This window comes from Lissotriton vulgaris, unplaced genomic scaffold (genome assembly GCF_964263255.1).
Source record: "Lissotriton vulgaris unplaced genomic scaffold, aLisVul1.2 SCAFFOLD_1858, whole genome shotgun sequence".
NCBI lineage: Eukaryota > Metazoa > Chordata > Amphibia > Caudata > Salamandridae > Lissotriton > Lissotriton vulgaris.
In genome coordinates, this window is record NW_028255686.1 from 366,070 (window position 1) to 503,877 (window position 137,808).

The 137,808-nt window shown below is 47.3% G+C and overlaps 1 protein-coding gene across 1 annotated transcript; it reads right to left on the reverse strand.

Annotated features, from left to right (window-relative positions):
* Positions 1-8,964: 8,964 nt before the first annotated feature.
* On the reverse strand, positions 8,965-120,090 carry LOC147659037 (coronin-1B-like). Its single transcript, XM_086952025.1, has 10 exons — positions 119,890-120,090; positions 96,746-96,868; positions 96,534-96,663; positions 86,161-86,342; positions 84,742-84,861; positions 77,228-77,332; positions 39,881-40,026; positions 37,642-37,699; positions 37,136-37,396; positions 8,965-10,511 (listed from the first exon to the last, which is right to left on the reverse strand). Exons 1-10 carry the CDS (start codon positions 120,088-120,090, stop codon positions 10,386-10,388), a joined length of 1,452 nt encoding a protein of 483 aa, XP_086808151.1. The 3' UTR covers positions 8,965-10,385.
* Between the last annotated feature and the right edge of the window lie 17,718 nt (positions 120,091-137,808).

A 137,808-nucleotide genomic window follows, 5' to 3' on the forward strand; every position in this document is an offset into this window, starting at 1 on the left:
ACTCAGAAAGTTTCTCACGTATACTCGAGAGAATGGCATCATCAGGACCTGTAGCTAATGATGCCTCAAGATCTTTAAGTTCCATTTCTAGTGTCGTCAATCGCGCCACGATGCCCTTCAAAACTCCAGATCCCTTAGCAATGCAGAAACCCCTCAAAGTCACCTTGAATGCATCCAAAATAGTTTCTACATCATTAACAGACTCCTTATTCCGCTTGAAGAAGTCTAAACATTCATCGCGGAGCTCTTCCTGAAAAGCAGTGTCAAGTAACATCGTGGGTTGTAATCTCCAGGCAGTTGTCGGGGAACCTAAATCTGCTGATCGCAGAGTGATTTTCACAGGTGAGTGATCAGAGTAAGTCCTAGGGAGATGTTGTGACTGAACAAGTGCAGTGTAAAGCTGTGGTGACATAAATATATAGTCGAGCCGCGCCCATGAACGTGCATGTGCACCTAAAATGTGTACCTTCCCTTGTGTCCATGCGCAAGTGTCTACAGGTGTCTATCAAGTTGTGATCAGCGAGTGCCGCACGTAGTGTCGTCCTTGCCTTAGTGTAATGGTGAGGGGACGGGTGTGACCTTCCCAAATCAGGGTCGAGCGTGGTGTTGAAGTCACCTCCCCAAATCAGATGTTGTGAGCCTGTTCCTACAATTGCCGCCCACAAATCCGTGAAGAACTGAGGATCATCAATGTTGGGACCATAGCAACATACCAAGGTGACTGCAATGTGTCCTAGCCGGCCCCACATCATACAATACCTCCCTTGTGGGTCTACTTTGGTACCCGCCATAGTAAAGGGCGTACCTCTCTTCACTAGAATCGCCGTACCTCTAGCATATGTCGAGAAGGACGAGAAGATCGAGATGCATCAGGACCTTACAAATCAGATTGTCAGTCTACAATAATGATCTATATCAGTATCATTTTAACCATTACGGATTATGGAATGGAGTCCCGGCAGAGAGGGGTAGGAGAAGAAGCACGAACACGGGAGCATTGAACCTTAGCTACAGAGGCGTCACTCCCAATGTACGACCCGCCGGATATTGTTGTTACATATAAAACTTGACCTTTAGGCAAGGATCAGTGTAACACAGGTACTCCATTCCATAATCCGTAATGGTTAAAATGATACTGATATTGATCATTATTGTAGACTGAATCTGATTTGTAAGGTCCTGATGAATCACATGTGAATGTACTTTAGCGAGAAACATGTCGGCCACTTTCTACACCTTCTAGTCTAGAAGTGTGGCTCAATGATTAGAGCGGCAGACCCTGATGCAGAGGTCTAGCCCGGGATCAGGGTTCAATTCCCCGCCTCAGCGGGTCTTGGACTCAAAATTCCACGGACCTGATAATTCTCGCCTCGGTGCCTATTCCAATCATGGAGTCCCACTCGGCAACTCTGGGCAATAGCTTGCTTAATCTCCACAACGGCCCCCACAACGCTAAGGATGCCTGGATTCCACCTTGGGGGTGCCCAGGAGTGGACGCCTCACAGGGAAAGCCAAGATGGGTTCCACAGCAGTATTCGTACAAGCGCCTTGAGACCCTTGCGGGTGAGTAGTGCGCTATACAAGTATCAATTTACAATTTTTATTTACAATTTTACCTGCACACAAACCCTCCCTAGGAACAGCCCAGTTCTTTTGTTGTAACACATCATTTATTTCAGCTCTCAACATCAATTCAGCTGTTGCGAAATATTGGACCAAATCGGAAGTTACAATTTTTCACGCGAACAGGGTTGCACGAAATCTAGTATTGGTTTGTGCAACTCAGTAGGTCATCTAGTTGCTTTGAAGGTTCACGATGAATACTCTAGATCAATCGAGAGAGATCTATAGTTATATCAGTTGCCGGCATCTTATCATGAAACAGCTTGCCTACATGAGATTTCAATGATGTGCCTAATTCCAGGGCATCACAAACCCCTAATAGACATTCCTTTTTACTCCCGTCACAGCTCTCAAGATAGTCTAGGCTGCATTCCAACACATCATTCCTTCACTGCGGTTCTAGGATTTAATTGAATTAGTAGAAGTTAAATCCTTAAAGTCATCCACTTGCATGCCAGTCTTGTCATTGGTTTCTTTGATGACAGAATTGTTACCACCTTGCTTGATCATGTCCTCAGTAAAATTATTCTTAATCTCATTCGGCTTGCAACAGCTTTGCTAACACTTTACTCTAAGAAATGTATTGGATCAGAACCTCCATTGGTTCAGCAAATTTAAAAGATGATTTTTTAGAGCACTCCTTACTCTGTGAAGTGTTGGATTTGACGTTGACTGTCAATGTCACAGTTCAACGGGCAGTAGTAAGGGGGATCATGTAAACAAATTGCCCATGTGCTACTTGTTTTCCTGCCCTTTAGTTAAGTATTTTATGTTTTTTTCTCTGTATATTATAATTGAGCTTTTAACTAAGAATACTACTGTTCTCATTTGTAACAGAATCTAAAGTATTGAGGAACGAACCAGGGGTAGAAGCGGGAACACCTTTTTGTTGGTCAATAAGATTAACAATGCCTTGAGGAGTTGACGAACTGGAAATAATTATAGCCAAAATATCTGATACTCGTTTAAATGTGCAGGAAGGAGTGACATTGGTATCAACCTGCAAGATTTTAAGATAAGTAGAGATTTGGGGAACTGATAGAACAGCGGTACCTAGATTTTGCCTTTCTGACACTTTAAAGTTGCTTTATGGGATTTCTTAGGTCTGTGCTGCATTCAAACCCCTATACTAAGAATATCAAATTGAGAGCTTGTAGGTAATCTCCCTTCAAATGTTAATACTCCGGTTGAAGATATGGCACCGACTGCAATTGGCAAGCCCCCCCTCCCTAGGGCACTTATACCAGAAAAGGCCAACAGGCATAGCCCAGTAGTCTTGCATCAGCCTGCTAAAGAGTCATCCATTGTTCCCTGTCAATCCAAGTTGTATCTTCCACCTCAGGCTGCACCCTTAGTGGCGGTCCTAACAGGGGTACCTCCTCAAGCTGAATGCGGTAGAAAGTACACAGGAACTTATGAGAATAACTAGGAACTGGTGTACTCAGTATTCTAGTGGGGAAGCGGATATAGCTTACTGTATAAGTATGGTTAGGCGAGTGGGGTTGGTGGGTCCCAGAGAAAAATCAGTAAAAGGGGATTGTGTTGTTATTAATTTTAAGGCACAGGCCATGGCGAACAGACTCTTTTGGGACGGGTCAGAACTGACAAACTCAGGCAGTAGGCCGCTTCCCCTGGGATTTTTCTACCCACCATCCACACGAAGGGGGCGGAATTCGGATGCTCAGTCAATTAGACCCCCTACACTCCCCCTAAATGCCCCAAGTTACCCTCAGCACAACCCAGCAGGGAACTCACTGGGAGCCTTAGAGACCTCAAGAAATCTGGGAATACCATTAGCCAATCGTTTTTCTCCCTTATCAGGAATGGACAAAAACGACTGACTAAACGGTAACAGATTGCAACCCATACGCTGAAGCAAGTCCCGCCCTGCCGATTTGTAAGTTGGAACGTAGCAGGTGTAAGGGCAAAGATGGGGGATGAAAAATGGGTGGGGTTCTTAAAAACGTTTGACATAATATCACTTCAGGAGACCTGGGACCCAACGAATTGCTTCTTCTTAGATGGCTACCAGCACTTTTTCATCCCAGCTCAACGTAGTAGGGCGGGTATAGCTAAGGGGGGCCTGATTAGCCTTTTCTCCTTAGAACTAAAGGGCTCGTTTACTCAACTCGATATGGGTTCTGAAAATAGTCTAATAGTGGAACTGTCAGTCTCGGGGAGAAACAAAAAATTATTTATAAACTTTTATAGCTCTATGGATAGCGAAGACAATAACTTAGCGCTATTAGAAAAGTTTCTTTTATCGTATTGTCTAAAGTCAAATACATTCGAGATTATATTCATGGGAGACTCCAATACTCATCCCTGTGATAAATTGTGTGGAATTGAAGGCTATGAGGGTCCCCCGCTTTCAGCCCTGTCCCATTTTGAACATTCAAAGCAGGGCGAGGAACTGGAATTATTTCTAGCCAGCTGGAACCTTTATGAGTCCAGCTGTGGGAAGGCTAGTACTAGGACCCCAACATTTAAGGGGAGAGAAATAGGGACAATCATAGACTATATTTTCTTAACATCTTTTATGCTGTGTAGGGTTTTAAGTTATCTTACGGAGGTCTCAGTCTATAGTGATCACAACCCCGTGATATTAGAGATGGAGCTGGGGACCTCCTTTGTTTTAAGGCTGCGTTGCAAAAGGGGGGGGAAGATGTGACCTTGAAACACCAAGGTAGAAGACTGAGGTGGTCCAAAGTGGTCCCCGAAACCTTTTTAGGTGAGGTTTTACCCAAGGTTGAAAGGGAGGTTAATATATGTCTGGATACTGAGTCACAGGGCACACACACGATAGACTCCTTTGGCACCATCTGTCAACAAATTAATCTAAGCCTACAGATAGAGGGAACGATTCAGAAAGGGGGTGGTGATGAACAGAGTGTCTGAATTAAGCAGACCACTCTTACCCAGTCAAGAGATCAGGGCTGAATCCATCACCGTTATTTAGCTCACTGCATCACCCCAGTTCAGAACCTGGCTATATGCAAATTAGTCTGACCCAGTGCCTCATGGGAACAGGACAGACCAAACTACCAAGCCAATTCTCCACCGGAAAGGAGACAAGCTTCCGGGGATCGGTTTCTGGCATTTCAGCCGTCGTCGGCCTGGCTTGCTTGAATCCTGGTGGTGCAGTGAGCAAGGGACTCATGTCTGAGTATACCCTGCCACACCTGTAGTGGCCAAAAACGATTCAGAAAGGGGGTGGTGATGAACAGAGTGTCTGAATTAAGCAGACCACTCTTACCCAGTCAAGAGATCAGGGCTGAATCCATCACCGTTATTTAGCTCACTGCATCACCCCAGTTCAGAACCTGGCTATATGCAAATTAGTCTGACCCAGTGCCTCATGGGAACAGGACAGACCAAACTACCAAGCCAATTCTTCACCGGAAAGGAGATAAGCTTCCGGGGACCGGTTTCTGGCATTTCAGCCGTTGTCGGCCCGGCTTGCTTGAATCCTGGTGGTGCAGTGAGCAAGAGACTCATGTCCGAGTATACCCTACCACACCTGTAGTGGCCAAAAACGATTCAGAAAGGGGGTGGTGATGAACAGAGTGTCTGAATTAAGCAGACCACTCTTACCCAGTCAAGAGATCAGGGCTGAATCCATCACCGTTATTTAGCTCACTGCATCACCCCAGTTCAGAACCTGGCTATATGCAAATTAGTCTGACCCAGTGCCTCATGGGAACAGGACAGACCAAACTACCAAGCCAATTCTTCACCGGAAAGGAGACAAGCTTCCGGGGACTGGTTTCTGGCATTTCAGCCGTCGTCGGCCCGGCTTGCTTGAATCCTGGTGGTGCAGTGAGCAAGGGACTCATGTCTGAGTATACCCTGCCAATTCAGGTTAATTCAGACACTCTGTCCATCACCACCCCCTTTTCTGAACAGATAGAGGGAAGGCAGACAATTCATACTGGCAAAAGGTGGTTCAACAGCAGCTGCACCAGAGCACATGCTGCCCTTCTTAAAGCACTAAAAGCTTCTCCAAAGGACAGGGGGATCATAGCTAGCCTTAGATCAGCATATAAACAAGCACTATTAGCTAAAAAACGGGAACTGAAGGAGGAGGCCTGGATTAAACTTCTATCTCCCCGAGTTTTGCAAGACAGCGGGAAATTCTGGGCCACTGTAAATCAACCCCTGTTCTCAGTTGATGAGAATTCCCCCCTGAGCTGTAATATTGCCGATAGTGACTGGATTGCTCACTTTGAGAAAATCTATAGGCTGCCAGGAGACGACTATAGGACAGACAATAGTCTCCCGGACAACGTTACCCCCGCAGTGGTCTTTGATGTCACCGAAGTGGAAAGGGCCATTGGAGAAATGTCACAGAATAAGGCCCCGGGCCCTGATGGGGTCCCTGCAGACTTATTTAAAGCTGCTCCACACTTTTGGTCAAAAATCCTGACAAATTTGTTTAATTCTCAAGGACCAAATAGTTCGCCAGCTACCTGGGCCACCTCAATCATAATTCCAGTTTTCAAAAAGGGGAACAGACAGGACCCGTCCTGCTACAGGCTGATTTCCCTGATTGATTAGTCTGTAAAAATATTGGGACGTGTGGTCCTACGTAAATTAACAGATTGGCTGTTTGACAGAGGGGTCCTGTCCAACGCACAATACGGTTTTAGAGCCAAAAGGAGTACCCTTGACCAATGTCTCAACCTCCAACTTTTAATTAGCAAGTACACTATAGCTAAGGAGGGGTCACTTTATATGGGGTTCATGGACCACTCCTCAGCATTTGACCTGGTAAATAGGTCAAAGCTGTGGCACATATTATTAAACATGGGTATTGACCCACCATTAGTGCACTTTCTAGCGGACCTGCATTCTGGTCTTTTAGCCACAATTAGAGTAAATACTGAGGTGCGATGTACAAGTCATTTTAGGTCAGAGAGGGGGGTCAGACAGGGGTGTATTCTGGCCCCCTCCTGTTTACACTATACATTAACGCCCTGGAGCCTGCTTTGGAGGACGTGTCACATGATGTACCGCGTATTGGCGAACTGGTTATTCCGGTTCTCCTTTACGCGGATGATGCCGTCCTCCTGGTCCGCACAGGGGTGGGTCTGCAAAAATTGTTAGACGCTTTTGGGAGTGTTATGGAGGAATTAGATTTGAAAATTAACACAAAAATGTCCCAAGTTATGATTACAGGGAAGGCACGTAGGGATACAAAGGTCTAAACCTTCTACTGTTGTGGGGAAGAAGTTCGTAGGGTAACCACATTCCCATATCTGGGAGTTCTTTTCGACGAAAGTGGTAACTGGGGCCCTGGAAAAAACAGCTGCAGTACGGCTTTCGCTAGAACCGCATCTGCACTTATGGGTCTCTCAAATAAGCTAGGGGCTGGGCCGATAGAAGCCCTTATTAAGGTTTATAAAGCTAAATGTCTAGCGGTAGCCACATATGGTTCTCAGATATGGGGCTCTTCGCCCCAAGTTAAAATCCAGGTTATCGAGAATAGATTCCTAAGATCAGTACTGACTGTTCCTCAGTCTACCCCAACCTTCTCTATTCACACCGAGCTGGGCTAGGATACGTAACTGACCAAATTAAAATAGCCCCGTTAATATGTTGGTTGAACCACATCATACTGCTAGACTGTTTGAAGCTGGATAAGTCTAATAAAATTCCTTGGTTGGCTTATATAAATTGGGTTTTCACAATTTGGGACGTCCGGAACTCTTTTCGTCTCCAGACTCCATAGTGAGGAAGGACATTGGACTGACCAAAAATGCTATGATGAACTTACTCTCTCTAGAGCGGGAGGAGGTAGAGTTGATGAAACCAACAGTCAGAACTAATTATGCCCTAATTAGCTCCCTAGGCCGTGAACCTTACCTCACCACAGTGAATCGCCCCTTTCATCGGCACCTTCTAACAAGATTTCGTTTTAATTTGATTCATTTTTCCTTAGGTTGTTTTAAAAATTGGTGCCCCCCAGAAAGGGCAGATCCTTATCAATGTGATGATTTCTCGACCCAGGACACCTTACACTTTATTATGTTCTGTGAACACTATCGAGAAATTAGAAAGAAATTTTTGTTCCCAATTCTGAGGGAGGTGGGTTTCATACAGGTTAGGCCAGCCCTTCTGTACTTACAACAATTAAACACCCCACAAATAATATTCCATGTTGCTAGTTTTCTAGTTGCTGCTACTCGGATAAGGAACAAGATTATCAAGGTCACACCTATCTCTGCCGATATTTTCTAAATTAGACTGTCCGTCTTTTTACTCCATGATTTTATTGTAGGACAAAAGTTCCTGCAACTTTTTATCACATTTTTAAGATATATTTATATTGTATAATATTTACACTGACATAATGAACTTCTTTGTCTATGATGTTTTTTTGTGTGTAATTAATTGTTTGTATTGTACTATGTCTTTTTATGATATTAATTTATCGAATAAAGTATTTGACTGACTGACTGAATGACTGAGAGCTTGTAGGTCTGAAGAAGAAAACTTCATTTTCACCTTACCAAACACTTTACCATATGTAATCATTGATCGAGCCTGATGCCATACCTGTAAGGGATATCTCGCTTGCAGAGGCGAGATTGGTCGTGGGATGAAACCACTCTCCTTTCTGGCACATGTCAGTATAACCAAGGAGACTCCTCATTTAGGAGAGGCCAGCCAGTGTAGCTGACAGCCGTGCTCATCCAGGATTTACCAATTTACATCTGTAAATTTTCGGAAAGTGATATCCACCATCAAGCCGGATACTATAACTACATGCAAATCCTCAGTGGCAGCAATCTGGTCTCGGTGACCACATACGGGCATTTAAACCATATTGCCGCCCACTCTCTAACCTGGCAGTCCTGGGTCACAATCAAGAGTGAAAGAAGGAAAGGGAAATAAGAGCAAGAAAAAAAAAGGAATTAATCTTAAATAATCTATACTGATGGTAATTCTAAAAGCAGAGTTCACTGCCATCACCCTTACAATGATTTCATTGCATGCTGCAACTTTCTCCAAGCAGTTTTTTTTTCTGTTTAACAATTTATTAGTCTGCCTTTTTACATTCTAGAAAAAGAATCCCAGGATTTTGCCTCCTGTATGTAGTTCTGATACTTTTGAACAGTCCACTAGCTTGGGAAGCTGTGGGTCAGGTCAACTCAGCCTGCTGCTGTCTCCACCATTTGCTCCAAGCTGTATTCAATTTATTTAGTCAGCAAACATCTTCATCTCGAAAAGGGATCTAAACAGGGACATACAGGATTGTATTTCTCTTAAGGAAAACTACTAGGTCGGTGTCTACTGCTGACCCCATGACATAAGTAACGAAATAAAAACCAACACATCTTTTAATATAAAGAGGTTTATTTTCCCAGAATTCTTTGCAGTTAGTTCAAAAGCAATGTACAACCTGCACGTCCTTTATCCCTGATGCTTACCTAAAAATTATATTTCAATATATATAAATTTATATATAAAATGAAAAGACTCATCCCAAAATCTCGTTATACTGAGTGCTATATTTGCAACCACTTCCACATACCCATCCATCCTGAAAAAGCTTGTACCCCACAGCTCTGCTGGGATTCAAATTTACTTGTACCTAACAGCAGTTAGGGACCCCCCATATCAAACACCAAAACTCTCATTCGCCCACCTCCAACAATCGCTGCACTACCTTCTTCTGGTAGCCTGCCAGATTACCAGCCACTGAATTAGAGTAAGAAAGGGAAGGGACGATGTCATGTACTAGGTATTGTGCGGCATGTGCTTCATGGCTTGGCGGCAATGCAGTCTGAGGGCATCACAATGACTGCTTGAGTGGGGAAAAACAAAAGATTACTTGTTCTGCAATGGTACCATGCCACACGCCCACTGCAAACAACCATTTTGCATAAAGGGTAGAATTGGGTACTGAAATAACTACACTCTACGTTTGAAGAGGCTACACACAAAGAACTGCGCATTAAAAGAGGAGTGAGTGGGCAAATCACTGTGTTCTCCCTGGCACACTGGGTCTAAAGAGTGGGCAAAGTAAACAACCTTTTGCTCCATTTTAGAACATCTTGGCAACTAGTGGTACCTCTGCTAGGTGAGCATCAGAAAACAGGAGCAGTGGAAAGGTAATGTTGAGAGTGAGCTCAGCCAGCAACCTCTGTACAAAGAGGGTGGGCACAACTGGGTAACATCCAGTCGTGTGAGCTTTCCCCCCTCTCCCACCCCTTTAATAGGCCAGTCTACCGTAATGTTAGGGTGGCAGCCGTTAGAAGCTTCGGAAAACAGTGCTATGTATACCAAAGGACCAAAAAAGAAAAATCAGAAATCATTCACTGCGCAGGACCTAGGAGCTCACTTGCACAGACTGTCATCTATAGTGAAGCAAACATTCCCTTTCAACCAGCAGACACATCCGTTTAAGTTTTACAAACAAGGGTGCACCTCCGCACACCTGAAGAGCCCCCGCCGACAAGCTGCTGCAAACACCACAACAGGAAGGCTCCTCACAGTTCATGAGCTGAAAGAGACCAGCAGCAGTCATCTGTCACCTCCAGGGCCTTTTAAAATACACAGGGGTGGAATGTAGGGAAACACATGAAAGCCTGCATGTGACGTCACTGGTCCCCCGGACGAGGAATGCATATCATTGAATACACTTTGGTTGTACATGATTTCCATAGATGCGTGTAAGATTATAAGTCCAGGGACTATCCATTTTTTTGTTTTTTCTTCTTTTCTGTAGAAAACGAGAAGGAGCGGGCTTGGGGGTTCTAAGCGTCTCCGTTCTGGATCTTACTGAGTTGTTCCTCTAGCTGCTCGATGCGCTGGCCCTGCTGCTTCACAAGCAGCTTTAGAGACTTCAGCTCCTTCAGCACTTCATCCAGCCGGTCGCTGTCCTGTACAGATGGGCAGGAAAAGAACAATGCAGAGAAGGATATGAATTTAACTGGAAGTGAAAATGAAGCAAGGAAAGGGAGTATAGAAGTGAGAAAGGAGTGGAAAAGTGTGAGGACCGTAATAGGGGGACAGGCTTATTTGTGGGAGAAGAAGCGAGGGGAATTGAGAAAAGGAGCTGAGAGCAAATGGGCAAAACTAAGATCAAGGAAAAGAATGAAAACGTGGAAATGTGGAAGGAGCGGAATTGAGGGGATGAGGAAATGAGGTGGAAGATAGCAGGAAAAAGAAATGGATAGCAGAGGAAAAGTGACGGGAATCAAACAAATGTTTGAGAGGAAAAAGGTGGTGCGATGACAGGAGACAGGAAAAAATAGGAGAATATTATTTGAGAACGGACAAAAAGTTGGTGATAAAATAACAAGGGAAAGAAAGGGGTAACAAAATAAGGTCGAAATAGGTGCCCCAGAGGGAAAGGGGGCAAGTCAGACAGGGGGAACTGACTGAATAACAGACGAAAACCAGGAAAGGAGGGGCACACTATGCAATGATTACCGGTCACCCTAGTTCAGCTGGTTATGTTTGAAAGAGCCACATGCTTGGGCTTTTTGATGCCTTTTGACCAGATTCAAAAGAGCCACATAAGGAAATTATTACTTACCCTGTAAGCATATCTTTGTGGCATGTAGTGCTGTAGATTTAAATGCTGTGCAAGTGCCTGCTATCTAGTGTTGGGGTCGGACATGTGTAGCTTTCTTTGTGTGAAGAAGTCGTCTTTGAGTCACGAGGTATGCTTACTCCACCTATTACTGGTAAGGCATATGGACATCGGCTCCATAGTTAGATTGTTTCTACGTAAGAAGGGGGAGGATAGAGATACAGAAATAGAAGACCATGCAACAAGTAAAGAAAGAAATGCCTTTGCAATGACCAAAGGTCTCTGGCGAGGAAGGTGGACGCATGTGAATCTACAACACTACATGCAATGAACAGTTTCTTGTAGGGTAAGTAGCATTTTACGTTCATGGTATAAGATGTAGATACACATGCAATGCACAGACTGTAAAGCAGATCTTCCCTAAGCAGTGGCAAGGCCAGAGGACGGTGCAGAGGACTGAAAGTGCATGGAGAACAGATTAGCCAACTTTTGCTTGTTGGCATGCTAGGACATTCACACAGTAATGCCTGGTGAAAGTATGTGGGGTGGACCAGGTAGCTGCTTTGAAAATGTCAGCTATAGGGATGTTGCCTAAGAAAGCCACAGAAGCTCCCTTTCTGTGAGTAGAGTTGGGCCTGGGAGGGCTAGGCAACGACTGTTTGGCTTCAGCATAACAGGTCTGGATACATTTGACCAACCATGTGCTATTACCACCTTAGTCTTTATGTGGCTTGGAAAAAGAGACTTAGAATTACTGTGTCTTACAGAAGGACTTAGCTCGATCAATGTAATACACGAGGTCCCTTTGGACATATAGTGTGTGAAGAGCCCTCTCTGTCACTGATTCTGGATGTGGGAGGAAAACTGGGAGTACTATAGTTTGATTAGGGTGGAAATAGGAGACTACCTTGAAGAGAAATGTGTTTTTTGTCCTAAGGACTACCATATCTGCATGAACCTGGAAGAAGGGTTCTTGAAGGATTCAATGCCGTCTAAGGGTTGAAGTTAACTGCTGTTTAAGGGAGGTGATGGCCACTAGGAGAAGGCTACTGTGCAGAAAAGATAATGCAAAGGGCATGAGTGAAGTAGTTTGAAAGGAGGGTCCATAAGTCTGGTGCGAACAATGTTCAGGCTCCACACAGAGGTAAGTGGCACCATGAGTGGTGTTAATCTTTTTAGTCCCTCCATGAATGACTAGGACTTTAAAGAGTGAAGGTTGTTATTTGTTCTGAAGAAAGGCAGCAACGATGGCCAAGTGAAGTCTAATGGAGACTTAAGCAAGGCCTGGCTTATGCAGGTGAAGCAGATAAACAAAATCTTAGACTGATGCACTGAGAGGGTTGATGTGCTGGGAGTGCAGTAGTGCAAACATTGTTTCCATTTAGCTGCACAGCAGGCTCTTGTAGCCCTCATGCTTTCTTGAGAATGATCATACATTCTGACTTTAGGAGCCAATTAGCAAGATTTAGTTACTTGGGGGTCGGGTACCTGAGCATACTCTGGCTCTGCGCGAGACGTTCTGGCCAGTTGGGCAGGTTTTCGCCAGACACCAAGGGTAGGTCAAGAAGAGAGCCAAACCAGGGCTCTCTGGTCCAAGTGGGTACCACCAGGAATAGAGTGAGAGATGTTTGCTGAAGCCTCTGAAACATGAATGGATGAAGCAGAAGAGGCGGAAAAGCGTAGGCAAAGATCCCGGACCATTTCTTCCATAGTGTGTTACCTATGGACTGTGGGTATGGGTACCTGAAGATGAGGCTTGGTCATATAGCGTTTTCGGCAGTAGGAGAGTTCTATGTCGGGGAATCCGCACCAAAGACGTACTAGAGGAGACTTATGGGTAGAGTTCCAACTTGTGGACTTGTTGCTGCATCCTGATGAGTAGGTCTGCAAGGTTGTTGCCTACTCCCAGTAGAAATTCTGCTAGTAGAAGAACATTGTGGTGGATTGCCTGTGGTGGATTGCCCATCGCCAAATGCCCATCGGCAATGCAGACAACTGTGGTGATGTGAGTGAGTGCTACCCTAAACCTACTGTAGGTAACACATGGAAGACGTGTATCTGTCAAAATGAGAACAACACTTGGTGCTGAACATGAATGAGGAACAACCAGAGTGCTAGCTGGATGGGCATCAGCTCCATGTAGTTGATGTGGAGACCCCATTGATGGAATGTCCACGTGCCTCGCAGTCAGGTTTTTGAAGTGTGCTCCCCACCTGGCGAGTGAAGCGTCTGTTGTGATTGTCTTCTACGGGACTGGGTTGAGGAAGGGCTGGCTGCATGCGAGGAGTGCAGCTGCAGATCAAAATTAGAACCTACCAGCAACCCTCTGCTTATGACCACTGTGCAGCTGCAACTGGTGCATGTGTAACTTGACCACCCTCGACCTGAAGGATGCCTGCTTACACATTCCAATCTGCCCTGCAAATCGCCAGTACCTCCTGTTTGTGCTAAGTGGTCCGCATTACCATTTGAAAGTGCTGCCCTGGCATAGAGGTCCACCTGGAGTTGGAGCAGGATGGGCTGCTCCTGGTCGTCTGATCATGCCAACGACAGGACTTTGGGTGCCAAACGCTCTGATGCAGATGCAAGTTTTTGCAAGTTGTGCGCCAAATTTTTTTTGGAGCTGATGGATTCTTTAGAGCTGAAGCATGTTTTGTGTCGGCTTGAAAAAGGTGGTGTTGGTGCCTATAGCTGCGGCTCGAGATGCTCTTTCGGCACCAGTGGTTGGTTCGGACTCAACTCAGAGGCCTTTTTTCGGTGCCACCCATAGCGACTAGAAGCCTGAGCATGGAGTTCAGGGCTAGTTTCCTGATCCACTCAAGAGCTGTGTTCGTCCTGTTGGTGCCAGTGTGGAGGTGGACTGGGTGTCATACTCACAGTCAATGTCTTCTCTTTAACAAGAAGCAGTTCCCCTGCCTCAGAGTAAGAGAGAGAGCTCGGTCTCTGGTTGTGGCTCTACCTCAATATCTTGGTCCCCTTAGAGATTAGGGGTGTCATATTCCGGATGGTGCGCCATGGTACGTCGAGCTAGGTGCAGGTCTCGACGGTTCTGCAGCATATTTCGGATCGGAAGGTAAGACATGCAGCACAGAATGCCTTAATGTGCTCCAGGGAAAGACACAAGTGAGAGATCCGATGGTGATCTGTCCAGGGGTATTTCGAACGAGACTGTGGACAGTACTGGAAAGGGGTTCTTTACATTATGGAGTCTACATTCTCAGTGGAAGAAGCGGAGTAGAATGTGCTGGGAGGGGGTAAGTGCCCCTTGGGAGGGTGCGGGGGTGTAAGGAACTTGGCTGTTTAAGTTGGCAGTGTGACGAAGCAGAAGATTGTTTATGTGGATCGGGTGGAAGAACCAAGAGGGAACAGCTCGCAGGATGAAAGTCCGAACCAAATGGAGGAAAAAACAATCTAACAGTGGATCTGATGATCATGCGCATTACCAGTACTATGTGGAGTCACCATATCTCATGACCCGAAGACTTTTTTGAAGATAAAAAAGTTGCACATATCAGAGCCAACACTAGGTGGCAGAACTATGCACAGGATGTGTAACTACAGCTACACTTGCCACAAACAAATAATTTTAAAAATATTGCGGGTCTGTAATTAGCTTTAAAATCCTGTTTGTTCAGATGCCAGGATTAGATTCTTGGCGAACCTTTATGGTGTGCGAGCAGTGCATCTTGTGAACCATCTTATGGGACGAGCAGACTACACATTAAAGCTACGAAGTTGGAGAACTGGTGACTTCTGTGTCATGATTAGTCCATTTAGCAGCTTCAGAGTGCTTCAAAGTTTCTCATTGCAGCTTGGCCAACATAGAAACCAGCGTCAGCATCAAGACCGCTGTCCTTAATAAATGTCAGAACCGATGTCCAAGTGGAAGCCCTGTAGTACTCTTCCCAATCACACAGAGGAGCTTCCTTGCCTCTTGCAGAGTGTGAGGTGTGCGCTAAGGGATAGGCTGGGGGCCCACGGGCAATGATTTGCTGTACATTCTAAGATGTAAAATGAGAGGTTTGGCTTTGGATTGGACTTTCCATGAAGTGATGGACCAAAGCATGCAATAAGTTGATAGGTGTTTATGTCCTTTGTATGATCTACATAGTATCTCACCACAAGTCTCGTATCAACTATATGCAAAGTACGTTCCAGCCCCAGGTTTGAAACCGGAAATCTAATCTCAGAGGTAGAATACTTAAGAGGCAAATCAAGGAAACAGGGAGTCTACGAACAATCTTATTCTTATTGCAAACTACAATGCCTTACCTACCAATAAAGCAAGCATTTCACAAATTTAATCAGTGGAAATAATGACAAAACAAAAGCATCTTACCAAAAAAAAAAGGAACTTAAAATAATTTATAGATAGATTATGATGGAAATTTCCTTTACAGACCCTCCGTAAACACACATACTTTACTGGTAAAGGAGAATTATCAGGTAACAGACGATTGTGGAAATGCAGAAAATTGTGCACACCATGATCTGTAACCCAAGGATTACGCTGATCACTGTTGCGCTGACAAGGCCAGCTCCTACACTCAATAGGGTATGGATCAGCATTAGTACCCCAACTAGCTACGACTGGCGTAATAATATTAAATGTACTAAATCAGAGTAACAGTGGTTGGTGAAGGCCAAGTTCCAGAGTGAAATTAAGGTTAATAAAGTAACAATTCATTCAAACAGATACTTCTGAGGCAAAAATAGAACATTCAGTCATATAGCCTCACTCCAAGCAATCAACACCTCAAATACTGCCTAAATCTAGCAACTACCTGAAGCTCCATCCCAACCAAAACAAAAATCCTACTACTTGCCAAGAAAGACAAGAAATCACTAGTCCAAATCTGGTAAAACAATCCCCAATTTCACCCTATACTAAGTCTCTCAGATTCAATCCGAAAACGTACAGTTTCTTACCAGTCGGTGTAGTTTTGCAGCTTGAAGACTTTCTGGATTCACTATGCTGTGCATTATTCTGCCATCTAGTAGTTTGGTCCGGAATTGTCGGGTTTTTTTCTTCCGTGGCCCAGGTGGGCATCGACATCCCACCATTTGGTGTCTTTCGTGACGTCAACGCACTTCCTGCGGAAGCTCCCACCTTTGGTCTCTATCTTCGGATTCTTTTTTTCTTTTCTTGTGTTATTCTTGCTTTTCCTCTTATCTTTTTTTTTTTTTTAGTCTTGTTAATCTTTAATCTCCTTCCATCTTTCTCATCTTTCTAGCGGAGGAGGGTGGGTTCGCTAGTGAATCCAGAAAGTCTTCAAACTGAAAACTATACAGACTGGTAAGAAACTATATGTTTTGCAGCGTGCATCTTTCTGGATTCACTATGCTGTGCATAGACTTTGTAGCGGTTTGTCCCTATTGTGGCAGCTGGGTGGAAGATGAGCACTGCTTACTGAAAATGTGTTGTAAGACCTTCTGTCCCACTTGCGCTTCTTTGTTCATTTGGATATCCACCCAGTAGTGCTTGGTGAACGTGTGCACCGAAGACCATGTTGCAGCTTGGCAAATATCTTGAATTGGTGTGTTAGCTAGAAACACAATTGTAGCTCCTTTCTTCCTTGTTGAGTGAGCATGAACTGCTCCTTGTAACTGTTGCCCAGCTTGTTTGTGGTATAGTTGAATGGTTTGTGCTATCCATCTTGCAATGGTATTCTTGGTGACAGGTCGCTCCAAGAAACTGCTTGCGAAGGAAACAGAGTTGCATTGTCTTTCTGCACCACTTTGTCCTTTCCATGTAGTGCATCACCGTCCTTCTGGCGTCCAGTGTGTGCAGCGCTCTCTCTGTGCTTGTAGTTGTTTTTTGGAAAAAAATAGGTATTTGGATTGTTTGGTTGATGTGGAACCGAGACACCACTTTTGGCATGAAGCGTGGGTCTATTCTCATAACAATCCTGTCATTGTGTATCTGCAGGTAGAGCTCATGAAGTGTTAGCGCCTGCAATTCACTTACTCTCCGTAGTGATGTGATAGCTACTAAGAAGGCAGTCTTTAGGGTGAGCATGTGCAGTGTAACTCTGTGCATGGGCTCGAATGGAGCCTTCATCAATTGAGTCAGCACTACGTTGAGGTTCCATGCTGGTGATGGCATTCTGTTTGGAGGTGCGATTCTCTTCGCCCCTTCTAGGAATCTTTTTACGATTTGGGAGGTGAAACAGCTCTTCCCCGTCTCTCCTCTAGGGTAAGCCACAATCGCCGCCAAGTGTACCCTTAGGAACGTGTAGCTTAGTTTGCTTTGCAGTAGGTGTGTTAAGTATTTTAGCACTGTTGACTCCCTTGTGATCTTTCTTTGCAGTTTCTCTTTAATGCACCATTCAGAGAATCTCTTCCACTTTGCTACGTAGCATTTCCTTGTGGTAGGCCTTCTTGCCTCCCAGAGCACTGCGATTGTGCTCGCTGTAGCTTGAGCTGTGCAAACTCTAGGTCTTCAGGAGCCATGCCGCCAGGCTGAGGCTCTCTGGCTCTGCCTGTAGCACCCTTCTGCTCTGCATTGTTAACAGGTACCTTCTCTGTGGGAATTTTTGTGCTGGTGCTTGCGCTATCTCCACAATTTGCGAGAACCATGACTGTCTGGCTCACTGAGGTACTATTAGGATCAGGTACTGTTGCTGATCATGCATTTGCTGAGTACCCTGTGTATCAGTGGGATCGGGGAAAAAGCGCATGCTAATGTCTTTGACCACCTTATCCATAGCGCATTCTCTTGTGACCGGTGGTCTGGATGCAAAGTGTTGGCATTTTGCATTTTGGTGTGTTGCAAATAGTTCTATTTGAGGCGTCTGGAATACCTTTTATAATTCCTGTTGGTTGATCTCCCATTCGTGTGAGACTGTCTGCCTCCACGTTGTCCTTCCCTGGGAGATGTATTGCTAGTAGGTCTATCTTTAGTGGGATGGCCCATGTCCATATCTCCTGTGCTAGCCTCAATAGCGCTACTGACTGTGTTCCTCCCTGTTTGTTGATGTAGAACATGGTTGTGGTGTTGTCTGTCTGGATTAACACCCTGTTTCCGCACAGCTGCTTCTGAAAGGCTTTTAGGGCTAGGAACACTGTTTTCAGTTCTAGGTAATTGATGTGCTTGACCGAATCCTGTTGAGACCATAGCACCCTCACCTTGAGCGTGTTCATGTGCGCGCCCCACCCCAGCTGGGATGCATCCGTTGTGATGGTCACTGTTGGAGTTGGTTGTGTGAATAGTTTCCCCTGTGATATATGTTCTGTTTGTTCTACCACGCTATTTCCTGATGCACTGCGTGTGTGACAACTCCTAGATCTTCCCAACTCCTGGTTGCCTGGGACCACTGCTGTTGTATCCATTCCTGGAATGGCCTCATGTGTAGTCGAATATTTTGGACTAGGTGAATGCAAGACGCCATCATTCCCATTAGCCTGCCTACCGTCCTCACTGTAAGAACTTGCCCCTTGCGGTAGTGACGTTTTTCCTTCAGTATCGCCAAAGTTCTCTTCCTGCTGGGGAACACTTTGGCCTGTATGGTGTAGATCTCGCCCTAAGAATATCTTGATTTGCTCTGGCTCTGTTGACTATTTCTCCCAATGAATCGAGAAACCCAGGACCGTCAGTGTTAGTATGACCTGCTGGACATGCAGTTTGCCTTGATCGTATGAACTTACCTTTATGAGCCAGTCGTCTAGATCGGGGTATACGTGTATCCTCTGCCTTTATAGGTGTGCTGCGACAGCTGCTAGGCATTTTGTAAACACCCTTGGTGCAGATATTAGGCCGAATGCCAGTACTGTGAACTCGTAGTCGCTTTGGTTGATCACAAATCTTAGTAGTCGCTAGTGTTTGTGGTTGTTTGGGATGTCCACATTTTTTTGTGTGTAAGTATGCGTCCTTTAAATCTATGGTAGCCATGAAGTCTCCTTGTTGTATTCATGGCATTACCTCCATTAGTGAGGTCATCTTGAATCTTTGAGTCCTTACGAATTTGTTTAGGAACCTTAGATCCAGGATATGTCTTAGTGTTTCGTCCACCTTTGGCACCAGGAAGTAGATTGAGTAAACCCCCTTGTTCCTTTGGTTTTGCGATACCACTTCTATTGCCTCCTTTCCAAGCAATTCTTGAGCCTCTAACTGCAAGAGCAAGAGCTCCTTTGCTGAGTGTGCCTTTCTTCTTGGTTTTCTGTTTGGAAGTTGTCTTTCCAACTCTATGCAGTATCCTTATTGTATGTTTAGTATCCATTTGTCCGATGTGACCTTCCTCCATTCATGGATGAAGTCTCTTGGTCTTCCCCCTACCAGTGTTGAGTGTTGGAGGTACTGTTTGGCTGCATTTTTTCTTTTTGTCTTTCCACCCACACAGAGGTGTTGCTAGGGTGGGGGCTTGATGCATAGCGAAGTCACTTGTCCGTTTCCACACCCTCGAAAGGACTGTCCCTGGGGTTGGTACTGCCAGTTTTGCTGCTGCTGACCCTGCTACTGCTGGCCCTGGTTGTTCCTTTGGTAGCCTTGTCGGAACGTTTGGTGTGACATGGTCAGCACATTGCCTCCACTTCTACCCCCTGGCCTCCTTGTGGGTGTGCCTCTTCTCATCCCCCTGAACTGCAGTGCTACCTTGCGGTTTCATTTTCCTTCTTGAGTTGCGTCAACTTGCCGCCCACTGGCCTGCTGAACAGTTGCTCTCCATTGAAGGGTGTATTTAAGATGTTACTTTGTACCTCTGGCTAGAATCCTGAAATTCTCAGCCATGCGTGTCTTCTCGAAGTCACTCCTATCATCATTAACCTGCTAGATGATTCTGCAGCATCCAATGCTGATTTTAGGCATGTGTTCGCCCTGCTTTTTCCTTCTGCTAACAGGTGAGCTGCCCTTTGTCGGTACTGGTTTGGTAGATGTTTTAGGAGCTGCCCCACTTCATCCCAGTGTTGGTATGCGTGCCTGTTGAACAGGGCATTGGAATTTGTGATGCGCCAATGTATTGCTGCATTTCTCTCTCGCTCTAATTCTCTCCACCTTTCTCCCTGTAAGATCCATCCTCCTACTCTCCTTGTCTGGAGGTGGTCTGGCATGTGTGGGAACATTAGCCCTCTTCCTAGCCGTTGCTGCCATTATGGAGTCGGCTGGCACTGACCCCTGGATGTATGCAGGGTCCTTTGAAGAATGTTTGTACTTTTTCTCCTGTCTAGGTGTCACAGCTTTGAATACTGCTGGTTCCTTAAAGACCTTTCTTCCCTGGTCCAGCACACTAGGGAGCATGGGTAGGAATTGGCCCCTGGTCTGTTGAGGCAGTAGAGTTTCCATGAGGAAACATGCCTTGGGCTTCTCCTCCTCCATTTTCACTCCATAAGTCTGTGCAGCCTTCTGCAAGACCATGTTGTAGATCCCTATGTCATCTGGCGGCAAAGGATAAGTTTCTACGTCCTCTTCCGGCGATTCGGGGTCGAGATCTTGCCATTCCACGTCTTGGGCCTTCGAGGACGTCGAGTCCCGGTAGGATTGCAGATCTTCGTCGCCTTCTCCCTCGAAATAGTAGTCCTCTTCTCCCAGTTCCTCAATGGGTTCGGGCGTTTTCGTCGTCTCTTTCGACCTTGACCGCGGGTTTCGGCGGGTTGGTGTATTGACTCATCTTCTCGTCGAAGTCCTTCTTCCGTTGTAGGATGTTCGCCATTTCGGTCTCGAGCCGCCTTTTCTTCCTCTCCATCTCGGAGACATGTTCGCCATCGAGGGTGGAAGCGCTTCTCTTTGAGGACGTAGGGCAACCTTCGATGTCTGAGGGTTTTCGCCATTTGGGAGTCCTTTTCGAAGGATCAGCTCTCGGCTGACTGTCCCTGGAGGCTGTTGCTTTCGTCAAATGTTTCGGCGGCAGAGCTCCCTTCAAGGACTTAGCTTCACTTCTGCGAGTGTCGCTCGGGGCTTTTGCTTCACTCTTTAGAGTGTTGCTTGGGTGTTTAGGGGTTGACGACTCCCTTACCTCCTTCGACATCTTATGGACCTCAACAAACGTGCAGTCCTCCGGTCCTTCTACGATGTTGTCCTCTTCTCCAAGGAGAGTCCCAAGTCTTGTAGCAATGGAGGTGGCCCCTGCTCCTACATGTTGTGGTTCGCCCTCCTCTGCCTCTCCCTTACTCTGAGGGTTTTGGGTGTAAACTCCGAGCACGCATTGTAGTCTTCGCTGCTGTGGTCGAGTGGCAGGCAGAGGTTGCAGACTGGATGCTGATCCTTCTGGGCGTACTTGTGGTGGCAATTGGTGCAAAACGTGAACAGTGTTTTGTCCTTCCACGCGCTCAGGGAGCCCCCTGCGATCGCATTCTCCGTCAAACGTCGCTGTTTTGTTCTTTAACTTCTCCCTCGTCGCTCCGGGTACCTGACCTGTAGTCCGGTGTATTTGAAAACTTGATTCTTCATTAATTTCTCCGATTTTGCTTGAATTCCTTTTCCAAAATTCTGGAACTCAGCAACGATCCAGACCCAACAGCGGAAAAAAGAATCTGAAGATGACGACCAAAGGGGGGAGCTTCCGCAGGAAGCACGTCGACGTCACAAGTGGGATGTCGACACCCACCTGGGCCACGAAAAAAAAAAGAGAAAAAAAGACTTTCATTCCGGACCCAACCACTAGATGGCGGAATAATGCACAGCATAGTGAATCCAGAAAGATTCACAATGCAAAACTATTCACATCCTGTATGAACACATCACCAAGAAAACCTATGAGGCCTGGTACCAAAAAGAGGGTGAAATCATTTCTCCTAGAAAACAACTGCACAACCGCTGTTCAAGCCCTTGTACTATTGCATCTGGATTGTTATTGTTATTGTGATTGTTACTTTAGTTTGTATAGCGCCAGCTCACCCACCGGTCTCAAGACGCTTTCAGACCAAGAAACACAACAAATTTTCCAGGCTAGCGAAGGAATAGAGTACCTTAAGAAGGGCCAAAAGCTTCCCTGAATAATGTTGTTTTCAGTTGTTTTCTGAACTGTAGAAGATTGGTCTCCTTACGAAGCATGTCTGGCAACTTATTCCACAGCTGTGGGATTTGTGTGGAAAAGGATCTTCCACCCTTTGTTGCCAGTTTGAAACGAGGGCAAACCAACAGTTGAGCATCCGAGGATCTAAGTGATCGTTTCGGATTGTAACGCGTCAGACGATCCTTGATATAGACCGGTGCTTGTCCATATATTGCCTTATGTGCAACGCACAGGCTCTTGAATTCCACCCTCTGCTTCACCGGGAGCCAGTGAAGCGTATGTAATAGGGGGGAGGCATGGGCTTTCCTGGGAAGCTTAAAAATCAGGCGTGCCGCATCGTTCATAACCACCTGTAGTTTCTTGATCAGACTATTTGGCAGGCCTAAATAAAGGACATTGCCATAGTCCAATCGTGATATAATCGTGGCTGACACTACCGTGCGGAGCATCGACTGAGAAAGGAGAGGGACAAGCTTATGCTGTTGCCTAATAAGACCGATACACACGCCAACTACCGTAGAAATCTGGGCAGACATTGACAGATCACAGTCAATTTTTATGCCGAGACTTTTTACATTTGCTGCTGGTATTGGAGTAGGACCAAGTTCTTGTGGCCAGTATCCATCACCCCAGGGTGATGTTCCTGTAGATATCACCAGGACTTCTGTCTTTTCAGGGTTGATTTTCAATAGGTTGATAGTCATCCAGCTGACTGTATACCTAAGAACTTCTAGCATATGCTCCTGGGCTTCAGTAGAATTCTCAATGCTAAAAAGCAACTGAGTGTCGTCGGCGTAGTTAAACACTCGACAGCCCATGTGCACTAAAGACTCAATCAGGGGTTTTAGGTAGAGATTAAAAAGTAGTGGAGATAGTGCTGAGCCCTGCGGGACTCCACACTCCACCATGCCTACATTAGAGAGATCAATTCCCTGTTGAATCCTCTGTTGTCTCCCAGTTAGGAAGGATTATAGCCACTTGTAGGCTACACCTTTTATTCCCAAACTGGCCATTCTTTCCAGGAGCAGGTCATGGCTGACAGTGTCAAACGCCGCGGACAGATCTAGAAGTATCAGGGCGCTTGGTTTCCTACTGTCAGCCATGCCTCTAAGCTCATCCAGCACCGAGAGCATCACTAACTCGGTGCTGTGGTGTGCCCTAAAGCCCGCCTGACATCCATGGAGAAGATTGTGACACTCCAGAAGAGAGGATAGATCTTGCAGCACATGTTGCTCCAGGATTTTTGATAGAAATGGTAGTTGGGAGATCGGTCGATAATTTTTTAAGTTGGCTGAATCTGTTTCTGGTTTTTTTAACAAAGGTCTAACCCGAGCCTCCTTAAGGCTAGGTGGAAGGTATCCCTTCTGCAGTGACATATTAAGGAAGGAGAGAATATGTTTCTCCAAGATAGGACGTGCCGCCCGGAAAATCCTAGGGGGACAGGGGTCGGCAGGAGAGCCAGATTTGATATTATTCATCAATTGTTCAAGCTTGGTAGAATTTATTTCAGGAAAGCGTGAGATAATACATTCTTGAGAGACAGCAGTATTCTGCAATGGAATAAAACCGCTAACTGTATTATTTTTAATCTCAGAGAAAATAGTTTGCACTTTTTCTGAGAAATACTGTTGAAAGGTGTTGCTGTCAAATTTTCTCGGTTTTGACCGGTATCTTTGTCAATTCATTCAAAGTAGTAAACGATTCCTTCTGAACATTTTGCGCCTGTTTAATGCGAGTATCAAAATATTCTGCTTTGACTGTCAAAATCAGTTTCTTGTAAGCGTTTAATTTGGTTTTGTAGTGTTCACGATCTATTTCCTCCTTTGTTTTCCTCCAATGCCTTTCCACACGACAGAGCTCTTTCTTATATTCTCTCAGAGGAGGGGTAAACCAAGGAGCGCCTTTCCTCAGCCCTTTGGCTTTTTGTAACTTTTCCGGGGCAATCTGATCGATCGCCTGAGTTAGATTTTTAGTTAAGTTCATATAGTCCTGGTCTAGATTACCACTGAGGGGCTTAATACAGTGTGGAAGAGTGACTGTCAAGGTTTGCGAATCAACCTTCTTCCATTGACGAACATTTTTCGTTTCTGGGACTGTGCTTATGGAATTCCCTTTGATGGAAATACCAAAGTTGATCAGATAATGGTCCGACCAAACGCAAGGTAGGATATCTTGAATCATCACTTCCGGGTCCGAGGTCCAGACAAGGTCAAGCGTATGTCCCCTGTTATGCGTGGGACCTTCTACCAACTGCTTCAGACCACTTATGGACATATAGAAAGCTCCAGTTGTCGAGATATCGAGTCTTTAGGCGTTTTTTCCCAGTGTAAGTTGAAGTCACCGGTTATTATTACCTTTTGGTATCTAGTACAGATATCTGATAGAATGGGGGCAAAAAGAATCTTTCATTTGAAAACGAAGACCCGATACGAACAGACGCTTTTGCTGTAGCAGGTAAGACCCAGCCCAGGAGGGAACTTTTAAAGAGGCCTCACTATCTAACGAACTAAAATTGAACTATTGTTCTACTCTTCTCCTCTAGGGGATACGATAATACCATTTTTTAAGAAACTACCCCAACGCTCACAAAAGTAAAGGCAGCTCACCGCGCCTCTATTATTCCTTCTACTGCGAGATCCCTTTTTGACCATTATAGGTAAGATAACGCTACTGGTAAATTTGTAATCCAGGCGCATTTCCACAACCATTTACTCCGTCTCATATAATTGAGGTCTAAAAGTACTCCCTTCTCTTTCATTTTTCTCCCCCAAGAGAGACTCGTTCTGGTCATTGAAGCCAACCGCCATTGATCTTGATATTCATCCCCGCTACAAGTCAAGAACAACTAAAGAGTAGTGACATAGAAGTGTCTGAAGATTTACAGACTTTGAAAAGTTTTCTAATCCTTATCGGATAGGAGAATCATTAGTAACCTCCAGGTATGTCAAGTTATAAGCTTAAATTAATATTAAGGACATAGGATTTTTTCCACCTCCTACTTATTCTAGCGGTTTTATATGCTTCTCTCTCCAGATAGTTACCGCCCAATAAGAATATCTCCTCACATCCTGAAAGAATTTTTATCTCCTACATAATAAGGAATCCCAACTGACCAAACAGGTAAAAGCAGAACTTGAGTAGGGAAACACAATTTTAAGTGTATTTACCTCCCACGAAGCTTTTTTGAGTCTCTTTGAACCTTAGTAGCAGAGATACAGCCGATACATGCACATATAGATGTGAAGTCAATGCCTTCTTCTATTTTGCATAGACTAATACTCTACAATTAGCAAGAGCGTAAAGAGAGCCATATGCCTAGCATCCCACAAGCACAATCTTTTTTCTGACTTAGGGAGAGTATGCCACGTTAATATCTGCCCTCACCTAGCTACGCCTACTAGGCTAACAGTGTCTATCATTGTGTCGAAATTTAGGTCTTTATTAGAGAAGTCTCAAATACCATAACCAGATTAAGCTCCAACGACCGAGGGACCCTGTGTTCCTGAGAGTTTGTATGTAGAGAAAATTGTGAAGTAATAGAATATATAACTCACGTATAAAGAGCAGCCATTAAGTAATACCATTTATGAATAGGCTAGACATTGTACCTGTGAATTACTGTAAAGTATAGTGTTCTCTCAATTCAGTCAATTAACTGTATGTATATCTATTGTAGGACAACCATAAGGATCCAGTAACACGACAGACAACAAATCAATAGTCTTGATAAAGGTGGCACATAATAATACGCAAACCACCGAAACGCGTCGACGCAATTTTCTGTACAATTCATCTTTCCCCCCCCCCGGTGTATATAAGATTGTAAGGTTATAAAACCAGGGGACGTTGAAATTTTAATTGTGAATGTACGCTTTGTAATTTCTAATTTGTATGTTTTACAATTGAGTTTTGTCTGTCCTTCGTTTTTGTGCTGGTCACAAAACTATATAGTATTTTAATTGTTTTTTTACATTGTTTCCAGTGTAATTGTAAATTGTCTTTTTATTGTTTCAATAAATTGTTATGTAACTTCATTTTTGATTAATTTCTTTAGTTAGTGTGTTTATATTTGATTGTGGTTATAGCTAATTCCAAGCTTCTCCTGTACACGACCCAAGGGAATCATTCTGTTTGATTTAGGTTTAACACCCCAATTCCCTTGTTCACTTCAAGGGGTTCCTCTCTCTTTTCATAATATATCTAACTTTAGCCTCTGCCGTACCTCTGGGGACTGTGGACTCTGGTGCAGTATATACAGAGCCGCTTTCTTACACTATAAGAGTTTGCATGTTTCGTATCCTGACTGGGTTGGAATATGCTAGAGCTTTTTCAGCGTTTATTGTTGCTCCTAGGTACACTGTGTGTTAGATGGTTGGAGATGCAATTTGGTTTACTGTGAACCCCAGGTCGAGAAGCAGTTGGACTGTTTTTAGAGTGTGTTTTATGCAGCTCTGTTGCGAGCTGGCTTTTATTAGCCAATGGTCTAGGTAGGGCAAGACGTGAATGTGCAGTCTTCTTAGATGAGCCGGGACTACTGCTAGACACTTGGTGAAAATCCTGGGTGCTGTAGTTACTCCGAATGGGAGAACCTTGAATTGATAATATGTCCGCCAACCACAAACCGGAGGTATTTCCATTAGCAGGGTGAATGGGAATATGGAAATATGCGGCCTTTAACCCCATCGCTGTTTCTGATGGCCAACGAAAGTGGTCCGACTGAATGTACAGATATAGTTCTCTGAGGTCAAGTATAGGAGAGAGAAGAAGAGAGAAGAAGAGAGAAGAAGAGAGAGGAAGAGAAGAGAGAAGAGAGAAGCGAGGAGCGAGGAGCGAGGACAGAGGAGCGAGGACAGAGGACAGAGGACAGAGGAGAGAGGAGAGAGGAGAGAGGAGAGAGGAGAGAGGAGAGAGGAGAGAGGAGAGAGGAGAGAGGAGAGAGGAGAGAGGAGAGAAAACCTCCTGCTTTACAAGGGTGAGATGCTCTGGTGACATTGCATGTGATATTGGAAAGATATTTGGGGGAGTGTCTGTAAGATCCAGGCAGTAACCATACTGGATAATTTCTAGTACCCACTTGTCTGAAGTGATTGAATTCCTGACATGCAGGAATTGAGAGTCGTCCCCCGACAGGGGTGGAATGATCGGAGGATAATGGAAGGAAGTCACCTCTTGAAGAGGGGGATTGATTATTGCCCTTGTAAGAGGAGGAGGGATTTTCGGTGGACACCGTTTTTGAACCACCCCTGTAAAAGGAGCGCTGAAAGGAGCCCCTAGTGGCAGGTAACTGCAAAGCCCCACATGGACTTTGCGTCCTCAGTGTCTTTCTTCATCTTTTCCAGCGAGGTATCAACAGTTAGACCAAAGAGGTGATCCTTATCGAGCGGTTGATGAAGGATGGAGTTTGCACCACTGGCTTGAAGCCTGATATTCTTAGCCAAGCATGTCTGCATAATAGTATGCTGGTGTTGACTGCACAAGCTGCTGTGTCTGCAGCATCTAGGGCACATCTTATGGATGTATTGGTAATAAGTTTACCATACTGAATAAGGTCATTAGCCTTAGATTTGTATTCATCAGGTAAATGTTGTATGAGTGTTTCCAACTCATCATAATGAGCCCTATCCTAGCGAGCCAACAAAGCTTGAGCCCTGGCAATGCACGAGTGATTTGCTGCCTGTGAAGCCACTCTTTTGCCCGAAGCATTGATTAGCTTAGACTCCTAATTAGGAGGAGGGGCCTCACCTGTGGTTTGTGAGTGAATTCTCTTGCGAGCATTGGAGGCTAAAAGAGAGTTTAAGGGCAGCTGGCTACTAATGTATACCGGGTCAGTAGGAGCGGGTGTATTTTTTGTCCACTCTAGGTGTAATAAGCCTGGATCTTACAGGGTCTTTAAATACCTCATCTGTGTGCTTTAACATGTCTTTGAGCATTGGTACGGTCCGAGTAGCTCTTTGGGAAGAAGTGAGTGTTTCAACTAGGAAATCCTCTCCTAAAGGCTCTTTATGGCGCCCCACCCAATGATATTGAGCGTCCCTATTTAGAAGCTCAATGCATCCAATGTTGTCCTCAGGTGGGGAGGGTCTGGAGGGATACAAATCAGGGTCATTACATGTGATTGTGTCTGTCTGATAATAGTCCCATGGGTCAGTGTCCTGTTACCTATCCTGATCCCCATCTCCTTCATCGTGTGGGTCAGGCGAAAGTGGTGGTGGTGAATTTGCTGGTGAAATGAGAAAGTTAGGATCAATGGGCGAATGAAGTGGAATATAAGAAGGAGAAGAGTTAGTTGCCACACTTTTCCTTATAATATTTCTCCGATAGGACAATTTTCCGTTTCTTTGGAAGAGTGGCATGAATATGCCCTGTTTGAGGGTTTATTACCAGTTTCTTCTGCTTCGGATCCGAAGGCAGCGCATCGGACCGAGGTTCTTTAGTGGGAGAGTGTTTCTCCTTATGAGTCGGTTTCGGCATCGAAGGTTTCGGCTCCGAGCCTTTGGGTGTCGAAGGTTTCAGTTCCAAGCCGTTCGGTGTCGATGACTTGGACTTGTGTTTTGGCGCAGAAGGTGTTGGTTTTGCGCCGGAGTGGGGCCGGCTCGAGCCCGAGCCGAAAGGCGCGTCTTTCTGTTTCGGTGCCGGGCCCGAGGGAGTCTGATACTTTTGGTCGGTGCCGACTTTGGCCCGAGGGCAGAGGAGGGACCGGAGCCTTTGTCTTACCTTGAGGGGGCAAAGGGGTATCTTTACTCACGGTACGCTGACCCGGAGTAATCTGTTCTTCTTCTTCCATGTCGGAGTCGGCTTCAGATACTGAGATAAGTTCTACTTCCTCCTCGGCTCCTTGAGGTTGATGTTCAGTGTGGAATGTTCGCCGAATATGTCTGATGCGGAGTCGCTCTGGTGTTGCATTTCGTGACGTCGAGCCCGACGGTCACGAAGAGGCTTTTTCGATCGAAACAATCGGCACGCATCAAAGTCGTTCTCGTTGTGTTTCGGGGACAAGCAGAGGCTGCACACTTCGTGCAAGTCGGTGCGTGAAAACTTAGCAACACATCGAGACATATCTTGAATGGAGTCGGTTCCATCGACTGCTAGTGCTGTCGGCGCAGGTAGGCCAAAGGCCTGCCACGAGTTTCCCGATTGAAGGTTTTCTGAAGACAGACAATGCGCATCGAATGGGGAACCGCGATTGATAACAATACCGTCACAATACCGTCAAGGGTAGTGGATTGCGCGTCACAGGGGTCCAAAAAAGGTACCGAACCTGGAGTGCAGCAAAACACATCAGAACCCGATGGCGGAAAAAAACTATCTAAGGATGGAGTTGATGCCCATGAGCACTATCACCTAAAGGAAGAGTCACCTACCTCGTGACTGGAAAGATTTCTTCGAACAAAAACAAAGTCAAACATCCGGACCCAACACGAGATGGCAATCTATGCATAGCATGTGATCTACAGCTCACATGCCTCGAATACAATTTTTATTTTTGCACTGCTACCCCCTTCCTCCCAGCTAAGGACTTCCAAACTGCTGTACAAGCCCTAGTCATCCCTCGCATAGACTACGGAATCGTGGCCCTCAACGGACTCCCCCTTTCAACAATCGCTCCCCTAAGAGCCTCCCTGAACGCTGCCGCGAGGTTCATCACTGGTTCTAGCAAACATTCGCATATATCCCCTGACTTGAGATCTCTGAACTGGCTGCCTGTTGAAGCCAGAATACAGCTGAAAATTGCTTGTATGACACACTCGGCCGTACACCACAAGTCTCCCAACTACCTCACTCAAAAGCTGACTATATCTGGTGGCGCGAGATCAAATAGAAGCACTAAAAATCTCCTACTGAAACCTCGAAGATTCCGGAAGGAAAAAACATACAAACGCTCTCTCAGGAATGGCACCCAGAATCTGGAATGCACTCCCTCCTGAAACAAGACTTATCTCCTCCTCTGCATTTTTTAAGAAGGAGGTCAAAGCCATCCTTATGGCCAAGTTCACATGAGCTCTATTACTGCTGGATCTAAGACTTTGCACCGTTTGTGTATTATTGGCACCTGATCGTTTATTTGGTATTATATTGTTACTTGTTTACTTGTTTGCTACCCTATTTTGCTACTCATTCACTATCTACTACTGTATTGTACTCAATAGGTGGTTTAATTCACCCTCCTGTTGCCCCTACCCCTTGTTTCTGTAAAGCGCTCTGATATCTGCTAAGATCTTGTTCGCGCTATATAAAACTTTGAATAAATAAACTAAGAATGACACTGAAAAGAATAGGTAACGGTCTGAGACAGATCTACTGAAATCTAATCCCAGAGACTTGTTTGTAGTTTTGCATCCTCAACTAGATCTGCCACAGGAGTAAACAACTTGTGAAAGGAATCACACAACATGACAATACAACTCCCAGCCTGCAAGGATGCGACTTTGCCATCTACAGGATGACTGAGGGTTTCTGACCGATTTTATGCCATCAGGAGAACCTGGCTATAAACTCTCCAAAACTAAAGCTTTGTTTTCTTTTGACATGGACAATATGTATTCCATGCCAAAATACACTGCTGGGCTGTGTCACTGCCTCCCGCCATCAGCACCAGTTTCCCATGACTTACTGTGCTGAACAGCAAATTCAGTTGTTCAATCACAGATGAGATGTAGCACCATTTTGCAATATGAGTAATTCTTCAGCTTCCAGGGATTCTGAAAGCACTCAGCATGACACAGCATTCCCAATGCCGAATTGTATTGGTAGCTGGAGAAAGTCAGCATCTAACTGCGAAAAACAACCTTATCTTAGCCACATTTCTAAAGCTTCTGTTTAATGATTCTTCAGACCTTTGTGCAGGGAACAGGCAGATACAATCTGCAAATGGACACAAATAAATGTAGGAGGTCGCTGCCCAGAAGAGTGTTAACAGACCTTACTTCTGAGCAGTGATACCTGGTAGAGTGCAAATATCTATTCAAAGGGCACCATGTGTTCCTACACTGGATGCATTGCAACACTATCCAGAGCAAGAACTAAAAAGTCAGTGCTTTCTGTTGGTTGAAATTTTACATATTCACCAGGAAGTCTTTTGGACAGGAAGCCTGAGTGGTGGATTTGAATTTGACCAGTGATCAAGGAAGAGTCCAAACAAATTACTTCAACTAATAAATACTAATGGTTGAGAAGAAAGCTCTGTAGTTATTTGGAACTAAACATCAATGGGTGTTCACTACAGCTTAAAGATGGTGATGGGTTCAACCGCTCCTTTTATTTATTTATTTGTTAAGCTTATAAAGCGCAACAGCAACCCACAAAGGGGTTCCCGGCGCTGGAAATGTCACAAAGTGGAAAGCCCCAAGGGTACTCAGTTACTGATTGAAAAACTAGGTTTTAATACCATCGATGCTGATGTTATTTTGCTCCTGTGCTGATATTTCTTGATTCCCATTGTTCATGACGAGCTCAGCTCGTCATGAGTGTATGAGAGGTGTACCTCATGACGAGCTGAGCTCGTCATGAGCTTCGATGGGGTTAATGGCCTTGCGGAAACGAACATATAGCAGTTCTCGGAGCGAATGTCTAGGGAGGGAATTCCAAAGTTTGGGTCCCAAATAATACAAGCATTTGCAATGCAATAGGTTTCGCATTAGGAAAGTTTGAGCTATTGGTTTTGTAAATGACAAATTTGTTATTTATGTGTTGGTTTTGAAAATAGCGAAATTAATACCTTTGTCATTTACAATGCCAATTGTAATGCAATATGTGTTGTATTTACATGACTTAGATGAATTGATATTATTAATAATGGCTTTTATTTATTTTTAATAATTAATACTTAAATAAAAGTTGTTGCAATTTATAATGGCAACAGCTTAAACTTTGGTAATAACTTTTGTGAAGATTATGTTAAGTGTATTTTATTGTGACAAAAATCCAAGCACAGAAGTGAAATATTAACATCTTTTTGTGACATTTGTAATAAAGCTTGAAACATTGAGAGAACATATTTGAACCAGTTGTTGTTGAATGGTTGCACAGATTGATGCTGTGGTGGCCCTGAGTGATGTGGTGGTTGCGACGAGTGATGCTGTGGCTTTCAGTGATGCTGTGGTAGCGCATAGTGATGGTGTGGTGCCCCCGAGTGATGCTTTGGTGATGCTGTGGTGATGCGATACACAGATAGAGTGAGGGCGATAGATAGACAGAGTGATAACGATAGAGTGAGTGTGATAGATAGATAGACAGTGAGGGCGATAGACAGATAGAGTGAGGGCGATAGATAAGAGTGAGGGCGATAGATAAGAGTGAGGGCGATAGATAAGAGTGAGGGCGATAGATAAGAGTGAGGGCGATAGATAAGAGTGAGGGCGATAGATAAGAGTGAGGGCGATAGATAAGAGTGAGGGCGATAGATAAGAGTGAGGGCGATAGATAAGAGTGAGGGCGATAGATAAGAGTGAGGGCGATAGATAAGAGTGAGGGCGATAGATAAGAGTGAGGGCGATAGATAAGAGTGAGGGCGATAGATAGAGCGAGGGCGATAGATAGAGGGAGGGAGGGAGGGAGGGTGATAGAGTGAGTGCGATAGATAGACAGATAAGAGTGAGTTAATGATTTTCTGCTGTGGGCAGCGTGCTCCTGAGAAGCATTCCTCAGGTAAAGGGAGGCTTTGTACGAGCCGCATTCCAGGCAATTTACAGTGACTGGATGACGAGAGGCAGAGAATGAGATGAGAATTGCGCATGAATCTCAGTAATTAGTCTGCACACAAAGTGATATATTTATCCCCCTTAGCCGTAGAACCACTGGCTCTATGTGTTGCATGCACGCGTTAACGTGGCAGTCTATTTTGGCCAGCAGGTGCACTCACAACACAATGAAAATGAACTACGATCCAGTGTAAACCCAAAGCTACCCTAGCAGTCATTAAAACCGAACGTAAATATAAACAAGTAAAGGAAAGTTGCTTTTCTAAAAGTAAATTAGTTTTGATCCCGTACAAATGATATTATAAAAGCTATACAAGGGAGCATTAAATATGATTTTACATAATGAAATGATAGACTAGTAGCACTTCACACACTTGCAGGTCCAGCTTTGCCATGATAGTATTTACAGTAGCAAAATGATACATCGGTTTTTCTGGTGAATTTAAAGAACCCCATGAAGGATGCATCGGTTTTTCTGGTGAATTTAAAGAACCCTATGTAAACATGCGTTTTAAATGTATTCTAATTTCAATGTGGTTTCTTTTTCTTTTAACTTGATGTTAGTATATATAATGTACAAATTTTGCGTTTTAATGTTTGAAAATTATTTTACAGGCCCGTGTCCGAATTAAACAATAGATTATATAAATGAATTCCAAAATAGAAATAAGTATTAAATAAATTCTGCACTGCAGATATCAACTAACACTAGCAACGAAATACTACACTGCCGATTAGAGACTGATGCTAAGTGGGCGTGTGACGTCACGTGAGAGCGCTACCACACCCTTGTGTAGGGTTTGGTAACCCGTGGCGTTCCAGAGCCAGTGGAAAAATACTCCCCTTCTTGCGGTATTTCACCACCTGGAATGAGGAAGCAGCACGCGATGCCGCGCCTCGGGAAATGTAAGTAATTCTGCTCAACAGATGAGAACTAAAGTCTGCTGAACACTACTGTCAAAGAATTCCCATGCAACATTATGATTAAAATGGAAAATTAAATGGTGAAATGAATTACGAGTTGGAACTACCAGAAGATATCGAGGCCAAACTTGAGGAGAACACCTGATAATAGGGTGCTTGGCTCATTCTGGGTGTGAAGCTACTCATGCATAACATATTAGAATGATGCCTCCATTTTAGTAACAACCATAATTTATTAAAAATATCCCATGGCTGAATACGAACATTTTTAAACATCGTGGGTTCAATGGTACTCATCTCGAATTGAAGTAAATCGCATTGTAAACTAAACATCTCTTTCAGCGTCTAATAAAATGAGGCAACGGAGGCCCAGGAGAATGTTGTGCTGGAGAAGACCCGAGTCCGTGGTCGTCTGGCGTCACTGCAGCTCTCGAGGGCAGAAACAAAAGGCTCGTGTTTTTTAGCCCAGCCAACCCTACAATAAAAGGATCTCTTGGGATATTAGGCGGAGACTTCATAGCTCTTGTGGCAACAGGAGGAGGGCTGCGGATGGCTGGTCTGTGGAGCAGACACAGGCAGCATGAAGGACGGAGAGCAGCCCGCCAGAGCTGGCTGGTGGAAGCTGCTCACTCTCCCCTGCACACTTCCCGTGACTGCTGTGGCTGGGCAGAGTGTGGTAGTCCGGCAAAGCACTGGCACCCCGGAGCTGGCCTGCTGCTGCTGTGCCCGTCTGCCGTCCCTGCCCCGCGGCTCCCTCTAACAGCTCGGTTTCCCGCTGCTCATGCTCCTTTCAGCCCTCCATGCTTTCATGCCGTGCATCGCTCCCAGCAACGTTGTAAACAATGGTTGCTGGGAGCGAATCATGGGCCGCTAGGGGCCATTGCAAATGTTTTTTTACGGTTGAACAGGCAGCTAAGACCAGGGCAGAAGATTAGAGCCGTGGCTAACGCCGAAGCAGGAGATAGATGTGTGGCCGCCATAAATATGAAGGTTAGCATGCTGCACTTTATAAAAACAGATAATTTTGAAAGAAAAGTATTTTGGCGACGCACGCAATAATAAAGTTGCGCGGCCGCCATGCGCGCTTTATTGAAATGTTTTATTGAAAAACAAAATTACACAAGCGTTACCCCTTCCTCCAGCGCTTCCGCCGCCTCCGTTTCTGCTCGTCGTGGTTCCTTCGCGGGCGCCGACGCTCGTTTCCAACTCCCCGCTGCCCTGCTCCTCTTCACACCGGGTCTCCGAGGTGAAAACGAAACCGAAACGAAGCTCACGCGCGCGACCAAATCCTAAAGCGCGTGTCGTAATCCGACTCTGCCATGCTGTTTTAATGCTGAGCGTGGCCAGCTCCTGTCTCCAGTCGTTGTCGGCTGAAGTTGGCTGAACCGACAGCTATAGTCTCTCAGCGAGAGCGCGCTTTCGTGCGCTTTTCGCAGCGAGACCTAAAAAGGACCTGCCACCCATCCTAGACAGTCTAAACTTGAGCACAGCGAAAAGTTTTTGAAAGGAGGAGCGGAGAGAACGTGACGGGGAGTATATTTTAACAAGAGTTTGCAAGTAGGTGGGAGCTTTGCCCATCCTGATTTTGTGCATATAACTTAGCGCTTTGAATTTCACTCGGCTGTCCACCTTTAGCCAGTGAAGATCACGAAGGCGTCCTGTTATGTGATCCGTTTTGCGACCACCACAGAGCAAACGAGCAGCAGCATTCTGCACTAGCTGGAGGCGTCTGGTGACCGCCTTGGTCGCCCCCAGGTAGAGTATGTTACCGTAATCCAACCGGGAGGTGACCAAGGCGTTCACCACAGATCTCTTTAGAAACAAGAAAAAGAAAAACCTCTACAAAATGGGAAATCTCGCCCGTGCTACGTCGAATAGAAGAAAGAGAAGAGTCGTAGTCCAACTGGACACAGGCCATCCCTTCCAGTACCCATTGGCCAGTAGTTGTGCCTCCTAAAGCAATGGTGTGAAACTACTCTTCCTCTCAGGGATATTGCATTAAGAAAGCGCAGGAGAAAGTTTGGGGGCACATGCAAGAGGTAGATCCTTTGGCCAATATGATTTATGGCTGTGCTGCATTTGAAAGAGGAAGGCGATAACTGAAGCGCTCCAACACCTTGACAGTTGCATCAAAAAGCGAGCCAATATGGCACATTTGGAAAATGAATTGGCGTGACACTCAATGGAGAAGCTGCATACTACCAGACCAAGTGGAGTATTGTTCTTTCTCACTGCATTCAAGAGTATTCAAATTTCTACTTGGGAAAACAGAGATTCAGCTAGAAGCAACTTGGGCAATGGATGCTGAACACTGGAGTTAGGGGTGAAGCCACAACAACCCTCACAGTTTAGGATATGTATTCACTGGGAGGGGAGCATCAAGACAATTGAGGTCTATAATCTGTAATATCCCACAATTCTTTAGGGCATCAAAATTGTGGAGCTATCAAGAAGCCTGGCTTAAAGAATGAGCCATTCGCCATAATGAAGGCTCATAGCAAAGAGTTAGAACCACTACAAGAAATGTACAGTGTCTAGGAACCCTGAGAGGCATAATTTTTTGAAGTTCTAAGGCTAGTACGATTGCAAAGGATCAACAACACGAAATCTCTTCCCTGCTGAATGGGATTTAGAGGCTGAGGCAGGATAACAACTCATTGAGTGGGTGTCCAAGAAGTGGGAACCATTGCAAGCTTTGGGAGAGGGAAAGCCAACTGTGATGCAGAGCTGACTCATAACACATTCTGGGGTTGTCCAGTGGTGAAGCACACCTTCTATGTAGTAAACCGATATCACACAGACAACTTGCAGCCGAGCCAAACTCTCTAGGCACATGAGAGTAGGATCTTACATTATTCAACCAAGATTGGGACAAAAAGCAAACCTATTAGCCAGAATTACAAGCACTCAACTAATTTCATGATAACAATACCACAATGTGGGTCCTACAATTGTCTTATTACACGCAATCGGACCTCAGGGAACGTACGCAAATCTATTGATGAAGACATTTATGTTAATTGTTCAAAGAGAAAAGCTTAAGGAGGAAGCCTGATATTACCTTAATGAGGAGTTGCTGGGTGGAGCTGATAACTATACATTAAGCAAACACCTTAGAAAAACCTTGAGGACTCTCATGCGAGAAACAAAGCAAACCGGTCAGGGCCATAAAACCAGGAGGATTAGGGGTTTCCAAAAGATACCTTTGGAACCTGGCTCCAGACAACAAACAGGGTGAAGCCTTAAGCAACTATAATTATTGTTTAAAAACATTTCAGATTATATTAGAGGGGGAAAGGGGAAGGGAGGTTGGCATAGAATGCATTATGGAAGGAAAGAGAATAGACAGAACAAGCAAGCAGACAGAAGAGATTGCATGGCAAATGCAAAGGTTTCCCTACCACATGGATGGCAGGGGCATTAATACTTGGCACAGAGGCGTGCGCAGTGGGTGCCGCCAGCTTCCCTCCAGCAGCGGGCCGGTTCTCGTGCAGCACGTTTTTCTTGTTGACCTTCAAGTCGCGCTGTTTTGCTGGCACATAGCCCTCCCGCAAGGAGATGAGGATGGGGTCAGCATCTTTGCCTGCCACCCACTCTTCAGCCTCCATTGCAGGCTCAGGACCAGCTGTGTCCGGGTACAAGTCATCCTGGAACAGGTCGGACTATGGAAGAAGCACAAGATGAGAGTAAGGAATAGTCAGCAGACGCCCCAGAAGTCATTCATCCCTTTATCAAAATACTCGCTGAACTAAGAGCGGTGAAAATGGAGTAAACAGATTTGGGGGACACAACCAAATGTTTTCTAGTAAATACGAGGACCGGCATGCAAGATGCAATGTACAACTTGCAGCACGTGAGTGAAGAGAAGCTATGAGCCAATGAAAAGATTTGGCCATCTTTAGCCTACCTTTCTTGGCACGGTCATTGTGACGGGCTCGCACTTCCGCTCATGGAGCTTGAAAAACCTGCAAACAGATGAGAGAGACACAGTGAGACACGTAGAGATGGATGAAATGGAAATACTGTGGGAGACAAATTGAGCAGAAGAAGTAAAGTGATAATCTTACAGGAGAACCAGACAGGAGGAACGTGAAGGAACTGAGAAGAAAAGGGCAACAGCAAAGTAACGGGAGAAACAAGAGGCAAAATGGCAAAGAATGATAAGGACATCGGTATGCAAGGTGTAAAAAATGGTGTAAATGAAGAGAAAGTGGGAAACTTATGGCTAGAGGGAAGTGAATCTGGGGAAGAGTCAGTATAGTGGGTTTAAAGGATCTTCTGCACACTGTCCTTGTAGGTTCAGAGGGGACAGAGACTTAGGTTCTCATAATAGATCTCCTAAAGAAAAGGAGTGCAAATGGGGCCTTCTGGGCATGGGTGGCACTGCACCCACTAGCACCATACAATGGACCCCTGGAGCAGCCAACCTGAGATGGAAGTCAACAAATGAATGGCTGGCATAAGCATCAGCTCCTGAGACTCCTCTCGTCTCTGGAAATATCGGTAGTCTGGGATCGGGGCATTTTCTACAAACCGTTGAAAGCTTACAAACTAGATTTATGGGATTTGTACAGATAATAAGTGAACAATGCACAAGTAGCAATGTATTAATACGTGCAAACACATACACAATCTGAATGCTTCTCAGACTTCCTTTGTTCTAAGGCTACATGACGTGCTTGTGTAGCACACAGAGCGGAGCGATGAACACTCTTCCTTGTGCAAGGTTCAGTCTAATCAGGATAAAGGCCAAACTTCCAACACCTTGCTGAGGCCAAAGATCAATTGGGTTTTCACCAGTTGCTCAATCAGTCTCTGTTGCCTTATTGAACGCTCAATAGCTGTCCGTCAATTTCCACACTCCAGAAAACAGCCCCACATGCTTGGTTGTGCCTTTACCACACCTCACAGGATGTTCTTTTTAGAGGCAATTCAAGAGAGCCCTCACACAAGGCAATCATGCCCACATCACACCCCACCTCAAGAAGCTACACTGGCTACAATCCCGAAGAGATGACAGTTCAAGATGCTGATCCACTCATACAAGGTCCTGCACTACGTAGGACCAGCACACATCAAAAAACTCCTGACCTTTCACCGACCGACCAGACACCTACGAATCACCAGCCTCTTCCTCAAAGACACACCCCGGATACCATGAACCAACAGCGGAGTACGCTTCTTCTCACACATGGCGGCCAAAGCTTGAACAACCTTCCTCAGCACCTCAGGACGCCCCATCCCTCCAGCAATTCAGGAAAGGACTCAAGACCTGGCTGTTCCAATGAACCAATCACGAAGCAGCCTCTACCAAGTCCAGCACCTTGAGGCCCTCACAGGTGATTTGTCGTGCTTTATAAATAACGGATTGATGCTCAGGACTCTTGACTCGCACCTTTACCTATAGGTTCCATTCGAAGCATCTGTCCTTCAACAGCTGGCATCGCACACCAGGTCACTGTTCATGCGAACCCTCTGCAGGGAACACTGTGCCCTCAGGCTGCATACTCTTCTATCACCAAATACTGGCCTCCCTAGAGGTACCCAGCTCCAGCATCCTCGCTCTTTCACCGAGCAGCCAGTGAAACAAAACTGGCTGTACCAATCAGAGGTAAAATTAACTCTTCCTTCTAAACATAGAACACTCAGAAGAAAAGTCTGGCACGCCATAGCAAATTTTTATTCTATATGCATGTACGTTTAGGTTTGTGGCTCCATACAGAAGTGTCTCCTTCACATCTATAGGGCCCACAAAAGAGCTGGACTACCCACAATGAGCCAGTATTAGAACATACACACAAATTAATACATACATTATTAAACAAGAATGGAATCCACTGAATCGAGGACAAGATGGCCAAGCTGGTTTCACCCAAGCAACTGTTTTAGCAAATGTAAACATTGAACAGTAAGAAATATCAATATAGGCAATATTTAGAGCCATATCCAGAACGCGCGGCTGTAGGAGCAGTATGGTGCCTCTCTCTGTAAGGATGTTATTACAGCAGCACTCCCAGATTGATCATAGAAATTGCAGCATTTGGCTAGGTTCTCCCCATGGACCAAGAAGCATTTCAAGTCATCAGGGGTCACTAACACTGCAAGATGACAGAATGCGCTTCAGGGAGTAGCAAGAAAGGCCTTACCTGGCAATCTCGCACTTGTTGACATCAAGGCCTCTCTTGGGCATGAAGCCCATTCCCCGCTGTGGCTCTTTGCTGCCGTAGGTGCTGAGAAAGTGAATATACGGGGATTCGTCAGTCACCTCAAAGTACCGGATGCTGGAGTCACCCTGGAGGAAGCAGGAGGAAAAACAGGGTGAATCTTGTACACGAGCTAATCCTCTTCTTCCGCCTCTGCCATCAGTCACCATGAACCACAGCAACCTTGGACCTCTACAGTGTAACCTGTAGCCTCACAGACACATTGAATTCAATTTAAACTTTACTACAATACGTCTGAACATTATAGTTTTGTGGCCTTTTCAGTTCTCCACACAAGCAGGGAGCGGTAAGAGGCCTGCTTAAATAGGCCTCATTTCCAGCCACATTACAGCAGCTCTATTTCCATCATAGGTCTTATTTTCTAATACATTTCAGGGGTACGCATAAGTAAAAAAAACATCAGTAACCATAGTTTTACAGCCTTCATATGTAACAGGGCCATATGCTGCGCCGAATTTCGTCATCTATTAGTTGACCCATACTAAGGTTTTGTGGAATGCCGAGATGCAAGCCTTTAATAACCTACTAGTACATCTACCTGAAATCCACAATCCTCCTCACGTGGCTGCAAGCTCATTTTTGCATTTTAACTCAACATAACTTCTTTTATAAGGAAAAGCAGTATGGCATTGTGTAACAGTGTTTTGCAACATCTACACCTCACAGGAGGTTGGACGGGTCACATGAATTTACAGGACTCTTAAGCTGCAGACATCGACATTTTTACTCACCCAGTTCAAATAAACTACCATGCAAGATTTCTTTGGCACTGCAAACCCTAATATAGATTTAAATACTGTGCATCAACTTTAAAGCAAGTCAAGTCAAGTCAAGTCAAAAGATTTATATAGCGCGCTACATACCCGGAGGGTCTCAAGGCGCTTGAAGAAGGGTGGGGAATTACTTGTCGAATATCCAAGTTTTAAGTTGCTTTCTGAATGCTAGGTGGTTCTGAGTGAGACGAAGGTGAGTGGGGAGTGAGTTCCAGGTTTTAGCTGCGAGGTAGGAGAAGGATCTACCTCCCATGGTGGTTTTATTGATGCGAGGTACGGTAGCAAGGGCTTGGTTGGAGGATCGTAGCTGGCGGGAGGGGGTGTAGAAGGAAAGTCGTGTGTTGAGGCATTCGGGTCCAAGTTGGTAAAGTGCTTTGTGTGCGTGGGTTAGGAGTCGGAAAGTAATCCTCTTATTGACGGGGAGCCATTGAAGGTTTTTCAGGTGACTAGAGATGTGGTCTTTACGCGGGATGTCTAGTATGAGTCTGGCTGATGCGTTCTGGATGCGTTGGAGTTTTTTCTGGAGTTTTGCGGTGATACCGGCGTATTGCAAATGCTACTTACCAGTATGCATCTGTTCTTGGCATGTAGGGCTGCTGACATTCATATCTGTGCATAGATCGCCGCCTAGTGTTGGGTCCGGATGATTGCACATTGTTGTCCTGGAAGAGTCTTCGAAGTATCACGAGATAGGTGGCTCCTCCCCTGGACTACAGTGCGCATGGGCATCGCCTCCATCCCCAGATTGTTTTTAGCCATTGGCAGAGATGGAGTGAAATATGTGAGTGATGCCCTATGCTAAGAGTATGAAAATATGTGTAAAGAAAAATACTGCAGCTGCTACAGGCGCCGGGGAGGAGGGCGGGCGATATGAATGTCAGCAGCCCTACATGCCAAGAACAGATGCATACTGGTAAGTAGCATTTGCAGTTCGAGGCATGTGGGCTGCTGAATTCATATCTGTGCATAGAATACATAGCAGTCCCTCCATTAGCGGCGGCCGCCCGTGCCAGCTGCAGCCGTTTGAAAAAGCGTTTTGAGAACAGCCTGGCCAACAGCTGCCTGCTGTTTAGAGTGCACATCTACACAGTAATGCTTAGTGAAAGTATGTGTGGTAGACCATGTAGCTGCTCTACAAATATCTTCTAAGGGAATGTTACCTAGGAAAGCCATAGAGGCCCCCATCTTTCTGGTGGAGTGGGCTCTTGGTGGAATTGTGAGAGTGCGTTTAGCTTTAGCGTAACAGATCTGAATGCATTTCACTATCCACCTAGCGATCCCAGCTTTGGAGATAGCATTTCCCTTGTGGTGTGAGGCAAAAGCAACAAAGAGTTGCTTGGTCTTACGAAAATCTTTAGTCCTGTCGACGTAGTACATCAAGGCTCTTTTAACATCAAGGGTGTGGAGCATCCGCTCCGCCAGTGACTCTGGGTTTTGAAAAAACACTGGTAACTCAATTGTTTGGTTCATGTGGAATTGAGATACAACCTTGGGTAAGAATTTAGGGTTAGTGCGGAGCACCACCCTGTTAGCGTGTACTTGGAAGAAAGGTTCCTGGATGGTGAGCGCCTGCAACTCGCTAACCCTCCGTAGCGATGTAATTGCTACTAAGAAAGCAACCTTCCAAGTCAGAAACTGAAGCTCACAAGAGTGCAGTGGCTCAAAGGGAGGACCCATCAGCCTTGTAAGAACCACATTGAGGTTCCATTCTGGAGCTGGTGGTGTCCGTGGTGGAATGACTTTTGAGTCCTTCCAGAAAAGCCTTGATAGCAGGGACCTTAAAAAGGGATAGGTGTTGCCTATTCTGAAGGTATGCTGCCATCGCAGACAAATGAATGCGGATGGAAGAGTACGCCAAATTGCATTGGTACAGGTGGAACAGGTAGCAAATAATGTTCTGAATGGAAGCGTCCAGTGGGTCAATATCGTGGTTTACACAGTACATGACAAAACGCTTCCACTTGGCTGCGTAACAAGCTCGAGTAGTGGGCTTCCTTGCCTCCCGAATGATGTCCATACAATCGGGGGGAAGATTGAGGTAGCCAAACTCTAGGACTTCAGGAGCCAGATCGCCAGGTTGAGCTGTTGCGGATCTGGGTGCTGAATGTCGCCATGGCTCTGCGTCAGAAGGCTGGGGGTGAGATGAAGCCTTTGATGCGGTACCACGGAGAGTTCCAGAAACGTGGTGTACCATGGTTGGCGAGCCCACGTTGGAGCAACCAGGATGAGAGTCATCTAGTGCTGCCTGAGTTTGCGTGCCACCAGCGGTATCAGAGGTGCTGGGGGAAAAGCGTACGCAAATCTGCCTGACTAGTTCATCCACATCGCATTGCCCTGCGATTGCGGGTGTGGGAACCTGGCGGCGAAGCTTTGGCATTTTGCGTTCTCCTTTGTGGCGAACAGGTCTATCTCTGGATGACCCCACCTTTGGAAGTACGGTTGGAGTACTGATGGGTGTATCTCCCACTCGTGCATTTGGTGGCTGTGCCTGCTGAGCAGGTCCGCCATCTGGTTGTCTTTGCCCGGGAGATGCTCCGCCATGAGGAAGATGTTCCTCTGAATGGCCCACTTCCACATGCTCTGAGCCAGATGAGAAAGCTGCGGAGAGTGTGTTCCTCCCTGCTTCTGGATGTAGTACATGGCCGTCATGTTGTCCGTCCGGATCAACACGACCTTGTTGCACAGATGTACTTTGAATGCCTTTAAAGCCATGAAGATTGCCATCAGTTCCAGAACGTTGATGTGCATCTTCCTCTGCTGTAGTGTCCATAGTCCCTGCACCGTGTAATGGAGTACATGCGCTCCCCATCCCTGGAGAGAAGGGTCCGTTGTCAGGATAATCTGTGGCACAGGCTCCTGGAACGGTCGGCCCTTGCAAAGGTTTTGTGGATTCCACCAATGCAGAGAGTTGTACGCCCGACCGCTCACCAACACTAGGTCTGTCAGTTGCCCATGAGCCTGAGTCCACTGACGTGCCAAGCACTCCTGAAGCGGACGCATATGTAGTCTCGCGTGCGGGACGATGGAGATGCAGGAGGCCATCATGCCTATCAACTGCATGAACACCTTCGCTGGAAGCTAGTGCTGAGGTCTGAATCGTTGGATCAGCGTTTGGATGCTGGCGATTCTCACTGAATTTGGCTGCGCAGTGGCTGCCAGTGTGTTTATCGTCGCGCCCAGACACTGCCGTACATGGGCGGGCTGGAGATGGGATTTTGGATAGTTCAGCAAGAATCCCAGATCGTGCAGGAGATGAATAGTGCGTGACACGTGGTCTGCGCACTGCTGTGCTGTTCTTGCCTGAATGAGCCAGTCGTCCAGATAAGGATAGACGTGGACGTTTTGGCGTCGCCAGGCACTTCGTAAAGACTCTTGGCGCTGTGGTGACCCCGAACGGCAGAACCCTGAACTGGTAGTGCTGGTCTTGGATTGTGAATCTGAGATACTTCCTGTGGGAAGGATGCAGGGGGATATGAAAGTATGCATCCTTTAAGTCCAGTGTGGCCAGGAAGTCCCCCTGTTGAAGCAGAGGGAGTACCTGCTGTAACGTGAGCATATGGAAGTGCTCCGAGAGAATATACCAGTTGAGGGGCCTGAGGTCCAGGATGGGCCTGAGGGATCCGTCCTTTTTGGGGATTAGAAAATACAGGGAGTAAACCCCTGTTCCCCTTTCTTGCAGTGGAACGAGCTCTATTGCCCCTTTTTGCAGCATGACTGTGACCTCCTGCTGCAACAAGTGCAAGTGCTCGCCGGACATAGGACGGCTTCTTGGAGGTATGTTTGGTGGAGTGGAAGTAAGTTCCAGACAGTAACCGTACTGGATAAGAGATCTCACCCACCTGTCCGTGGTGATGGATTTCCACGCGGGCAGGAACTGCTGGAGTCTTCCCCCGACCGGTGTTGTGTGGTCGGGGGGCAGTGACAAGACGTCACTGCTTGTTGGCGGTGGTGGACCTGGAGCTATTGTTTCCACGTCCCCTGCCCTTGACGTTGTTGCCTCTGTAGCCACCTCTACCCTTGTTGGTGTATGAGGTCTGGGTATTGCCCTTATAGTACTGTGTGGATTGCGATGCTTGACCCCTGGAGGTGCCTCTGGAATTGGAGCGTCGAAAGGAACCACCCCGAAACTGCTGAGATTGGAGGGCCCCCATAGACTTAGCAGTGTCTGTGTCTTTTTTCATTTTTTCCAGTGTCGCATCCACCTCGGGGCCAAACAGGTGGTCAGGATTAACTGTTTGGTTGAGTATGGTTGTTTGTATATCAGGTTTAAAGCCTGAGATTCGAAGCCATGCATGTCTTCTCAGCAACACACTAGTGTTGATCGCCCTGGAGGCAGTGTCAGCCACATCTAGCGCACATGTGATGGAAGCGTTAGTGATTAGCTTGCCCTCCTGAATTAACATCTCCCCAGCCTCCTTGTACTGGTCAGGTAAGTGCTGCAACAGTGTTTCTAGGGTGTCATAGTGAGCCCTATCGTAGCGTGCAAGTAGGGCCTGCGTGTTTGAAATACGCCAGATGTTAGCTGCCTGCGCAGCAATCCTTTTCCCTGAGGCCTCGAATATTTTCGACTCTTTGTCCGGGGGAGGAGCGTCACCAGTTGTCTGTGAATTCGCCCTCTTCCGAGCGTTGGATACAACCAAAGAGTCCAGTGGCAAGTGTCCCTTGATGTATGTTGGATCCGAGGGCGCTGCCTTATACTTTTTATCAATGCGAGGATTGATGACACGCGCCCGAGTGGGCTCCTTGAAGACCTCCGGCGCGTGCTTTAGCACCCCTTTGAGCATTGGCAATGTCTTGACTGACTTCTCGGCCACTGAGAAAGTGTCAAACAAAAAATCCACATCCACAGGATCTGAGTGGAGCTCGACATCATAGTTGGCTGCGGCCCTCTCAATCAAGGCGTTGAAGGCCGCAGAGTCCTCCGTCGGTGAGGTCTTTGCCGCAAAGAGCTGCGGTTCCTGACCCGATTGCGGGTCATCTGGGTCGGCTCCGGCCGACCAAGGTTCATGTTCCTCCTCCGGATCCGAGTACGCCGGATAGTTGTACTCGACCTCCTCCTCATCGTCACCTTCCCCCGCGTTAGAACGCGTAGGAGAACGTTCCACTTGTCTGGGAGACGAAGGCTCCATAGGGGCCGAAGCGCCCGTCGAGTCCTTCTTGTTCTTAAGAGGAATCCGAAAATGTTCTAGCACCGGCTCCGTGGTGATTTTCCGTTTGAGGAGGGACAATTTCCCAGTATTGGCGTCGATGATGACCTCTCGGCGCTCTTCATCTGCGAGTGGCTGGAGCCGAGGCTTCGACACCACCAACGACGCTTTGGGCGTCGACATCTCCTTCGAGGGCACGTCCGCCCCCTGCTTCGGAGAGAAGGCTTTCGGCGTCGACTTTGGCGGCAGGGTGTAGCGAATAGGCGTTTGCACCTTTGCCAGCTTCAATGCGGTCTTCGGCTTCACTCCCTCCGGTTCGGGAACCGCAGCGTTCCGAATCCGTTGCAGGGATTCAGCGACCTTCTTCGTCAAGGTTGAAGAGGGCTTGACCGTCTCGAGCGATTTCCCCGAGTCGGGAGTCGAGTCTGCCGGGGGCAGCGTCTTCGGAGCCGACACCTTGCCATCCTTGGCCCCGACGGCCGGAGCCGGCACAGCCGGAGCTTTGGAATCGCTTTGACGCTTCTTTGGAGCCTTTTTCGGCTCGTCGACCTCGACCATCTTCGGCGCCGACGCAGCCGAGTCGGCCGCCTTTGTCTTCGGTGTCGAACCCGAGGCCTTGGGGTCGGCCATTTTGGCGTGGCTCTTCAAGTCGGCCATCTTGACTTTCTTAGGTGTTGACGCCTCCAGAGCCTTCTGTCCCACCAGTGGAGCTTTCACTTTCGGTTTCGAAACCGATGGTGTGGATCCCGATGGCTTCACTTTCGTTTTCTTCAACGGGAGTGGCGCATCAGAAATGTCCGTGGCCGGGCCGAGAGGCGGGCAGTTGGACTATTAGCAAGGTCTTGGGTAAGGCCCGAAGGCGATCCCTCGACCTGGGCCGTATGTTGGGGATTGACCCCTGAGTCAGTTTGGGGGTGCTCTTCCTCCGAGCTATCCCCCACGGTGGCAATGGCCCCATCGTCGTCCCCTACCTCGTCGCCGGCTTCATCAAACTCCTCATCTCCCGCGTCGTAGTCATCTCCCTCCGACGCAGGGTTAGAGTCCGAAACCTGAAAGACATTTTCGTCTTCTTCAAATTCTTCAAAGATGTTGTCCGGCGGGGGCGCAGGGGGTGCCGACAACTGGGCCTGGAGTCGAGCGGCCCGACGATGCTTTAGGGTCTTCTTGCACCGGAACTTTGAGCAGGCCATACACCTCGCCTCGTCATGGTCCGGTGATAAACACTTGTTGCACACAGGGTGCACGTCGAGGTGTGAATACTTGGAGGTGCACACCAGGCACCTCTTGAACGTTGTCCGTTCCATGTTCAGGAACTTGGAGCGTCGAGTAGGCCCGTCCGCGCAGAGAGCACGCGGAGGGGCAGGAAGCGTTCGGAGCCGAGAAGGAAGACAAACCCGAACGAAAACAATACCGACGCCCAGCCTAAAGACCTTTTGGTCTCAAGTAGAAACGTAAACTACTATCGGTCCCGACAGAGGGAACCGAAACACATCCGAACCCAATGGCGGAAAAAAACAATCTGGGGATGGAGGCGATGCCCATGCGCACTGTAGTCCAGGGGAGGAGCCACCTATCTCGTGATACTTCGAAGACTCTTCCAGGACAACAATGTGCAATCATCCGGACCCAACACTAGGCGGCGATCTATGCACAGATATGAATTCAGCAGCCCACATGCCTCGAACAGGGTGTTTCCGTAGTCCAGGCGGCTAGTAACCAATGCATGGGTGACCGTTTTTCTGGTTTCGGTGGGGATCAAGCGAAATGTTTTTTTGAGCATGCGAAGAATGTTGAAGCAAGATGATGAAACGGCGTTGACTTGTCTGTTCATAGAGAGTGAGGAGTCCAGGATGACGCCCAGGTTCCGTGCGTGGTCCGTCGGGATGGGGGCTTTTCCAAGGGCCTCTGGCCACCAAGAGTCATCCCAGGCGGAGGGGGAGGTGCCCAAGATGAGGACTTCTGTTTTGTCTGAGTTCAGTTTCAGATGGCTGTGCTTCATCCACTCGGCTACTTCTTTCATTCCTTCATGTAGGTTGGTTTTGGCGGTGTTAGGGTCTTTGGTGAGTGATAGGATCAGTTGAGTGTCATCCGCGTAGGAGATGATGTTGAGGTTGTGTTGGCGTGCGATGGTCGCGAGGGGGCTCATGTATACGTTGAAGAGGGTGGGACTGAGTAAGGACCCTTGGGATACGCCGCAGATGACTTCAGTGGCCTCTGAGTTGAATGGTGGGAGGCGGACTCTCTGGGTTCTTCCGGTGAGGAACGAGGTGATCCATTCCAGTGGTTTTCCTTGGATTCCGATGTTTGAGGCGCTGTAGAAGGGTGCTATGGAAGACTGTGTCGAAGGCTGCGGAGAGGTCGAGGAGGATGAGGGCGACTGTGTCTCCATTGTCCAGAAGAGTTCGAATGTCGTCTGTTGCTGCGATGAGGGCGGTCTCTGTGCTGTGTTTGGCTCGGAAGCCGGACTGTGAGGAGTCGAGGGATTTGTTGGTTTCGAGGAAGGTGGCGAGCTGGTTGTTGACGGCTTTCTCGATGGCTTTGGCCGGGAATGGAGGAGCGAGATGGGGCGGTAGTTTTTGAGTTCGGTGGGGTCCGCTGTGGGTTTTTTCAGAAGGGCGCTAAGTTCTGCGTGTTTCCAGCTTTCCGGGAAGGTGGCGGAGTTGAGGGAGCAGTTGATGACGTCTCGGAGGTGTGGTGCTATGATGGAGTCTGCTTTGTTGAAGATGTGGTGAGGGCAGGGGTCTGTGGGGGATCCTGAGTGGATGGAGTTCATCAGGCGGATGGTGTCCTCAGTGGAGATTGGGTTCCAGTCATTAAGGATGTTCAAGGGGGGTGAAGGTCCTGCAGAAGGTTGGGTGGGTTGGTCTCCGGTTCGGTTGTCAAAGCTGTTGTGGATGTCTGCGATTTTGTTGTGGAAGAACGAAGCTAGGGAGTCGCAGAGGGCTTGAGAGGGGGTGATGTCGTTGGAGTTGGCTGATGGGTTGGTAAATTCTTTGACGATGTTGAATAATTCCTTGCTGTTGTGGGCGTTGTTGTCTAGTCGGTCTTTGAATGCGGCTTTCTTGGCAGATCGGATTAGTTGGTGGTGTATGCGGGTGGCGTTTTTGATGGCGTCCCTGGTGTTGGTGTTTGGGTCTTTTTTCCAGGCCTTCTCGAGGGAGCGACAGAGTTTCTTCGATTTCTTAAGATCATCGTTGAACCAGGAGGCGTTTTTGCTGCCTAGTTTGATTTGACGTTTTTTCAGCGGTGCTAGGATGTCGGCGCTGTTGGATAGCCATTGGGTGAGGTTAATGGCTGCTTGGTCGGGGTTTGAGGAGTGGGCAGGGGGGTTTTGAAGAAGCGATGAGGAGATCTGGTCGATGGTGATTTTGTTCCAGTTTCTTCGCAAAGTAGGTTGAGGATGGTTGTGAGTTGTGGTCTTATTGTAGATAAAGTGTACGCAGCTGTGGTCCGTCCAATGGAGAGTAGTGGTGTGACTGAAGGAGACATGTTTGCTGGAGGTGAAGATAGGGTCGAGTGTGTGACCTGCGATGTGGGTGGGCGTAGTGACAAGTTGTTTGAGTCCGAGGTTGGCGAGATTGTCCAGAAGGGAGGTGGCGTTGCTGTCATTGTTCTTTTCCAGGTGAAAGTCTAAAGCAGAGATGAGTGTGACGGTTCACAGTACCATCTGGAAGTCTGCTGCCTCCTCACTTGCCTGGCTAGCAACAGAGTTATGCTTAAAATGTTATGAATGGAACTCCATGTGGCCGTCTTAACTACATTCTGTTGAGATCTGTTACATGACACCTATGGTTGCTACTTTTTGTTTATTATTTTTGTGTGAGCTAGCTGGTAATATGTCAGAATTAATCTTTCTGCCAACCAGTCAACATTCTTTTATTGCTTCAGCATTAAGCCATACAATAGCACATATAATTTTTCTTATGTGCATTAAAATTACGTGCATCTGCTTTAACATTATATAAAGAGTATACATTTCAATTAGACACTAGATTCTATATGCAGACATCCTCCATTCCAATTAAAAGTAGCATTAGTCTACCTCTATATACACAATACAACAACATCCAAATTCTGTTAGTAGAATTTCACCATCCATCTTTACATTGCCTCAAACAGCTGATGCACGTTTGCCCTGCTTACAATACATGTAAGCCATTCATTTAATTTGGGGATGCATAATCAAAAAGATCTAATATCAATCCAGCGATTCTACCACAGTTTGGCAACAGACTAACAGTCAATATATATTAAAAAGTAGCAATAAATTGCACATGCAAATATAGTTCAATCAGTTCCTATTACCAGCAATAATTTAGGAACTCTGGCAACCATGCTATCATTAACAACAATCTTGCACAATATTTGTACCTTTGGCAGTGCTTTAAAAGGAAAAAATAAGTGCAGGTACTCTCCAAAAGGAGCGGTGGACTGGGGGGTGGGATGTATGCGGGACTGGGGGCGGGCTAGGTTTTCAACCTTTCCAAACTTTCTATGCAAGAAATCCAAGTGCAAAGTTAAAAAATCGGAAGTATCTGTCCTATGGTTATGGCCCTGATAATCATTTATAAAGCATTTACTAATAAGGGTATGTTTAAAACCGTCTCTGAATGTTGCCATCAAAGCTTTGCATGCTGGAAGTTTTAGAAACCCTTACTTATAATGACAAAGGAGAACTATGAAATGAAATGAAAGAAAATTTATATCGCGCAAACTAAGCCCCAAAGGGCATCAAGGCGCCTAGCTCAATATTGATAGATTATCTGTCCCAGGAGCTGATTACTGGTAGGCTTTCTTAAAACACCATGTTTTCAGGGCCTTTTTGAAGAGGGAAAGTGAAGATAGAGACTTAAGTTCCAGAGGGAGTGCATTCCAGAGGCGACTGTAGAAAAGGCTCTACCTCCCCATCTGGTCTTCTTGGTCCTAGGGATAGCCAGAAGATTTTGTTGCCGTGAGCGCAGACATCTGCTGGGGACATAGCTGGATAAAAGTGCACCCAGCCCAACTGATGTTTCAGTTTTAAGAGCGCTGTGTACCAGACAAATGATTTTGAACGAAATACGATGCTCTATAGGAAGCCAGTGTAAATTCTTTCTGGCTAGTATTGCCGAGGAGGATCGGGGAGTGTCCAGGACGAATCTTGCAGCCGCATTTTGAACAGTTTGCAGTCGCTGTATTAGTCCCTTGTTAATCCCTGCATACAGTGAGTTGCAGTAGTCCAATCTTGAACCAACAAGTGCAACCACTGTCTGTTTCCTGGCTTGCGGGGAGAGATAATGTACTATTCGGCGGAGAATTTTAAGAATTCCCCAGCACGTAGCCGCTGTTCTATTAACCTGAAGGGTCATTGCCAGCGAGGTGTCGAACATAACCCCAAGGTTCCTAGCTGAATGGGAGGGGACCGGGCAGGTTCCCAGGGATTGCGGCCACCAATCACTTGACCACACATCCTGGTCCTTTCCAAAGATCAGCACCTCAGTTTTATCGCCGTTCAGCTTCAGGGAGTTGACTATCATCCAGTCAGAGACTGTTTGCATGCAACTCCTGAAGCTGGAGGCGGAGGTACTGACCGGTTGGGCTAGTGACACCATAATCTGAGTGTCATCTGCGTATGACGTTACTTCCATTCCCTGGGCTTTTACCAATCTCGCTAGGGGGGCCACATAAATGTTAAATAGGGTCGGGCTTAAAGCCGACCCTTGTGGTACCCCACATTGCAGAGATGCAGCAGGGGAGAGGTATTCTCCTAATTTAATCCTCTGTTCTCTAAGGTCTAAAAAAGAGGACAGAAGGTCCAGGGCTGACCCCTCCACTCCCATCTCCCTCAGACGAGATGTTAAAATTGAGGGAGATAGGGTGTCAAATGCTGCGGTCAGGTCGAGTAAGACCAGCAGTGTTGTCTGACCCTGATCTACCTTCATTCTGATGTTATCAGTAACCATAGTGAGTGCGGATTCTGTACTATGGAGTTTCCTGAACCCATGCTGGGTATGATCTAAAAACCCAGAGGAGTCCAGGAACGCAGACAGATGCAGATTCAGGTGAGACTCAAGCATTTTAGCGGGGGCAGGAAGTAAAGATATGGGCCTGAAGTTTTTCAGGATTGTGGGGTCAAGTGAAGGTTTTTTGAGTAATGGCCCAACAATGGCTTTCTTCCAGACTGACGGGAAGATCCCATGTAACAGGGCACTATTCATTACTTCCAGCAGTAGGGGAAGTAGTGTGTTCCTACACTCCTTCAGCACATTAAGAGGACATGGATCCAAAGGAGAGCAGGATTTAGTCCTATTCAGCAGTGAGTTGACATTATCGAGTGTGAGTGATGGGAAATTGGAGAGGGTCTTGGAGGGGTCTTTATTCCAGGCCTCTAGAATTGATAATGCCTGGATAGCATTGGTCTCAAGGGACTTTTTCTGCGCTTCTAAGTTAATAGCTATCTCATCGATTTTGTTGTAGAAAAAAGATGAGATCTTATCACAAAGCTCCTGGGAGCCCTTCACAGGGTCTGGAACTTGTAGTGTACAAATGGTGTCCACTATCTTGAACAACTTCTTCGGTGAGGTAAGAGAGGTAGTGAGTTTAGAGAAATATTCTTGCTTGGTTTTAATGACTGCGGCTTTATATTCACCCAGCAATTGCTTATGGGCCTCTCTATCAGTGAAGTCCCATGATTTCCTCCATTTTCTCTCCTGTCTCCTGCAACCTTGTCTCAGTAGCTTAAGAGGTTCAGTGAACCAGGGAGCCGAAGGCCTACATCTCGCTGAGTAGCGTCGAATGACAGGGGCTAGTGAATCTACTGCCGCAGAGATGGAATTGGCGGGATTTTGTGCTGCCTTCTCAGGGTCTGGTGGCAAATAGACGGAGCCAATGATGGGGGCCAGTGAATCATTTGTGATATTTTTATAATTCCTTTTACCCTTTCCCTGAATAAGTTCTTTGCTAGGGGGGGCTGAGTGGGGGAAAGTCAGGACTAACGGTACTGCCAAATGGTCTGTCCAGACCAGAGGTTCTGGGGTCCCAGTATTAACTCTAGGATCATTGGAGAAAACTCCATCCAGAGTGTGTCCTGCTCGATGTGTTGGTTCTTTAACCAATTGAAGAAAGCCACACTCCTTAAGGGGATCAACCAAGGAATAAGTGTCTTTAGAGATGTGATCATCTAAATGAAAATTGAAGTCTCCTAGGATAGTAAAATGGGGCTTGCCAACATATGGCTCTAGAATTTTTAACCGGTCGCTGCAAAAATTGGATCTAGGTCCTGGGGGCCTGTAAACAAGAAGGCCCACAAAGGATGTTGAAGGAGATGAGGGAAATAACAAAATGCATGGCCTGGAGAGGCTCAGATGGTGACGTCAGGGCATTAATACGGCAAGACAGATGCGACTGATAAATAATTGCTAATCCTCCTACTACAAGTCCCAGCATTCAAAAGCATTACCAGCCAAAACCTAGAACTGTCAATGTCTAAAGCACTCCATGGAGCTGCCTGGCGCATTTGGGTTAAACATGGTTTCCCATATGAAACATGCGGTTTAAATGCATCAAGCCAAAAAAAAATTGTGTTGCCTTTAAATTGTTTTCTGTTTGAGGGTAATCATAAAATTGGTCGACGACGAATGCCGTTTCGACGTCTATGAAAGCCTCCTCGACGTCAACGATCTCCTTCTCGACGTCGATGATCTCCTTCTCGACGTCGAACGTAGAGTCGACGGCGACGCCTCGACGTCTACCGCCTGCGCCTTCTCGAACCCTCTCGACTATGTCGCTTCGACCCAGAGCCTTGGGGAGACGGGGAACAGACCGTTTTCTGGCCTTCTTCTTACTGGGGAGCCCCCTAGAGTCCTCAGCACAGGCAGAGGAAGAAGCCCTTTGCTGTCCAGACCCACCTTGATCTTGCTGTCTTCTTTGCTCCAGTCCTTGGAGCCTGATCTTCTCTCTGTCCTTCAGGGTCCTACTTGAAAACTGCAGGCAGATCTCACAAGTCCCAGGAACATGAGAAGAAGGGAGACACAGGATACAGACCCTGTGCGGATCAGATCTTGCCTTCTTCCTGGCACACTTTGGACATTTCTCAAATAAGGCAGGCATATTTGATAAAAGAATGCCCAAATCACCCAAAAAATGAAGAAGAGGCAAAAAAACGTCGAGCGAACACAAAAAAAGTGCCAAAAAGTTAACAAATTTCCCAAAAAGGGAGAGCTCAATGCTCCAGGGTCCTGCTAGCAGGAGCCGGAAAAAAGAACTGAAAGTAAAAGGAAGGGGCTGAGCATGCTGGGATACCGAGGGTCTCCAGAGAGTTCCTTAAAGGGACGGTATCCCTATTCCAGACACATAATGGCAGCCTATGGAGGCTTGTCTGTCCTTACCTTCCTCTCTATCATTCCAAGGATTTGGTGAGGGGAGGAAAGTTTCTTTATGGGTGAAACTTGACAGATTGTGTTGAATGTGTTATTGGTGTTATATCCTTGGCATTTCTAGTTGAAGTACTGGACAGTGTAGCCTTGTAGGTACAGGCTACATTATGGTCTTTAATTTTCTCTTAAGTGTATATGCAGGACTGCAATGAGGACAATTTAAGAGATTATTTTTGATTGCTCCTGGGTCCACGCACATGGGCGGGACTATTCACTAGATTCTGACTATACACAGAGATCCCCTACTACAGAAATATGCCTTCTATTTAACATACAGCCTTCCAGTAAACTCTAGCCTCGTAAATCTAGTGCTTTTTGCAAACTTTTCTACCAGTGGCGAGGCAATAATCAAATTGTAAGACATCTATCTTTAATGGTGTTCAGCAGCTTTGTGCAAATTTAAAATATCCTCAGCTCCAAGACTTCAGAAGCCAGGCAGCGAAGCTTAGTGACCAACGTTATAACAATGAGCATCGTTGTTGTGGCAAGAATGTCTAACTTTCCTAGCCACTTGTAGGGATGCGAGTCTAGAGGACAAATTTCAATGGGGAAGCCATAACTGAAGGGCAAATGTGAGTCACACTTGTGAAGGGCCTACCCTTTGGTCAGGCAACCAGGCTGGCATCCTGAGCAGGGAGGGAAAACCTGTCACCAAACCAGTTTTTCAAGGGGAGTGTAGACCCCAAGGAGCCACATCTAGTGGATGGGCTAGGGAGCTCCACACACCAAGAGAAAAGCCTGTTCATAGTAGAAGTGGGTCGAATATTGCACTCTGGGATAGCTAGATGCTACACTTCCGAGGAAGTCGTCACCAAGTTGGTGGAATAATCGGTGGGAACTGGTAGTCCATAGGTTAGTTAAGATGCTCTCTCCTACAAGGTTGTAACTGGTATAAAATTGGCATCCCTGGCACCTACACCTCAGATTACTGCTGGAACAAACAAAGACAGAAGGGCTGCAGCTGCTGAGAGGTTGCACCAAGACGGACAGCACCTGCTTCACCCTAGCACTCGCAAGGAGGATCGGACGAGTGTCTTCAAGGACTAGCTGGCTAGATCAGTTAAGCTACAGGACTATAAAAGATTAAAGGAGACTGCTTGCGAATGTCCAGCTGTTCTGTTGCTGGGCTTGTCTGGTCAACACTTGTGCATACTGGAAGATTGAGTCCAGACCCGTGACTAGTGGTCAAAGTGGACTCCCCCGCCTTGTATTGCATTGCTGAAGGAAGCGGAAGAAACTACAAGGAAACTGCTGTTGCTGTAAAGTCAGTCGACCAGTACCTATTTGCCCTACACTGATTCAGACTGGAGCATCATGGGAGACCAAGTACTGAGGCAGGAGGCGACCTCTGATGTATGTAGAGCCAACGGTTGGCCCAAATGGATTCTAGGTACCTGTATACCTTGCATTAGGACCACTTCGACTGACTTCTATGTGGTCTGAAAGAAGGACAAGGAAACGGACTAGTGACTGTTCATGATAACAGGTAACTTTCTCTGGTCCTGTGGAATCGCACTGGTAGGCTCCCTATCTGACTTGGTCAGTCACAGTAGTGGCTAAGGGCATTTCCAGTCCTTAGGGTTGTGACTAACTCTAAACCGCGACCCCATAAGAACATAATGTATTGCATCCATTAGACCGAGTTCACCGCATTTTACTTACCTTTGAAAAATCATATTTCCAGGTTACTGTTATTAGATTTTTGTCGTTCTGGTGTCTATTTAAAGCTAAAAACACAATCTATGTTTATAAATTGGTGTTTCATTTTTATATATGATGTAAGTATTACATAGATAAGGTATTATTTTGATTTAGGATAGCACAATTATATGTATATATCCACGAAGCTAGGAAGACTAAGATTTAGATACTTGACCCAATAGGCTTCATTGTTTTTGAATTTTGAATTTAATGGACTAATTGTTAATGGGTGAGGCTACGGTATTTAAAAACTGAGCTCTCAAGCCTCTTACGATCTAGAGATGAAATAGACGACGGCAACATCCTGCAACAGGGAAGCTGGGGTCTCTCGCAGTTGATGAAGAAGAGTGTGTAGTTTGCAGCAGGATACTGCATCTTTAGTATAAGCGATAAAATGTGACATATGGTATATAGTTTGGTCGGCATGGGCTACAGTTCATAATAGCTAAACTGAGGTCTTTGGCAGTTGATGAGCATTTAGTTTCCAGTAGGATAGAGTATCTTTAGTATAAGGGAGAGAACAAGACTTGTGCTATATAGCTTGGTCGTTATGGAATGGTGTCATTTCCTCCTCCTTCCAATTCACTTTGTTACATTTTTCTGGCTTATTTTGCAATTTTTTTTCGTTTTTGTGAGTAATTAAATATTGAACTATTTCTAGAGAGACCTGTTGGCGTCTAATCTATGGGCATCTAGAGCGAAATGTTAGTTAACAAGAACATACAACTAGGACCTTACAAGTTAACAAAAATACAGTTTAATACTTTTTTTTATATCTCAATTTTGACTGCAAGAATTAAGAGACAATTGACAGCATTTTAGAATAAGGGCTCAACAATGTGTAGTATCACTTAAACACACATGAAGTTATAGTGTAAATAGGTAATTTCAGTTTTAATGTGAAAATATGGATAGTGAGAAAATAGTCATGTTGGGAGACTCCAACTCTTAGTAATTAGTAATAAATGTAATGGTTTATTGTAATTTTAAACAATATAACAGACTCCTTTTCAAATTATTATTAATCTATTTCAAATATTTAATTCTATGTTTAGATAACAGATGATAACAGATGATAACAGATGATAACGCAGAAGAATGAATCGTGGTTACTAGAGAAATTAGAATTTGGAAAAATGAAAGATTTACTTGTTTTCTAATACTTGAAGGTACTCATACTATGTATGTTTATTAATACATAAAAGATATAAGAGAAACAATAAAAGGTTAATGAACCACTACATATAAAGAGTTAACCCTGTCATATAATTGCAATATATATATATATATATATATATATATATATATATATATATATATATATATATATATATATATATATATGTCTCAATATAAACTATATATTTGAAACTTTGAACTTTAATCCACAGCATCAATGTACCATCTTTCTGAGCAAATAGACTTAACTCCTTGGAGCTAGCATAATAGGATATGGTGGACCCTAGATGGGCTTAAAATGTCGTTAATTCATGTCTCCCACTCTCTCTATACATGTACTGATTGCAATTAGAGTATAAATAGGATGAAATTGTTTAATATAAAAATTAATATGGTATGGACAACGAAAAAGTGTTGGATAAGAAAGTTATTGCTTAGAAGAGGCTAATGTAAAATACGACGGACTGTGTTGCACTATATTCCTATGAATCTAACTTGTCAAAAACAAGAGTAGTTTAATTTCCCAATGGTCCCCAAATTTTTTTCCCCTCTTTTTCTTTCCTCTGCGCAAACTGTACAAGATTTGTATTTTGAATTTCATATTTTCTGTCTTTTTAAATTGTGTATTTAGAAAAATTAGGTTGTACACATATATCGTTTTTTGTAGATTTTTTTTAATAGTTTTTAATTTATAGTTTTTGATTCTTTTCACTTGTGTTAGAATTTGGACTTCAGCTTTTATGACTGTTTGATTTAGAAGTATACGAAGTATTGTCATATCATATTTTCTTTTGTTTAAGAATATTTTGTTCAAGTATGTAATGTCGACAGTAAGAGAACACATTTTATGTTTTTTGTGCAAACAGCCTTGAAGAAGCGAACAACTTGCGGAACACGTGTTGGCTTGGCCTTGGATGTCATGCTCTGTTTTTGATCAAATGTTAAAAATGAAGAAGCTGTGAAATAAAGACTTTACATGGACTTTGCATTGCAACGTGTGTCCTTCTCAGTACAATAACTAAAGTTTGTCTAAATGAATTATTGCCGGTGAGGAAAAAAGGCATATGAGAATTAGCGCTGGGCTAAGTTTCTACTTTCCCTTTGTGAACTATATTATATAACATGGTGCGGTCTCACAACCCCACAACACATAATGAGCCGCTTACCTACAATGGTGAAGAAGGTTTTCAATTTTTTGGGGAGGGTCTTAGGATTTTGAGAACTCACTGTATAATCCCCATCGATCTAACATCTAATTCTAATGGAGTCAAGCAGCTGTAGAAGTTGACACAACCAAATGGTAACAAGCATTTGCAAAGTCAATAAGTCTAGCTCACTATTTTAGAAGTGACAGTGCTTCTTTGCAGTCATGCCTGTGCATGTGGTTACATGGATAGGTCAGTGGCTAAATGAGAATCAGTCATCAGTTGGATGAACTAGTGAAAACATGGACGGATGAATGAGTGAGTGCCAGTGCATCAATAAATAATTACCATGAAATATATCCATTGCAAAGTTGAGGCAGGAATTTAACTGCTGCAATAGGAGAACATTAGGCAATGAATAAACAACAGAAATGCTGAAGACTAAAAGTATGTTCAAAGCCCAGAGAGGAAAAGCCGACACTGTGTGATCTAGGTGGTCTCCATCTGGTGTGAAATACTAAACTTCGTTGATACCAGTTTTAAAATGAGTGACACTACCTTCAATAAGTTCTGTTTATATCCACAGGGCACCTGGGCAGTCATCTAAGATGCCATCTGCTAGGGGGTGCCACCTATCAACCCACTTAACAGAACAGTGATGTGACAATGATACCTTGCCAGGGGCACAAAAATACCCTGAGAAGAACTTTCTTCCCATGCAAATGAAGAACATTGGAAACTTTTCAAAGCTTGTTATAGGGCACCATACTATTAGTCACCTCTTCAGGCGCACTCAGACACAGGTAAACTGCCATACTGTAGAAATTAATCCAATTGACAATAGATGCATGGTGCATTGTAGGGGCACCATGCTCATAGGCCAGTGGAGGTGCGGCATTATGAAAGGCAAACACTAATTGGCCTATGAGCATGGTGCCCCTTACAATGCATGGCACCAATGTATCTAATAGTCAGTCTTTGTCTGCACACAGTCAAATATTTAGGAAACTAAAAAAAAAAGTTATTCCACACATAACAGGTAAACAACGGAGAAGAGACACAAACATATTTGTGTTTAATATCAGCCTTCTCAAAACATACATCAAGGACATTTCTATTGGCTGGGAATGGGGGTACTGGCTACATATAAATGGTGACCTGTGGAACCAAGAGACGAGACTTCTAAACTGGGCTTGTATGCCAGACAGAATCATGTAGTCTTGGACACATTACTGTTTTAGCCAGGTGGTCAGTTAACTAATTTTTTTCAACAGTAGTAGGCACCTAGAATTACACTGTCCATGAACAGTAATACAGAGGATATTTACATGTGTACATACATTTTAAATGATAAAAAACACAACATATCCTGTACATCTACAGCAGGTACTGAAGTAAAAACATAGCTAAGACGACACTGAAAGGAGGTGTATATGACAGCAGCCTGCTGGTTCGAGGACAGGGATGGTGCTTCTTTTCATACAGGTGCCCATTCACACCAGCACAATTACACTCCAGTAATATGCAGGATGCTGTGCAAATCTACTTTAGTATTCTTGTGAGGTAAAGATATACAGACAGTCTCTGGCCACAGTTTTTATGGAATTCAACTTAGGAACATAGTCATTATTTCCTACAAAGGGGAGGGTGGTGGGTGCAATAGAAATTGAGAAACATCAGTATTTCACTGTGCAAAGCGTCATCTGGAAGCTATCTGCAGCTGCAAAAGAATATAGCAATCTTCTCAAACTGTGTGGGACTTGGCATATTGTTAAGCTGTAGACAGTTTACCTCCATCCAACTGAAGGAGAAAAGTAGGCAAGTTCTGGGATGACTCCATTCGAGGAAGACCGAGAAGACGTATAACTTAAAAAGGGTTGAGCTCAAGGACGAGTCCCGAGTGGCTTAACACCTCAGCTGTAGAAAGCTCAGCCAACAAAAAGGGCTGAATCACAAGGCTTTCTATTGAAGGATGTTCGGACCGGAATGGCTGCTCCCCTGGGCATATCCTTCTTGCCATCAGGCCATTGACCAGAGTAATAAATGATGGTTTGGTCAAGTAGCCAACATGTGGTCTAAAAGAGCCTCATTAAAGGCCAACGTTCGAATTTTTTTAATTATTATCATATTTGTTAGGGCGCAAAAGTCATCCTGGAGGGGTTCTCTCTTGGCGCCGAGTCCGTAAAATGCAGGTCACAGTTCCATAAGAAGATTAAAGATCAAACAACCATGTTTTCAGGAGTTTCTTGAAAAGGATTAGGTTTGAACAAGAGCGAAGGGGAAAGGGTAGCTGATTCCAGTATTTGGGGGCCAAGAAAGAAAAGAAGTTGCCACCATATCTGGCTTTATGGATACGTTTAGGGCATAGTAGTAGTAGTAGCTCGCTCAATTAGAGCAGACGTGCCCATATATATGGCTGCGGTTTATTTTTAAGATAATATGGTCCCTTCCCATGTAGTGATTTAAAAAACAAACAAGTTGAAAGAGCGCACTTTTTTTTATTGGGGAGCGAATGAAGGCAGCATAACACAGGTGCAGATGGAGATCATGGAGGAAGATAACAGACTAGGCAGGCTGCCCTGTTCTGTGCCACCTGAAGTCTGGAGAAAAGGCCTTCATTCATTCCGACCATAAGGGAATTCGCATAGTCCAGGCAGCTCACTATTAACGCCTGGATTACGGTTTTCCTAACATTCTGAGAAAACCAATGAAAAGCCTTCCTAAGCATGTGCATCAGACCAAAACAGGTTACAGAGATGGATTTGACATGTTTGTTCATGGAGAATTTGTCATCCAAAAAAGATGCCCAAATTTGGAACCAATTTGAGAGGTGTCGGGGGTGATCCAAGTTTGGCTGGCCACCAGTTACTGGACTAGATTGAATGTGCCTTCTCAAGAAGTAGGACCTCAATCTAACTAGAGTTGAGCGGAAGGAGGTTAGCAACCATCCATTATGCAATTCTTAACATACAGTGTTGGAATTTGACTTTGGTAAGTTCCGGATTAGAATCCATGGTGATGACCAGTTGTGTGTCATCAACATATGTGATTGTGTCACAGCTGCAAGACCTTATAAGCCTGTCAAGGGAAGCCACATATGTGTTAAAGAGAGTAGGTCTCAAAATAGATCCCTATGGCCTGCCCCCCTTTGTCCAGGGCCATGGATTTTAAGAGATAAGAATCCATATGTACACTGCAAGTTCATTCGGATAAAAAGATTTCCACCCATTTCAAAGCTTTGCCGCTGACACCAATCTCCTCCAATCTTCAAATTAGAGTTGGGTGGGAGATGGTACCAAAAGCAGCTGATAGATCAAGGAGAACCAGCACAGCTGAATTCCCCTGATCTAGCATGAGTCTGCTTGTGTCGGTGACCTCCATTAGGGATGACTCCGTGCTAGGACATGCACAGAAGTCTGACTGGCAGGGATCCAACTGAGAGTTGGATTAAAAAAAAGGACACCAATTGGTTGTTTACCAGTGACTCTGAAACTTTCATAATGAGAAGGAGCAATGCTATAGGCCTATAATTTTGCTGATCCGTAATGACGTGTAGCTTAGATTACTTTGTAGTAAATGCATCAGGTATTTTAGACTGTCCTTTCTTTTGTGATTCTCTTTGAGAGGTTTTCTTTAAGCACCATTCTATTTCATTTTGCTGTGTAACATTTTCTTGTTGTTTTTCTGGCTTCTCTTAGTACTGCCATTGTACTTTCTAGTAGTTTGAGGAGTGCAAATTCTAAGTCCTCAGGAGCCATGCAGCTAGGCTTAGGCTCTCGGGTTCTTGGTCAAGTACCTTTCCGTTTTGCACTGTTAATAGGTCTTCTCTTTTTGTAAGCCTGTGCACTGTTCCCTGTGTTATCTCCATTATCCCAGAGAATCATGTTTGTCTGGCCCACTGCGGCGCAATGAGAATCATTGTCATGTGGCTTATCTTGCATTTGTTGAACACTTTGTGGAGTAGTAGTATTGGGGGGAAAAGCATAAGCAAATATCCCTGACCAGTCTATCCATAGAGCATTCCCTAGGGCCTGCTTGCAAGGTTGCCTGGATGCGAAGTGTTGGCTTTTTGCCTGGTGATTTGCAAATAGGTCAATTTGCGCAATCCCCCATTTCCTAATATTTTGTGCAGTTCCGATTGATTCAGTCCCCATTCGTGGGATGTGGACGTCTGTTTTCTCAGTCTGTCTGCCTCTACATTGTCCTTTCCCGGAAAGTGTACTGCAATTATGTCTATTGTCTTTGGGAATGCCCATTTCAGTAGTTGTTGAACTAGCATTGAGAGTGCTAAAGACTGTGTTCCTCCTTATTTGTTTATGTAAAACACGGTGGTTGTGTTGTCTGTTTGTATCAACACTTTCTTTCCGTAAAGCTCCTTCTGAATGGCTTTTAAGGCTAGAAACACCGTTTTTTAGCTCCAGGAAATTGATGTGTTTTACGCATCTTCCTGCTTCTACAATTCCCTTACCTTGATACTGTTCATATGTGCTCCTCATCCTATCTTGGGAAGCATCAGTTGTCATGGTTACTGTTGGAGTTGGTTGTGTGAAAACTCTTACCCGTGCTAGGTTTGTTTTGATCCGCCATGCCATCTCCTGATGAACTGTTTGTGTGACAATCACTAGATCCTCCCAACTCCCTGTTGCTTGTGACCATTGCTCTTGAAGCCTTTCCTGGAATGGTCTCATGTGCAAGCAAATGTTGGGGGATTAAATGAATGCATGAAGCCATCATTCCTTGAATCTTGCAGTAACCGTACTGTAATATGTTTAATATCAGTTTGTCTGAATTGATATCTCTCCATTTGTGGAGGAAGTATTTTAACCCGCCTCTAACTGGTGTAGCATGTAGGAGGAACTGTTTGTTTAACCCCTTCGATGCAGCCGCGATTTTCCCCGTGTGCGGCCGCCGGCCGAACACGGGCGGGCCATGACGAACCCCAGCCGTCATCAGCACATGAGCACCGTAGTGCATGACGGCTGGGGTTCGTCACGAGCATGGAAGGGGTTAAAGGATGAAGCCTTTTTTCTGATATAGTCTTTGGGGATCCACTCATTGATGTTTTTGGTGAGCGGCCCACTTTTGGAATGCAGCCACTTTGCTGTGGTCTGTGGTCCTCCTTGTTGTGTTTTCCCTCTTCCCTGAGGGTGCCCTCGAAAGGATTGTATTCCCTGTTGGAACTGGTAATTGGGCTGCTGTCCCTGGCTTACCCCTTGGTAAGTTTTCCGATAGATTTGGTGCGAGGCTGTGGGTTGATGGTTACCTCTGCCTGCTGGTACCCTTGAGGGTGTGCCTCCACGCATGCCTCTAAATTGAAGTGCGCCCATCGACCTTGCTGTTTCATTCTCTTTTTTCAGTTTGTTCAGCTTTTCATCTACGACGCTACCAAACAGCTGTTCCCCATTGAACAGGGAGTTTAGTATGTTATTCTGCACTTCTGGCTTGAAACCTCATACTCTCAGACATGCATGTCTTCTCTCGGTAATGCCGAACATCATCTGTCTGCTAGGTATGTCTGCAGCGTCTAGGGCAGATTTTAAACATGTGTTTGCCATGTTCTTTCCCTCTTCCACTAAGTGGTTTGCCCTTCTTTGGAACTGTTCAGGCAGGTGCTTTAGTATTTCTCCTATCTCTTCCCAATGCGGATATGTGTGCCTGTTTATCAATGCAATTGAGTTTGCAACGTGCCACTAAATTGCTGCACTCCTCTCGACCTTTCTCCCCACAAGGTCCATACTCTTGCTATCCTTGTCTGGCGGTGGTCCAACATTGGCACCTTTCCTAGGTAGACGTAATCATAAGAGTCAGCTGGCACCGACCCATGGATGTACAGTGGGTCCTTTGAAGAATGTTTGTATTTCTTCTCACCTCTTAGTGCGACTGCCTTGCAAGTGACAGGCTCTTTAAATGTCTCATTCTTTTGATCCAGTACACTTGATAGCATCTGTAGAAAATGACTCCTTGATTGTGTAGGCAGTAACGTTTCTAGTAAAAGCAAGATTCAATTGATTGTGGCTTTTCCTCTTCAAGTTGCACTCCATAGGTGTCTGCTGTCCTCTTTATGACTTGTTTGAACATCCCAATGTCATTTGGTGGTGAAGGCCTAGAAGGATATGAGTCTACCGGCTCTTCTGGGGATTCTGGGTCAAGAACCTGCCATTGCAGGTCTTGAGCCTCCAAGCCCACATAGGTTAGTGCTTCATTGTCACCTTCCTCCTCCAAGAATTCCATTTCTTCTTCTCCGTCAAGTGGTTCAGGAGTCATTGGAGGCTGCAATTCCTCAACCAATTTCAGTGCGATTCCTTTTCAGCGTTGCAAAATATTCGCCGTCTCTGCCTCTAGCCTCTTTTTCTCGATCTCGGATGTGCGAGTTTCGGCATCGAGACCCTCTGCCTTTCTCTTCGTGCTTGACGACGCAGACACTGTCGCCAAAGGCCGTTTCGGCCTCTCTCGTTTAGTCGTCGAGGCGTCTCTTTCATGAAAGTCTTTTGACACCCTCGATTTTTCAAGAGTTTTCGCTGTCACAGAGTCCTTGTCTAAGGATCCGACTGATTGTTTCGACACTGAGGCGCCTTTCGAGGTCTTTGAGACTTTTTTTCGTGTCTCATCCTGTCTTTTTGAGGTCAACGGCTCTCTTACCTCCTTCAAAGTCTTCTTCTCAACCTCTACGACTGACATATGTGTCCTTGTCCACTTCAGGGCCTTTGGCGACTTTGTCCTCCTCTTTGCTGAAAAGGCCCAGATCTCGAAGTGACGGTGCTGGCCACTGGGCCTGCATGTTGTAGTTGGCCCTTCTCTGTCTCTCTCGCACCCTCAAGATCTTTGGGGATGAAGTCGGAGCATGCGTTGCAATCTTCACTTTGGTGATCCAATGGCATGCAAAAGTTGCAGACAACTGTTGCAGAATTGGAAAGGTGTCTTGTCCATTACTGCGCATAGGGAGCCCCCTGCATGTGCATTCTTTTGTCGTTGAAGTTCTGTACTTTTCCCCTCTTCGGCGCTCTCTGCCTCGTTGGATGGGAGTCTGGTACGTTGAAAAGCCTTTTTACGCTGTTTTGAACAAGTTTCACCTATTTGTTGACTCTTCTCTTCAAATATCTGGAGCTCCTTCCGTATCGATGCGGACCCAACGGCGGAAAAAAAAGAATCTGAAAATGGTGACCAAAGGTGAGAGCTTCCACAGGAAGCACATAGATGTCACAGGAGGACACCAAATGGTGGTATGTTGACACCCATCAACAAAAAAAAGAAAGAAATACAACAATTCCGGACCCAACCACTAGATGGCGGAATAATGCACAGCATGTGAATCCAGAAAAGATTCACGCTGCAAAACCTAAAATTCATACAAGACTATTGTAGTTCATCTGGCTCATGGTCCGTGCCAAGCAGTGCATAAAGTAAATTGTGTCTTTATTGGAACTCTCCTCCAATTGATATTGTGCCTCCAATCTAGACTTCTGTATTGGCGAGACGCTGAGACACTGAAATTGCCTGCTCAGACGTCAGCAATTGTGCCATTGGGGCAATTGGCACCTGCAGTGAGGGTCTTGAATGGGCCGGTGCCAGGGTAGACGTTGATGGAATCACCGGCGCTTATTGGAGTAGCATAAAGGCTATGAATGAAAGCCCACTAGCGGAGGGTGGAACACTATATTGCATCCCAACAGGACCCAGGGTGTCAAAGGTGCTCCAGAGAAGACCTTAGCATACCTGAATATCTTGAACGTGGCGTGGAGATAAGGTGCCGGATCAGATCCCTGTGCCAGAAAGTCTAGGTACGGCTGGGGAGAAACTTGACTAGTCTTAGAGCTGGCGAGAGGCGCTAGTACGGACACTGGGGCCTCTCGGTGCATTGGCTCCTGTGGCAAGGGAGCCTAGAGCAATTTTGTCAGACAAAGAGAACAAGAGAGGCCTGGAGGACTTATTTCACTTGAGTTTACTCCTACGCCTCCTCTTCTTATTCTTCTTCTTGCGCTTTTGGTGGGAGGATCTGGAGATTCAATGACACCAAAGACCTTGAGTGGGGCTACAACTGTGCCAATCTCCATTATACTCTGTCCCGGCCATAAAAAAAACTAAGCCTTCCTCTTTTTAATAGCCTTTGGATGCCTGCTCTGGCATGCTCTGGCATGACCCGCAAGCTCTGGTGTGCTGGTCATGATAAATGCCCCTTAAACCCTGACCTCTGGGGAGGGGAAAAGTTGTTGCACTTAACATTTTGGGGAATATGAACGATAGAGAAGGGAGACCTTGTGAGGCAGAAAGGGAAATGATGTTGGTATAACATAGGGAGGGGGTGGGGGAGGAATTATGGGCTCAGCAACGTCACTACGGGCATCAAAGTGGGTGTCTCCTACTGTCGGAGAAGAGCTATGGAACATTTTCTGGATCAAGCTAGCACCTACAAGTATTTAAGATGTGATGGTCTGCAGGTAGAACAATCGGAACATTAAAATGGAATGTCAGTTTTTCAAACAGAGCTTCACAATGCGACTGGCGACATCAAAAGATTTGCCTATAAATAAAGAGGAGCTATTGGAGTGACTATCAAAGAGCTATAGCAAAACTGGCCACTTGCCATACAGCTCAATAGCTATGAATATACAAACCGCAAGAAGATTGGAAAAATTATTTATAGAAAAGCATTCGAAAGAGTCCCAATTTAAGAGTATCAACTCTTCACTGTTGATTGTGCCTAGAACTCGCCCTTATTCTACTAAATGCTTTCACTAATAAAACAAAAATCATTAATTAGGTCTGTGACTGTGTCTGGCTGAAAAAACTGCATTAAAATCCTTTACTTTAAATACTTTAACCCGTTTGCTGCTGCCGTCGGCCAACAGCCGTTGAGCACTACCTCGGTAGTGCTGCGCACGTCCGTTGGCCGACGCGGCCCCGCCCACTTAATAGAACCTTCCGCACTGGCGCGGAACGTTCAGAGCAGCAAACGGGTAAAAACAACTATGTGCAGATTACAAGAAGACTCTATGGCTTAACTATAGTTACTGCCAAAAACAGAACTGAACACAAAGAAGAAATCCGACCATAAGACATTAAAACAAGTCACTTCTTGATAGACTTTGCAGTCAGCTAAATACAAGAACAGTAAATGTTTTTAAGGCATGTACACAAGAGGAACCTAGAAAAAACATTAAGCAGAGCTACAAAGAAGGAATTTTTAAGATTCAGGAGTCTTTACAGTTTTTTTAGGCAGCTTGAAGAAGACTGGCATGCAATCGATAAGCAGCAATCGATCTGTTGACTTTGCCATATCTGAAAGGAAGCAACTGAACACATATATTGTTTATGCAGCAACTTATTATAATTAAGGAAGCATCAAAAACGAATGTTAATCTCAAACTCAGGAACTAGAAAAGACACAATTGATGTGTGTTTTAAGTGACTATCAAATGAAGATATGGTCTATATAATTAAATTTTTAGGGCTGGAGGAGCAATATTACAATATTTGACAGAAGAGTGAAATTAAATCCTTGTTGTAAACTAATATTGATGTTTTGAACGATGTTATGATAAAAGAAATGCGTTACTTATCTGTAACTGCAGTTATCCAGTATTGGTGTCTTTCATAGATTCACATGCCTGAATCTTTCCCCGTCGTCGGGATGGGAGTCCCCGGTACATAAATAAGTAATGTCCTATAGACATATAGAGAACTAGCAGCCCGTCCCAACGTTGTCCGGGTATGAATTTCTGCCAACCTGTAGTATATTGTTTTGTAGGATTTCGTTTTGATAGCATTTCTTATCTGTGACAGGCCTGTGAAAGGCTCTGATTCACAGTGCACTGCTGATGCACTTAAGAGTCCGCGTTCAGTAGTATGTGAACTCGAGTTTCCCTACATTAATTTTCCTTGCAATATTATATAGCGCGAACTCGACAACATGGCATGAGCACAATTTACATTACAGAAGAACACATTCATTTGTGGTGGGCACGGGGAGATAAAGTGATTTGCCTGGAATCACAGGATGTTGAGCTGATGCCGAGATTCAAACGTGGCTCCCCAGCTCTAAAGTTCGCAATTCTAAAACTTGTGGCGGGAGGTGTGTCTAAAAGTGTATGTCGGTGCTGGGCATCAATGAGAGAGACCTGTGCATTTTTCCAATTGGTGGTGAAAAAATATGAGTATGTTGCTGGAGATGTGGGCCGCCGTGCCACCAATGTACTTACGGGGGAGGGTAAACGCCCATGATTCCGCAACTTTCTTTCTGCATACCATCACTCCGCATACTTTCATTACGAAAGTACCATGACTCCGCAATGCCATTATAATGCACGGCATTACATTTTATATGCTTTTACCACGCATACATTTACAACGAAATTCGTTGTAAATGCATGAATGGTAAAAGCATGTTTTTTTTAAATGTTTGGATAAGGTAAGTATGGGTATAGGGTATATTTTTTGGGGTGTTTGGGTATTTTAAGGGTTCAGATATAGTTTTGGGTTATGGGGTACAGGGGTAGTTTTAGGGTTTGGGGATAGGTATGGGTTTTGGGGTACATGGGTATTTTAGGGGTCAGGGCTAAGTTTGGGGTACATGGGTATTTTTAGGGTTCAGGGCTAGGTTTGGGGTATATGGGTATTTTTAGGGTTCAGGGCTAGGATTGGGGGTATAGGGGTATGTTTAGGGTTCAGGGCTAGGTTTGGGTTTTGGGGTATAGGGGTATTTTTAGGGTTCAGGGGTAGGTTTGGGGGTACGGGGATATTTTAAGGGTTCAGGGCTAGGTTTGGGGTTTGGGGTACAGGGGTATATTTATGGTTCAGGGCTAGGTTTGGGTTTTGGGGTACAGGGCTATTTTTAGGGTTCAGGGCTAGGTTTGGGTTTTGGGGTACAGGGTTATTTTTTAGGGTTCAGGGTTAGGTTTGGGTTTTGGGGTACAGGGGTATTTTAAGGGTTCAGGGCTAGGTTTGGGTTTTGAGGTACAGGGGTATTTATAGAGTTCAGGGCTAGGTTTGGGGTACAGGGGTATTTTTAGGGTTTAGGGGTAGGTTTGGGTTTTGGGGTACAGGGTATATTTATAGGGTTAAGATGGGTTAGTGTTTAAGGGTTTTGTGGTATTTTAAGGAGTAAGGGGGGGTTATGATTATGGGGTGCAGGGATATTTAAAGGGAGCTGGGTGGGATTAGCACACGATATGAGACATGGCATGAAGGGCGGAACGTACCACACGCCCCCAGCCTTTGTCACGCCCACAGCACAGACACGCCAACAAGGGACTACTTTGCTGGCACGGTTCTTTGACCTTTTAAGTGTATATGGTGGGCGTCTGCATAGCCTTTGTCCTTCTGCTGCAACTGCCCTTTCCAACGCTGTATTGGGTTTTGTGATTGGTGCTGTGGTTCCTGAGATTACCCGCCTCAAAGGTTTGGGCTCTCTCTTTATTATATTAATACTAGCAGCCCGTCCCGACGTTGTCCGGGAGCAATCAGGCTTCTGGGCCCCCGCCCGCCCCGACGTTGTCTCAGGCTTCAGGACCCCCGCCCGCCCCGACGTTGTCCGTGGGTCCCCCGGAGCGCACCAGCCACTTTCTGGGCCCCCAATGAGCCGCACACGGGCCGCTTCACCTACCTCAGCCGCCGCTCCTCCCCGCCTGTCCGCCGCTCCTCGCCGCTCCTCCCCGCTCGTCCGCCTGTCCGCCGCTCCTCCCCGCCTGTCCGCCGCTCCTCCCCGCCTGTCCGCCGCTCCTCCCCGCGCTCATGTCTGCCGCTCCTCCTTGCACTCCTGTACGCTGCTCCTCCCCGCGCTCCTGATGTCCGCACGCACATCGCGGTCGGCGCTACTTCCAAGGGACTACTTTTTTTTTTTTTATCGTAAATATTTTAAAGAACGTATATTTTATTTTTTTATATAGCATGTGTCCATCTGCAGACCCTGACAATTACAACGATGTATCGGGTGTTTGGATTAGCGCTGTGGTTCCCGAGTTTACCCGCCTCAAAGGTTCAAAGTTCTCTCTTTATAATAGTAGTATAGATATAGATATTAGTATGGATAGTAGGCCTAAAGGCCTCACCTTAGTAACATATCCCTGTCCTTTTGTAAAAAAGGACTGAACTCTAGAGAAGAGCCAATCAGCTGTCACTTCCCTCTAGAACCTTCCTGTCAGAAACCTCAGTCCCTCAGATTTTCGTACGCACTAAGCTAAGAAGGCGAATTACTGAGAGAATTAGGTGAGTCCTTCCAGGGAAGGCGGGAGGGTTGCATGCGAATCTATGAAAGACACCAATACTGGTTAACTGCAGTTACAGTAAGTAACGCATTTCTTATCCAGAATTAAGGGCGAGGTGAGCGCAAGGAGGAGCGCTGTTTTGCAAATTTTATACTTTAGGTCAGCTCTGTGCACTGGCTCGAATTGATTTTCATGAGCGGATTAAGAACCACATTCAGGTAGGTGGCAACATCCTTACTCGTGGGAAAGACCTGTATAATCCATTTAGAAATTGTTTGATCAACCTGCTTGACCAGAGGGATGGACCCGTTGAAGTTCTCTTATGACGAGATATTGCCGCCAAGTGTACTTTAATGGAGGAGTGAGCTAGGCCCGACTGCGCCAGACGTAACAGGCAAGGTAAGACTTGCTCTGGTGAGGAGGAGAAAGGGCGAATCCCTTGATCTGCACACCAAACACAAAATCGCTTCCATTTCAGGGAATTCGTTTTGGTAGTGCTATCCGCCCGTGCTCTGGCAAGAATGTCTCTATAGTCTTGTGGAATGTTCAAAATCTGGAACTCTCGGAACCCAGGAGCCAGGCGGCTAACCTGAGAGATTTCAGATCAGGATGTTGAACTTGTTTGTCGTTCATTGTGAGCAGGGACGGACACTGCTTCAGACGGATTGGCGGCTCCAGGGATAGACGGTGAAGTTCTGTGAACCAATGTTGCCTCGGCCAAGTTGGGGCTATTAGAATTAGAGTACAAGGCTCAACCTTCATCTTCCTTAGGACTCTGGGAAGCATCGGGAATGGCGGAAAGGCGTACGCAAAGACGTTGCGCCATGCGATGGAAAATGCATTCCCTAGAGATCCTGACTGTGGATGCCAACTTGCGAAGTGTGGACATTTGGCGTTCATCCTTGTCGCAAATAGATCGATCTGTTGCATGCCCCATCTGGAGAAGATCTGGTTGATAATCTTCTGATCTAGCCCCCACTCGTGCAATTATGTTTTCGGTCTGCTCAACGAGTCAGCGAGTACATTGTCTGTGCCTGGGACATATTCCGCCCGTAGGGCTACGTTGTTCACTATCTGCCAGTTCCTGATTTTTTGCGACTCGCGAGAGAGTGTCAGCGAGCGCGTCCCTCCCTGTTTGTTGAGATAGTGCATCGTCGCAGTGTTGTCTGTCCTGACGAGCACTAAGGAGTTTTTGATCCTTGGCAGGAAGGACTGCAGGGCCAGGAAGACAACTCTCAGTTCGAGCAGATTGATATGGAGTTTTTTCTCTGCAACGGACCATTTTCCGCTTATCTGCAGTTCCTGCAGAAAGGTCCCCCAACCTTCCAAGGAGACGTCCGTCGTGATGACATGAGGAGCTGCAGGAAGCAGGATTTTCAATCCTTGAGACAGGTTCTTTGACGACATCCACCAGCGTAAAGCCTTGACCATTTGAAATGTCACTTTTATGCGGTCGTCGAATGACCCCATGCATTGTACCCACTGCTTGGAAAGTGTCTCTTGCAGAGGACGCATCCTTAGACGGCAATGAGGTATCAATAGGATGCACGATGACATCATCCCCAAAAGGGACTTGAAGAGACGGACCATCAACACTTTCTTTGAGGCCACTCCTGAGGCTAGTGATAGGAGTTTGCATTTTCTCTCCTGCGATGGGAACGCTCTTGCAGAACATGTATCCAGGGTTGCACCCAGAAAGGTGATGGTTTGAGAAGGCTGCAGGGTCGACTTCTCTTCGTTGAGCGTAAGACCCAGATGATTGAAGAGATTCAGACAGGCGTTGGAAGGTCTGGAAGCGTCTTTGAAGGATGGTGCCTTGATTAGCCAGTCGTCCAGATATGGGAAGACATAGTGGCCGTGCTGCCTGAGGTATGCCACCACTGGGGAAAGACATTTTGTTAAGATGCGGGCGCTGACTTGAGTCCAAAGGGCAGTACACGGAACTGGAAATGCCTGCCCGCTACTGCAAATCTCAGGTACTTTTGGTGATTTTTGTGAATTGGTATATGAAAATACGCGTCCTGTAAATCCAGTGACGCCATGAAATCCCCCTCCTCCAGGAGATGCAAGACTTCTTGTATCGTGACCTTGCGAAACGACTGCTTCAAGAATTTGTTAAATGCCCTGAGGTCTAGGATTGGCCTCCATTTATTTTCTTTCTTCTGGATCAGAAAGAATCGGGAATAAAATCCCTTTACCCTCTGTGATGGTGGTACCTTCTCTATTGCTCCTTTCTGTAGCATGACAGATTTCTCGCAGAAGCAGCCGTAAGTTCTTGTGATGCATTGGGCGAGGTGGAGTTTGCGGAGGAGTGTTCATAAATTCCATGGAATGGCCAAATTGTATTAATTGAAGGACCCAGCGGTCCGTAGTAATGGTCCTCCAATTGTTTAGAAAGTGGGTAAGTTTTCCTCCAATTTTTAATAAGTGAGATGAGGTCTGGACTGGCTGGAGAAACAAGTCATGGTCTTCTGTTAGTTCTTTTTTTCTCCTCTGCCCCGAAAGGATGACTTTCCATACGAGGATTGATGGCCCTGTTGTTGTTGGGGCTGCTGGTACTGTGGTCTACTCTGATTGGAAGAGTAAGATGACCTGTTTTGGTAACCTCCCCTGTAGGAAGATTGACCTCTTCCTCTGTTTCCTCGAAAGGACTGATTCTTAAACTGGAGCGTACCCAGTGCTCTTGCAGTGTCAGTGTCTTTTTTAATATTTTGTAGAGCCTCATCAATCTTGGAGCAAAACAGTAGTTGGCCGTCATATGGCATATCCAGAACCTTTGATTGCACTTCAGGTCGAAATGAGGTCGCTTTCAAACATCCCTGACTCCTTAAAACCGTTGCTCCAGCTAGTTGGCGGAATCCTGTCATTGCCACGTCCATTGCACAGTCTATAACTTCTGAAGCTGATGTTTGACCTTCCAGAAGTATTGCTTTCACTTCCTCTTTAGAGGCATCCGGCAATTCAGACAGGTATGGGGCTATATAAACCGAAAGGTGTCTATTATAGCGCCCCAGAAGCGCTAGGGCATTTGCCGCTTTCACAGTCATCACCAACATTGTGGAAAATAGTTTTCCAATTTCCATCCCTCCTTATCCGGCGGCGCCGATAAAGGAGATGAGGGATTCCTGGAATTCTTCTGCACCGGCGCCGTATTTGGAGCTTTGTATTTTTTGTCCAAACGAGGGACCACTGGTGAAACCGAGGTGGCATTCTGCATAACCTGAACCCCCTGTGTCCAAAGATAGTCAATAATCGAAATCGACCTCATCGATTTCTTAAGAGGTTCTTTGAAATCGTACAGGAAGCAGTCCTGCTCCTGGGAATCCATTGTAATTTGGAAGCGCTTATCGGCCCTTTCCACCACATTATGGAAACCACTGATGTCCACTGGCGGGGAATCCGAGGTGGCGGGCACTGGAGATGCTGGGGAAGGTATAACGTAATCGTCCCAGTCCTCGTGGACAGATTGATCGTCCTGCACTTCACCTTCCTCTTGTTGTTCCTCCTCTTCTTCTTCGTCCGAAGATTGAGGATTTGGCAAATTCACCCTTTCCTGCTGGATAACGAAGGGCGGTGGTCGTGGTCTTGGTGATGGCGCTGCCGTGGTAGCTGGAGGAGCTGGAGATTCTGGGAATCTCCGTTTGTAATCTTGGATGAGGTATCGCAGATCTGTAACCAAGGATGCTGGGAGACAGATCATAGGTGTAATTTGTGGTTGAACTACATCCTGCTGAACATCCTCCTCATCTGAGCTCTGGCATTTAACATGCAGCTCTGAAGGGCCATTTGCTTGAAACATATCCCCGTCATCAGAGTCCTCATCTTGAGGGAGACATGCCGGTGGTAAATGCTGCACACGGCTGGGAGAAGTTCAATCCGGCGTCAGTGTTTTTCTGGTGATTTTCAGACGTACGGAAGCTGTTTGAAATCCAGAATCACTCAACATCAACGGGCCCGTCGACGGAGTGCTCGTCGACAGAGTAGTGTTGACCGTCGTCGACGGTATAAATGGTACTGTCGACAGTGCCGTTGTCTATGGCATTGATGCCGCCGTCAAGGTCTTCGTCGACTGTGCCTTCGTCGACGGTGCCTTCGATGATGAGGCCTTAGTCGACGGTGTCTTAGAGGACGAGGCCTTCGTCGACGGTGATCTTGTCGTCGGCGAGGCAATGGTCAACGGGATCATGGGCGTCAACGATGATCTCTTAATAAAAATTGTCGACAATAAGGCCTTACCCGTCATCGACGATGGGGTCGTCGTCGATTAAGAATATGAAGACGATACTGTCGTCGTTGAGATTGTCGTCGCCGACGTAGAGACAGACAGGAGACACTGCTTTCTTGAACGCTGATGATATCGTCGACGAGATCGTAGTCGTCGACAGCGCAGGCTTCTTGAAGGTGTGAACCTCCTTTTCAGAAGCTGATTTTGACAGAGGCTCTGAAGACTTTCTTGGTGTCTTTGGAGGAGCGTCCAGAGGGCTAGGGGAAGCTACCCTTGGCCTTTTTAGAGATATTTTTGAGGAGACCGAAGAGCCCTCACTTTCCTCAGAGGAATCCAAATTATCTCCATCTTTGAGCCTTTGGAGCCAGATCAAAAGGTTTCCTTCTCTCTCTACAGAGACCTTTCTTAGGAGTGTCAGCCATAGTGAACAGCTTTCACTTGAGGAAAATATCCAAATGTTGAAGAAAAAAGCTTTGAAGAAACAAACCTGAGCAGAACTCAGGGGGAGACTCCCTAGCACAATGTACGGTAGAAAATCTGGGTGACTGAGGCTCCTGACAGGAAGGTTCTAGAGGGAGGTGACAGCTGATTGGCTCTTCTCTAGAGTTCGGTCCTTTTTTACAAAAGGACAGGGAGATGTTACTAAGGTGAGGCCTTTAGGCCTACTATTCTCTATCGGACATTACTTATCTATGTACCAGGGACTCCCATCCCGACGACGGGGAATGATTCAGGCATGTGAATCTATGAAAGACACCCTTAATACTGGATAACTAACGATACATATTGTATATGGTTTTAATAAAACTCATAATATAAAGTTGCATTGAATGAGAACCGGTAGGTTGAAGTACACAGTGCCTAAACTCACCTGTGATTGCAAAGGCACTGTTCAAAAGTTAAGACTTAATTGAAGCCATGTCCACAGCATAATTTGGGCACTGAACAAGTGGACCTGCGACCGCACAAGCTGAGGAACTTTGTCACAAACCATAAAAAAAATGTATCATAGAACTGACATCACTTATTCATGTTGGCCTAACTGGCAATGGCTATGCCTTGAAAATAGGTTGCAAAGTAAATTCTATGCTTGGCGTTCAGCCAAGTAAAGAACAGAGTTTCACCTAGTAGAGAAGAGGCCGGAAGGTTGAATGTTCCAAAGACTACACATGCGCCAATTATAAAGGATACAGACAATTTTTGACTTCTAGGGAGTAGGATAACAGATGCATTTTCCTGCCAAAGGTTGAAGTACACTTCCCCATGGTGATAAAAATTTTAAAAAGGGGCTGTCAAAGGCAGCCCATCAAGATTAGTTTCAAACCAATATAAGTATTTCCTCTGGCTCCTTCTTTCCTTCCAGTATTAATAACTTAATGGCAGGTCACAGGTGAAAGTTTACTGAAAGCTGTAGGTACCCTTTAAGGCACTGGTAGAGGGGGAAACATCACTTACAACGCAACCTTTACAACGCAGTGCCTTTACGACGCAACTTTTACAACGCAAACCATTACAACGCATTGCGCTGGGGGGCGTTCTAGGATAGGGAATAGGTTTAATTTACCGTCCAACACCTTCCCTACTATCCACGGGGACTGGAGTTGGAATAGTAAATTAAACTATTCACTATCCAGCGCCCCAAAGCACTATGCGTTGCAATGGTATGAGTCGTAAAACCCGCGTTATAAAAGCATGCGATGTAAAAGCATGCGTTGTAATGTCGTACATCCCTGGTAGAGGAATGAAGGGTGCTTGCAGAGTTACCTGCCTAACGTGCCGGTGAATGGGGCAGTGGGTTGGGGGAGCTTGGGGAAAATACTGGGAGGTCGGTCAAGAGTCTGGTTATAATGTGGTTTCTAGTGATGCCAAATCCTTCTACAATATAATTAAAGGGGTTTAGGCCTCCCTAGAAATGACCTCATAACGTAAAACCATGCCGGTGCAACACGAAAGGAGGCACAGGGTCGGACGTGGTCGCTGGGCACTATGCACAGAATGGAACTACCACTTGCTGATGTCTCATTCAATTTACCTCTTCCATATTAGGCTCTAATTTTATATCGGCACAGCAGGTCTCTTATTTGTCTCACTTTCTTTTTCCTCACTCCGCGCCTTCGCTCCTGTTCTGTGTTTTCTCTCAAGGGATCATGCCTGCTCTATCCATTCCCATACTCACCTACTGTTTAACCATGCCTTCTCCATTCGGTTACCCTTCATCTATCTGAAGGCTTCCTCTCACACACTCGCTCTGTGGTCTAACACACACAAATCCTCTTTCTCTGGTCCCTCTGTCTCTGTGGCATCTCACACTGTTTTTGTGGAGTCTGAGCCAGCCGCGGACAGGGGCCTTTGTGCAAAGAGCCACCTGGGAATACAAACCTCTCCACTGAGAGTGGTCTGCAGACCCGGTCCTCTCCCACCTACTAGAAAGACACTTCACTTGGATCAATACTCTGCCAATGAAGAGACATCAGACTCTAGTTACCTTCCCGCATACGTAGATCACGCCTGTGTCCGGGTCATAGAATGGGAGGAGTGCGCCGTTACTCGAATCAAGCTCCTGAAGGCCCATCGGCTCATCCAGGTTGTCCTGTAAGGAGAGGCCAGTCAAGTCATTTTGCAATCGAAAACCAACAGTTTACAAGTTATACATTTGCATGCATGGCTTAGTTTCGCAACAGTACATAAAGCGTGCCATTCACCATCAGATTCAGTCCCAAGAGATCATAAGAATCAGGTTATTTATAGAACATCTTCCACAGGGACACAGTGGAATACAAAACACACAGGGCTTCAAACACAATGAAGGATAATCCAGCACACAACTAACTGCCTGGGGAGAGTATTATTTTACCTATCACATAATACTGAAACCGCAGAGAAACAGGCAGGTGTCCACACACTGACTACGGAGAAACAGGCAAGCCTCCACACACTGAATATAGAACAAACATTTGTCAAAAATCAATTCCAATTTCTAATTCAACACGAAGTCTCAATTAAAGTAGCAAAGCAAATGTATTTATTTATGAGTGAGTCTTGATAATCTTGTTCTGCTTTTCAGAAGTATAACACAATATAAACATGACATGCACCCAATACATACAACAGTGTTACGTGGCAGTCCGAGAATAAGAAACCCTAAGTAAGACAGAAGCGACACTCTCTCCAATCGGCTTTGCATGAAGAAATGGAGAAGAGATTACAGAGGCAAGTGTAATAAGAAGTCCCTTCTTGAACATCACGTGTCAGTATTTTAAGCTATTTAGAGTATCAGGTACTCATTTAACAAGATATATCTTGAATAATGTAGCCACAAATCAGTTTCTTAATGTTTGACCTCTACATAGTGATCTAGTACACCCAGACCATGCAAGGAACATCTAGTTGTGCTACTTTCCTCGGCAATCAACCTCTCCCTTTCTACCCATTTGGACAAATCCGCCATCCATAGTCTTTGGGAGTCTGAGCAAGGAAAGTTGCAGGTGAGCTTGCTATGTCCAGGCAACAACCCAAACAAGCATAGTTTATCCCTTCTCGCCAGCCTCTAATGCATCAATGCACCCAAATGGGCCACCACATCTTCTTAAAAATGCCTCACAACCCCACTACATGTGCCCATAATCAGCTCCAGTTGGGACACGCTGAAGCCATGGCCGGATCCATGAAATAAACTATTGAATGGGTGACACATGCCCTCATCAAGCTCTTGCACCTATAAATAATATGAACTGTCAGCATACAAAGTTCCCACTTAGCAAGGAGCCCGGTGACACTCAGTGCACGTTTAGCTTTTGCCTACAGCTTGAAATACCCCCTGAGGTCCAGCACCATCACACATTTAAAATGTTCCTCCTCAACTGAAGATCTCTATAAAAACACTCCCTGGAGATTAAGATGCTCCTGGAAGATGAGGATCCAGATGCTCTATTCCTGACGGAAACATGGCTCAATAATGCTTTAGAACCTGATCTGGTATAAACTCTGCCCACGGGCTTTACTAATAAGCGCAATGACCGCGGTATAAACTCTGACCGCAGGCTTTACTATTAAGCGGAATGACCGAGATAAAAAGAAAGGCAGAGGCATTGCCATAATTCATAAAAACTCAAATGTAGGGTTGAACCAAATATCATTCTGGACTGCGAAAGTCTCTTAACATGGCACAATCTTCCACCCACTCCTTTGCCGGAGTCCTCATTTACCGCAGCCCAGGAGGGTGCGGTCAATTTCTTAAATCCTCTTCTGAGGTGGCAGCTACATTAGTGGGCATGTCCCCCAATACCACCCTTATGGGGGACTTCAACCTACATTTTGCTGATCCCAATAAGGCGGATGCATCAGAGGATCTTTTAGCTATTCAACTTGCCCAAAAAGTCATAGGCCCCACACACACAAGAAAGGCAGTACACTAGACTCCAATTTCAGTAACCATACCGAAATGTCGGTGGCGATCCTATCCGCATCCCCTGGTCGGACCACTTCCTGATCCCCTTCCGCATTACCCCTTTACAGCGAATCCCAAGCATCAAAGCCATCAAGAGGAAAGCATACCCTTGCGCTGGATCATAGCTCTTGATAATCTTAAACCTAAAGCCAACTTAAATCTCACGCAACCTCTGAAAACTTTAATCACTGAATTGAGTCCTCACTTGATATGGTCGCCCCAGCTAAACACGGCCACAAAATCAGAGAGAAAAAGATTCCTTGGTACTCCCCCGTATTGAGAGTACTTAAACAGACATGCAAAAGACTGGAGAAGGAATGGAGGAAAGACCATCAGGACTTGAGCAAACTAAAACAGAGAGAATCTATAAAAATCTATCAAAAGGAAATAAACGTAGCGCAGGCTGGTTACTACAAAGGAATCATTACCATTGGCACTAATACTCCTAGGGAAGTTTTTTGCGCTGCGGAGGATATCCTAGTGCTTCTAAAAAATGAACTAGCCCTTGAGGCCTCCCCAGAACAGAGTAATGCACTGGCAGATTTCTTTCAGGGAAAAATTGAAAAGCTTTATGCTGCATTCCCTAGCTCCCCCTGCCCCAGTGTCCTATCAATGGACGTGCCTGTACACCATCCAGAACACGTGCTTAAAGAATTCGCAGCTCTGAACCTGGATAAGCTGACAGAAATGTTTTCACAAATAAAATCAGGCTCCCCTGTAGAGCCAGCCCCCCACATATCCTATATAAAGCAGGAAACGTGACCCTTCCTACTATTTTGTAAATTGTAAATCTTTCCACCTCCACAGGATCAGTACATGGTCCATGGAAACTTGCCATAGTCAAGGCCTTATTGAAAAAACATAGTCTAGACCTAGATGAGCTAGGCAACTATCGCCAAATTTCGCTGCTGCCGGCCATTGTAAACATTTTAGAAAAACATGTTCTCTCTTCTCTCCAACTTCTTGGAAACCCATGACCGCCTGCATACCACAGACTGGGTTCTGTCCTAAACACGGCACCAAAACTACTCTTCTTGCTGTGGTCGAGAACTCTATAAACAAATCCTAGATCAAGGAGGAGCAGTTGCCATCATCCTCCTGGATCTAAGCTCAGCCTTCGACACAGTTAAATTTGCCATCTTAGTCGAGAGACTCAGGAGGCTAGGGACCCAAGATGAGGTGATCTCCTGGATATAATCTTACCTAGACAACAAAACCTTCCAGTTTTTTTCAGGGGACGCAATATCTAGGAGACTAGAGATCAGCTGCGGAGTCACGCAGGGATCCTCGCTGAGCCCCACACTATTTAATGTGTATATGCGGCCACTCGCTGATCTAGTGCCTCACAGGATTAAGATCGTCACCTATGCAGATGACACACAACTGGTCATAACTCTTAATGGTCCCCGCAAATTCCCCTCTTATTTCGAAACATGTCTGGAGAAAGTGGCCTCTTGGATGGAGCACTCGTGTCTCAAGCTTAACGGAGGCAAAACAGAACTCATGCTCCTAGGCAACCACTGCAGCATGGACCTTAATCAGATATTGCCCAAGTGCCTAGGCCTTAACCCCCAAAACCAGGATAAAAAGTCTGGGTGTCTGGTTAGACATTTCTCTCAAGTTTGACCACCAAGCAGTGAAGGTGACAGGGGCCTGCTTTGGTACACTCAGACTACTCCGAAAGGTCCTCCTGCTCCTTCCAATGGCTGCAAAAAAAATCCTGATTCAGGCCCTGGTCCTATCACGATTGGAATATGGCAACTCCCTCTATTTAGGGGCTCCCAAAGCAACATTAAGGAAGCTTCAAGTCGCTCAGAACTGTGGGGTCAAGATGCTACTCGGGATTCCAAAACCCACTTAGCAAAGCCAGTCCTAAAAACCCTACACTGGCTGCCAATCCCCGAAAGAGTAAAATTCAAGACCCTCTGCATTGCTCATGAGACTAAGAGCAACGAGCCCGGCTATTAACAAATCCCTCACCAGCCCATATCGCCCCAAGAAGGACCTGAGATCGGCTAGTCTCAATCTTGCAGTCGTTCCCAAAATCAGGAGGACAAGAAACGGAGGAAGATCCTTTTCCTACAATGTGGCGCAGCTTTGGAACACACTACCCCCACATCTTTGCTTTAAACCTTATCTCCTTCCATTTCGTAAACTTCTAAAAACAGTGTTATTCCAACAATCGGCCCAATAACTTCACCCGTTTCTGTGTTCAGTCACCTGCGCAGGGACGCCCGAGGGTAGCTATGCGATCTACAAATGCTTAAAAATAATACCCGATAACTATTACCTATTACTTTGTGTGTTTACATGCCTTCAGCCACTGTGCATCTGTAGTATGCTCTCCTGGCTCCATTTCTTTCTTTTCTCCATTAATGGATGTGGTTGAAGCAAATAGGTTGAAAATCTAACTCCTGAGGTCAGTGATTTGACAGCAGTAATTGTCCCTGGTGTTTTGGGGAATAAAGGCTAGAGTCTGTGCTTCTACGCTTGGGAAATGAACGAAGGGCACCCAGAAGGCTACGATGGTTCCTGAAGGCATCATAAGGTACAAATCCATCTTCAATATATTCGTTCTAAAATTGTGAAACTTTTCCTTCCAGATAATTGTTTAGTCAGATCCCCTGCAAAGATGCAATTATTATACAATGGGAGTTGTTCCATGAACGGAACTCTGCCCTTTTAGGTAAAGAAACATCTCTCCAAATCTTCTGCATATAACACCACAAAAGAAAATAGTTTAAACTCATTGAAGCCACAAGCAATTTGTTGAGCTGCATCAAAACCAGTTTCATTTGATATGACCGTTGGTTGCTTTCTGCATATCGAGATTAGCAATAGCTCCTCTGGGTCACGGAATCTCATCTGGATGGTCAAGCTGCAGGAACAGCCCTACATTACTCTCAATCAGTATCCTACTCAGACCACCTGGTGAGGACCTGCAGATCCAGAAAAAGAGATCTTGTGGCAAAGCATGCTCTGCTCAGGTTTCCAGCCCGAGCTGAATCACTGGGGTCAATTAAAGATCAAGTAACCTTTAGAAAAGGCTGAAAATGAAGCTTCCAGCTCAAACAAAGATAGGGCCAGGAGTTGGCCTAACGGCTAGGGCGGTCAACCTCAAATCTGGGGAACCGGGTTCGAGTCTCAGCAAGGACGCACAACATCCTGTGATTCTGGGCATATCACCTAATCTCCCTGTGCTTAACAAAAATGAATGTGTCCTCATGTAATTTAACTGGTGCTTGTTTAAAGCGATCTGATTCTAGATACCTTCGGGTCAAGTTCACGCTATATGAAACTCCGTAAAAAAAAAACCTTGTTAATCCCCAATAAGCAAGACTTCAACGTATCTTGTGCACTGGAGTTATGTGAAATCAAATTGTAAATACCTAAAAGACCTGCTTTTTATTTCCTGCTCTTACTAAGAGATTTAAGAAATCTGGATTTCCTATTCATGCTCACTTTTTGTTGCAAACTATTTTCAATGTGTTCGCTTCTCTTCCAACCCCCACAAAACACAACTATAATTTCTATCCATTTTCTCACTTGTCTTGCCTCTCTTCATAGTATAAATCTTGTATTGTTAATACTAACATGCTGCTCCTTCTTTACAGTCTCGGTCTAGTCTTTGAGATTCATCTTAACCACTCCCTTCTGCTCAGCAGACTTTATCATCAACAGAGCACACCACTGTTGCTGGTCTTCCCTTCTCATTCACCTGAATCCCTTTGCAGACTTTAATGAAGCAATTATATCACCCTTGGCCAGTACTGGTCCAGCACTCGCACCCCAACTCTCTCAAGTTCTTCCTGGCTGCACAGTTAACCGCTACATTTCTGCCCTTCCTCACTGCTGTGTTGGGCATGTTTCAGAATGTTCTTTCTATACACAATCCCCTCTGTATGAAACGTCATCCTCTACAAACACAGACCCCATGTATGTAAGAGCACCCAAATGATCTGCATTCTTATCACCTCTATTACAGATCAAAATTCCGGAGAGCATGGCAACGATCCAACACTGGGACACCACCGACCTCTAAAAAAACTGAGCTGGCCCTAATTTCCTTTCCCCTAAACACATCTGACTATTGCCCTTAGCCAGGGAATCAGAGTCCAATTCAACACAGCAGTGAGAAGTCTGCCCACTTCTGTACTCCTCATGGATGAAAATGTCAACCAAACCTCTCATGTCCCTCGACCAAAACACTGTTCATGGCGAGGCTCCAAATCATTTTCTTCCCATTCTACTCAATTGCCTCTTTCGATTAATCTGGCAACACTTAACCAAATTCGAAACCATCCTATCCCACCTCTAACTTAAATCATCAAGCAGTGTAGCTCTGAATACCTAGTGGGTCCTCCTGAAACTACTCAATCCTATCAACAAAAAAGGCAACAAAATGTCACCTGGAAGCTCCAAGACAACCTATTTACACTTGCACTTGAACTCTGCAACCTCCTGGCAAACCATAAAACCGCCTTTGCACCATCCCTGTTCAGTGCACACTCTTGGAAAGCTCCCATGTACTAGTGTGCTCGTTGTCTGGACTCAGAACCATTACTGATCCCAAAACTCAGCCAAGACAGTCTCTGCTCCAGGGGGGCACCTGGTCAAGCTTACAAAAACATAACTGATGTCTGTGTAGTGTCAGTTCTGTATAAAAAACGTATCCCCAAGTCACTATCGACTGCAAAATGGCCGGGTCTCACCGCCAGGAAATGAGTGCAGCGTTTCTGCAGAAATGCTACCGCAACCATCAATGAGCCTAATAACAATGAAGCACTTTTGGACCCTCTTTCCATTTCATTGTTTGTCTGTAAACACCCAAACTTCGGAATGCTCTTCCAGTCTTTGCCCATTTTGTTTCAACTCCTACTTATTTCAATCCTGTTTGAAAGTTCACTTCCTTGCATTGGCCTTTCCTGAAAATTGCCCTGTCCTGCTACAGGTGAGTTTCAGGCTTGTTATCCCAATATGGCTTTGAATTATATTAATTCTGCTACTCTATGCACTGTGCTTTGGAGAGCGTTGGTTTGTTGCCATGTAGATGACACCAGCCTCTGCAAATACCTCAGAGCGTTAACAAGAGAAGCAATGCTAGGCAGTCGGCAATACGAGAAGGCGTAAACATGCTAAAACCCTCTGCTGATTCTCAGAGGCACCTCCACACCCTTCTCGCTCATCCTCAGTGTTCTTAAGAAGTCTCGGGAGCCTGAGGGAAAGACCTAGAAGATTACAGTGCCAACTTGACACATTTAATCTCTAATTATTTATCCAGATGTCCATGCGCAAAATAGTCAACTGTAAGGGTAACCCAGTGATATGAAGGGGCCAAAGGGTGACTTAGTGCTATATAGACCATCAATATTAGGGAACCCACAGAATGCCTTTCTAGTGTCCAGGTGTATTCATTCCTCTTAAGTACATGGAAGGGCTTCTAGCAGCCTCAGAGTTCCGGTTGAGAGTTTGCAGTTGATATTTTAAGAGGAACTGTGAATCTACCCTATGCACGTGCTGAAAAAGAAACGATAAGGTAAAAAGTATCGTACCGGGTCCCAGAGTGCCAGCTGCCGCTCACTCATGCGGCTGAAGCCAGTGGTGAAGATCTTGCCATCAGACATGAAGATCGCTCTCATGGGACGAGCTCCATCATGAGCCCTTTCCTTCTCCTGTTAGCAGACAATGACAACTTCATTATTTTAGACCTGTATTGAACAATAATGCTATTTCACAGAATCCGGAATCAACAAAGTACACAGAATGCAACACTTTGAAAGCTAAGGAGCAGTGCACTACTTGCAGTAGAAGGGTAGATTTTAAGGGAGCATGTTCCGCTGAAATACAGCATCGTGGAGGATTGAGAGAACTGTTCTTGGCTCAGTCTGTACCTCTCTCTCTTCTGCAAATGTCAGTGACTGCCACTATATTTATAGTACTGGTCCTAACTTTCACAAAAAAAAGTTTCTTTTGGATTGTTTCACTATAGCACCTTAGATCGGATCACTTCTCCGAGCAGCCTTTATTAAAAATGAGTGAACCCCACCCTTTCTGCTGTGACAATTTTATTATTAACTAAAGAGGCAAGCCAGTTGGGGCAGACACTATGTGAACAGAGGAGATGGGCTGTGCAGATGCTATGTGAACAGAGGAGATGGCTGGGCAGATGCTATGTGAACAGAGGAGATGGCTGGGCAGATGCTATGTGAACAGAGGAGATGGGCTGGGTAGACGCTATGTGAACAGAGGAGATTGGCTGTGCAGACGCTATGTGAACAGAGGAGATGGGCTGGGCAGGCGCTATGTGAACAGAGGCGATGGGCTGGGCAGGCGCTATGTGAACACAGGAGATGGGCTGGGCAGACGCTATGTGAACACAGGAGATGGGCTGGGCAGGCGCTATGTGAACAGAGGAGATGGGCTGTGCAGGCGCTATGTGAACAGAGGAGATGGCTGGGCAGATGCTATGTGAACAGAGGAGATGGGCTGGGTAGACGCTATGTGAACAGAGGAGATGGGCTGTGCAGACGCTATGTGAACAGAGGAGATGAGCTGGGCAGGCGCTATGTGAACAGAGGAGATGGGCTGGGCAGGCGCTATGTGAACAGAGGAGATGGGCTGGGCAGGCGCTATGTGAACACAGGAGATGGGCTGGGCAGACGCTATGTGAACACAGGAGATGGGCTGGGCAGACGCTATGTGAACACAGGAGATGGGCTGGGCAGACGCTATGTGAACACAGGAGATGGGCTGGGCAGACGCTATGTGAACACAGGAGATGGGCTGGGCAGACGCTATGTGAACACAGGAGAGGGGCTCAGCTTAAGGTACTTTGTAAAGAGGAGTGGGAGGGAGTATGGATCGGGCAGGACAGGACCCAAGCATGTGCAGCCTCCCTGGATGAATGAGTGAGTGAGCGAGTTTGTATTCCCCAGGACACTATGTAGTAGGTAAGCTTTGTTCATACACACCGCCACAACGATCTCACGGCGGGGATCAATGATGCGCACGCTCTTGTCCTTGCAAGACGTGCAAAAGAGGCTTCCATTGCGGTTCCAGCAAGCATTGTAAATGAGGTCTGGGTGTTGGTCCTCCATCCGGTACAACTCCTCCGCAGTGCCCACGTTCCAGATAATCACCACATTATCACAGCCTGTGGAACAAGAGTGGAGATCAACCAGGACAGTGAAGACCAGCAGAAAAAAGGAGAACAAGCAGAAGGGGGGGGGGGGGGGTTGAGTGTAAAAAGAAGCATAGATATGCAGAAAGAGCAGTGTATAGCAAAGAGCAAGATTCAAATTAGCATCCATGGGTCATACTCCTAATTCAGCGAGTCCCAGAAAAAATGGCCCTTCTGGCTCAACCAAGCCCTGTGCTGAATCTACTACGGAGATCAAAATACTGCACCAGAACAGGACGCACAGGCACAGAGGGGAACGAGGCAGAAAAGCAGAAATTGTACGTCGATTGAAGGGGGAGAGCCAATACTAGAGAGAAAGAAGAAAGCTGCATTATTGAATGAGAGACAGGTTTGACAAGTCAGGGTAGACAATAGACTAGTGCAAAGCTTTACGCATGCAATGTTCAATGAAACAGACTACTGTATAGCTGTACATGTACCATGTCCTATGAAATGGACTAGTGCAAAGCTGTACAAATGCAATGTTCGATCAAAAACTAGTGTAAAGCTGTACACATGCAATGTCCTATGAAAAGACTAGTGTGAAGCTGTACACATGAAATATCCTATGAAAAAGACTAGTGCAAAGCTGCATAAATGCAATGTTCGATCAAAGACTAGTGTAAAGCTGTACACATGCAATATCCTATGAAAGAGACTAGTGTAAAGCTGTACAAATGCAATGTCCTATGAAATAGACCAGTGCAAAGCTGTACAAATGCAATGTTCGATGAAACAGACTACTACTATATAGCTGTACATTTGCTATGTCCTATGAGAGAAGTAAGTGTAAAGCTGTACAAATGCAATGTTCGAAGAAACAGACTACTGTATAGCTGTAGGAAAGCAATGTCCAATGAAACAGTGTAAAGCTGTACACATGCAATGTTCGATAAAACGGACTAGTGTAAACTGTACACATGCAATGCCCTGTGAAACAGACTAGTGTAAAGCTGTACACATGCACCTGTTCAATGAAACAGTGTAAAGCTGTACGCATGCAATGTTCGATGAAACGGACTAGTGTAAACTGTACACATGCAATGCCGTGTGAAACAGACTAGTGTACAGCTGTACACATGCACCTGTTCAATGAAACAGTGTAAAGCTGTACACATGCAATGTTAGATGAAACAGACTAGTGTAAAGCTGTACACATGCAATGCCCTATGAAACAGACTAATGTAAAGCTGTACACATTGTTAAATATTGCAGGGATTTGTTAGCATGAGCTGAAAGCCATTTTGTATTTTGGCAGCCATTTTAGGTAGCCATGTGCGGTTTCATTCTTCCGAGCTTGCATGCTCAGAAGGGCCTAGCAAGTAGAATGCACCTGCTCCTCTTATACAACTGTCAGGCTATTCTTGCTGCTGTATGGAGAAGTAACTCTCCTCCCACTTTGTTGAGCAAGCAGATCTTGCATGCCCATATTAGTCATTTTGCATGCTAACATGCGCCAGGTCCTACCCTTGGTCTTATGCGGACTATGTAACCCTACGCATATATAAGGCCTCCGTTTTCTGTACTCCTTAGACTGCCTCATTCATTTGCTAAGGCTTCTATGTGACATAGTCTCCCTCATTTGAGGTTATTAAAGATGTTACTTTTATATTACAGCTTCTGTGCCAATTTCTTTCTTTGTTGGTTTAAAAGGACCAAGTATCAGTGAGACCCCTGAGAAGGTTTCTTTTTTCTTCAACATGCAATGTCCTATGATATGAAAGAGACTAGTATAAAGCTGTACAAATGCAATGTCCTATGAAACAGACTAGTGTAAAGCTGTACACATGCACTGTTCTACAAAACAGACTAATGTAAAGCTGTACACATGAAATGTTCGATTAATCAGTCTACTGTATAGCTGTAGGAAAGCAATGTCCAATGAAACAATGTAAAGCTATACACATGCACTGTTCTATGAAACAGACTGGTGTAAAGCTGTACCCATGCAATGTTCGATGAAACAGACTAGTGTGCAGCTGTACACATGCACTGTTCTATGACACAGACTCGTGTAAAGCTGTACACATGCACCTATTCAATGAAACTGTGTAAAGCTGTACACATGCAATTTTCGATGAAACAGACTGGTGTAAAGCTGTACATGTGCACTGTCCTATGAAACAGACTGGTGTAAAGCCGATACATGCAATGTTCGCTTAAATAGGCCAGTGTAAAGCTGTACGCGTGCCATGTTAGATGAAACTGTATAGCTGTACATGTGCCATGTCCTATAAAATAAACTAATGCTAAGTTGTACAAATGCAATGTTTGATGCAAAAGACTAATGTAAAGCTGTAGGGAAGCAATGTTCTATGAAACAGACTAGTGTGCAGCTGTACACATGCACTGTTCTATAAAACAGACTAGTGTAAAGCTGTGTATGTATCATGTCCTATAAAATAGACTAGTGCAAAGTTGTACAGTTTGATGGAACAGACTAGTGTAAAGCTTTAGGCATGCAATGTTCTATGAAACAGACTAGTGTACAGCTGTACAAGTGCCATATCCTACAAAACAGACTAGTGCAAAGCTGCACACATGCAATGTTCGATTAAATAGACTAGTGCACCGTACACTAACACAACGCAACCCTGCTCGAACACCAGCCCACTCTCCCACCAGCACGCGAATTCCCTGGTCAGTCATTCACCTTTGACTGCCACCCCCACCTCCACCACCTACCCCACGATGGACAACATCATGGCCACTCTCTTCCAGATCAAAGAAGACATACACATCATCAAAGAACTACTCTCCACACACCCCATACACCCATCACCTACCTCCACCTCCCCGCCCAAATTGGCCACTACCCCTCCCGCGGACTCCCTCACTCAACACGCCCTACACCGGGCGTCAATCCCTGCGCATAGTCGCAGCAACTGCCCTCGGCCCCCTCGTCGCCCCTGCAACCCCTCACACAACTACACCTCCCCGCCCAACTTGTCCTCCGCCCTTCTGATTAACTCTCTCACTCAACTCTCCCCCAACCGGACCTCAATCCCAGCTCGTAATCGCAACAACCGCCCTCGTCGCACCCACAACCCTACTTCTGACCTCGACACACTCACCCTTCTCCGCTCCTATGACCCAGCCCCCCAAAATCACACATCCACCCCACACCTCACCATTTCCACGATACACTCAAATCCCCTTAGACCCCCCCACACTAAACAGCAGATCCTCCATCCCCAATAACCTTAGAAAAGTCCCCCTCTCTCTAGAACCACCTACCACCCTCAACACACCCCGTCTCAAATGCACTCTCCTCAATTGCAGATCGGCCTCGAAACATTCCGCCGCCATTGCTGATCTCCTCTTATCGCTGGACCTTGACCTAATCATCCTGACTGAAACCTGGCTAACTGAATCTTCGACACCTATAATGGACATTCTAGTTCCTCCCAACTACCACATTATCAGGCTCGACAGATCAGGCAAAATTGGTGGTGGAATCGCATGCATCTACAGGAACAACATCTCTGTTCTGAAAGTCAACTCCACCTCCCTACCATCCCCAACATCCTGGGAATACACCTGCCTCGACATTATTAGTGAGGGCAAACCGATATGTTCTCTCCACAGCATTTACCACCCTCCCAGGGACAACTTTACCTTTTCCCAACAAATCATGGATATGATCTCAACCAATTCCGGACGGCAGCTCACCCAAATATACCTTGGTGACTTTAACCTCCACTGGAACGATCGCAATGACGCGGTGGTAAATAGTCTTACAAATTTCCTCGACGCCCTTAACCTCACCCAAATATGCAACAGCCCGACCCATGAGAAAGGTTCTATCCTTGACCTGATCATCTCCAAAGAGGACTCTATCCAACTCGAGTCCATCCAACCCAGTGACTGGTCAGATCATCATATCGTCACATTCTTCATCAATGAAAAAGTTAAAGTTAACCCGGCTCAACTCTCCAAGCCCAAAGTCTGGAAAAGAGACATGAAAAAACTCAACCCAGGCTCTTTGCCCCCTAACAGGTGCAATCTCCTACTTCCACCGACAGGCGATACGGACGTTCAAACTCTGACTGACCACTATCTCAACACTATGACCTCAATAATTAATGAGGCTGCACCTATGCAGCTAAAAAGAGCCTCTACTAAAATCTCCAACCCATGGTACGACGGGAGTCTCAATGAGGATAGACGAGACATGCGAATGGCAGAGCGTACCTGGAGATCAGCTCCCTCTGCAATGCACTTAAAAGACCTGAAGAAAAAAAGAAACGCCTACTTCAGGAAAATAAAACGCTCAAAATCAGACTTCTTCAGCCTCCAGCTCGACCAAGCAAAAAACCGCCCGAGAAAACTGTTTGAGCTAATCAGATCACAATCCAAGGATCAACCCCAACCACTCAACACTGTGCGTAAAGCACCCTCCTGTGAAGACTTCGCAGCTTTCTTTATCCAAAAAACTGACAACATAAAAAGCGATCTCCTTATTGACGCAAGCCTCTACTCCAAACCCCAGTGCCTAGCACCCACTGAACCAAAAAACAATGCTACATGGTCAACCTTTGGCACATACTCGGAAAAAGAAATTGGCAAACTGCTCAGCACCCTGAAACCATCCAATCACCTCACGGACCCCCTTCCTGCTACCGCAGTAAAAGACTTTACCCCTTTGCTTCTCCCTCTCTGAACTAAAATTATCAACAGCTCTCTCCAACAAGGAAGCATACCTGACTCCCTCAAAGTTGGTCAAGTCACACCTCTACTAAAGAAACCCACAGCCGACCCCTCTGATCTCAACAACTACCGTCCCATTACCAATACTCCCACTCTCGCCAAACTGCTGGAAAAATGCGCACAACTACAATTGACTAAACACATTGAACAATTTGATCTCCTCAACCCTCACCAGTCAGGCTTCCGAGCAGGACACAGTACAGAAACAGCTATGACTCACATAATTGACGACGCACTTCAAATGCTAGACCAAAATGACACCTGCCCCCTCATCCTTCTTGATCTCTCTTCAGCATTCAACACCGTTAAACATGAGAATTTACTAGAACTACTAAACACAAGAATGGGTTCATCTGGAACTGTTCTCAAGTGGTTCACTTCCTTTCTTCACAACAGGTCGCAGAAATTCAAGAGCAACAACCGGATGTCCTCGCCAATACCTGTAACGCTAGGCGTCCCCCAAGGTTCCTCTCTATCCCCAACTCTGTTCAACCTAGTCATGGAACCACTCACCACCTTGCTACAAGCATCCAATGTACACTTTCACATGTACGCCGATGACACCCAACTTTATCTCAAATTACAATCCCCCAAGGACTTCTTGCTCCTGAACTCAACAATCAGATGCACCCAATCCTGGCTTGCCAATAATCACCTCAAACTCAATGCCCTGAAAACAGAGTTCCTTCTGATCTCACCTCCAGCGAAGATCTCCACCACTCAAATTTGGCTTAAACACCTAACCGCACTCAATGTCCAACCCACCATCGTGGACTCAGCAAAATCTTTAGGCATAACACTTGACACCAATCTCAACATGCAGAAACATATCAGCAAGGCAACTAAGGGAGCGAACTTCCAGATCAATACTCTGAGGAAACTTAAACCCTTCCTCCCAGCCAAAGACTTCCAAACCGCGGTACAAGCACTAGTCATCCCTCGAATTGAATACGGTAGCACCGCCCTCTGCGGACTCCCCCTAACTACAACCGCACCACTAAGAGCTTCTCTAAACGCTGCAGCGAGACTCATCACTGGGTCAAAAAAGCACCCCCATATTACCCCTGACTTGAAATCCCTGAATTGGCTGCCTTTTGAAGCCAGAATACATCTGAAAATCGCCTGCATGACACACAAGGCGGTTCACCTAAACTCACCCGGCTACCTCGCTCAGAAACTGACAATCTCTGGCGGAACCAGAAACACTAGAGGCACAAACAATCTTCTGCTGAAACCTCGAAGATTCCGGAAGGAAAAAACATATAAGCGCTCCTTCTCAGGAATGGTGCCTAGGATCTGGAACGCACTCCCTCCCGAAACCAGACTTATCTCTTCCACTACACTCTTTAAAAAAGAAGTAAAAGCTATCCTCATGGCTAAATACACTTGAACCAGTATCTCGATCTCTGTTAATACTCGGCACGGATCTGTACTACATGTTTGACCCCTTTGCCTATTTGTATGAGTTGTCTCATTATGAGTTGTCTCATTACTCACATGATTGGCTTTGCAGTCACCTATTTGTTCTGTTTGATTTATTGATTTATTTGTATGACTATGCTCCCTCATGTACCCCTCTATGTAAAGCGCTCTGATATCTGCAAAGATCTTGTCCGCGCTATATAAAACTTTTAAATAAATAATAAATAGTGCAAAGATGTACGCATGCAATGTTCGATTAACAGATTGTATAGCTGTACATGTGCCACGTCGTATAAAACAGACTAGTGCAACGTTGTACAAATGCAATGTTTGATGAAACAGACTAGTGCTAAGTTGTACACATGCAATGTTCGATGAAACAGACTAGTGTAAAGCTGTACACAGGCACTGTTCTATGAAACAGACTAGTGTAAAGCTGTACACATGCAATGTTCGATTAAATAAACTAGTGCAAAGGTGTACGCATGCAATGTTCGATTAAACAAATTATATAGCTGTACATGTGCCATGTCCTATGGAACAGACTAGTGTAAAGCTGTACACATGCAATGCCCTATGAAACAGACTAGTTTAAAGCTGTACATGTGCCATGGACCTATGGAACAGACTAGTGTAAAGCTGTACAAATGTAATATTCGATGAAAGACTAGTGTAAAGTTCAGTTCAGTTCAACGGCTTTATTTCGATTGTTACATCATAAAAGCAACACATAAAAAATACAACATGGATCCATTCAGAAAAGATTTACATTCATTAAAAGTTTTTATCCAGAAAGATTAAAAGCATTGTAACAAATACAAATTTAAGATGGCCGAATTCCATAGCATAAAACAGGATCCCAACAATCTTTAAAAGAAATAACCATTTATCAATCGGTTGTAGAATTAAAAAGCACTGGCGTTGCCAATAGGTTTCGTATTTGGAAAGTTGGAGCTATTGGTTTTGTAAATGACATTTTATATTTATATATAGTTATTGGCATTGTCAATAACAATATATAAATATAAAATGTCATTTACAAAACCAATAGCTCCAACTTTCCAAATGCGAAACCTATTGGCAACGCCAGTGCTTGTTCATGGTTAAAGTGAATCGCATTGGCTTCGATGCGCCTCTGTAGCCGTTGTGAACGGGTAGCATTTGCTACGAGTGGTTGTAGTTAGTCTTTTCTGGCACGTTGCAATCAACATGACAACCTAGTATGCTGCTATTAAATTATCTTGTATCTTTCTCCTCATAAATTTACAGTGTTGATATGCTGGCAAATGGCCGGAGGGAAGCCGGATGGGGGCAGGAGAGCCTGGTGGGGGGGCGGGAATGCGAGCGAGGGGAGGAGAAGTGTGGCAGGCGGATTAGGGAGATGCGCGTGCTTGTGTGGTCACGTGACCCGCTTTTGTGGTCACGTGACTCACATGCACTGTGAAAAAACCGCAGTGGTTTGACGAGTCGATGGAGCACTTGAATTCTCGCCTATTACATTCGCAAGCGAATGATAATAGGCGAAACCTAAAAATCAATCAATTAAACAGTAATTAATAGCCGTTTTGTCCTGATGGACCATGCCCATGACAAACATTTTGCAAGGCCGAAGACATACATGGGCCGAGTATCTGATATTAAAATTCGGAGTGCCACGGAAAAGTGTCTAGTACCGATGGCCCTACATACAGGTTTAAGCCACAGTTGCCTTGGGCGTGCATAAGACGGGCAGACAAACAAGAAGTGTTCTACTGACTCCGTGATGGTGCCACAGAAGGGACAGAATGCAATTGTCTGATACTGTGGCTTCCAGTGGGCTGTTAGGGCACGTACAGGAAGAGACCCTACTCTGAATCTGAAATACAGGGCCCTGTCGTAAGGTTTCCAGACCATATCCAGATAGAGCTCCCAGTAAGGTGCGTCCTTGTGTATTATAAACTCCTCTGTAAGCCTGCCAAGAGATGGGTCCGTAGTGGTTCTGCTACTGAACCAGTTCCAATACAAAGTTTTTAGGACAGGTTTCGGGGGGGGGGGGGGGGGGGGAGGACCGACTTTCCCAGGCTTCACTGAGTCCCAATTTACCAAGCAGAGCCTTAACGTCGGTTAGCCATCTTATCCTGTGCCACCCCGTCGTTGACATCACCTCCGCTAGGCCTTTAGCGTATTTGGCAAGTTCAGGGACAAGCCACAGCCTAGCCCATAAAAGTAATGGTCGTAGTCTTGCCACATCGCTAATTTGTTGACATCCAAGGTCCAGCAGGAGGGGTAGCGTAGGTGTGCTCTGCAGGAGGGACATAATACCTTTTAAGAACTTGTTCTCAGACCTAGTTAGAAGATCGGTGTTAGAAGTATCCCAAAGTTCTGCGCCATACAAGGCGGAACTAACACCCTTCACCTTATAAATATCCATAACAGGGGCGATGGGCTTAGTTGAAGAAGATCGCTGTTCTTTAGCAAGTGCCCCTGTGACCCTTTTGTGATTGAGCAACATTTTCAGCAGATGGGGGGTCCACTGCATAGTATCCGTGATCCGGATACCTAAATAATCAAAAACGGTGAGCCTTTCCAGAGGGGTTTTATTTAGTACAGGGGGACGACCTAATTTTTTGGGGGGGATTTAAAACCAAATACTTTGTTTTGTCTGTATTTATTACTAGGCCCCGTTGGTCACAAAAGGTCTGAAAACTAGCTAAGAGGCCATGGAGACCCGCCGGAGTTTTTGAAATTAATAGCGTGTCATCGGCAAAGAGAAGAGTGGGAATTTTCTCCCCTGCCAAGGATGGTGCATCTGAAGGATGTTTAAGTAAGTGCTCCACAACCCCATTCACATATAGTGAAAAAAGGGTGGGAGCAAGAACGCATCCCTGGCGTACCCCTTTCCCCACAGGTATCCTACTAGTTTTCTGCTCATCAGTGCCCCATCGCACCTGCGCAAAATTACCATCATGCAATCGCACTAAGATCGACAGAATATTTGGGGGAATCCCCATATCCGCCAACACGCCCCATAGTTGCTCTCTGGGCACTAGGTCAAAGGCAGTCTTTAGGTCAATGAATGCCAAATAAAGGCTAGTGTAAAGTTGTACACATGCAATGTTCGATGAAACAGACTAGTGTAAAGCTGTACACATGCAATGTTCGATTAAATAGACCAGTGCAAAGGCGTACGCATGCAATGTTCGATTAAACAGATTATATAGCTGTACATGTGCCATGTCCTATGGAACAGACTAGTGTAAAGCTGTACACATGCAATACCCTATGAAACAGACTAGTGTAAAGCTGTACATGTGCCATGGACCTATGGAACAGACTAGTGTAAAGCTGTACAAATGTAATATTCGATGAAAGACTAGTGTAAAGATGTACACATGCAATGCCCTATGAAACAGACTAGCGTAAAGCTGTACACATGGAATGTCCTATTGAAACAGACAAGTGTAAAGCTGTACAAATGCACTGTCCTATGAAACAGACTGGTGTAAAGCTGTACACATGCACTGTTCGATGAAACAGACTAGTGTAAAGCTGTACACATGCACTGTTCGATGAAACAGACTAGTGTAAAGCTGTACAAATGCACTGTCCTATGAAACAGACTGGTGTAAAACTGTACATATGCACTGTTCTACGAAACAGACTAGTGTAAAGTTGTACACATGCAAGTGTAAAGCTGTATATATGGAATGTTCGATGAAACAGACTAGCGTAAAGCTGTACAAATCCAATGTTCGGTGAAAGACTAGTGTAAAGCTGTACATGTGCCATATCCAATGAAAGACTAGTGCAAAGTTGTACACATGCAAAGTTCTCTGATATGGACTAGTGTAAAGCTGTACACATGCAATGTCTGATGAAATAGACTAGTAAAAAGCTGTTCAAAAGCAAAGTTCTATTAAATAGACAAGTGTAAAACTGTTCACATTCAATGTTAGATAAACGAGACTAGCGTAAAGCTGAACAGATGCAATGTTCGATGAAAGATTAGTGTAAAGCTGAACACAAGCAATGTGAAGACAGAGTCGTTCTCACCTGCGCTCAGGAGCACATTCCGTGCTGTCGGGTGCCAGGTTATGATGCCCACCCGTTTGGAGTGGCCTTCAAGAGTGACCACGGGGTCAGTCAGTGGTGCCACAAGGCCGTTCTCAGGAATCTGCCACACCTGGGGACAGAAGATGGCAGTATTACACCCATGATGTCACACATGGAGGCCACTATGGAGCTGCACACTGGTCACAACTTACCATGACGCTACAGTCTTCTGAGGCGCTGGCAATAACCTCATCATTGTGTGGGCACCAGTCAATGTCCAGGACGGGTCCAGTGTGACCGCACACAGTGGGGTAAGACTTGTCAATGCGGCCAGTCTGAGAGAGAGAGAGAGAGAGAGAGAGAGAGAGAGAATAGAAAATGATTACATGGTTGAGAACATAGCTTTGCCCCACTACAGGTGGGTGACGTGCGTGTTAGTTACAGCAACATACAGGCTCCTAACTGTACAGGCACAGAGGATAGAGATGGCGGTAGAGAACCTATCACCAGCTGGCTGAGCACAAGACAGGGTGGGTTCAGGCGTTGGCTAAGGGCACACACACCTCTAGCTTCGGAGACACGCAGGGGATCGGCAGAGCATATTGCCTTTACAGTGGATTGGCACAGGCCTCTAGGGCAGGATGTGCTTAGGCTGTAGGTATGGTTATTCAGAGTCGGTCACTGCTAGTACTGAACGATCTCACGAGATACAGAATCCTTCACCTTTATTGTGGACTGACACCTCTATGTCAGGATGGGCTCAGGAGCTGGCAATGGGCACACAGTTCCAATCACCTTGAGTACAGACTCAGCAGGGAGATGGATAAAGAGCCTTTCACCTTTGCAGTGGACAGACTTCTCCCTATGACTTGGCGGGCTGAGGCGTTAGTCCATTCACAGCCAGCCGGCTGCAGGAAAACATGGCTAAGGAGAGTGGCTCGGGTATAGAGGAGGTAAGGAGTGTTTAGGACCGAGTAGCCCCGAAAGCGAATATGCTACTTACCAGTATGCATCTGTTCTTGGCATGTAGGGCTGCTGACATTCATATCTGTGCATAGATCGCCGCCTAGTGTTGGGTCCGGATGATTGCACATTGTTGTCCTGGAAGAGTCTTCGAAGTATCACGAGATAGGTGGCTCCTCCCCTGGACTACAGTGCGCATGGGCATCGACTCCATCCCCAGATTGTTTTTAGCCATTGCGGCAAAGATGGAGTGTAACACCGTGAGTGATGATTATGCTAAGAGTAATTAGGAGTGCTGCAGCCGCTACAGGCGCTGGGGAGGAGGGCGGGCGTTATGATTGCCAGCAGCCCTACATGCCAAGAACAGATGCATACTGGTAAGTAGCATATTCGGTTTGAGGCATGTGGGCTGCTGAATTCATATCTGTGCATAGAATGCATAGCAGTCCCTCCATTAGCGGCGGCCGCCTGTGCCAGCTGCAGCAGTTTGAAAAAGTGTTTTCAGAACAGCCTGCCCTACAGCTGCCTGCTGTTTGGAGTGCACATCTACACAGTAGTGTTTCGTAAATGTGTGTGTGGTAGACCATGTGGCTGCTCTACATATGTCTTTTAAAGGAATATTTCCAAGGAAAGCCATGGAGGCCCCCAACTTGCGGGTGGAGTGGGCCCGTGGGGGGACCGTTAAAGTGCGCTTGGCTTTTTCATAGCAAATTTGAATGCACTTAACGATCCACCTGGCTATACCTGCTTTGGAAATGGGGTTGCCTTTGTGCTGTGGCAAAAAGGCAACAAACAGTTGTTTTGTTTTTCGAAAATCTTTGGTCCTATCAATGTAGTACATTAAGGCTCTCTTGACGTCTAGTGTGTGGAGCATCCTCTCCGCCACTGACTCAGGATTCTGGAAGAACACAGGCAGTTCAATAGTCTGATTGATATGGAACTGCGAAACTACCTTAGGAAGAAATGTTGGGTTAGTGCGAAGCACCACCCTGTTGGAGTGAATTTGTATGAATGGCTCTTGGATAGTTAGTGCCTGGAGTTCACTAACGCGTCGCAGTGAAGTAATCGCTATCAGGAAAGCCACTTTCCACGTCAAGAACTGAATCTCGCAGGAATGTAGAGGCTCAAAAGGTGGACCCATCAGTCTGGTGAGGACCACATTTTGGTTCCATTCAGGAGCTGGCGGGGTCCGGGGAGGAATGACTCGTTTGAGTCCTTCCGAAAAAGCTTTAATGGCCGGCACTCTGAAAAGTGAGAGATGCTGCCCGTTTTGTAGATAAGCTGCTACTGCGGACAAAAGTATGCGAATGGAAGCATAGGCCAGATTGCATTTGTATAGATGTAACAGATAACAAATGATGATGTGAGTAGAAGCGTCTAGCGGGTTAATGTTGTGGTCTGCACAGTAAATGACAAACCGCTTCCACTTCGCCGCATAGCATGCTCTGGTGGTGGGCTTTCTTGCCTCCCTTATGATATCCATACAGTCTGGAGGCAAATTGAGGTAGCCAAATTCCAAAGTCTCAGGAGCCAGATTGCCAGGTTGAGATGTTGCGGATCTGGGTGCTGAATGTCGCCATGGCTCTGCGTCAAAAGCCTGGGTGTGAGGTGCAGCCTTTGATGCGGTACCACGGATAGTTCTAGAAACGTGGTGTACCATGGTTGGCGTGCCCACGGCGGAGCAACCAGGATGAGCGTCATCGAGTGTTGCTTCAGCTTGCGTGCCACCAGCGGTATTAGAGGTGCTGGGGGAAAAGCATACGCAAATAAGCCTGACCAGTTCATCCATATTGCATTGCCCTGCGACTGTGGGTGTGGGAACCTGGCGGCAAAGCTTCGGCATTTGGCGTTTTCCTTTGTGGCGAACAGGTCTATCTCTGGATGACCCCACCGCTGGAAGTACGGGTGAAGTACTGATGGATGTATCTCCCACTCGTGCATTTGGTGGCTGTACCTGCTGAGCAGGTCCGACATCTGATTGTCCTTGCCTGGGAGGTGTTCCGCCATGAGGAAGATGTTCCTCTGAATGGCCCACTTCCACATGCTCTGAGCCAGATGAGACAACTGTGGAGAGTGTGTTCCTCCCTGTTTATGAATGTAGTACATGGCTGTCATGTTGTCCGTCCGGATCAACACAACCTTGTTGAACAGATGTAACTTGAATGCTTTCATCGCCATGAAGATAGCCATCAGCTCTAGAAGGTTGATGTGCATCTTCTTTTGCTGCGTTGTCCATAGTCCCTGCACAGTGTAGTGGAGTACATGAGCTCCCCAACCCTGGAGAGATGCGTCTGTCGTCAGAATGATCTGTGGCCAAGCTCCTGGAACGGTCGTCCCTTGCAAAGGTTTTGTGGATTCCACCAATGCAGAGAGTTGTATGCACGACCGGTTACCAACACTAGGTCTTTCAACTGTCCGTGAGCCTGATTCCACTGACGTGCTAAGCACTCCTGAAGCAGACGCATATGTAGTCTCGCGTGCGGGACTATGAAGATGCAGGAGGCCATCATGCCTATCAACTGCATGAACACTCGTGCCTGAAGCGAGTGTTGAGGTCTGAGTTTCTGTATCAGCGATTGAATGCTGCTGATCCTCACTGAATTTGGCTGTGCTTTGGCTGCGAGAGTGTCTATTGTCGCGCCCAGATACTGCCGTATGTGGGCGGGCTGAAGGTGGGACTTTGGGTAATTCAGTGAGAATCCCAGATCGTGAAGAAGGTGAATGGTGTGGGACATGTGGGAGGCACACTGCTGGGCCGACTTTGCCTGGATAAGCCAGTCGTCCAGATAAGGGTAGACATGAATGTTCTGTCTCCGTAGGTGTGCAGCCACTGTCGCCAGGCACTTTGTAAACACCCTGGGTGCCGTCGTTACTCCGAAAGGGAGGACCTTGAATTGGTAATGCTGATTTTGAACGGTGAATCTGAGATATTTTCTGTGTGACGGGTGTAGCGGAATATGAAAGTATGCATCCTTCAGATTTAATGTTGCTAGGAAATCTCCCTGACTGAGCAACGGTAGAACCTGCTGCAACGAAAGCATGTGAAAGTGTTCTGATAGAATGTACTGATTGAGGGGTCTGAGGTCCAGTATGGGTCTGAGGGACCCGTCCTTTTTTGAAGTCAAGAAGTACAGTGAGTACACTCCTATACCTCTTTCTTCCACAGGCACGAGGTCGATTGCCCCTTTTTGCAGCATGACGAGTACCTCCTACTGCAATAAGTGCAAATGCTCTGTGGACATAGGACGGTGTCTTGGGGGTATGTTGGGTGGAGTGGATGTTCACTACAGACAATAACCGTACTGGATAAGCTTTGTGACCCACCTGTCTGTGGTGATGGACTTCCAGACCGGCAGGAACTGTTGGAGTCTCCTCCCCGACCGGTGTTGTATGGTCGGGGGGCAGTGACAAGGCGTCACTGTTTGTTAGTGGCGGAGGATCTGGAGCTGTTGTTTCCACGACCTCTGCCCTTGGCGCTGTTTCCACGATAGCCACCTCTACTTTGTTTGGTTTATGTGGTTTGCGCGCCACCTTTATTGTACTGTGTTTGCTGGGACAGCTGGCCTCTGGAAACACCTCTATTGCTTGAGCGACGAAAAGAACCACCCCTGAACTGCTGCGACTGGAGAGCCCCCATAGACTTTGCAGTCTCAGTGTCCTTTTTGATTTTCTCCAAGGTGGTGTCCACCTCTGGGCCAAAATGATCAGGGTTTACTGGCCGATTTAGAATGGTGGTCTGTATCTCTGGCTTGAACCAGGAGATTCTGAGCCAGGCATGTGGCCTCAACATGACACTTATGTTAACGGCTCTGGCTGCGGTGTCTGCTGCGTCCAGTGCACATTTGATAGAAGCATTTGATATGAGCTTCCCTTCCAGTATGAGCATCTCTGCTGCCTCCTTATATGCATCTGGCAAGTGTTGTAACAGGGTCTCCAGTGTGTCGTAATGGGCCCTGTCATACCTATCTAAAATTCCCCTAGTGTTTGAAATGCGCCAGATTTGGCCGCTTGAGCTGCCACCCTTTTCCCCGATGCCTCTAGCACCTTAGATTCTTTATCAGGGGGAGGAGCATCACCCGTTGTATGTGAGTTAGCCCTCTTCCGGGCATTAGAAACAACCAGAGAGTCCAACGGCAACTGTCCCTTAATGTAGGTAGGGTCCCCAGGCGCCGGTTTGTACTTTTTTTCAATTCTGGGGTTTATCACCCTGCCCCTTGTAGGCTCCTTAAATACCTCTCCGGCATGTTTCAAGACACCCTTCAGCATAGGCAGAGTCTTGACAGTCCTCTCTGAGGTGGAAAAGATGTCAAACAGAAAATCCACTTCAATAGGGTTAGCATGGAGATGGACATCATGATTTTTGGCTGCCCTTTCAATAAGTGCATTAAACGCCGCTGAATCCTCAGTAGGCGATGTTTTTACAGCATACACCTGAGTGTCTGGGGCAGTGTGTGGATCCCCTGGGTCAGCAGCATCTGCCCAGGGTTCATTATGATCTTCTGGATCAGTGTCCACAGGATAGTTGTACTCTTCATCGTCACCTTCCCCTGTTTCCACATCCGAATAAGTGGGCGAGACATCTTGGCCACGTGGAGATATAGGTTCTACAAGAACGGGTGTCGTAGTAGAATCCTTCTTCTTTTTCAATGGGATTCTATACGACTCCATGGGCTGTTCCGGGGCGATTTTTCGTTTAAATATAGAAAGTCTGCCTGTGTCTGCATCGATGAATTGTTCCTGTTGCTCTTCAAGCGAGGGTTGTCGATGCTTTGTGGCCGGTACCACGGTTGTGGGCTTCGGCCCGTGGACACCTTCTTGGGCGCTTCGACGGCCATCTTAGGGACGAAGGCCTTCGGTACCACTTTTGGCGGCAGCGTGAAGTGGATGGGCTCTGACGTCTTTTGAGGTTTACCGGCAGGCTTTGGAGGTGGAGTATCCTTTGGTCCGACAGCCGAAGCCTTCTCCTTAATGCGCTTCAGCGAGTCCGCTACCTGCTTCGAGAAGGAGGCGGACGGCTGCGGTGCCTCAACGGAATCCTTCGCGCCATCCCCAGGCGTGGACTCGAGGGTTGTACCACTTTTAGCCTTGTCCGGTCGATGCGTAGGATCGAGAACCTTCTGAGCTCCGAGTCCTTTGTCGGTGTCGACGGTCTTCGGCGCCGTTTTTTTCGGGTCGACGTCTTGACCGGTGCTTTTGTTGTGCCAGTCTTTGGCTCAACGCCCTTTAGCTGCCTCTTCAGGTCGATAACACCTTTATGCTTCGTCGGTGCCGATAGTTCAGAGGACTTCGAGCCAACCAAACCAATACGCACTTTCGGTTTCGATTTCGCCTCTAGTGCTTTGGGTTGCCTAGACACCGAAGCTTTCTCTTTCGGTTTCGATTTGGCAACTTGCGGCTCTTTAGAAGTGTCTGAAGCCGGGCCCGAAGGCGGGGCTGTAGAACCCAGTGGAAGATCTTGGGTAAGGCCATGTGGCGATCCCTCGACCTGAGCCTTATGAAGTGTCTTGGCCCCAGTATTAGTTTGTGGGCTTAGCTCCTCGCTTGAGCTATCTTCCATGGCCCCAAAGGCCCCATCGTCGTCTCCTACTTCGTTGACGACGTCTTCAGCATCGACCATCTCAATATCAGCGTCATAGCTGGAGTCGATCGCCGATGCGGGATCAGACAGGTTCACTCGAACCTCCCGCTCTGCTCCCTCATCATCCTCATCTGCTGGGCTTCCTTGCACGCTGCGTGTCGAAGTCGCATCGTCTTCTTGGATCGGAAACGAGAATAAGCCATACAGCTGGCTTCATCGTGATCCGGCGACAGGCACTTGTTGCACACCGGGTGGACGTCGATGTGAGGATATTTTGAGTTGCACCCGGGACATCTTTTGAACGGGCTCCGTTCCATGATGGTTCGTCGATAAGGCCTCTGGCGTCGACCGGGCCTTCAGTGCCGAAAAGCCACGCAGCTCCTCTGGATGTCCGGCTCGGGAACTGAGCTGGAACAGAACTGGGCACCGATCGCAAGACAATACCGACGATAAGCTAAAGGCCTTTTGGCCAAAAGAAAGTTGTATATCGATTCCGAACTGGAGTGTACCAATATGCATCCAAACCCAATGGCGGAAAAAAACAATCTGGGGATGGAGTCGATGCCCATGCGCACTGTAGTCCAGGGGAGGAGCCACCTATCTCGTGATACTTCGAAGACTCTTCCAGGACAACAATGTGCGATCATCCGGACCAAACACTAGGCGGCGATCTATGCACAGATATGAATTCAGTAGCCCACATGCCTCGAACACATGTAAATATTTTGCCTGTTGAAATAGACAGTCTCAGGTGGTGGAGGGCATTGGTGGCTCTTGCGAACCAGCATCTGCAGCCGGTGCTGGACTTGTTTGACGCAGGTTGTGTCACATTCACAGAGGTGTGAGCCTCCCACGTAAATGACACAAACACATGGAGGGTGGACTGGAGAAGAGGAGGTAAAAGGTAATTTTTCTTCTGTCTCTCTAGACACGTCTAACTTGCTGATGCTTGCATTGTTCTGGTAAATAGATCCTTTTGACAAGCTAGTTTTCCAAAGAACGTTAATGTTATTCCATTAACAGGAGATGCTGCTATTTGCATCTGAAAGCCTAACTCTGCCTCCCGTGACTAGCTACAAGAAAGAAAGGCAGAAACAACATGTTCTTTTGCCTTTTACAACTCTGCGCTTTGGCATAATTTCTTTCAGCCAACAGCATGTTTTATTTCAGGACCAATAGTTTTGCTTTTAAAAGTTCAATTTTGGGATCAAAATCCCAGCATGCAAAGCATTGTTGACTTTAATGACAAAATTGGCTGGAGGTGTTCTACATGAGGTGGAGACACTAGCCAGCTATCTTAAGAAATTTTACAAAATAGCCTACTCTATTTCACAAAATGTTTGATTCACACGCAAAACCAAAAGTAAACTCTGCTCACATTTTGGGACGGTCCCTTTTTACTCACATAATGCACTAAAACAAGCATTGAAAATGGAGATTGGAACAGGTTTATACCGAGTGTCACAAAAAGGTACAACATGGACAGCAGCAGCGCAACCTTTCCTAACACAAACAATAAGTTATGGACAGGTAGCAACAGCAGAAAGAAAATGAATAATTATTATACACATATAGGACTGGCACAACACAGGTAGCTAGCGCACTAAAGAGTGAGTGAGAGGTGCTAAAAGACTATTGTACACTATTTGTAAACAGACAAACATTCAGGAAGTACAAAACTTCTTTAAGATATAGCCAAAGCCCTTTTGGATTTACCATACCTTCATGTTCTCATGTAAGATGAACCCTCACCTACCCCATGTAGTATGCTTAATCAGCGGGTTCCATGAATTGCACTGGGACACTTTGAAGAGTACTTGAGTCCACTGGGTGTAGTCTCCTACTTATTTGGCTCCCTACTTTGGGCGAGGTTATGTCACTTATGTCAACATTTATTTTCTCCTTTTGTTAGTTGATCAGTTAGACCTGTATTACAATTCTAGGTGGGTAAGCTTTAAATGTTTTTTACTGGTGTCTCTCTACCACAAGATTAACACAGAAGGCCAAGCAATGGACACTTCTATTTTCCGTCGACTTCTTTTAGTTTGTGAATATTGCCCCTGAGGTGTCAAGTGTCTTTCCCAGGAATACAGGTATCTCACATCAAATATTCCTCAACAAGCTCGCCAACGTCTACAAAAATTTCAAACCCCAGCCCAAGGCCACCGACTTCTTCATGCAGCACACCAACCCCACTACCACAGACATCAAATGGAGCCAGTTCGCCCCACAGGAGAAAGCAACCAACATGAACTCGGTCCATTCTTGGGCCCCAACCGACCCATGTCTTACCACATCTTCGACCTAGATGAAGCTAGAATCAGCCACATATTCACCACTTAAACACCTCAATTGCCACAGCCACCTTCCCAGAGGACTGGAAACATGCAGAAGTCAACACCATACTAAAGAATCCATTGGTAGACCCCAGCGAACTCAAAAACTACCGACCAATCTCCCTGCTCCATCAAGCAACAACTCTCCTAGCATCCGGAATGGAACCTCCCACTCAACTCCTCTCAATCAGGATTCCGCTGCAACCACAGCACCGAGACAGCCCTCACTGCAGCTATCGACAATATGCGAGCACTATTCAACTTGAGAAGAGACTGCAGGTCTGATCCTCCTAGACCTCTCAACAGCCTTCGATACGGTCTCCCACCACACACTCATCAAAAGGTTGCACACAACAGGCATCCAAGGAGCCACTATCAGATAGATCACCTTTCCTCACCAGAAGAACGCAACACGTCTGTCTTTGTCCCTTCTCCTCCGAACCCAAGGAAATCATCTGTGGAGTACCCGAAGGATACTCACTGGCCCAGACACACTCTCTTCAACACTTATATGACACCTCTGCCCAGCATCGCCAAAACCCACTAACTCAACATCATATCCTATGCCAAAGACACACAACTCATCCCGTCTCTCTCCGAAAACACCATCAACACCAAGACCAACTTCCACAACTGCATGACAAATGCTGCCAACTGGATGAAGGGCAACTGCCAAAAGCTCAACAAGGACAAGACCGAGGTAATGATTTTCGGAAATAAAATCCCCCCATGGGACGCATCCTAGTGGCCCTCAGAACTCTGACCTACTCCTACACCCGCTGACCAAGCTAGGCATCATTATGGAAAACAAGCTAACCATGACGAATCAGGTCAACTCCGACTCTTCCTCCTGCTGCTTCATCCTCCTCATGCTTCGTAAGATATGCAAATGGCTACCCCAAAGCTCAAGGCGCACCATCACCAAGGCCCTCATCTCCAGCTGACTATACTGCAGCAACGGTCTCTACGCAGGGATCACAGCCCACCTCCTACGATAACTACAGACCATACAGAACGCAGCAGCCAGACTGGTCCTCGACTTGGCTCCCTATACAGAAAAGATGGCATTTCAAGCCCCTGACCCGCAAATACAAGGCCCTTCACAACTGCAGACCATCCTACTTGAACCACCACCTGAACTTCCATCAGCCCACCAGACAAGTATGCGTCCCTTTCTCTAACCTCACCTCCGCATCCAACGTAGCAGATGCGGAGGGCGCATCTTCGCCTACCTAGCAGCAAAAGGCATGGAAAGAGCTAATATTTTATTTACGGTCCTCCCCATCTCTTCTAGAGTTCTGTAGCTCCCTTAAGACATGGCTATTTGACTAATTAACTGGACGCTGCTAGTGCCAGGATACTCTCACGGGGTCAAGCAGCACTCCACAAATCTATTGATTGATTGAAATATTGAGAAAAAAACTCTGCTTCATAGGACATGTTCACCAGCCTCAGAAGGGGGAGGGGTGATGGGGCAGACTTTGAAACAGACTTCTGGCAAGGTTGTCAGCATGCAGCATGTTTACCAGGACGAGTAATTGTCAGTGCAGTTTGCGCTATGAAAGAGACCGTGCCCGTACTGCCAAGCTACACTCGCAACTGACTGGGTGTGGGTAGTGGAAGTGCATAGACCCTGAGACCACAAACTATAAGGCCAACAGCAAAGCATCTGCTGCTTCACTGCTAGCACCAAAGGGGCAGAGGTAGTGAGGCGGTGTCTGCCGAGACCCATAATTTGTAGCAGCTCCATCTGTTTTGCATCCTGTGCAAAAACACAGTGCCATGGAGGCTTAAGGAAACAGTTCTTGGCTCAGCCTGTATATCCCTCTCTTCTGTATACGTCAGTGACTGCCACTTTTATTTAAAGTTAAAATCCTAACTTTTTCATTTTAAAAATGTATTCTGGATTGTTTCACTTTAGCACCTTAGATCAGATCACCGCGCTGAGTGGCCTTTATTAAAAGTAGTGAACCACACCCTTTCTGCTGTGACAATTTTAGTACACTCATGAGGCAAGTCAGTTGACTTGTTTCCTCCTATGTAATCCTTTTAATTTGAAAGATGGAACAACATTATGGTCTATCAAACCATGCACAAGTGAGGTTGTTGCACAGCATGCATCTTGAGCTATTTTAAAGGTGCTCTCAAATGTGATCAAGGAAAAGGAGTGCCTAGGATCACACTGTATGGTCAAGCTTAGAAGCTGGGATTGAAGTCAACTTATCCTAAATAGACATTGCACAATTCAGGTCCTGGATGGATATTGCAGGTTTCCCGCTTCTGCCCTGATGAAAATGTTATTAGTGACACAAGATGCCCTCCATTTGTCTTATGCTACCTATTCAAGGTCCTCACTGGGCTAATAAATGGAGCAACATTATGGACATTTAAACCATATACAAGAGAGGTTTTTATATAGAGCACACTTTGCATAAATTATATCAAGTTGCTGTCAAAGTGATGATCACTAAAAAAGAAGCAGAGTGAAGGAAAGGTCACATAGTTTGGTCAAGCTGTGAAGTTGTGACTGAAACCAGAATCACTGGGTCAGGACCCCACAACTAGTTTTGCCCTGGATTAAACACAAGCTTCTGAATGGCCGCGGCAGGTCATGCAAGTGCATTCAAATTATCCATAGTTCTTAATGAGATGGGGGAAAAAGCAGTGGAAACACCCCTCTTTATAGAGAAGCCACAACGTGGTCAGAAACATTGCAAGTTTCTCTCCTGCAGAGGACAGGTACAGCTAAGGTAGAATCAGCACAAGCAGGCATTACCCGTGCAAGCTTCTCTCCTACAGAGGATAGGTACAGCTAAGGTAGAATCAGCACAAGCAGGCATTACCCGTGCAAGCTTCTCTCCTACAGAGGATAGGTACAGCTAAGGTAGAATCAGCACAAGCAGGCATTACCCATGCAAGCATCTCTCCTGCAGAGGACAGGTACAGCTAAGGTAGAATCAGCACAAGCAGGCATTACCCGCGAAAGCATCCCTCCTGCAGAGGACAGGTACAGCTAGGGTAGAATCAGCACAAGCAGGCATTAGCCGCGAAAGCATCCCTCCTGCAGAGGACAGGTACAGCTAGAGTAGAATCAGCACAAGCAGGCATTACCCATGCAAGCTTCTCTCCTGCAGAGGACAGGTACAGCTAGGGTAGAATCCGCACAAGGCATTACCCCTGCAAGCTTCTCTCCAGCAGAGGATAGGTACAGCTAGGGTAGAATCAGCACTAGCAGTCATTACCCGCGAAAGCATCCCTCCTGCAGAGGACAGGTACAGCTAGGGTAGCAGAAGCACAAGCAGGCATTACCTGCACACGCTTCTCTACTGCAGAGGACAGGTACAGGTAGGGTAGAATCAGCAAAAGCAGGCATTACCCATGCAAGCTTCTCTCCTGCAGTGGACAGGTACAGCTAGGGTAGAATCAGCAAAAGCAGGCATTACCCATACAAGCGTCTCTCCTGCAGAGGACAGGTACAGCTAGGGTAGAATCAGCAAAAGCAGGCATTACCCATGCAAGCTTCTCTCCTGCTTTGGACAGGTACAGCTAGGGTAGAATCAGCACAAGCAGGCATTACCCATGCAAGCTTCTCTCCTGCAGAGGACAGGTACAGCTAGGGTAGAATCAGCAAAAGCAGGCATTACCCATGCAAGCTTCTCTCCTGCAGAGGACAGGTACAGCTAGGGTAGAATCAGCACAAGCAGGCATTACCCATGCAAGCTTCTCTCCTGCAGAGGACAGGTACAGCTAGGGTAGAATCAGCACAAGCAGGCATTACCCATGCAAGCTTCTCTCCTGCAGAGGACAGGTACAGCTAGGGTAGAATCAGCAAAAGCAGGCATTACCCGCGAAAGCATCCCTCCTGCAGAGGACAGGTACAGCTAGGGTAGAATCAGCAAAAGCAGGCATTACCCGCGAAAGCATCCCTCCTGCAGAGGACAGGTACAGCTAGGGTAGAATCAGCAAAAGCAGGCATTACTCGCAGCACAAGCAGGCATTACCCGCGCAAGCATCCCTCCTGCAGAGGACAGGCAGAGCTAGGGTAGAATCAGCACAGGTAGGCATTACCCATGCAAGCTTCTCTCCTGCAGAGGACAGGTACAGCTAGGGTAGAATCAGCAAAAGCAGGCATTACCCGCGAAAGCATCCCTCCTGCAGAGGACAGGTGCAGCTAAGGTAGAATCCGCACAAGCAGGCATTACCCATGCAAGCTTCTCTCCTGCAGAGGACAGGTACAGCTAGGGTAGAATCAGCAAAAGCAGGCATTACCCGCGAAAGCATCCCTCCTGCAGAGGACAGGTACAGCTAGGGTAGAATCAGCAAAAGCAGGCATTACCCGCGAAAGCATCCCTCCTGCAGAGGACAGGTACAGCTAGGGTAGAATCAGCAAAAGCAGGCATTACTCGCAGCACAAGCAGGCATTACCCGCGCAAGCATCCCTCCTGCAGAGGACAGGCAGAGCTAGGGTAGAATCAGCACAGGTAGGCATTACCCATGCAAGCTTCTCTCCTGCAGAGGACAGGTACAGCTAGGGTAGAATCAGCAAAAGCAGGCATTACCCGCGAAAGCATCCCTCCTGCAGAGGACAGGTGCAGCTAAGGTAGAATCCGCACAAGCAGGCATTACCCATGCAAGCTTCTCTCCTGCAGAGGACAGGTACAGCTAGGGTAGAATCAGCAAAAGCAGGCATTACCCGCGAAAGCATCCCTCCTGCAGAGGACAGGTACAGCTAGGGTAGAATCAGCAAAAGCAGGCATTACTCGCAGCACAAGCAGGCATTACCCGCGCAAGCATCCCTCCTGCAGAGGACAGGCAGAGCTAGGGTAGAATCAGCACAGGTAGGCATTACCCATGCAAGCTTCTCTCCTGCAGAGGACAGGTACAGCTAGGGTAGAATCAGCAAAAGCAGGCATTACCCGCGAAAGCATCCCTCCTGCAGAGGACAGGTGCAGCTAAGGTAGAATCCGCACAAGCAGGCATTACCCGTGCATGCATCCCTCCTTCAGAGGGCAAGTACTGCTAGGTTGGAGCAGAAGCACCAACAGGCACAACTCGGTTAACAGAAGTGCAAGCTTTAGTTTTCCTCAATAAATAGGGAAAGCATGGCAACAGCAAAACAAGGAGACACTAAGCACAGTCTTTCCTTTCTTCAGAAAAGATTCGTGTCTACTACTGGCTGGGCAAAAACCACATCTCTCAACCCACTGCCTAGTTCAGTTTCACATACTGAAGGAGCGGGTTCAGACACGCTTTAATGTCTGAAAGGCTGTCATAGGCTCAGGGAGCGGTGCCAGACGAGGCGGATGCAGCTGCAGCAAAGATAACTGCGAGCTGGAGCCTGGGGAGCAAGAGGGTGACCAAGTGGCAGCCGCAGTCGGTTGTAGTGTAACAGAGACTGGAACACTAAAGGCAAAGGCATGACACGCCCTTCCCTCTCGCATATACAGCACCCGCTCACCTGCTGGCAGACACCATGAAGCCATGGGACTTCCAGGACTGACAAAGCACGCCACTGACGCCAAAGTTATTTGTAAGACACGGGCCCCACCCAATGGCCACATTGGAGAACACACCTAGATACAGACTAAAAACACAACAAAACCGCAGCAGTCTTACAACACTGAAAAAAGATTCCACTGGCTGTGACCACAACATACACTAGGGGAGGTGCTCCTCACCCTCCAAAGGGGAGGACGCCCAGGGAAGCACTGCAGCACTGGATATAAAAGCAAGGAGCTTTTATATGCTATGGAATGGGTGTATGTGTGACACCCCTACAACTGGAGAACTTGGAAGGGATGGGGTATTGGGGCTCCATCCTGGCCCTCTGAACCCTTGCTATTCCGGGTCCAAAACCCATAACCAGGTCTGTCAATACGCCTCAACATGGCCTTCAGCTGTCTCGGATTGTTCATTACTGACAGAGAAGAGAGTAGACAGCTCCCCACCTCAAGGATTTCACAGCGACATGTAGGGGATTTCTGCAGCTAGAGTTGCTCAAGCAATGAACCCGCTTCCCCGCGGCTGAGACTGATCTGATCTGATTTCCAGTGCTGACCACCACTGCCAGCCTCTTCATACGGCCCTGTATGTGTATGCATACTGTGCACTGCTACATCCTCACCTTCCATCCTATACTGGAAGAAAACAGATTTTAGGTATTGCCTAGGCAACGCTTGCGCGGTCTCTTTGAGACATGCTGTAGTCAGAATATGGTCATAACGCTCCGCCAACTTCCCGCCCATCTCTTTAATTGGCTCCTGTCCCTGTCCTTTGTAAATGGTGGCTTTTTAATGGTCAATAGGCTTAGTAGCCCCTCCTTAGTACCGCCTTGTCTCTTGTTGGAACCTCCCAGCGACCGCTGAGCCTCTACCCGGGCGAGGTCGCCCCCACGCACCTCTGCTTTCTGCCTCATTTCTGCCTTAGTTTTTGCCTTCAGACGCCGGATGACCCAGCCGCCGCTGAGCCGCGCTACGACCACTTTTCCCGCCGCTGCCTCCCTGCGGCCCCGCCCACCTCCAGCCCATTCGCTGCCCCACTCCCGTCACCCAGCTGACCCTCCCTCCCGGCTCCTTACTTATGACGCGTGCGCCAAATGCAAGCCCGTCTGCGCCCGTCCACGCCTGGACCGCCCCCAGCGCCAGGACCCCACAAGACCACCCGACGGACCTACGACGCCGCCACCCTCAACGCACTCAATGCCGGCCGGAACCCTGCCTGCTACCGAGCCACCCCAAAACGCTCCCACAGACCCTTCACCTGCAAAGACTGCCGCTTCACCTGCCTCCGAAACTGCACCGCACCCGCCAAGCCGAGCGCCAGCATCTTGCATCTTGCTCAACACCCGCTCCGTCCACAGACAACCCGTGGAACTCTGGAACCTCCTCGACACAACATCACCAGACGTCGCCTTCCTCACGGAAACCTGGATGAACGCCTCCTCAGCCCCCGACATCGTCATCGCTATCCCGGACGGGTACAAGATCACCAGGAGGGACCGCATCAACCAGACCGGAGGAGGCATCGCCATCGTACATAAGAACACCGTCCGCATCACGACCAACTCTGACGACACCCTCACCGCCGCTGAACACCTCCACTTCCAGATACACACTGACCCCAATACGACCCTCAGAGGCACCCTCATCTACAGACCCCCGGGACCACGCACACAATTAAGCGAAGACATCGCAGACTTCATCAGCCCGCGCGCCCTCCCCTCTGCGGACTACATCCTCCTAGGGGACTTCAACTTCCACCTGGAGAACAACAACGACACCAACACCACCACCCTGCTGGACAACCTCAGACTCAAGCAACTGGTGAACACCCCCACCCACTACGCCGGCCACCCGGCCACACGCTTGACCCCGTCTTCTCCTCCAGCAAGCACATCTCCTTCAGCCACTCCACCGGACTTCACTAGACGGACCACAGCTCGTCCACTTCAGCTTCAGAAGAACCACGACCCACCACCACCCTCAACAGGCTCCTCGCAGGAGCTGGAACAAGATCACCGACGACCAGCTCACCACCTGCCTCAGCCAGAACCCTCCCGCCAGCACATCGGACCCCAACGAAGCAGCCAGCAACCTCACACAGTGGATCACCATCTGCGCAGACCACCGCGCACCACTGAAGACCCCTCCCAGCAGACCCGGCAGCAAGAAAGCCTCCTGGTTCACCAATGAACTCAAGAACTCCAAGAAGAACTGCCGCACCCTCGAGAAAGCCTGGAGCAACAATCAGACCACAGACAACATGACTGCCCTCAAGCACGCTACCCGCAAACACCACTAGCTGATCCGCTCCACCAAGAAGACAACATTCAAGGAACGACTGGACAACAACACCCACAACAGCAAGGAACTCTTCAACATCGTCAAAGAGCTCTCCAACCCCAGCGCCGGAAACAACTACATCACTCCTTCGCAAGACCTCTGCGACGCCCTCGCCGCGTTCTTCCACAGCAAGATCGCCGACATACACAACAGCTTCGACGCACAGACCACGCACCCTACCACCGAGCCAACGCCCCCCACCACCACCCTCTGCGCCTGGACTCCGGTCAGCACCGAAGACACCACCCGCGTGATGAAAACCATCCACTCCGGATTACCTACCGACCCCTGCCCCCACCACGTCTTCAACAAAGCCGACTCCATCATCGCACCCCAACTCCGGGACATCATCAACACCTCCTTCAACATCGCCACCTTCCGGGAGAGCTGGAAGCACGCCGAAGCTCAGCGCCCTCCTGAAGAAACCAACAGCGGACCCCACCGACCTCAAGAACAACCATCCCATCTCGCTCCTCCCTTTTCCTGCCAAGGTCATCGAGAAGATCGCCAACAGTCAGCTGGCCGCCATCCTCAAGACAAACGGATCCCTCGACCACTCGCAGTCCGGCTTCCGCGCCAACCACAGCACCGAGACCACCCTCATCGCAGCCACAGACGACATCAGATCCCTCCTCGACAACGGGGAAACAGCGGCCCGCATCCTCCTGGACCTCTCCGCAGCATTCGACACGGTCTGCCACCGCACCCTAGTGCAGCGCCTCAACAACATCGGAATCCAAGAGAGGGCACTGGAATGGATCATCTTGTTCCTCACCGGAAGAACCCAGAGGGTCTGCCTGCCCCCGTTCAGATCCAAGGCCACTGAAGTAATCTGCGCCGTACCACAAGGATCATCACTCAGCCCTACCCTCTTCAATGTCTACATGAGCCCCCTCGCAGCCATCGCACGCCGACACAACCTCAACATCATCTCCTACGCCAACACCCAGCTAATCCTCTCCCTCACAAACGACCCCGCCACCGCCAGAACTAACCTACACGAGGGGATGAGGGACGTCATCGAATGGATGAGGAACAGCCGCCTGAAGCTGAACTCAGACAAGACGGAAGTCCTCATCCTGGGCTCCTCACCCTGCGCCTGGGACGACTCCTGGTGGCCCCCCGCCCTGGGCAGCGCACCCAAACCGACAGACCACGCAAGCAACCTGGGCTTCATCCTGGACTCCTGCCTCTCGATGACCAGACAAGTCAACGCCGTCTCGTCATCATGCTTCAACACCCTGCGTATGCTCCGTAAGATCTTCCGGTGGATCCCCACCGAAACCAGGAACACGGTCACCCAGGCACTCGTCACCAGCCGACTGGACTACGGGAACACCCTCTACGCCGGAACCACAGCCAAACTTTAGAAAAGACTCCAACACATCCAGAATGCCTCTGCACGACTCATCCTGGACATCCCCCGTCACAGCCACATCTCCAGACACCTGAGAGACCTGCACTGGCTCCCCGTCAGCAAGCGGATCACGTTCAGACTCCTCACTCATGCACACAAGCCTCTCCACGACCTGGGCCCCAGGTACCTCAACAACCGCCTGACCTTCTACACTCCCACCTGCCAGCTACGTTCCACCAGCCTCACCCTCGCCGCCGTTCCACGCATCCGCAGAGCCACCACCGGAGGAAGAGCCTTCTACTACCTGGCAGCCAAGACATGGAACTCCCTCCCCACCCACCTCCGACTGACCCAGGACCACCTTTCCTTCAGGAGGCAACTCAAGACCTGGCTCTTCGAGCAGTAGCAGACCCCCCCAACCCCAAGCGCCTTGAGACCCCTCCGGGTGAGTAGCGCCCTATACAAATGCTATGATTGATTGATGATGACACCCCCCTGTTCCATGTGTTGTTACTCCCTAGCTTTTAATTACAGACTCAGAGCACTATATTCTTAAAGGGCTTCAGGCAGGACACACGCTTTGTCCTAAGCAAGTTTGGCAGTGATTACTTTACTCAATAGCACGGCTCACATTAATGGGAGACAGTCTATTAATTTCCCTTCATCAGCTCTACACAGAGTACAACATAATCCAGCAATAATAGAATAATTCTTTTGTCACATTTCAAAGCAACTAATTGTATATATGGACATAGATATTTCAATGTACTCATGGTAGGGTCTTGCATGCAATGCATTATAGGTAAGGTGGGTTTACCACATCTTCTGCAGGGTGCAGTACCATATGTGGCAAAAAGAGATCCCACAGGAACACTATTGTTGCTACAACACGTGTCCTGAGGACAGGAACTGCAGAGTTTTGTTGATAAACTGGGAGTAGGAACCTTAAAAATGTAATTAGGAGATAGCAGACTAGTTTACATTCGAACCACCCTAAGGAGAATCTGCCTGGAACTGAGGAGGAAAGATGACTCCTGCCTGCTGCTACCAGACAGCACAAGGAGGGGTCTCCAGCTCTACCTTGAACCTCTGCACCAGCAGTTTGCATCAGGACAGGCTGTGTGAGGTCCTGCTGACCTACAGGGCTAAGAAACCAGGGTGCAGCCAGAGAAGCCTCCTACCTGCTGCTGCCCGACAGCACCAGGAGTGCAGAGAGGGGACTTCAGCTCTGCCTTGAATTTCTGCACCAGCAGTTTGCACCAGGACTGGTTATGTGAGCCTCCTGCTGACCTATAGGGCTAAGTAGCCAGGGTGCTGCAAGAGAAACCTCCTGCCAGACCATGGAACGTTTGTGACCCAGGGCGTCAGAGGTCCTAGGGACGGAGGAAACTGGTGCCTAGTAGAAACCCAAAAGGATCAGCTGAAACAGACATTTTCTTGTGAACCTCCATGAAGATTTGTAGGACTTCTCCTACATTGGACACCCTCAAATGAAGTCCAAGGCGTGAGTCCTGAAGGTCTGGCGACTCCACTTCAAGTTAGCAGAGATATCGAAGTGATGGGGAAATGTTTCATTCCTGGAGGACGGGGAAGCTATCCCTCATGGGGAGTACCAAAGTTATACTCCTAGAAGAGAGGGATAACCTGACAAGACTATCTAAATCTGAGACTTCGGCGTAACTGTTTTTCCAGCTCAGCTTATTTAGTGGCAGCTTCGGGTTACAGCGAGATTGCTTAACCAATTTATCAGCATTTACTGAGTCCTGCCTGAAGAAATCTTCCTCAGCCCAAACTGAAAACTTTTAGCTGGACCAGCCACCAACCTTTACCCGGCTGCAGACTCTCCTAGTTTAGCCCCAGGGAATGCCTTGGTCCCCCCAGCACTCTGCATGGAAGACGCTGACATTTTGCCGTTCTGGATTTCACGCATGAGAACAATGAGTGAATTAGGGTGGTTTTTGTTTTCCTTATAACTTGTTATCATTTTTCCAATGTTACTGGTTTTTCTGACAACTGCTTATTAATTTGGTCTTTTTTTTTTTACTAAAATGGCTTGAACATTTTGAAGTATGAGCTCAAAGGAAGGCCACACCACATTTGCCGATCTGCAGTGGGTGAGCCCAGATTTCCGCAACGAAACCAAGTGGCCGGCAGTGTCCCCATGTGTGTCATCCTTCTGTTTCCGGACCGCATAGGTCTGATGGCGCAGGCGCTGGCCTCCAGGGTACAGCACGTGGACCATTAACACCGATGCCAGTCTTTGGCTAGGATTTTCAGGAAACCTTACAATAATCATGATTATGACTGATGCTGCAGCGTGTTCTCGATAGTGATCGAGGAACCATTACATTTCTTGAAATCCAGTTAAATAATGAATTGCCTTAAAAAAAAGTCCTAGGTCAGCTTTCCAATATAGGATTAAGCATGTGTCGAGTCTTTGAAACTGTTAAAAAAAACAAAAAACAGACATGTCACTGTAAACTAATATTCCTATATTCAAATATGTATTTCTCTCTCGACTTCGCAATATTACTCATTATTTTATATTCAGAGAAACTGTTGAAAATATATGCCTATGATCTTTGTGTGACTTATATTAAGTTATTCAAACATTCTTCTTACAGACAGTTTGCAGGTGTGCCAGGCTCCTAGGCCTTGCAGGAGCACAATAGTATTGTATTAAGACTGTCACCTGTGTCGCGGTTTCTACTCAGATTCCCTCCACACCAACAGACAGAGGTTCCTACTCACATGCAGAACCTTTAAAGCCCTGCATCAGCACTCACAATGGACCTCACTCTTACCATACTGAGATGGAGAACCATTAAAGCCAGCAACAGCACTCACAATGCACCTCACTCTTACCATACTGAGATGCAGCACCATTAAAGCCCTGCCTCAGCACACACAATGCACCGTACTCTTACCATACTGAGATGGAGAACCATTAAAGCCCTGCAATAGCACACACAATGCACCGCACTCTTACCATACTAAGATGGAGAACCTTTACAGCCCTGCATCAGCACTCACAATGCACTGCACTCTTACCATACTGAGATGGAGAACCATTAAAGCCAGCAACAGCACTCACAATGCACCTCACTCTTACCATACTGAGATGCAGCACCATTAAAGCCCTGCCTCAGCACACACAATGCACCGTACTCTTACCATACTGAGATGGAGAACCATTAAAGCCCTGCAATAGCACACACAATGCACCGCACTCTTACCATACTAAGAAGGAGAACCTTTACAGCCCTGCATCAGCACTCACAATGGACCTCACTCTTACCATACTGAGATGGAGAACCATTAAAGCCAGCAACAGCACTCACAATGCACCTCACTCTTACCATACTGAGATGCAGCACCATTAAAGCCCTGCCTCAGCACACACAATGCACCGTACTCTTACCATACTGAGATGGAGAACCATTAAAGCCCTGCAATAGCACACACAATGCACCGCACTCTTACCATACTAAGATGGAGAACCTTTACAGCCCCGCCTCAGCACACACAATGCACCTCACTCTTACCATACTGAGATGGAGAACCTTTACAGCCCCGCCTCAGCACACACAATGCACCTCACTCTTACCATGCTGAGATGGAGAACCATTAAAGCCCAGCATCAGCACTCGCAATGCACCTCACACTTACCATACTGAGATGGAGAACCATTAAAGCCCTGCCTCAGCACACACAATGCACCGCACTCTTACCATACTAAGATGGAGAACCTTTACAGCCCTGCATCAGCACTCACAATGCACTGCACTCTTACCATACTGAGATGGAGAACCATTAAAGCCCTGCAACAGCGCACACAATGCACCTCACTCTTACCATACTAAGATGGAGAACCATTAAAGCCCTGCCTCAGCACACACAATGCACCGCACTCTTACCATACTAAGATGGAGAACCATTAAAGCCCTGCCTCAGCACACACAATGCACCTCACACTTACCATGCTGAGATGGAGAACCATTAAAGCCCAGCATCAGCACTCGCAATGCACCTCACACTTACCATACTGAGATGGAGAACCATTAAAGCCCTGCCTCAGCACACACAATGCACCGCACTCTTACCATACTGAGATGGAGAACCATTAAAGCCCTGCCTCAGCACACACAATGCACCTCACTCTTACCATACTGAGATGCAGAACCATTAAAGCCCTGCCTCAGCACACACAATGCACCTCACTCTTACCATACTGAGATGCAGAACCATTAAAGCCCTGCCTCAGCACACACAATGCACCTCACTCTCACCATACTGAGATGGAGAACCATTAAAGCCCTGCAATAGCACACACAATGCACCTCACTCTTACCATACTGAGATGGAGAACCTTTACAGCCCTGCCTCAGCACACACAATGCACCGCACTCTTACCATACTGAGATGGAGAACCATTAAAGCCCTGCCTCAGCACACACAATGCACCTCACTCTTACCATACTGAGATGGAGAACCATTAAAGCCCTGCCTCAGCACATACAATGCACCTCACTCTTGTATCAATACTGAGATGGAGAACCATTAAAGCCCTGCCTCAGCACACACAATGCACCTCACTCTTACCATACTGAGATGGAGAACAATTAAAGCCCTGCCTCAGCACACACAATGCACCTCACTCTTACCACACTGAGATGGAGAACCTTTACAGCCCTGCATCAGCACTCACAATGCACCTCACTCTTCCCATACTGAGATGGAGAACCATTAAAGCCAGCAACAGCACTCACAATGCACCTCACTCTTACCATACTGAGATGGAGAACCTTTACAGCCCTGCATCAGCACTCACAATGCACCGCACTCTTACCATACTAAGATGGAGAACCTTTACAGCCCTGCATCAGCACACACAATGCACCGCACTCTTACCATACTAAGATGGAGAACCTTTACAGCCCTGCATCAGCACTCACAATGCACCTCACTCTTACCATACTGAGATGGAGAACCTTTACAGCCCTGCATCAGCACACACAATGCACCGCACTCCTACCATACTGAGATGGAGAACCTTTACAGCCCTGCATCAGCACACACAATGCACCGCACTCTTACCATACTGAGATGGAGAACCTTTACAGCCCTGCATCAGCACACACAATGCACCACACTCTTACCATACTGAGATGGAGAACCTTTACAGCCCTGCATCAGCACACACAATGCACCGCACTCTTACCATACTGAGATGGAGAATCTTTACAGCCCTGCATCAGCACACAATGCACCTCACTCTTACCTTGCTGAGAGGCAGGACCATGAATGCCCCACCTCCGCTGGCCTCTATGATGATGGCGACAAACTTGGGGTTGACTGCACAGAAGGTGCTGTCCCAGGTGACCCTGGACACACGGATATCATCGTAACACTGGTCGTTCTTCACTGCCTGCCCAAAGACATGGCGGAATTTACTCTGACGCACCACTTTCCGGAAGGACATTGCTGTAGGGAAACAATACAGAATGGATGGTCACCCAATGAGGCAAAGAGAGCAGAGACGGAGATTAAAAATTAGAAAGATGGGAAGAGCTGAGACAGACATATTCATGGGAAAATGAAAGGAGAAGAAGAGACGAAATGAGGAATGGAAAGAAGTCAGTCAGTGAGCAGACACATATAGAGAAGCAGAACTACAGAGGGTAATGTGTGAAAAGAAGAAGCAGACGGGGAGAAGCAATGAGAGCGGGAACAAGCACACAAAGGGATACAGAATTTGAGCAATAGGAACAAACTGCAGAGGAGTGGTGCAGACTACAGAGATGCTAAGCAGGCAGGGGAAGGGTGGAAAAACAGCTACTGGAGGGACAACAAAACATTCAAAGCAGAACATGGGATGTACAGACGAAAAGCAGTACAGAGAAGCGCAAACTGCTGAAGAAACAAAGGAGGAAGCGGCAGAACAAATGACGTAAGAAGGGCAGAGACAACATAAGTGTTCATGAGGCAGAGAAGAACAGACAAGAGGGAGAAAGATTAGAAACTGCACAGAATAAGGGGTTGACAAGAGGCAGAAATGGAGTAGTACGGGTAATAAAAAATAGGTAGACTATTGACGGAGTCAACTCCTGTGTAGAGAAATGGTAAGCTAAGGTAAAGCGTGCTGCAGGGCGGGGGACAGGGAAAAAACTGAGTGTTTCCATTATAAGAGGATGAAGGAAAGATTTAAACAATGATGGTAAGAAAGGAATTACAAACAGAAGAGATGGACCAGCTGGCTAGAAGGGGCTGGAGACTAAGGATAGCAGGACGTATATAGCGAAAGAGTCTGACCCGGGGTAACCTGCAGAGGAATGGGGCATGCAGGAAGGGAGATGGCAACCACTGGTGGGAGAGGATAGACACAGGAGAGCAGGGGGACATGCAGAGGAAGAGGGCAGGCAGGAAGAGAGCTGGGCAACCTCTGGGGGGAGAGGATAGACAGAGGAGAGCAGGGGACCTGCATAGGAACTGGGACACACGGGAAGAGAGCTGGGCAACCTCTTGGGGGAGAGGATAGACAGAGGAGAGCAGGGGGACATGCAGAGGAAGAGGGCATGCAGGAAGAGAGCTGGGCAACCTCTGGGGGAGAGGATAGACAGAGGAGAGCAGGGGGGCCTGCAGAGGCAGGGGGCATGCAGGAAGAGAGCTGGGCAACCCCTGGGGAAGAGGATAGACAGAGGAGAGCAGGGGGGCATGCAGGAAGAGAGCTGGGCAGCCTCTGGGGAAGAGGGTAGACAGAGGAGAGCAGGGGGGCCTGCAGAGGAAGAGGGCATGCAGGAAGAGAGCTGGGCAACCTCTGGTGGAATAGGATAGACAGAGGAGAGCAGGGGGGCCTGCAGAGGCAGGGGCATGCAGGAAGAGAGCTGGGCAACCTCTGGGGGGAGAGGATAGACAGAGGAGAACAGGGGGGCCTGCAGAGGCAGGGGGCATGCAGGAAGAGAGCTGGGCAACCTCTGGGGGAGACAGAGGAGAGGATAGACAGAGGAGAGCAGGGGGGCGGGGGCATGCAGGAAGAGAGCTGGGCAACCTCTGGGGGGAGAGGATAGACAGAGGAGAGCAGGGGGGCCTGCAGAGGCAGGGGGCATGCAGGAAGAGAGCTGGGCAACCTCTGGGGGGAGAGGATAGACAGAGGAGAGCAGGGGGGCCTGCAGAGGCAGGGGGCATGCAGGAAGAGAGCTGGGCAACCTCTGGGGGAGACAGAGGAGAGGATAGACAGAGGAGAGCAGGGGGACCTGCAGAGGCAGGGGGCATGCAGGAAGAGAGCTGGGCAACCTCTGGGGGGAGAGGATAGACAGAGGAGAGCAGGGGGGCCTGCAGAGGAAGGGGGCATGCAGGAAGAGAGCTGGGTAACCTCTGGGGAAGAAGATGGACCGGGGAGATCAGGGGAACTTGCTGAGGAAGGTGCATGCAGAAAGAGTTGGGCTACCTGTGGAAGAAAAGGATGGTCGGAGGAGAGCGAGGGTGTTTGAAGAGGAAGGGGGACACACAGGAGCTACCTGTGGAGGAAAGAAACAGACAGGAGAGGGCAGGACTGTAGAAGAGAGTTAAGCACGTACACGTGTCTTCATGGACGGTCAGGGTGTGTTTTAGAAGAGCTATTAAAAAGGAATCCACTCACTTTATACCCTGCCCTGAGCAAACTCTGACCAGAGAAGCCTTCAGCAAACAAAAGGAAGCTTGCATTTCAAAATTAGAATGGTGTCAAAGTCACAACATTTATTGCTAGATGGTTTTTTGAGCACAAAGGCTTCGTGAACCACAGCCCTTCAATCACAAAGGCCATATCTCCAAGAAACAGCAGTATCCTGTGCAGGGCTTGTGGTAAGATCATGCAGACACGAGTGACAGAAATTAATGCAAGATGCCCAGTGACACGAACATAACTGGACAATGTGACCGTAACAATGTATGCAGCATGTCTGGAAAGGAAAGACTGGTATAACTCTAGCGTGCATCACCAACTGCAAGGAGTGTGCCCAGGAGAAAGGCTTGCATAAGCTAGGGTGGTCCACCATCTGCATAGAGGATGCTCATAAAGGACAGGCTGGTATGATCTGCCCAGAGGAAGCACTTGAAGGTCTGGCTGGTATAATGCTAGGGTGGTAAGCATCTGCTTGAAAGCTATCTGGCAAAGACAGACTAGTGTAACCGTAGGGTGGTTCACCGCCTGCATGGAAGACACCGGGGGGAAAAGAGAGGCTTCTATAACACAAAGATGGTTCACCACCTGCATGGAAGACGCCGGGGAGGGAGGGGGTGGGGGGTAGGTGGGGGGGAATAGAGGCCGCTATAATACTAGGGTGGTTTACCACCTGCATGGAAGACACCAGGGGGAGAAAAAGAGAGAGACAGAGGCTGTTATAACACAAAGATGGTTCACCAACTGCATGGAAGACGCCGGGGGGGGGGGAGAGAGGCCGATATAATCCTAGGGTGGTTCACCACCTGCATGGAGGACGCAGGGGAAAGAGAACCCGCTATAACACTAGAGTGGTTCACCACCTGCATGGAGAACCACGGGGAAAGAGAAGCCGATATAACACTAGGGATGTACACCACCTGCATGAAGGACACCGGGGAGAGCGAAGCAGCTATAACACTAGAGTGGTTCACCACCTGCATGGAGAACCACGGGGAAAGAGAAGCCGATATAACACTAGGGATGTACACCACCTGCATGAAGGACACCGGGGAGAGCGAAGCAGCTATAACACTAGAGTGGTTCACCACCTGCATGGAGAACCACGGGGAAAGAGAAGCCGATATAACACTAGGGATGTACACCTCCTGCATGGAGGACGCCGAGGAGAGCGAAGCAGCTATAACACTAGAGTGGTTCACCACCTGCATGGAGAACACCGGGGAAAGAGAAGCCGATATAACACTAGGGATGTACACCTCCTGCATGGAGGACGCCGAGGAGAGCAAAGCAGCTATAACACTATGGTGGTTCACCACCTGAATGGAAGACGCCGGGGGAGGTGGGGTGGTGGGGGGGGGGGTCGGGGGGGAATAGAGGCCGAGGCTGCTATAACACAAAGATGGTTCACCACCTGCATGGAAGATGCGGGGGGGGGGGGGTTTGGGGGGTAAAGCTGCTATAACACTAGGGTGGTTCACCACCTGCATGGAGGACGCCGGGGAGAGCGAAGCCGCTATAACACTAGGGTGCTTCATCACCTGCATGTAAGACGCCGGGGAAAGAGAAGCCGATAGAGAGAGAGATATTGCTATAACACATAGATGGTTCACCACCTGCATGGAAGACGCTGGGGGGTAGGGGCGGAGAGGCCGCTATAATACTAGGGTGGTTCACCACCTGCACGGAGGACTCTGGGGGTGGGGTGGGGGGGGGGGGGGGGGGAGAGGTCGCTATAATACTAGGGTGGTTCACGAAGTGCATGGAGGATGCCGGGGAAAGATAAGCCGCTATAACACTAGGGTGGTTCACCACCTGCATGGAGGACGCCGGTGAAAAAGAAGACGCTATAGCACTAGGGTGGTTCACCACCTGCATGGAGGACGCCGGGGAGAGCGAAGCCACTAGAACACCAGGGTGGTTCACCACCTGCATGGAGGACGCCGGGGAGAGCGAAGCCGCTAAAAGACTAGGGTGGTTCACCACCTGCACGGAGGACTCTGGGGGTTGGGGTGGGGGGGGTTTGGGGGGGGGGGGAAGAGGTCGCTATAATACTAGGGTGGTTCAAGAACTGTATGGAGGACGCCGGGGAAAGATAAGCCGCTATAACACTAGGGTGGTTAGCCACCTGCATGGAGGACGCTGGTGAAAGAGAAGACGCTATAGCACTAGGGTGGTTCATCACCTGCATGGAGGACGCCGGGGAGAGCGAAGCCACTAGAACACTGGGGTGGTTCACCACTGCATGGAGGACACCGGGGAGAGCGAAGCCGCTATAACACTAGGGTGGTTCACCAACTGCATGGAAGACGCCGCGGGGGGTGCTGCTATATCACAATAGTTCACCACCTGCATGGAAGAAGCCTGGGGGGGCGGGGGAGAGGGGGGTTTTGTTAGAGGCCTCTATGACACAAGGGTGGTACACCACCTGCATGGAGGTCGCTGGGGGAGGGGGTGGGCGCTATAACACTAGGGTGGAGGAAGCTGGGGAGAGTGCTTACAAGAGGATGAAGGAAAGATTTAAACAATGATGGTAATTAATGGATTGCAAAAATCTGCATGAAAAATACCTACGAGAGACAGGGTGATATAACCCTAGGGTGGAGCACAACAAGTGTGGTATTTAAATACCTGTTTGACGGATTCCCAGGAGGGACAGGCTGGTCAGCGACGACCAGATGGTACCGGCCGGTATAGGACCAGGATGGGCAAATGGTGGTAGCCTAGGAAGTTCAATCACTTGGGGTGTTCCCATATGGCCAGAAGGAGCCTGCTGGCATATGACTAGGGTGGGTAACTATATGTATGGATATCGCCCAGGAGGAACAGACTTGTTAACCACTGGGGGTACTTCATGTGACTGTGTGCTGCATGCCTGGGAGATGCAACCCGCTCAAACCCTAATGTAGGCCAGTTGCTAAACCACGGCTGGCACAGTAGACTATCACAAGATGAAAGCCGAATGTCTTGTCCACACTGGACGAGTGGGGAGGGAGACCTGCTTCCATAAGAGTAATGGTCTGAGCATTTCTCCCACCTCCTGCCTTTCAGTAGTCCCCTTCCAGTCCATGGTTAGCCGCCTTGCCTCTCCTGGGGTATCATGGCGAGGAGTACGCTGCGACCTCTGGGCCAGCTGTGATGTACTCAATGGCTGGAGGTAGGAGAGCATTATAGCTGCAAGCAGGAAGACTCCGCACTGCTTGCACCAAGACGGGGTGCAGCAAGTGCGAGGTGCAGAAGCAGAGCTTGATGGGCCTTACTCATCAGCTCCATTCTCAAGCTCCTGCAGGAGGCGGCTCTGAGCCTCTCTACAAGCCGCGCCCAGCTATACACAGGCAGATACCTTGCAATGTCTCTGGGTAGATGGGCAGGGGAGGGAGACAGGCTGTAATACATTTCTAGATAAAAGAGGAGGATGTGTAGTAAACTTGTGCTTTGTAGTAAACTTTTTCTCCTCCCATCATAGGCCCACTGTAACCCTACACTGGGAACGAAGGCTAGGGCGGGAAGAGAACGCTCCAGGTGAGCGCTCAGCCTCACGTGCTGCAATGCCAACTCTACAACGTGCACTAGGACCCTGGGGAATCAGACCAGTCCTGTATGTGGACCATGTGGATATGGGTTAGGCGAGGGCCAGGACACCCAGAGCCCCACTGGGAAGCATCTGTAGGGACCACAGGAAGTCACATCAAACCTGCGAGAGTTTGAGCAGCAAGCTGCAAGGGCCTGCTGTGCTCTATCGAATGAGCGACTTTAGGCAGGGAGGGTCCCCTACTGCCACAACGTGAACCGCCATGAAAAAGCTAGCGCCTGGATACCCTCACGGGTGGCAAGCAGCGCTCTACCAATCCACCTTCATTGACATCCGAACCCACAGCCACAGGCGTCGTCTCTGCAGAGTTAAGTGGAAAACTTGCTGCATCAACACAAACATGCTGTTCGCCAGCAGCCTGCAGCTCTAATGCACCCAGGTGCACACAGAAGGCCCCTACTGGGCGATGAACCAAGTGTGTGCTTCTCAGCTGAGGGCATTCACAGGACGGGCGCCTACATCTGTCTGCAGAGCACAGCCACACCAAAGTCCTGAAGCGCCCCCAGGGAAGCAGGCAGGCTGCTGAAGGTGCCCAGTAGAGGGCAGTCGCTGCCCTCCAGAGCTCTGCCGTGTCCGGCCCCGCAAACCTGCAGAGCAGGAGGCGCAGGCCCGGCCCTGGAGCGGGCGGAGGACTGACTGCAAATAATGTCCCCGCCCTCTGGACAGGTGCACACATCCGGAAGCCCTGGAAGGCAGCGAGCCTGCAGTTCCAAAGGACCAGGAGGCAGCCTGCGTGGCGAGGCACCTGCAAACAACACGTCAACACAAACAAAACAAGAATACAAGAAGAGCCGGCGAGAACTGAGCCAGACTCAGAGCGGGTGCCAGCCTGGTGCCCGAGGAAGGGGCAGACAGGATAGACAGAGCCCAACGGGGACAACAGGGCAGACAGAGCCCAGGGGAGGCGGGGAAACAAACAGGGCACACTGAGCCCAGGGGAGGCAGGGAAACAAACACGGCAGACTGAGCCCAGGGGAGGCAGGGAAACAAACAGGGCAGACATAGCCCAGAGAAGGCAGGGAAACAAACAGGGCAGACATAGCCCAGGGGAGGCAGGGAAACAGACAGAGCAGACTGAGCCCAGGGGAGGCAGGGAAACAAACAGGGCAGACTGAGCCCAGGGGAGGCAGGGAAACAAACAGGGCAGACTGAGCCCAGGGAAGGCAGGGAAACAAACAGACAGAGCCCATGGGAGGCAGGGAAACAAACAGGGCAGACAGAGCCCAGGGGAGGCAGGGAAAGAAACAGGTCAGACAGAGCCCAGGGGAGGCAGGGAAAGAAACAGGGCAGACAGAGCCCATGGGAGGCAGGGAAACAAACAGGGCAGGCAGAGCCCAGGGGAGGCAGGGAAACAGACAGAGCAGACTGATCCCAGGGGAGGCAGGGAAACAAACAGGGCAGACAGAGCCCAGGGGAGGCAGGGAAACAGACAGAGCAGACTGATCCCAGGGGAGGCAGGGAAACAAACAGGGCAGACAGAGCCCAGGGGAGGCAGGGAAACAAACAGGGCAGACTGAGCCCAGGGGGGCAGAGAAACAAACAGGGCAGACAGAGCCCAGGGGAGGCAGGGAAACAGACAGAGCCCAGGGGACGCAGGGAAACAGACAGAGCAGACTGAGCCCAGGGGAGGCAGGGAAACAAACAGGGCAGACTGAGCCCAGGGGAGGCAGGAAAACAAACAGGGCAGACTGAGCACAGGGGAGGCAGGAGGGAAACATACAAGGCAGACAGAGCCAAGACAACATTTTGATTGCTGCTAAGGACAAGGTAAAGTACAACAGTGTTATGGGAACAGTTTTGAGGAGGTTGGAGGAGGCAAGAGTGGTTGCAATATGAATAAGTGCGATTCTGAGAAGGATACCATACAATATCTGGGACAGGTCATATCAAAGAAAGGTGTCCAACCACTGCCTGGTTCACTCAATACCATAAACAAAGGCTCCCACACTGGAGTCGAGTGACAAGGCTTCCTTTTTTTCTGGGCGTGTGCGAGTTTTATGCCAAATTCATAAGACATTTTGCATACAAAACTGACATTTGCTTTAACTACTGAAGAAAGGGAGTGAATTACTCTTGAGATGAAAAGTGTCAAAATTAATTTCGGTCACTGAAATCGTTTCTGCTGAAGTACTCCCACCGGTCGTCTCTACTGAAGATAATATTATAACAGTGGATGCAAGAAACGGGGATTTAGGTGCAACCCGGTCATTAAAAAACATGTTGTTGTCGAGAAAACTATTGGATTAGCATCTAGAGCATTGAGCGAGAATTAAAACGTTTTCTCAGTTATTAAGAAGGAACTACTAGCTTGTTGTTGGGGCTGTCAAGAGGTTAAAATGTTTCATTTGAGGTAAACATTTTTTGTTAAAAACTGATCACAAGCCTTCAGTCAACATCCTCAACAGTGTAGTCATTAAGGACCATACCCCTGGATTGCAAGATTGAGTTCGAAGTTGTTGCAATACAATTTTCATGTTGAGCATTTGTCAGGTGGTAAGAACATCCAAGCAGATTTTCTGGCCTGTTCCCCTTTACGTTGTGATGAGGAAGTTTTGACTGGACATGATGAAGAGTGTCTTATTGACACTATTGATGTGTGAGATCAAAGGGGATTTTTACGCGAGGATTGGAACTGCATCTGTGGAAGATGAAGTGTTGCATGAGGTCAATCGGTACATCACTGTGGGATGGCCCAGAGAGAAGGTTCTGCCAGTTAGAAATCAGCCATTTTCCAAGGTGGCTGAGGAATGGTCTGTGGAGAGCGGCGGCATGGTAATGCGTGGTGATGAATTTGTGCTGCCTGCAGCTTGGAGAGAAAAGATGATGCGGCGTGCCCATGAAGTGCATTTAGGACAAACTAGAACTAAAAGAAAAAAACCTCACAATATTGGTGGCCTAGTATGGATCAAGACATAATTGAAATGGTTCAGCGGAGTGTCATTTGTTCCAACAATGAACAAGCATTTGCAATGCAATGGTCTCGGCATCATTAAAGGTAGAGCTATTGGCATTGCTCATGACATTTCTTTTTTTTCTTTAAATCATAAATAAATGGCATTGTCATTTACATTGCCAATACATAGCACTCTGCACTCAACAGCACACACCACTCTGCACCTGCACTCACTACTCTGCACTCACTACTCTGCACTCACTACTCTGCATTCTGCACACTCACTCTACACTCACTACTCTGCACTCACTACTCTGCACTCACTACTCTGCATTCTGCACACTCACTACTCTGCACTCACTACTCTGCATTCTGCACACTCACTACTCTGCACTCACTACTCTGCACTCACTACTCTGCATTCTGCACACTCACTCTACACTCACTACTCTGCACTCACTACTCTGCATTCTGCACACTCACTCTACACTCACTACTCTGCACTCACTACTCTGCATTCTGCACACTCACTCTACACTCACTACTCTGCACTCACTACTCTGCATTCTGCACACTCACTCTGCACTCACTACTCTGCACTCACTACTCTGCATTCTGCACACTCACTCTGCACTCACTACTCTGCACTCACTACTCTGCATTCTGCACACTCACTCTGCACTCACTACTCTGCACTCACTACTCTGCATTCTGCACACTCACTCTGCACTCACTACTCTGCACTCACTACTCTGCACTCACTACTCTGCATTCTGCACACTCACTCTGCACTCACTACTCTGCATTCTGCACACTCACTCTGCACTCACTACTCTGCACTCACTACTCTGCACTCACTACTCTGCACTCACTACTCTGCACTCACTACTCTGCACTCACTACTCTGCACTCACTACTCTGCACTCACTACTCTGCACTCACTACTCTGCACTCACTACTCTACTCTCCACTCACTACTCTCCACTCACTACTCTACTCTCCACTCACTACTCCACTCTCCACTCACTACTCCACTCTCCACTCACTACTCCACTCTCCACTCACTACTCCACTCTCCACTCACTACTCCACTCTGCACTCACTACTCCACTCTGCACTCACTACTCCACTCTCCACTCACTACTCCACTCTCCACTCACTACTCCACTCTCCACTCACTACTCCACTCTCCACTCACTACTCCACTCTGCACTCACTACTCCACTCTGCACTCACTACTCCACTCTGCACTCACTACTCCACTCTGCACTCACTACTCCACTCTGCACTCACTACTCCACTCTGCACTCACTACTCCACTCTCCACTCACTACTCCACTCTCCACTCTCCACTCACTACTCCACTCTCCACTCACTACTCCACTCTCCACTCACTACTCCACTCTCCACTCACTACTCCACTCTCCACTCACTACTCCACTCTCCACTCTCCACTCACTACTCCACTCTCCACTCTCCACTCACTACTCCACTCTCCACTCTCCACTCACTACTCCACTCTGCACTCACTACTCCACTCTGCACTCACTACTCCACTCTGCACTCACTACTCCACTCTGCACTCACTACTCCACTCTCCACTCTCCACTCACTACTCCACTCTGCACTCACTACTCCACTCTCCACTCTCCACTCACTACTCCACTCTCCACTCACTACTCCACTCACTACTCCACTCTCCACTCACTACTCCACTCTCCACTCTCCACTCTCCACTCACTACTCCACTCTCCACTCACTACTCCACTCTCCACTCTCCACTCACTACTCCACTCTCCACTCACTACTCCACTCTCCACTCACTTCTCCACTCACTACTCCACTCTGCACTCACTACTCCACTCTCCACTCTCCACTCTCCACTCACTACTCCACTCTGCACTCACTACTCCACTCTCCACTCTCCACTCACTACTCCACTCTCCACTCACTACTCCACTCTCCACTCACTACTCCACTCTCCACTCACTACTCCACTCTCCACTCTCCACTCACTACTCCACTCTCCACTCACTACTCCACTCTGCACTCACTACTCCACTCTGCACTCACTACTCCACTCTGCACTCACTACTCCACTCTGCACTCACTACTCCACTCTGCACTCACTACTCCACTCTCCACTCTCCACTCACTACTCCACTCTGCACTCACTACTCCACTCTCCACTCTCCACTCACTACTCCACTCTGCACTCACTACTCCACTCTCCACTCACTACTCCACTCTCCACTCACTACTCCACTCTCCACTCACTACTCCACTCTCCACTCTCCACTCACTACTCCACTCTCCACTCACTACTCCACTCTCCACTCTCCACTCACTACTCCACTCTCCACTCACTACTCCACTCTCCACTCACTTCTCCACTCACTACTCCACTCTGCACTCACTACTCCACTCTCCACTCTCCACTCTCCACTCACTACTCCACTCTGCACTCACTACTCCACTCTCCACTCACTACTCCACTCTGCACTCACTACTCCACTCTCCACTCTCCACTCACTACTCCACTCTCCACTCACTACTCCACTCTCCACTCTCCACTCACTACTCCACTCTCCACTCACTACTCCACTCTCCACTCACTACTCCACTCTCCACTCTCCACTCACTACTCCACTCTCCACTCACTACTCCACTCTCCACTCACTACTCCACTCTCCACTCACTACTCCACTCTCCACTCTCCACTCACTACTCCACTCTCCACTCTCCACTCACTACTCCACTCTCCACTCTCCACTCACTACTCCACTCTCCACTCACTACTCCACTCTCCACTCTCCACTCACTACTCCACTCTCCACTCACTACTCCACTCTCCACTCTCCACTCACTACTCCACTCTCCACTCACTACTCCACTCTCCACTCACTTCTCCACTCACTACTCCACTCTGCACTCACTACTCCACTCTCCACTCTCCACTCACTACTCCACTCTCCACTCTCCACTCACTACTCCACTCTCCACTCTCCACTCACTACTCCACTCTCCACTCACTACTCCACTCTCCACTCTCCACTCACTACTCCACTCTCCACTCACTACTCCACTCTCCACTCACTTCTCCACTCACTACTCCACTCTGCACTCACTACTCCACTCTCCACTCTCCACTCTCCACTCACTACTCCACTCTGCACTCACTACTCCACTCTCCACTCTGCACTCACTACTCCACTCTCCACTCTCCACTCACTACTCCACTCTCCACTCTCCACTCACTACTCCACTCTCCACTCACTACTCCACTCTCCACTCACTACTCCACTCTCCACTCACTACTCCACTCTCCACTCACTACTCCACTCTCCACTCTCCACTCACTACTCCACTCTCCACTCACTACTCCACTCTCCACTCACTACTCCACTCTCCACTCACTACTCCACTCTCCACTCTCCACTCACTACTCCACTCTCCACTCTCCACTCACTACTCCACTCTCCACTCACTACTCCACTCTCCACTCTCCACTCACTACTCCACTCACTACTCCACTCTCCACTCTCCACTCACTACTCCACTCTCCACTCACTACTCCACTCTCCACTCTCCACTCACTACTCACCTCTCCACTCACTACTCCACTCTCCACTCTCCACTCACTACTCCACTCTCCACTCACTACTCCACTCTCCACTCTCCACTCACTACTCCACTCTCCACTCTCCACTCACTACTCCACTCTCCACTCACTACTCCACTCTCCACTCTCCACTCACTACTCCACTCTCCACTCACTACTCCACTCTCCACTCACTTCTCCACTCACTACTCCACTCACTACTCCACTCTCCACTCACTACTCCACTCTCCACTCACTACTCCACTCTCCACTCACTACTCCACTCTCCACTCCACTCACTACTCCACTCTCCACTCACTACTCCACTCTCCACTCTCCACTCACTACTCCACTCTCCACTCACTACTCCACTCTCCACTCTCCACTCACTACTCCACTCTCCACTCACTACTCCACTCTCCACTCACTACTCCACTCTCCACTCACTACTCCACTCTCACTCTCCACTCTCACTCACTACTCCACTCTCCACTCACTACTCCACTCTCCACTCACTACTCCACTCTCCACTCACTACTCCACTCTCCACTCACTACTCCACTCTCCACTCACTCCACTCTCCACTCTCCACTCACTACTCCACTCTCCACTCTCCACTCACTCCACTCTCCACTCTCCACTCACTACTCCACTCTCACTCACTACTCCACTCTCCACTCACTACTCCACTCTCCACTCACTACTCCACTCTCCACTCTCACTCCACTCACTACTCCACTCTCCACTCACTACTCCACTCTCCACTCACTACTCCACTCTCCACTCACTACTCCACTCTCCACTCACTACTCCACTCTCCACTCTCCACTCACTACTCCACTCTCCACTCTCCACTCACTACTCCACTCTCCACTCACTACTCCACTCTCCACTCACTACTCCACTCTCCACTCTCCCACTCTCCACTCACTACTCCACTCTCCACTCACTACTCCACTCTCCACACTACTCCACTCTCACTCACTACTCCACTCTCCACTCACTACTCCACTCTCCACTCACTACTCCACTCTCCACTCTCCACTCACTACTCCACTCTCCACTCACTACTCCACTCTCCACTCTCCACTCACTACTCCACTCTCACTCACACTCCACTCTCCACTCTCCACTCACTACTCCACTCTCCACTCTCCACTCACTACTCCACTCTCCACTCACTACTCCACTCTCCACTCTCCACTCACTACTCCACTCTCCACTCACTACTCCACTCTCCACTCTCCACTCACTACTCCACTCTCCACTCACTACTCACTCTCCACTCACTACTCCACTCTCCACTCACTACTCCACTCTCCACTCACTACTCACTCTCCACTCACTACTCCACTCTCCACTCACTACTCCACTCTCCACTCTCCACTCACTACTCCACTCTCCACTCACTACTCCACTCTCCACTCACTACTCCACTCTCCACTCACTACTCCACTCTCCACTCTCCACTCACTACTCCACTCTCCACTCTCCACTCACTACTCCACTCTCCACTCCACTCTCCACTCACTCACTCCACTCTCCACTCACTACTCCACTCTCCACTCACTACTCCACTCTCCACTCACTACTCCACTCTCCACTCTCCACTCACTACTCCACTCTCCCACTCACTACTCCACTCTCCACTCACTACTCCACTCTCCACTCACTACTCCACTCTCCACTCACTACTCCACTCTCCACTCACTACTCCACTCTCCACTCACTACTCCACTCTCCACTCACTACTCCACTCACTACTCCACTCTCCACTCACTACTCCACTCTCCACTCACTACTCCACTCTCCACTCACTACTCCACTCTCCACTCACTACTCCACTCTCCACTCTCCACTCACTACTCCACACTCCACTCACTACTCCACTCTCCACTCCACTCACTACTCACTCTCCACTCTCCACTCTCCACTCACTACTCCACTCTCCACTCTCACTCACTACTCCACTCTCCACTCACTACTCCACTCTCCACTCACTCCACTCACTCCACTCACTACTCCACTCCACTCACTACTCCACTCTCCACTCACTACTCCACTCTCCACTCACTACTCACTCTCCACTCTCCACTCACACCACTCTCCACTCACTACTCCACTCTCCACTCACCACACTACTCCACTCTCCACTCACTACTCCACTCTCCACTCCACTCACTACTCCACTCTCCACTCACTACTCCACTCTCCACTCACTACTCCACTCTCCACTCTCCACTCACTACTCCACTCTCCACTCTCCACTCACTACTCCACTCTCCACTCTCCACTCACTACTCCACTCTCCACTCACTACTCCACTCTCCACTCACTACTCCACTCTCCACTCACTACTCCACTCTCCACTCTCCACTCACCACTCACTCTCCACTCTCCACTCACTACTCCCACTCTCCACTCACTACTCCACTCTCCACTCACTACTCACTCTCCACTCACTACTCCACTCTCCACTCACTACTCCACTCTCCACTCACTCCACTCACTACTCCACTCTCCACTCTCCACTCACTCCACTCTCCACTCACTACTCCACTCACTCTCCACTCACTACACTCCACTCTCCACTCTCCACTCACTACTCCACTCTCCACTCTCCACTCCACTCTCACTCTCCACTACTCCACTCTCCACTCACTACTCCACTCTCCACTCACTACTCCACTCTCCACTCACACTCACTCTCCACTCCACTACTCCACTCTCCACTCACTACTCCACTCTCCACTCACTACTCCACTCACTACTCACACTCCACTACTCCACTCCAACTCACTCTCACTCACTACTCCACTCCACTCACTACTCCACTCTCCACTCACTCCACTCCACTACTCACTCCACTCTCCACTCACTACTCCACTCTCCACTCTCCACTCACTACTCACACTCACTCTCCACTCACTACTCCACTCACTCTCACTCACTCTCCACTCTCCACTCACTACTCCACTCTCACTCACTCTCCACTCTCACTCACTCACTCTCCACTCTCCACTCACTACTCCACTCTCCACTCTCCACTCACTACTCCACTCTCCACTCACTACTCCACTCTCCACTCTCCACTCACTACTCCACTCTCCACTCACTACTCCACTCTCCACTCACTACTCCACTCTCCACTCACTACTCCACTCTCCACTCACTACTCCACTCTCCACTCACTACTCCACTCTCCACTCTCCACTCACTACTCCACTCTCCACTCACTACTCCACTCTCCACTCTCCACTCACTACTCCACTCTCCACTCACTACTCCACTCTCCACTCACTACTCCACTCTCCACTCACTACTCCACTCACTCCACTCTCCACTCTCCACTCTCCACTCACTACTCCACTCTCCACTCTCCACTCACTACTCCACTCCACTCACTACTCCACTCTCCACTCACTACTCACTCTCCACTCTCCACTCACTACTCCACTCTCCACTCTCCACTCACTACTCCACTCTCCACTCACTACTCCACTCTCCACTCACTCTCCACTCTCCACTCACTACTCCACTCTCCACTCACTACTCCACTCTCCACTCACTACTCCACTCTCCACTCTCCACTCACTACTCACTCTCCACTCACTACTCCACTCTCCACTCACACTCACTCTCCACTCACTACTCCACTCTCCACTCACTACTCCACTCTCCACTCACTACTCCACTCTCCACTCACTACTCCACTCTCCACTCACTACTCCACTCTCCACTCTCCACTCACTACTCCACTCTCCACTCTCCACTCACTACTCCACTCTCCACTCTCCACTCACTACTCCACTCTCCACTCTCACTCACTACTCACTCTCCACTCACTACTCCACTCTCACTCACACTCCACTCTCCACTCACTACTCCACTCTCCACACTACTCACTCTCACACTACCCACTCTCCACTCACTACTCCACTCTCCACTCACTCACTACTCCACTCTCCACTCACTACTCCACTCCCACTCTCCACTCTCCACTCACTACCCACTCCACTCTCCACTCACTACTCCACTCTCCACTCTCCACTCACTCTCCACTCACTACTCACTCTCCACTCACTACTCCACTCTCCACTCACTACTCCACTCTCCACTCACTACCCACTCTCCACTCTCCACTCACTACTCCACTCTCCACTCACTACTCCACTCTCCACTCTCCACTCACTACTCCACTCTCCACTCACTACTCCACTCTCCACTCACTACTCCACTCTCCACTCACTACTCCACTCTCCACTCACTACTCCACTCTCCACTCTCCACTCACTACTCACTCCCCACTCTCCACTCACTACTCCACTCTCCACTCTCCACTCACTACTCCACTCTCCACTCCACTCTCCACTCTCACTCACTACTCACTCCACTCACTACTCCACTCTCCACTCACTACTCCACTCTCCACTCACTACTCCACTCTCCACTCACACTCATCTCACTCACACTCCACTCTCCACTCACTACTCACTCTCCACTCCACTCACTACTCCACTCTCCACTCACTACTCCACTCTCCACTCTCCACTCACTACTCCACTCTCCACTCCACTCACTCCACTCTCCACTCTCCACTCACTACTCCACTCTCCACTCTCCACTCACTACTCCACTCTCCACTCTCCACTCACTACTCCACTCTCCACTCCACTCTCCACTCTCCACTCACTACTCCACTCTCCACTCACTACTCCACTCTCCACTCACTACTCCACTCTCCACTCACTACTCCACTCTCCACTCTCCACTCACTACTCACTCTCCACTCACACTCACTCTCCACTCTCCACTCACTACTCCACTCTCACTCACTACTCACTCTCCACTCACTACTCACTCTCCACTCACTACTCCACTCTCCACTCACTACTCCACTCTCCACTCTCCACTCACTACTCCTCTCACTCTCCACTCTCCACTCACTACTCACTCACTCTCCACTCACTACTCCACTCTCCACTCTCACTCTCCACTCTCCACTCTCCACTCACTACTCCACTCTCCACTCACTACTCCACTCTCCACTCTCCACTCACTACTCCACTCTCACTCACTACTCCACTCTCCACTCACTACTCCACTCTCCACTCTCCACTCACTACTCACTCTCCACTCACTACTCCACTCTCCACTCACTACTCCACTCTCCACTCACTACTCCACTCTCCACTCTCCACTCACTACTCCACTCTCCACTCTCCACTCTCCACTCACTACTCCACTCTCCACTCTCCACTCACTACTCCACTCTCCACTCTCCACTCTCCACTCACTACTCCACTCTCCACTCACTACTCCACTCTCCACTCTCACTCACTACTCCACTCTCCATCACTACTCCACTCTCCACTCACTACTCCACTCTCCACTCTCCACTCACTACTCCACTCTCCACTCACTACTCCACTCTCCACTCACTACTCCACTCTC

Excerpts from the sequence above, each read along its gene's own strand:
- LOC147659037 (XM_086952025.1), bottom strand. The coding sequence starts at position 120,090 with ATGTCCTTCCGGAAAGTGGTGCGTCAGAGTAAATTCCGCCATGTCTTT. Across the intron at positions 84,862-86,160 it reads GCCGTGAGATCGTTGTGGCG|GAGAAGGAAAGGGCTCATGA; the intron begins GTGTGTATGAAC and ends GTCTGCTAACAG. Across the intron at positions 40,027-77,227 it reads TGATCTACGTATGCGGGAAG|GGTGACTCCAGCATCCGGTA; the intron begins GTAACTAGAGTC and ends TGCTTCCTCCAG.